The 143,486-nt window shown below is 45.6% G+C and overlaps 3 protein-coding genes across 3 annotated transcripts; all 3 read left to right on the forward strand.

Annotated features, from left to right (window-relative positions):
* Positions 1-1,102: 1,102 nt before the first annotated feature.
* Positions 1,103-72,570, forward strand: UBASH3B (ubiquitin associated and SH3 domain containing B). The gene is made up of 14 exons (XM_077919229.1): positions 1,103-1,704; positions 50,155-50,208; positions 52,907-53,093; positions 54,147-54,345; positions 56,818-56,987; positions 57,512-57,720; positions 58,454-58,589; positions 58,708-58,828; positions 59,444-59,566; positions 65,381-65,473; positions 66,032-66,176; positions 67,705-67,811; positions 69,550-69,659; positions 70,443-72,570. The coding sequence occupies exons 1-14, from the start codon at positions 1,541-1,543 to the stop codon at positions 70,578-70,580; spliced, it is 1,956 nt and encodes a 651-aa protein (XP_077775355.1). The 5' UTR covers positions 1,103-1,540; the 3' UTR covers positions 70,581-72,570.
* Positions 72,571-78,474: 5,904 nt separating this feature from the next.
* CRTAM (cytotoxic and regulatory T cell molecule) lies at positions 78,475-93,972 on the forward strand. The gene is made up of 12 exons (XM_028708880.2): positions 78,475-79,019; positions 83,428-83,577; positions 84,353-84,505; positions 85,411-85,554; positions 86,859-87,014; positions 88,007-88,081; positions 90,209-90,307; positions 90,945-91,043; positions 91,211-91,312; positions 91,740-91,883; positions 92,489-92,572; positions 93,420-93,972. The coding sequence occupies exons 1-12, from the start codon at positions 78,965-78,967 to the stop codon at positions 93,551-93,553; spliced, it is 1,395 nt and encodes a 464-aa protein (XP_028564713.2). The 5' UTR covers positions 78,475-78,964; the 3' UTR covers positions 93,554-93,972.
* A 793-nt stretch (positions 93,973-94,765) lies between these two features.
* On the forward strand, positions 94,766-130,920 carry JHY (junctional cadherin complex regulator). The gene is made up of 8 exons (XM_028708663.2): positions 94,766-94,874; positions 98,248-98,657; positions 104,985-105,489; positions 120,550-121,223; positions 123,216-123,504; positions 125,983-126,063; positions 129,429-129,554; positions 130,461-130,920. Exons 2-8 carry the CDS (start codon positions 98,308-98,310, stop codon positions 130,662-130,664), a joined length of 2,229 nt encoding a protein of 742 aa, XP_028564496.2. The 5' UTR covers positions 94,766-94,874; positions 98,248-98,307; the 3' UTR covers positions 130,665-130,920.
* Positions 130,921-143,486: the final 12,566 nt, after the last annotated feature.

Raw genomic sequence — 143,486 nt, forward strand, 5'->3', positions numbered from 1 at the left:
ATTCAGTACCGGAAAGGCACTTCAGTGAATGTTCATGATCGCAATTACACCCCAAATTTACCTTTTCCCCAACAGTGTGGGAGAAAACCCACTGCAAACTGCTCCTTCCTATTTGTCTGCCCCAAGTTCTTGGCCACGCTGCGGTGAAACCCACCTGCAACCTCCAGGGCCAACAACCTCCCATTTCCTTCGCAGCTTCCACTCCGCTCTCCAGTGAACCTGACAAACTCTGGGGAGAAAAATACCGTACTGTGAAGAGTCAGCATTGCTGGAATTCACACGGCTCTCCTCCGTGTTCATTGATGGTGGGGGTGGGTAGGAGTCGGCATTGCTGAAACTGAGAAGGCTCTCCGTGGGCATTGAGCTTTATTCCAGCCTGGTCATTTTCGTTAGATCGCAGAGAAGGAGCTCAGCATCTGTGAAAGTGTCTCGACTTTCCTACCGCGTAGGAAGGAGACGCTTAAATGCATGTATGCGTGGTGTGTTCAGCCACCACCACAGACGTACAACGAGGCGGGTGGTGGGTGGGGGCCTCAGAATTGGCTTTAGCTGTTCTCACATAGAACACAAAAACCACGGAAAGTTCGAAAAGCAACTCCTCTCTGCATGGACGCTGATCGGTTTTAAAAAACCCTGATCCAAGGGCATTTAAAGGCATTCACTCAGGACAGGGCTATGCGAAAAGGGGGTGCCTTGGTTCTTAATGGGTCCAACTATGGGGCAAAGCACTAGTCACCCCCCCCCCCAGAACCCTGGTCTCTCTGACAGATGGGGAGCTGGGGCTGATAAGAAGGACCAGACTCCCAAATGAATGAATATTGCCAATCGTGTCTCTTTCCTCCACGTATTGTGGATGCGGGCGGGATACTAGTACCAGCAAGAGGTTCCGGATCTCGGGAGGTCCAGTTCCCCTCTTGCAGAAAGCGGAAGCTCAGCCTCAGCAAGACTTCCCATGCTCTTGGACGCGCCTGTTTCTGTGACAGGGGCTGCGGCTGCCTCTTTAAAAGAGGGGGCGGGGCTTTGTTGGCAAGAGGTGCGGGGGAGGGAGAAGACGAGAGAGAGCGGCGGGGAGAGCGCTCGGTCGCTCGCGCCTGCCCATGCCCGGATTATTATTTTGGTGCTCCTCTTTGATCCATTCAGAAATTCCTGATTGCGAAAGGAAAACAAAAGGGGAGGGGGCCAGCCTCTTCCGGAAGGCGGCGGAGGCCGCGCGCCGATTGGATGGCTCTCGTTTGGGGCGCACGTGCGGCCGAGGGGAGGGGCGGGCAGGGCGGGAGGCGTCAGCGGCGCGCAGCACCTTTGCAAAAGCAGCCGGAGCGGCGAGAGGCGGCCGAGTGACTTCGGGAAGAAAGCTCGCCGGCGACCCAGGAAGTCGCCGCCGCCGCCGCCGCCCCGGGAGCCGAGAAGCCTTTTCTTTTACGCGCAGCGCCAGGCGCGCCACTCCTCGCGTGGAGCCTCTTTGAGGAGGAGCTGCTGCCGCTGCTGCTATTGCAGCTGAATCCACCAGTCCGCCTGTCCTGTGTGTGTTCGCGATGGCCGGATGATCGCTCGGCACCAGCCCGCCACGCCGCGCACCATGGCCGCGAAGGAAGACCTGTACAGCAAAGTCACCCCCCGGAGGAACAGGCAGCCGCGCACGGGGACCATCAAGCACGGCTCTTCCCTGGATATCCTCCTCTCCATGGGTTTCCCCAAAGCCAGAGCGTGAGTTAGGCCGGAATAATAGTAATTTAAAAAACCAGCGGCGGGTGGGTTGGAGGGGGTGCCACACGGTACCACACCATTATTTATTGTTTTAAGAAAAAATCCCGATCTGTTGTTTTGTGCGTCTGGGGGAAAGAGTGGTTGAGTCATCCCTTTTCCTCCGAGAGAACCGAGAAGGCGGAGCCACGCTAATTAATTAATTAATGGATTGATTGGTTTCCAAAATCGGATCTGCATTTCCACCCGGAGAGGAATGCAGAGGAAAAGAGGAGGAGGATGAATGGCAGCGATTTGGCAGCCTGTGTGGTTTGTTGCCCCAGCGTGTGCGCCGATGCGATGGCGGGAGAAGCGAGGCCGCTCCGGGACGGCGTGTCCGCGCTGCCGCGCGTGCAGGAGCGCCGCTGACATCTTGCCGGAGCTGTCCTGTGGGACGCGCGTCCAGGGGGGTTTAAAGCGGGTGCTGCGCGCTCTCTCTCGCGCGCGTTTGCATTTGTGCATCGGGCTCCTCGATCCTGCTCTGCAGCGAGTAGGCAGAGAGGCCGATCTGCCTGGCGCGCGCACCCTCGCATACATACACACATACACACGCACTGCAGTGTCATGTGCATTTATTCTTGGGGCGGGTGCAGGGAGATAGACGGCACGTTTCTTCCGAAGGCGCTAGCCAGCAGCTTCAGGGGCGATGCAGACGGTGGCGAGAGTGCTGCTGCCTCCTCCCTCCTCTCCCAGTTTAAAGGAGGAACGGAATCGCCCAGCGGAGGCTTGAGTCCCTGCCTTCCTCTTATTTTTCTGGTGGAGCCCTTGGCTTTTAAATAGCAGCTTGCGAAGGCTGCTAGTTCCATCCTCCTCCTTGCAAGGCCTCCTTGTAGTAAAGCCATTGTTCTCCAGGGTATCTGGCAGAGCTTGGTATCTGGCGAGCAGGTAGGTAGGGCATCTTCCAGACTCTGGCTTCTTAATCTTCTCAGGAATGGAGGAAAGAGTCCCCACAAGAATATAGGGAGCTTTCTTTATGCACACAGTCGGACCCACTGATTCACCACTTTCAGGACTGAGGACCTTGGGCAACTGCCACCAGTCTCAGGCCATCACAAGGGTGTCTCTCAGTTCCGATGCTGAGGACTGGCACTGGGCCCTTCTGTGTTCAATGCAGATGCTCTCCCACTGAGAGCTGCAGGCTGTTCTTGGAGACAGCAGGCCCACGACTCTGGTGGATGCTGCCTGGCTAACAGATGTTGCCCCCCACCCATATTCAGAAAATGATCATTGGTGGGGAGAGATATCTATCCAGTCACAGTCCACAAAGGAAGCTGCCTGGTACCCAAGTCAGAGCACAGATCCTATCATCCTTACCTTTGGCTATGAACCCTGGGACTGTTGGGAGTTGGAGTCCAACAACAAACAGATGGAGGGACCATGTCTGCCACCCCAGTAGACCATGCTGTCATCACTGCGCTGCAGAATGTTGGACTAGATAACCCTTCTCACTCTTGAATTCTGTGATTCTTTCCTAAGCTAGGTGGACCAATGCTCTGACAAGGCATAAGAATGTAATGAGAGCCTGCTGGATCAGGCCAAGAGTCTATCAAGGCCAGCATCTTCTCACAGGGGGCAGTCAGATGCCCAAATGTGAGGGCAACACCCCTCTGAGATTCCCAGCAACTGGTATTCAGTAGCATACTTCCTCTGGCAGTCAAGGTAAAACATAGCCATTGTGGCTACTAGTGGCAGCTTCCTACATGGATATTGGCTACAACTATGTAATAATCCAGCACCTTTAGCCAGCAGACGGACACACAGAAATGCAAGCAGTTAAAGCTTGTTGCAACACTCACCTCCATATCAATCAAAGCTTTGCTTTGCTATTTGCATGCTAGGGCTGCTGTCAAAAGCACAGGAGCACAGCAAAAAGCATTCTTAAAGAAATGACCAACTTACTGGCCTTGAAATTATTATCACATGTGCCGTTGTTCCAGCGACTTTAATAACTAGGGAAGCAATGAGTGTCATGTGTGTCGGAGGTTGTTCAAACTAGATTATTCAGAAACGTAAAGCTTTGTAATCCTAGAGCTTGTGCTTTCCTTAAGCAATCTCTCTCTCTCTCTCTCTCCATATATGTGTTGGACAGTATGTCTGATATGTGGGATTATTAGATTTAGGATGAAATTGAACTAGGAAGGTGTTGGGCCAGGTCGGTCGTGGCAGTTTTGATCTGCTTAGCTTTTCCTTCTATAGTCAATCTATCGTGAACTAACGCACACACAGGCTTCACTTTTTTCTAACTAGCATATTAAATGTGGGTCTATTTTTAAATCATCAATGGAACACCATGGCTCAGTGCAGGCTTGGATTCCCCCCCCCCCCTCAAGTGCTATCATTTTTTCCCCAGACTCAGCCCTATGGAAGGCATAACAAAATGTCAAGCATCTCTCAGTACTTGGCTAGTTTTGTTGCAGCCAAAATTTCTTCTTCCCTGGCCCCTGGCTATGCAGCACTACTGAATGGCCTTTGGATGGGGCGGTGGGAAGGGGAATGGTGTTGCAGTGCTGGATATTTAAAAGATTCTGCACCTCTTACATAAATGAAAATGTGTGATGTTCCCATATACTATATTTTATATGCATAGGCGTGCTTTAGGATTTGAATGTCACAGGCCAGCTGATTTCCCATCCAAATAATCTCAAATCAATGCATTTGCAAATTGCCCCCCACCCCCAGATCACTCCAAACCAGTTCCTCTTCAGGTCACTTTACCCCCAATTAATTTCCCAACAGATTATATAGCTGTTCAATTTCTCTTTAATTACGCCCTCATTCATTACCCCCTCAAATCATCTCTAGATAAGGTCATCTTATAGTAATTGATTTCCATAAAGTAATGTCCCAATTGCACCCATCCACTCTCTAAATTCAATACCTCCTGAATTCATTACCTACCCAGAGATACCAGGGGAAAAGGTTCAGAGTCTGTGCCCCATGGACACCCCTCACCCCAGCAACACCCCTTCCTTTGTACCCCCCATGGTTGTGAGGTGTGTTTCAGCAACCTCACCCCACCCACTGCCCTACTTCCTTATCTTTATGTATGTCAATGATGAAGAGCCAGATATAGATGCTGAGATCTACTGCTGAAATGCAGCACTTGCAAATTGCTTTGGCTGAGAAAGGAAGGACTATGGGCTCAGATGGGAATACAGCGGCCTGCCACTGCTCACTGCAGAGAAGTGGGATTACAATTTGCATGGCTGGTACTTATCCATATTTGAACACCCTGGCTATATCTGGATTCAAATTTCAACTGAGAGTGCGCAGCTATATCTGCTTCTATGCCTTGGTGTTTGAAGATCTGAAACGGAAGCCAATTGGGTTGTCACAACTACAAATAAGTGTCCCGTCTCTCACCTTAAAATACTGCTTTTCACAATAGGAGGTGTTCCAATGAGGTCACATTGGGGAAGAAGTTAATTAATGTGCTGATGAGACTGCAGAAAGCTAATGAAGCAAAGGCATTTATAATTAGAAGCCAAATGTGAGTTGCTTTTTTGCAGGAGGGGACAGCCAAGGAGATTTAGCAGGCCTCCAAACACCCCCAGGTTAAGGGAGGCTCGTTTCCCTACCCAGATGCTATTTAGATATGAACAATTAAAGTAAACTGCAATATGCTTTTCCTAGAGCTGGTCTATACAGAGAGAACAACTGGATGTAATATTTTTTCTCAGCTTGTTGGGTTCAGAGATGATCACCTCTGTGTACCCAAGCAAAGTTTCCCAATCCTCCCCGCACCTTCCAGACATTATCACAGAGGTGTGCAAGTGTCTTCCGCTTCAGTCTGTTGTGCTGCTGCTGTTGTGAAAGAGGTATGGCCCTATGACTTTGTAGAGGACTCTCTTTTTTAATTGTAGCATCTCTTACAGTTGTGAATTCCAGCTCTTCCTTTCCCACCCGTCATCAAAAGTTGACTCCCATCGCACTTCTGTGCCTCTTGGATGGAACCAAGACTGTGTGTACTACGCTGAGCTCCATGGCAACCCAAAGCCTATTGTGGGGGGGGGGGACGGGACACTCGGTTTTTGTGACTTGCATAACTTAAGCACGCTGCTAACATGATTATGGTTTTGCTAGCTGTGAGAGGGAGAGGGGAAGGGCACGAAGGTGCTTACATAACTTCTGCAAATCTTGTTCAGCCTACCCTTTTTGACTCCTGATCTCAGCCGATGTTTCCCATGTGTTTTGAGGCATATCTTCAACCTACTAGCATGAGCAAAATGCTCTCACTAGCACAGGCACAACAGGTAGAATATTCACATTGTCTTCCATCATCCTCAAAGGCAATGCTTTGCAATGGAGCCAGTATCAATAGCTTTGCCACAGTGATTTATGTTCCATCTTCAGTAAATGTTAGTTTCTGGGGCTTTCAGGTGGGGAAACTGCAGTTGTGGGCATTTGGGTAGCCACTATGAAAGCCAGGTATTGGTCTAGATGGGTTTTGGGGCTGATCCAACAGCAGGGCTTCTCTTACATTCTCGGTGCTCACTTGTTGGTTGTGGAAAATGGAGAAATCACGCAATGTGTGAATTGGGCCTCTGTTAAAGAGGTTTGGCTCAGTCTTGAACATGGGGAGGAGTGTTCCAGGCTATTCAGTGACCCCAGAATGCTTTTTCCTATCCTGCTTGTTGTTTGGCTGCCTTGCTTGGGTTGTTTTGAGCTCCTATGCCATGTTCTCTGTCTATATCACACTATGATCTGGACTAGGTAAGCTGATATGTGGTGGGACTTGTGGGGTGAAACGTGGAGTTTCCAGGAATCCTTGCTTTTGTGTACAGATCCATCCATCTGGCGAGTCAGAGTACTGCAGGACAGAGCAGTGATGTAATCGCAAGCACTGGATTGGCCTTGCCCACCTAGACTGGCCACTGGGGCCTCCTATGTTATTTTATTGTTATTTATTTATGTTTTATAACTCCCCCTTACTCCCAAAGGGAGCCTAGAATGACCTGCATGAATCATCTTTTTATATACAGCTGCACTGCAACATACTACAGACAGAAGGTCAAATCCAGAAGTGTAAGAAGTCCTAAAACTCTTGACCAAGCGCCTGGATAAATAAATTTTGCAGTCATTGTGTGCTTACTGGTTGTAGGTGAAAAGATGGACTGCTTGATTTCCCTCAGGAAGGTATGCCATAACCAAGGTGCTGCCACCAAGAAGTCCCTGTTCTTCATACTATTCCTGCAGATGGGACTACCAGCAGGACCTCCTAGATGACAGGTCGAAAGATACAGGTGGAGGTGCTCCTTTTAGCCCTTGACTCCCAAGCCATAACTCAGGAGGCCACCAGCCTTTTGTAGGCCTATGGGCACATTTGGATTTTTGAGCAAGGGTTGTTCTTTCCACATCCCTCTGGCTTCCTCCTCCCACAGATCAGACCCTGTTTACCACAAGACACAGAAGTGTGCACACACACATACCAGTTTTCTCAAGCGATTGGGGATGGGGTGGGAATCGGAGCCAGTACAATTTAATTTGAGCCTTGAAAAGCACACTGAGCTGACAGAGGAAGTGGGAAAGAGTGTCATCCCGCCCAGGGACCCTCGGGTGAAGGGCGGGTTATAAATACTATTAACTAACTAACTAACTAACTAACTAACTAATAACTTCCTCCTTTAGCAATATGAACTTCTCAAGGGAAGAGAAAGGTAGCTACGTTCACTAACTCATGGCCAAAAAGGCAGTGAGTAGGTGGCAGTGGGTGGGGTTCACAGACGCTAGGGAAATACTCAAGGGCAACATTACACCCATGGGTGCCGTGTTGCCAACCCCTCTGCTAATGTCTGAATTGGGCCTGGTAGCTCATGGGCAGGCGGTGCATTGTCCAAAGGTGATTTGATCTCCTTTTGCTGCTCCATATAATAACTGTACAGCAGTGACCTAGACCAGAAAGGCTGTTTTAAAAAAAGCATCCTGTTTGGGCTTTTTGCCTGGACACTATTCTACCTGGATTAAGTATGCCATGATGTATTCTTCACTCCATTCCTTGGCCCTGATCTCCCGCCTCCCCTTAAATGATAATCGGCTGCTCAGTCTTATAGTAGTCCTGTGTCAGAGCTGGGCTTGGATCCAGTGGCTTTTAACTTCCTTCCACCTCCACGGTTTTAAGTTCTGAACTTCTCCAGAGCTGTCTTTAATTCCTCATTCACCTCTAAGCTTTGACTCTCTCACCGCCTCTGTGTAATTCTGAAAAAAGACTTTCTATTGATCTCCCACTTCTATGCCAGCAAGAGTCTGGCTTGTACTCAGCTATGAAGTTTCACTCATTTTATGATTTTCTGGGTGTGTTTTTCTTTCTGTTTGTGGTGGTGGTGGTAAGAAAGTCTCACAGGCTAGTCCTCTGAAAACCACTTGGCTGCCATCTTGGAATTGCCCAGTGGTGGCACCTCTGAAGTCCAGCACCAGTGCCCAAAATCATCTCTGCAGACCTCATGCAAGATGAGGACCTAATCTGATGACTGGTCAGTTCCCTATGGCAGGGATCAGAAACCTGTGACCCTTTGGATGTTACTGGACTATGTGACCGGCCTGTCCATGAGGCAGACTGAGGTAGCTGCCTCAGGCTGCAAAACCCAAGTGGCCCTTCTGTGGGCAAGTCACACCGCTGCCAGAGAGCAGAGGGGTTTCTTCCATTTTCCTCCTAGGTCTTCAGCACATGTTGACCATATTCCACTTCCTCCTGCCAACATGAGGACTAGGACCATACAACTATTTCATTTTTTTAAAACGTAATGTGCATTAACTTTTAAAAAGAATCTTATGTGCCATCCAGAAATATCATGGGCAAGAGAATGGGCTTGTGTTGCCCTAGTGCTGGCAGAGAAAAATGTTGCTGAGAGGGGCTTTTAGCTCTACTACTGGACCTGGATCCTGCGTTTTGAGTTCCTTCAATTTGCCTTTTTGCCTCTGTTTCAGCAGATGAGTAAATGTAGAATGTCTGGGAATCTATGAGAGTACAGTGATGAAGAAACCTTGGACTAGATCCTTGGGGTTCTCTTCCAACTCTGCAATTCTATGATTCCACCCAATTATTTGATGGCTTCAAAATACTGCCCCAGTGACCTTGACACTTATTAACTTTGAGAGTTTGTGATTGTTTTTAAGGGTTGTACCCAGCTAAGTTCTGTTCTACAGGCCTATTTAAATTAATGGACCTAGGTTAGTCATCTCCATTAATGTCAACGGGTCTACTCTTAAGTAGGATTGACTACACCCCTAATTGGTTTAAATACGTTTTTATTTTTAATTGTATTGTTTTATCCCTGAGGTGCCTGCAGCCCTGTACTACTTTTGGGAGGAAGGGAGGGATTCAAGTTTCATGAATCACCGTCACCATCAAGGTATTGGTGTTCCAAACACCGGCAGTTGCTTGTTCTGCAAAATCCACAAACTGACAGAAGCCTTGAAAGCAACAGGGCGCCTTTTCTTCCTCAGTAAGAAAATGTTGAGAATGTCTGGCGTGAAAGGAGAAAGCGGGCAGCTGGGTGGGAGGCCAAACATGCCTTTTGTCAGGTGTTCTCCTAGGAGATTGGGGTGATCTTGGGAGGAATAGACACAAACACAAAGTCCTGTTGTTTTGCAAAAGCCTCCGGAGCCTTCTGCAAACAAGACGGCCGAAATTAAACTTAGCATTAAAGAGGAATTGGGCCTGGGGGTCTAGAATGGCTCTCTGTGCCATTTATTATCCAAAGACAAGTGAGTCATATTTGGTCTCCTAAGTAGCTTGCAATAAATATTTGAGAGACTGCGCTCCTTGTTTCTTTAAAAACAAAACAAAAGAAAAGCAAATCTGTCCCCTCTGCCAGCTCTCTTGGTTTTCTGTTTTAAAGTATTGTATCTCCCCCACATGCGTGCACGCTCTCTCCTCTGTTCTGCAATTAGGAACAATCATGGGTAAAAATGTGTGAACTTGAAATAACAACTTGAACTGCTGTCATTGCAATCCTGTGCACTCTTTGCAGTGCAACTTACTCCAAAATAAAGTCACACAAGGTGTGGGCCCCTCTGATTCAGATCAGAACTGTGGTGGGGTCACAGTTTTAATCCTGTTCGCCCTTTGCCTCAAAGGAAGGACTAATGACATTATTAAAAGTGGCCTTTATTCAAGCTGTTCTTCTTAGCCTTGATACCTTACCTGCAGAATGGGGTTAATACGCAAAAGAGCCAAGTGCTTTGAACATTACAAACACGTATAATTATTGTGATTTTATATTGCTTTATACACCTGAAAGAACTTTCCCAGTTAACTCAGTAGGAAATTCTTTTTAGGACCGGGTTGCAAAAGGAGTTGTAAATGTCACTCTGCCACTTTTCCTGCCCACTCCTTAAGCAAGGCTGTCGGGTCTGTTTTGTTGCAAAAGCAGCCTTTTCCCTTTTGCCCATCACTTCTAGACTGGCATCATTACCTGTCTGGTTGCTGTAGGTACTGGCCTGGAGAGCAGGATCTGAGATCAGCCTTTTTCTCTATCCCCCTTCTGTGGCAGTGGCTGAGGAGTGCTGCGCATCTGGTTTGGAAATGAGCCCAAAGAGGGGGAGAGCTGAAGGGCTGGGAGAATCAAATGTTGCAATCGAACAAAGATTCAGCAATTGCAATAGCAGCTGTATGGGGAAGAAAACACTGGCAAGGGAAGTTACCATTTGGAGTCGTTCATTCGGGGGCTGAGAAGGTGTCGTTCCACATAAGGAACTGTAATTGACCCATCCTCCGGAAATTAGCTGTCTTTCAAATGTGCTTAATAGGAAGGCATGGAACACACACGCTCACTGTGTGTCACATACATTATGTCAACCTAGACATTTTTTTACAACTGCTCTTTTAGTCTAGAGACGACTCTCTGCCTGCATAGGAGTTTCCGGATGCTTCAGGGACCACTTTCTGCATTTGGCTAGGCTGCCTTGTGACCACCATCTGAGCGCCCTCTAGGGACAGAGGAGGCAGCCTTGCAATGGGGGAAGGGGCTTTGTAGGTCACCTGGAAGAAGCTTCTGCTTGAGATGGCAAACCCAGAGATGGAACAACCTCAGCAGACAGCTGCCCGCTTTCCTCTCTGAAGCCATTCAGCAAAAGCAAATTCACCCCAATCCATTGTTCCAATTGGTTCCGTTGTCAAAAAGTTCCTTTTAAAAGTTTGTCCTAATGTGCAACCAAGATCTACCCTCTTGTAGCTGACACCTATGAAATCTAGTCTTGCCCACTATGCAAGGACGTAAAGAGCCTACCAGATTGGTCCAAGGGATCCTGCTCTCACAGTGGTGGACTAGATGCCTGCAGAAAGTCTGAAGGCAAGGTCTATGTGCAGGAGCGGATCCCTTCCCATCTGTGATTCCCAGCAACTTGCATTCAGCAGCATTCTGCCTCTTGACTATGGAGGAAGAACGTGGCCATTGTGGCTGGTAGCCACTGATAGCTTTCTCAGCCATGAATTTGCTTAACAATTTGTTGCTTGGCTGATTAAAGGGGGGGTGATTGCAGTTTATAAAACCATGCACAGTGTGGAGATAGTGGTCCCTCATTCAAAGAGTCTGGGCCACCCAGTGGAGCCAACTAGCAAGAGATTCAGGACAGGCGAAAGGACGTATTCTTCATGCAGCACCTTAATCTGTGGGACTCATTGCCCCAAGCTGTGGTGATGGAAACCAGCTGAGATGGCTTTAAGAGAGATTAGGACAAATTGGTGGTGGAAGACCATGAGAGGTTTAGATAGATGAGACGACAGATAGATGGGACCTTCAGGTTCAGAGCCAATGTGTCACTGACTGTCATTTGCTGTAGCGCAACAATGGGAGAGTTCTGTTGCGCTCATGTTCTGGCTGTGGGTTTCCCCAGAGGGATTCTGATGGCCACTGTGGGAAACAGGACCTTTGCCCAGATGGGCTTTTGGTCTGATGCAGCTGGGAGTTTCTCATGTCCTACAGGAACTGTAGATTCAGCCACACAGATGAGAGATACGGATGCATGAAATGGAAACACGATACTCCAGCAAGACTGAGCATTGCCCGCTGTTTCTGTGTGGCAGTGATGCCTTCTTTGCCCGTTTGATAAGCCTTGTGGTTTTTTTTTCTTGGCAAGGAAGGAGACCCCTGCTGCAATAAAAGGCCCAGCTGAAGAATATTTCAGGAGCGTGTGTTTTTTGCATTGCAAGTTTTGTCCTTTGGCATCACATAGTCCTGATTGGCAAATGCCTGGTGGTTTGAGACCAGGGCTTGCAGCGTGCTCCCATTGCTTCTCACACAGCGCCTGGTGTGCTGACACTGACAGGCTGACTTCCTGTCTGACAGTTTTTTTCCACTGACCTTCTAACGAGTGTCACATCGCATGAATCTCCAAGAAACGTGGCCAGATGTCTCTGAGCTGGAGAGTGTTAAAGGATTCCTAGTCAGCTGCACAAGAGATAGCAATTTGTGTGATTATTTACCAGCAAAAGGGGCCCTTCGCTTTGTGAGTGGGGTATGTTCAGGGGGCAGAGGTGGATGACTTGGTCAGTTTTCATTTCTCATTTTTGCAATCTGAAGCTCAACTCACCACATTTTCAAATCAATTTGCAAATTCATTTTATTTATTTATTAAATTGGTCAGCAGTTTAGTGTTCATCTCTCCTAACAGACACACTCCTATGTGTCATTTTACCTAAAATACGCATTTTCCCAAGCAGACACAGTTGGACTGTCTTCACCCCTTTGGTGAGTTACATTGCGTTTCCCTTTGAAATTACAGTCATTATTTCTAAATTTGCATCTATTACATATAAATTTCACATATACAAATCTGGATCCTCTTTTTCTCTTTCTTAAAATGATGATGATGCATTTTCTCTTTTGGAACGGTACATAAGGGGTGACCCTAAGTGGTATTTAGTGATTGATACAACTGAAGGAATGTGTGGGAAGGTTCTGGTTTTACAAGCCCAATTTGTCTTACAACATTGCAGGCTTGGGCTGACCTCTAATGTGTCCTCCTGACCACAGATTACAGGGTAAGGGAGTGTTTCCAAGAATATCTTGTGTATTAGAGGGTGCTTCAGACCAGAATGATTTACAAATTACAGACTCCGTGCGCAGTACAGCCACCTCTGGGATGCAGAGTGACATAGCAAGGGTAGGAGAAAAGGGTTGGCAGAGGATGTTGCTACACCTCACAGGTCTTAGTCACAGCCTCTTTTCCGGGTTTGGCAGCCCAGGATACATCCAGGGGCACACACCCCTCCCCTCTAGCTCCCTTTGTCAGCGATTCTCCGACTGCATCAGGCCTTCTTAACCCTCAGCATGGAGTGGGAGGTTTGCTTTGGTTGACTTGCCAAACTTCAGGAAGGTACTCGATGCACTCGTTACAATAGTGTGTGGATTTTTGTTTGCACAACAGAACTTCCCCCTGCATGCCTTGCACCCTTCGCAAATCTGTTCTGGAGAAGCTGCCAAAACAGGTTTTAGGGGCATGCAGGGGGAGGTTTCATTGCTCAAGCACAAATCCTTGAGCTAAAGGAATGTGCTCCCCAGCGCTGCATTGGATACACTCCTTATTTTCCAGAGAAGAAGCCCCTTTGGGTACCAGAAGGAGCTCGCAGCACATCCAGGCTTTCTGGATTTCATTCATGTGGGAGGAACTCAGTTTGGCTCACATTTAAAGGCAAACCTACCTAATTCACACTTTCCGAAACAATACGCAACCTGAAACACATCTTTTGAAATTTGCACATCTCCCGAATTTTGCAGTGCAGTTCTCCAGTCAAGTAATGCGCACAAAAATGCATCTGTTAGGGTAAAGCTTGCATAGAAATGCACATGCAAGTGAAAATAATGATATCAAAGGCATTACAATTGGGAAAATATGCTTTGCAAGAAAAGATACGCGTGTTAAGGGAAATTGCCTACCAAAAAGAGTGTGTTAGGGAAAGTTTGCATTAAAGTGCTGGTGAACTTTAATGAGGACTTAAAATAGAAAAGGAAACTAATATGGAATGTGGCTGACTGAACTTAAGACTGGGGAAAATGAGAAATGGAGAGAAACTGAAATTGACAGGTTCACCCAGCCCTTTTCACATGTTAGGAGCATGCCAAGTTTTGAAACTGACTGATGACTTCCTTTTCTGTTGCTACCTCTGGGTTGTTCCTGAAAACTCACCCTCCTGATCTCATCTTCTGCATTCCCACTTACAATGCCATCTAGTGCATCTGACTACAGTGTTTGCTAGGGCTGGGTGATACCTGGTTTTCAACATCATGATATATCGCCAGCTAAACATTGTGATATACTGATATATCACAATGTCTGAAATAAGAATGGAGCTATGTAGAAGCATTGGCTGGCTTCAGGGTTTTTCCCTTCATCATGATTTTTGCTGGTGCCTTCTATTGTGATTTGCTGCCCCTTGCATGAGGCAGGCGAGAACTGAACAGGCAAAGTTATCAGGGGCTGCAGGAATCGAGAGAGGCGTTGTCTGGCTTCACGGTTTTTCCCACATTGTGATTTTTGCATAGCACACTCACAGGTCACATGCACACATTTTTGCCAGGTCAAAAATTAGGAAACCAATATCACGGTATGGACTTCAAACCAGTTTTGGCAGATGTATCGCCCAGCCCTAGCATTTGCTGAAAGTTCCTTTTCTGCACCTGGGCATCCCAATAATCAAGCAGGTAGCCAGGCCCATGATGTAAATATCCACCCACTTTGTCCTGGACAGTACCCTGCCTTTTGTCCTGTGTCCTCTAAAATGAAAACATCAGTAGCATTTCCTTGTTTCATAAACAATGAGATGGAAGTGCTGTCCTTTGTGAAGCTGGAGATCTTTGTTCAAGCAAGAGGCTACCGTTGTGATAACTGAGAATTTGTAAGAACTCGTAACATCGTAAGTTGTGCTGCTGGTCTGTTGCACCAAAGTGGACAAAAGAGTCTCGTGACCTTCAGCATTTCAGGTTCTGCAAGCCTCTGTTGCTTTTGTGACAACTTGGTGGAGAAAACAGGTCCTTGATCAGTGATTTTGTTCCCTGAGCTCCGAACTGCAGATTGCAGGAAGCATCTGCAGCTTGAAGAAATAAAAATGACCCGAAGTTTTACTGAAGTCCAGAAGTAGCAGTGCTTTTTTGTTTGTCTATGGAGAGTGACGCGTTGCATGGGTTATTCACATTGGAATAGATAATGAAAATTGGGAGCTTGTGCTGAGTATTGTGCTTCTCGTGCAATCTATTTCCTTTAAAATGGTTTTCTAAAAAATGTTTGAGTGATTGTTGTTGGGTTTTTCCTCCTGTAAAACTGGTTGATTAGGTTGCACTTAATTGCATTAGTAAAGGAAGAGGCAGCGAGCCATTAAGACAGGTGAAGTAGACTGCTTAAGAGAGAGAAACCTTCCCATCTCCATTACCCTCCCTCCCTGACCTCCATTTGCTGCCTTTCTGCTCAACCACAGGGATCCTTGTCTTTAGTGATCACCCCTATTAAATGAACAGGGATGTAGCTATGTGGTGATGCTCACTCTGCCCAAATTACCATAAGTTATCTCTCTTTGGTTTTTAGCAGCCAGAGGAAGAGGGATTTTAGTGCTGACGGAAGGTTCCTTGATTTGGTTTCATGCTGATGGATTGATTGAAATGTAAATCCCACTTTTAGCCATCTAGGTCTCAAAACAGCTGGCAACAGTCAAAAGTCTATGCTATACAAAATTTAGAACCTAAATGAAACCTCAGAAATGTAAACATAGAGCACTGGAACATTTACAGGGGAAGCATTCATGATGCAAAAGCCTTCTGAAATAAAACGGTTTTAAACCAGGCATCTGAAATTACCAGGCACAGTGCCTGTCTGACTTCTGGTGTCTGGGAGGTCCACAGAGTTGGGCCCAAAGCACTGAAGACACGACTTCTCATTGATTAATCTGAGTCATGGTGGACCACTAACAGTGCTCCCCCAGATGATCTCAGTTATTGACTGCAATATGGTGCAAATGGTGTTTTAAGAAGATAGGAAAAGCCCTGCTGGACCTAGCTGGAAAGGGTCCATCTTCTCATCCAGCATTCCACTCCCCAGCAGCCAAGCCAGATGCTTCTGAGAGGCAAGGTTTGGACGCCATTGCCCTGCCTCAAAGTTGTTTCCTGATGTTTTATATTTAGGGGTCCTACATATCCGCTGTGACTAACAGCTGCTGATGAGCATCTCTGCCTCTTCCATTAATTTGCCCAGCCCTCTTTAAAGCCATTGAGACTAGTTGCCATCACCACATCCTGTGACTGTGGATTCCATCAGTTAGCAGTGCCTTCTCCACCCTACTGCATTTTGAGCTTTACCGTGTGTGTTTTTTTCTAAACGTTAAAAAAGAATATGTTTTTATTTTGTTTGTAGCTTGCACAGACAGCTTCAAGTGGTGTTCTGGCGGCAGAAAGGCAGGACGGCAATGCTAAATAAATAAGTGTGATTTATTCATTTATCTCTGTATCTCGGCAACTGCCCCAAATTATATAACTCATTTGCAGAATCACAGAAGCTTGAAAGAAGCATTTTATTTTTATCCTTGCAGGATTAATGTCGCCCTCTTTGTGCGTTGACAGAGGCCTTTGTGTGCAGGTGTTAACTTTTGATGTTTTATTGTATTATTAGATTTCTGCGTTGCATTGCCTAGAGGACTAGGTTTATTAGGCAACAATTTGTTGTAAATAATACAGTTCCACCATGCCGACTGTTCTGTGTACAGCCATGGGCAGAGGGGTGCTAGATCTTAGATGCTGTACCTCTGAGTGAATGTTGTCTGGCTGTGGGCCAGGTGTGTCCCTTCTGCCCTTTCATGGCTCTCTGGTCCAGAAGCAGCTTGCCAGCTGGGATGGAGCCACTGCACTGGCTTCCTGGCAGTTGGATCACCATTGCGTGCCGGGAGGGCACAGTAGTGTAGCGGCAAATTCAGAAGTGCAGGGCCCCTTCATGACAGTCGCAGCCACACACCCTCTCAGCCATGCCCCCTTCTAAGATTATACCGCATTCTAATAGTGCAGTCATTGTATGATTCTATCATCATCACAACTGGGGATGTATTGCAAAGATCTATGCAGATCTCCATGTGTTGCCTTTCACCTGCTGTTTTCTGTGCATGTAGATGGACAGGTGTTTTGGAGCGTCCTGGTATCGTAGTAGGTTATGTTGTCTGTGCAGTGCTGTTGTACGTAAGAAAGCATATGCACCATTCTCTTGAAACTGGAGTGCCTTGTGTTCTCAATGTCTCCTGAAACTTAGCTTTGGAGAATACAGGACAACCTGGTATGCTTCCCAAGTGTCTTCTCCAGAGTGATCCTCATTGGCTGACTCGCCTCTTTCCACTCTGATTGGCTGCTGTCAGCACAAAAAGGTGAAAATACTTCTTCGCAGTGGTTCCAAAGCTCTTCTTTCCTGCTGATTGAGCGACTCTAGGATGCTGGAGACAGGCACCTTGCTGCCAAAACGAGTCTCCAACCCCAAACTTACGCACCACTGGGGAAGGTCGAGGTGGTGTGGAGGTTGTTGTGGAGCCAGTTTGGCACTCCTGCCAGTGCATTTGAACTTCATCAACCTCCTTGCTGTCTCACCCCTCCTCATCTCCCTCCCACTAAGGAAGAGGGATCTGCCTTCCAGGAAGCTAGTACAGAGTCTGCACCCAGTGAGCCGCTTCTGGTAGGGCCCCGGCACAAACACAACCCAGCTCTATGTATTCCAGTGCATGATTCCATGTTTTCCCCCATCAGCCTGCCTTGTGAGTAGGGGGGGAGGAATGTGACGTCAAAGGAAGTGTGTCTGAAATCCACTAATGGTGGGCAGAATCTCCTCTACAGGGCTTTGAGAAATATCTCAAGGCATTGCACATTTCAAGTAGTACTTTCTGTGATAGCTCCCTGTCTGAGGAATATTCTCCCACTGGGCACCAACTTTCCTACCACTTCAAGCAGTCATGGCTTCCCCCAAAGAATCCTGGGAACTGGAGTTTATTAATGCAGGTAACAGCTGTTACTGCTTTAATGTACAGTGTGGAGGAGGCCTTTGTCATCACTAGGGTGTCAGGCAGCCCCAGACATTTGTTTTCTGGGCATGCTGTTATTCTATGTTTGTGTATTTTTAATTGCACTTTATTCTCATTATAAATTGCTTTTTTGTGAGAAGCAATGCATAAATTCATTGAGCCTAACTTAACCTGCCAGCTTCCAGCTGCATGCTTCCTTGTCCATGTGATGAGAGACCATTTTACTCACTGGCTTCCCCAACTTGGCCTGAGAAACCCGAATGGGGAGACCTCTAGATGCAGCTGACCTGTGTATCTCATCATTCCTGGCTATGGGCCTTGGTGGCCAGGACTGATGGAAGCTGGGAGTCCCACAACATTTGGAGGGTCACTGCTCGCACCCCAGCAGAAGGGAGTTGCCACTGAGCAGATGATTGCTACTGTAAATAGTACAGCAAACAAATAACAGAAATTGGGGAGATTTTTCTAAAGAACAGGATGCAGGGTGCATACCAAAGCAGTCCCTTGTCGAGCAAAAACGAGGGGAGGAAATGAAACGAAAGAGTCTTGAATCCACCAGAGATCCAAATTTAGCCTCTCGTACAATGGATGTGAGTAGGCCAGCGGAAACTGTGATGGACCTTGGCTGGTTTGTCAGTATAGATTTGGAAAGAGCAAATTCTTACTGAAGGTCATTTGCTAAGGTCCATCATTGCTGACTCTTGTGACTTGGAAAATTGATAGTGCAGCATTCATTTTTCATTATCATCACAAGCAGTTCATTAGCTGCCAGCTCTTTTACTAAGGTTTGTTTGTTTTTTATTATTATTACTATTATTATAATATTTTTATTTCAGAACAGTGTGGTATGCAATATACACATTTTGTTTAAAATGAATTAAGTTCATAGGGGAGCAGCTATTGCCATCTCTTTGTCCCAATAGGCCTGGTTAATACCTAGAAACTGCTTGGCACCTAACGCTGTCCAAGATAATTTAGATCTGCATTGATGTTCAAAGAGGAGAAACCAAAATGATCAAAGAAATGGAGTGACTCCCCTATGAGGAAAGGTTGCAGCATTTGGGACTTCTTAGTTCAGAGAAAAGGCAAATAAAAGGTGGCACAATAGAAGTTTATATATATAAAAATAAGCTTGGCATAGAGAAAGTGGATCTAGAGAAGTTTATCTCCCTCTCTCACAACACAGGAAGCCTATGGACATCCAATGAAGCAAAATGTTGAAAGGTTTGGGACAGATACAAGAAAGTAGTTGAAGAAATGTCTCCACCCCCATCGTTCTGCCCGGACACTGAGGTCCAGTGCCGAGGGCCTTCTGGCGGTTCCCTCACTGTGAGAAGCCAGGTTACAGGGAACCAGGCAGAGGGCCTTTTTGGTAGTGGCGCCCGCCCTGTGGAACGCCCTCCCACCAGATGTCAAAGAGAAACACAACTACCACACTTTTAGAAGACATATGAAGGCAGCCCTGTTTAGCTTTTAATGTTTAATAGACGATTGTATTTTAATATTCTGTTGAAAGCCGTCCAGAGTGGCTGGGGAAACCCAGCCAGATGGGTGGGGTATAAATAATAAATTATTATTATTATTAGTAGTAGTAGTAGTAGTAGTAGTACTCATTTACACTGGAAACTTGCTTGCCCCAAAAGGCAGTGGTGGCCACCAACTTGGATGACTTTAAAAGAGGATTGGACAAATTTGTGGAGGAGAAGTCTACAAATGGCTACTAGCTACAAGGGCTATGCTCAGCCTCCATGGGCAGAGGCGGTAATGCTTCTGATTACCACTGTGCCGCTTCAGCTTGCCGATTGAAAGGTTGGCGGTTCGAATCCCCATGACGGGGTGAGCTCCCGTTGTTTGGTCCCTGCTCCTGCCAACCTATCAGTTCAAAAGCACACAGTACAAGTAGATAAATAGGTACCGCTGCGGCGGGAAGGTAAACAATGTTTCCGTGCGCTGCTCTAGTTTTGCCAGAAGCGGCTTGGTCATGCTGGCCACATGACCCAGAAAAACTGTCTGTGGAAGCGAACAAATGCCAGCTCCCTCTGTCTTTAAAGTGAAATGAGCGCCGCAACCCCAGAGTCGTTCGCGACTGGACTTAATTGTCAGGGGTCCCTTTACCTTTACCAGTTTCTAGAAATTGCAGGAGGGGAGAGGGCTCTTGTGCTTGGGTTTTGCTTGCAGGTTTCCCACTGGTGTCTGGCTTTGACAGCTCCTACTCTGGTTCCACAGGTGGAACTTGTTCTCTGAACCCTTCTGTGCCTAACTGGGCAGAGATGGTGCTTAAAAGATCACAAGGAGATGCCTGGGTTGGGCCAGGACCCCATCTACTTCAGTATTCTTCCCTACCCGTGAGTTACCAGATAGATGGCCTTCAGAGGACCACAGATGGGTGATAATGGAGACAAGGGAGGGCCTTCCATGTCAGAGGTAGACCACTCCTGCATGTGGAGGTTTTGACTCACCTGTTTTTTGGTGTGACACTCTCTTTCCTGGTTAGGAGAGCAGTAGTCAGCGCTGACTGTCTGCCCCGCTTCCTCTTCTTTTGCCCTTTTCAGCAAAGTTCTGAAAGCAACTGGCCCATATTTCAATTGACATTTGAAGGAGGAAGAACTCTGGTACAAAGGATTTCTTGCCTTCATCTGAGCGAGTCAAAGATGGCGATCCACCCACAACCCCAGCCTGGCTCAGGAAGACCACAAACATTTAAACTGGTAGAATAATGTACTAAGATGTTGCTGATTAATCCATGGCAGCAATATAAATTAGTTTTGGGTGCATTTGTGTAGGGGAGGTGTTCTGGTGTGCCTTTATAATGGCAGGCAAAATGAACATATTTAAGGTGAGCTTTCCTTCCATTTTAATTGCAAGCTACTTGGGCTTTTTTCAGTGTTCAAAGGGCATCCTTTTTCAGGTTTCACTGATATGCACATCTAAACCTTACCATGTAAAAGGCAGATAATGTAATGTTTGAATTGCTTGGCAGGCCAGATAGCAGCATAGGAAGTTGCGCTATACCAAGACAGGGTAGCTAATTTTATCTGTCCAATCCATCCCAGTTCTGCAAGGAGGCAGGATTAAATCTGCCCCATCCCATTCCTGCAAGGATTTTTAATGGGAAATCCTGAAAACAAATGTGTGTTCAAAGAAAATATATTTCCAAGAAATGGAGGCAGTGCTGCTGCAGTCTTCAGACCCTCTCCCAAAGGAATCCTCAGGGCTGTATGTACTGAACTGGTCCCATGATTCAATCTGGGTAGCAATCTGCCTGGATTAAATCATGTGATTCTGCTTAGGAATGTGATTTTGGCAGGTTCCTCCCCCATCTCTATTCCAATCCCTACTAAGAGACGCAGAGGATTGAACCTGGGACCTTCTGCATCCAAAAGATTTGCCAAATTTGCATGTGCAAATATGGTTGCTGCGCAAAAGAAGCCAACACAGTGCAGGGAGTGATCTCTCTGTCTTTGATAACCCCACTCTCATTTTTTTCAAAGATTAATTACACCAATAAATATTTGTTATGCGCTTTGTGGCTCCTTGAATTCGCAGGAAGTGTACAGAACCTTATCTTCTAGCCAGATAGGTTTACATCTGGGGTTGTTAATTAGAGCTTTCTGGGCTTGCTAATTAGAGCTTTAGGCTCCTTCCCCCACCCATCTGAGTGTTTTCCAGTGGGGTGTGCCCAGATCCCTGCATTTAATGTACAGATTATTCAGAATCAGCATTAATATCCTGGCTGGCTTGCCTTGCAGCCAAACACTTCTGCGTAGAGGCCCAGGGCTGTTTATGTGGTGCAGGGAGTAAAATAAGGAGCTGAAAGCTTGGTGTTGCTACAGAGACAGGGTTGATCCATGCTCTTTCCCAGCAATTTGCAGCAGAGGTGTGAACCCATTTATTATTATTATTATTATTATTATTATTATTATTCTTATTATTATTATTATTTAATTGAATTTATATCCTACCCTTCATCTCTAAGCAGCCCAAAGGGGCAAGCATAGATACAATTTAAAAACAAAGCAAAAACACTCTAAAACAGTTACATGTTCTAAAAACAAGTACATTTTAAATCTTTCCATTCATACAACCATCTTGGAGGTTGACATAAAAACATAAGAAGTCAGTGGCGTGCGGTGAAATTTTTCAGAGGGGAACAGTAAGGGCCAGAGGTGCCAGCTTGCGAGGGCAATGTGGGGGGCATGTGAGCATCCTAAGCCGAGCAGAAGCTTCCCAAGCTTTGGGAAGGAGGCGTCAGCCTTTAATACTTTAATACTCTGATTTACTGGGAACATGTAGGGGAATAGCCTAGTCCCGCTAGTCCACTGACTGCATGCCGCTAGTAAGAAGGACCTTGCTGGATCCAAGCAAAAGCCTATTAGCTCCAGCATCCTGTTCCTACATTGGCCAACCAGATAATAATAATAATAATAATAATAATAATAATAATAATAATAATAATAATAATAATTTATTTATTATTTGTACCCCGCCCATCTGGCTGGGTTTCCCCAGCCACTCTGGGCGGCTTCCAACAAAGATGAAAAATACACAAAAATGTCACATATTAAAAACTTCCCTGAACAGGGCTGCCTTCAGATGTCTTCTGAATGTCAGGTAGTTGTTTATCGCTTTGACATCTGATGGGAGGGCGTTCCACAGGGCGGGCGCCACTACCAAAAAGGCCCTCTGCCTGGTTCCCTGTAACTTGGCCTCTCGCAGTGAGGGAACCGCCAGAAGGCCCTCGGAACTGGACCTCAGTGTCCGGGCAGAACGATGGGGGAGGAGACGCTCCTTCAGATATACTGGACCGAGGCCGTTTAGGGCTTTAAAGGTCAGCACCAACACTTTGAATTGTGCTCGGAAACGTACTGGGAGCCAATGTAGGTCTTTCAAGACCAGATGTTTCTGGGATGCCCACAAGCTGGGCATAATGATCCCTCACCTGCCCTGACTCTCCAGTGAGTAGCAGTCAGTGCCATGCTGCTCCCAAACCCATAGCAGTGCATGCAGACATCATTGCGGGGAGGAGGAGCTATAGGGAATTCCCCCCTCCATGAACTTGCCTAATTATCTTTTAAAGCTCTCAATGTCCATGCCCACATCGCGTGGCAGCAACATGCATAGGTAAATTGTGTGCTGTCCTCATGGCCGTTTGCGCGTCACCAAACAAAGGGGACACAGATTTGTGTAAGATTGGCATCAGTTACATTTGAACATTGAAGGGATGTAGGTGGCACTGTGGGTTAAACTACAGAGCCTAGGGCTTGCCGATCAGAAGGTTGGCGGTTCGAATCCCCGCAACAGGGTGAGCTCCCGTTGCTTGGTCCCTGCTCCTGCCAACCTAGCAGTTCAAAAGCACATCAAAGTGCAAGTAGATAAATAGGTACCGCTCTGGCGGGAAGGTAAACGGTGTTTCCGTGTGCTGCTCTGGTTTGCCAGAAGCGGCTTAGTCATGCTGGCCATGACCCGGAAGCTGTACACTGACTCCCTCGGCCAATAAAGCGAGATGAGCGCCACAACCCCAGAGTCAGTCAAGACGGGACCTAATGGTCAGGGGTCCCTTTACCTTTACATTTGAACATAAGATGTTGCCTTAAAATAAGTCAGACCGTTGCTTCATCTAGCTCAGCTCTGTCTACACTGGCTGGCAGTGGTGCTCCAGGATTTCAGAGAAGTTTCTCTCCCAGCCCTACCTGGAGGTGCCAGGGATTGAATGTGCAGTCACAGCAGATGCTCCAAGCCTTCGCGACGACCCTTCCTCCCAGTGTTAATTTGGACTCATAGATACAACTTTAGAAATAGCTATTCAAATAGAGATATAATACCTGGAGGAAAAGGCTATTGCCATGGAGAAGAAGGCTCTCATTGGCTTCTAGCTGTGAAAGTTCTGCTACGCCTCCACTAATGGAGGCAGGAATGCTTCTGAAAACCAGTTCCTTGAGACCGCTGGAGGGGAGAGTGCTCTTGTGCTCAGATCCTGCTGGAGGGTTTCCTGTTAAGGGCATCTGGTTGGCAACTGTGAGAACAGGATGCTGGACTAGATGGGCCATTGACCTGACCCAACAGGACTGCTGTTCTTGTGTTCATTCTCCCCATAATGGCGAGTACTAGGAACAGTTGACCTGCAGGTCTCCTCATTCCTCTATTCAGGTGATGGCCATCAATGGGCAATTTCTAAACCTCTCCATTTCTTCCATCTTATTATTAGACTTAACATAGACCAGATGACCATTCAAACAGAGGAATGTCCTCTATAAAGAAGGGTGAATAGGCACCGTACCTGCCAACCAGTTTAATAGGAAGATCCTAAGTTCTAGAGGGACGCGGGAGGTGCTGTGGGTAAAACCTCAGCGTCTAGGACTTGCCGATCGCATGGTCGGCGGTTCGAATCCCCACGGCGGGGTGCGCTCCCGTCATTCGGTCCCAGCGCCTGCCAACCTAGCAGTTCGAAAGCATCTCCGGGTGCAAGTAGATAAATAGGGACCACTTACCAGCGGGAAGGTAAACGGCGTTCCGTGTGCTGCGCTGGCTCGCCAGATGCAGCTTGTCACGCTGGCCACGTGACCCGGAAGTGTCTGCGGACAGCGCTGGCTCCCGGCCTATAGAGTGAGATGAGCGCACAACCCTAGAGTCTGGCAAGACTGGCCCGTACGGGCAGGGGTACCTTTACCTTAAGCTCTAGTACTATTTGAGAATTTGTTGGGGATGGTTTCTCCATACCACCCATAACAAGATTGGTTCGCCCCAGAAATGAATTGATTCAGTGTGGCAGTGCCTGTGTATTTTTTTTGGCCAGCCAAACCGTCAAAGGAAGAAAGGAAATGTGGCTTAGAACCCCTTGATAATGAGCAGCAGCAGTTGCCTGTCATTGGGGGTTATTTTGTGTCATTGGTAATTGTCAGCCTCAAGGGAAGGAGGCTATAATTAGCATGTGTGTTTATCAAAGAGGGAAAATGGTCTTTAAAAGATTGGGTGGCTTTTGTTGTTCACTAAATTGCAGGAGCAGATGGCGCGTGCTTTAGCAAACCTCCCCCTGAGGACCTTCTGTGATGGGTCTGGTTTGTGTGAACTGGGAAAGAGGTAAGGCTGGACTGTACCTATGCTTGGAATGGGCAAATCAGTCAGTCTCTGGCCCACATGCATTTTGTACGTGTTCGGTCCTAAGTCCATTCTGTCTCTTTTCCCCAAGTGAGCCAGTGGGGTGTAGCGTTTAAGAGTATCAGACTAGGAACTAGGAGACCAGGGTTCAAATCCTCACTCAGCCATGAAGCTCACTGAGTGAACTCTCTCAGCTTAACCTACCTCACAGGGTTATTGTGAGGATTATATGAGGGGGAGAACCATGTATGGCACCTTGAGCTCCTTGGAGAAAGAGGTGGGATATCAATGCAATAAATAAAAAATAAAAATTCACATGTGGATAATGTATTTTGTCACAGAAAACAAATTTAAATACAGTGGTACCTCGGGTTACATACGCTTCAAGTTACAGACTCTGCTAACCTAGAAATAGTACCTTGGGTTAAGAACTTTGCTTCAGGATGAGAACAGAAATCACATGGCGGCGGCACAGCTGCATTGGGAAGCCCCATTAGCTAAAGTGGTGCTTCAGGTAAAGAACAGTTTCAGGTTAAGAACGGACCTCCGGAACGAATTAAGTACGTAACCAGAGGTACCACTGTAAGCATTTTTATCTCAGTGCACGGATTCTTAAATGCATGTTATCTTTAAAAAATATTTTTTTAACACACTTCGATAATCTTTTTAGCTGTATTGCAAAATTATGAGACGTCCACATTCCAAAGGAAGGCCTACCTGTTGGTTTAGGTGATGCAAACCAGTTCAATATGGATTGATATTCATAGGTGCTGAATTTAAATGAAGGTTCACTGCCTTAAGTGGTCACAGTGAAGAACGATGTCAGCAAAATGGGTGACAAACCACCCTTCCTCACAGCCTTACTCTTTGCCAAAGAGGCTTGCCCAAGTAGCAGGGTCCTCTGGCTGTGTCCCCGTGGCATCATCAGTGGTAGAGATGCTCTACCACTGAGCCATTCTGATGGCATCCATCATTGTCCACACCAAAAGGGACCCTAGAGAACATTTGGCTGTATCCTGCCTTAGAAGTAAGTAGCTAAAATGTGTAAAGGGACGTTAAAAAATGCCTTATATTGTCCATCTAGCTCAAAATTTGTCTACCCTGAACTGGCATCAATTCTCCAGGATCTGGGACAGAATCATTTTGCAATATTTGCTACCTGAGCCTTTAAATAATATAAACCCTGGATATATCAAGGACTGAACTTGTGTCGTCCTGCATGCAAAACATGTGTGATCTACCACTTTCCAATAATTCCCGTTCGTAGAGGTGGAGAACATGTGGCCCTTCAGATGTTGTTCCCATCGTCCCCCAGCAAGGATGGCCAGTGATGATGGGAGTTGTAGCTGCCGGCAGCCTCTCCCACTGCTCAGTCTTTGGGCTGTGTCCGTCTTGCTCTTCTGAACTCAGTCCAGTCTGTGGGATGATTGAGAGGCACCAACAAAGATGAAACCTTCACAGTTGCTATGAACCTGGAGGAATTAAAAGAAAAAGAAAAGAAAGAAAGAAGACAAGTTGCCCCAGGTTTTGGAGCGCTGCCCCTTCTTAGTCTGTTCAGTGCTTAATTGCAATATACATGTATTTGGGTAAATTACTGAAACTAAGTTATTTCCAGCTGTGTGTGGGAGGTGGACGGGAGCCAAAGTTGCTGCATACAGAGAGGCCTTTGCTTTGTCATTTGTTTGGTTTGGTTTTTTGTTACAGCTTTTTTATTGTTTTGGAGGGGGATCTCTCACACATGCACTCAGTCTCTCTCTCACTTTCTCACACACAGAAAGAGAGAGAAACATTTCTTCTATAGATAGTCCATTAAGGGTAAATGGGGCCCTGCCCCACCAATGTCAGTCTTCCATCAACCAGCCCATATTCTTACTTACCTCCAGTCCAGCGTGCAGCACTTGTTATCTGAGTCCTATCTCAGTGTTGTCCTTATAGAACGGAGCAGGGAGGAAGTGGATGAGGACAAAAGTAGAGTTAGTTGGCTCTTCTGCCTGTCATTAGCTCTGGCGCCACCTACTGTTGGCCTCCCTGCCATTCCCCCCAACAGGCACCAGCCACTGCTAAGTAAGCAGGGAGACAAAGGCAGAGGGTTAACAAAAACCTCTTGGTTGTTAAAAACGAATTGGCTTAAAAGGAATTCAAAATATTATTAAACTCAGCACTTGAAAATATGCATTATGAACTGAACTGCATATTAAAGTACACAATATCCGTTGTAGCTCCATTAAGATCCAATGCAGCACCGAGTGAAAGTCACTTAGGGTTATGCTTATTTCACTGGCAAAATGGTTTTGCGCCAAGAGGATGTTGTTGCAGGAGACAATGCATAAGCAGTTCACTGGTAACTCTGTTGTGCAGTAGATTGCACGATCTGTTGTGCAGCGAGTTTCCACAAGCACATCTGTTGCACTGGACTCCTCTGTTGTGCTACGTTCAAACTCACCCGCTCTTGTGCTAGCAGACAGAGAACATCAGATACAGCCCTATTTTCCTATCCAGAGGTATTGTACCCAGGCAAAGCAGCTCTCGTAATGAGTTAACGATACACTAAAATAATTGTCACTGGAGAATGGCACGACAAAGAGCTGCCGTAACCAAAATACATACCAGGCTGCCAAACAATGTAGCTATTGTGTTGCAAAAGCAGAACTTGGCGCCCAAGCAATGACTGAAAGAGAATAATGTTTTGTTTATTACGGAAGTGATGAAATTTAACAGAAGCTTGTTTTTCCTTTGGTTCCCCCCCCCCTTCCTTTCCTTGAGACATGTTTATTTCCATTGCTGAATGTCGAATGTGGACTTACATGAGAGGAAATGGATTGTTTCTTCAGTGGTGCAAATTTTGGAATCTCACACTGCGAGTGCAGGATCCTCAGTCCTAAGAAAGATGCAGCCATGAAGTGACTTGCACCAGTCTAAACCTTGTCTTGTACCGAACCTTTTCTCAACTGTTTAACTGAATTGGCAGGCAGCTTGGGATCATGTGATCAGGTGCCCCACATTGCCGTGTCCCTGACTGCAAAGCTCACGTGTGGGATGAACCTCTGGGAGCAGGGCTGGGAGCAGCATTCAAAATTCACCAGGTGCCAAGCACATTTTGCACCTGTCTATCAGTCACTCTTGAGTGAGATGGGCGCACAACCCTAGAGTCTGTCAAGACTGGCCCGTACGGGCAGGGGTACCTTTACCTTTAAAGGGACGCGGGTGGCGCTGTGGGTAAAAGCCTCAGCGCCTAGGGCTTGCCGATCGAAAGGTCGGTGGTTCGAATCCCCGCGGCGGGGTGCGCTCCCGTTGTTCGGTCCCAGCACCTGCCAACCTAGCAGTTCGAAAGCACTCCCGGGTGCAAGTAGATAAATAGGGACCGCTTACTAGCGGGAAGGTAAACGGCGTTTCCGTGTGCGGCTCTGGCTCGCCAGAGCAGCGATGTCACGCTGGCCACGTGACCCGGAAGTGTCTCCGGACAGCGCTGGCCCCCGGCCTCTTGAGTGAGATGGGCGCACAACCCTAGAGTCTGTCAAGACTGGCCCGTACGGGCAGGGGTACCTTTACCTTTATCAGTCACCTGCGATCAAGTGAAGATGCTCAGGAGACAGGATGGCACCTGACGCTTCCACCATCTGGAGCTGCTTGCCTGGGGATCCTTGGATCTTGACTGCTTTCAACACATCCTGTAGAATTCTGCCTTTGATAGTCTATCTGCACAATTGGAATGAATTTCAGGAACCAAAATGCCGTGCTGAAAAATATAGCTTTCACACCATTTTGGCAACTGTAACCCTGGTTTAAGGAGCCATGGTTTCAGTTGCCAAAACAGAATGCCTTGTTGCCGTTTGGGGGCCAGACAGCTCTAAAGTCCTATTTTTCGGCACAGTTTTTTTGGTCCCTGAAATTCGTTCTGCTTGTGCAGATAGAATATAACAGAAAGAATTCTACAGAATGTGTTGATAGTCTGTGAAAACAGTCAAGATCCAAGGACCCCCAGAGCAAAATGCACCTGGCAAATTTCAAATGCTCATTGTGCCTGCTAAGCATGCCCAGCCTTCGTGGAGATGTTTAGGGTTGTGGGGATTTTGCATTTCTGCAAATGAGGCTGAACACACTCCTTGCATTCCAGGATAATGTTCTAAGGGGCTACATGAGGATCCGTACTTCAAGAATAAATCTTCCTTGGTATAGAATAGCTTTTCCGAACCTGGATCCTTCCAGATGTTTTGGACATCTCCCATCACACTTAACCATTGGCCCTGCTGTTTGGGGGTGGCGGGAGTTGTTCCCCAAAACATCCAGAGAGCCCCAGGTTAGGGAAGGTTAGTATTTAGGATTTCCTGGTACGAATCAAAGGTTCACTTGCATAGGATTTCTTGGTGGAGTCCCCTTCAGGCATTGACTGGACTTGAACCTGCTTGGCTATAGGGAGGTTTCTTCGCCATCTACCTCCCAGACTCCACTTTCAGATCCAGCGCTTCGATGTTAACTCCAAAGTATCCTCGAATAGACTAGATTCCTGCTGCCGCCACCTCTTTAAATATGGAACTGCTGATGGCCCCATTCTTAAAGTTCATCCTCACTGATAATGCCTTGCAAATTCGAAATTCCACTGGCCCAGCAGCCCTGCTGAATGTCGTGCACTTGCATGTGCAAGGCTGGGCTCAAAGTGCCGATGAAATAATGTTGGCAGTAATTAGTTGGGTTAACATCACCAGCGCTTACTGTCTGCCACCTGGGCACTCCAAACAGATTTACCGCCAGGGAAGAAGAGGTGCGTTTGTTGGCAGAACGTTTGGGAAGGACATGAATCTTGTTTAAGGATATGGTGTTGAGTGGCACCCTGAATGGGGCTCTTGTTTTCTCCTCTCCACCGGCGCTGCCTTCCTGCTGCTTCATGCCAAATTTGAGACAGTCCTCCAGATTTATCGCGTCAAGGAAGCATTCTTATCTCCACCACACAAGTTTCTCCAAAGCAACAAGTTTCCGTGCATACAATGCGAATGCTTCCTTCTCCTCCTTCTCCAGCTTTTGACCCTGTTGAGTTGGCTTCTCTAGTTTGCATTTAAAAAAAGAAGAAGCAAACTTTAATAATAACTTTTAAAAGCCTATTTGGTAGGAGGAGAAACTTTTTCATTGATTCAGTTTGCATGTGTTTACTACTGTTCGTGGACTTAAATATTTTAACTCTTGAGATGGTTGCAGAGGATATTGGGCACATGCACACCATACATGTAAAATGCTCTTACATCACAGTTGTGGCTTCCCCTGAAGAGTCACGGGAACTATGGTTTGGTAAGGGTGCTGGGAATTGTAGCTCTGGAAGAGTCTCCTAACAACTCACAGCACTCATAACCTGAGGATTGGCTATGCTAAGATATTCATGATCTCTCTCCTTCTAATTGATTCTTACCCACATGAAACCAAACCATTGTTTAGTGTGCACAAGCAAAAGTTTGTTCTGCTGGAGTTTTCTCAGGGCCACTTTTCTGCTCCCTGGTTGTTCTGCTGCTGTGTCACACTGAACTAAGCCACTAGGCTCATAGTCCATGTTCTCTTCAGACAAACCAGACAAACCAAGGTTTCATCTATGGTTCTCAACTCCTGGTTTGTTTGAGAGAGCTAAATCATGAGCCAAGGTTCAGATGACAGACTAAGCTAGGCATGGTTTATCTCAGCACAGCCCTGCAGCAAAATAACCAGTGAGGAGCAATGCAGCTGTGATCTCTTCTTCAGGAGCCCAGACATTTCCTTGTCTGCACCAAACCATGGTTGGTTTATTTCCTGCTTCACACTGAGCCATGGTTTGACTTAGAACTGTGTGTAAACTGAGCCAAAATACCTGCACTTATCTGATCCAAATACCTATAGATTAGAAACCTTGGTTTGCGTGTACAGGAAATGAGTAGGCATAGCACAGGACTCTTTGTGTGTATTTCCTCAGAGCCTGCATTTCCACACAAGGAAGAAATTACACTTCTTAGAGAGCTGTAGGTGGTGATATCTCAAGGCTACATGCAAACAAGTTCTGATTTGCGCCATAAAGCCGTCTGCATCATGAATAATTTTAGACGGAAAAACCTTTCTGCCATCATCCTGTTCCAGAGCAAAAAGGAAGTGTACTATGGCAACCAAATTACATCTCCCTGTGTCTGTATCCCTAAAGGTACTGCTTTTTATTTTTAAAAAAACATGCTTGTTTCAGAATGCGTTATTGCATACCCTGCCATTTGAGGGCTTATCTCTCTTTCCTTAAAAAAGTAAAAATGAAACTATTTCTGTGGAAATGTCTGCATTAATTGCTTCACTCCTGCAGCATGCACACTGCTTAGTTGATTCACATATTTTATTCCGAAAAAGAGAGGGGATGTGTGGCAATTGCATAGCCCCCCGTAATGCCCAAGGTTTATTTGCCAAATACAAATTTGTAGCTCAATCCTGCAGTGAGCTGCAAAAAGCAATAAATAAGTTACTAAAAATGGATAGGTGCAAAGGACCTTAAGAAATGTCTTATCTGAACATGCCTGAGCATTAAGATCCACATTAGAACCCTTTATGGGGCTGTTGGCAGTCGTGGTCCAAAATACCCTGAGGGCACTCGGTTGGAAAAAGCTGCGTTAGATGGGTACAAACGGACAGGGCCTTTTTTGTGGTGGCCACAGAGCATGTGCAGATGCCTCCCAGGTTCCTTCTTTGATGGTTGGTTGGATGGATGGATGGATGGTTGGATGGTTGGCTAGCTGGCTGGCAGGCAGACAGTTACGACCTGCTTTTTACAGCAAGCATTTGGCCTCTGTAGCTGGATTTTTAAAATAATAATCTATCAATGCTGTGTTTGTTTCTGTGTTTGGATATCATGGGGGTGAGTGGGTGTGTTGCATTTTACTGCTTCTAATTTCAATGAGCTGCTTTGTATAGCAAAGTAGGATACAAATCTATTGAAATTAGGAAATGAATTGAAGGAATCAAATACTTCTTTTCAACGCATTATTAGGACAGCCCCCCAGGCTGTGGAATTTCCACCCCACAGAGCTGTGTCTGGCACCTTCATTTTGTAGTTTGCATGGTATGCTGAGAAACACCTGAGAGAGAGAAATATTTTAAGACCCACTCAGTTCTTTGGACTGTAACTTATTTTAACTGTTTCAGTATTGTAACGGCAGGCGTCCCATTTAGTTATAATAATAATAATAATTTATTATTTATACCCCACCCATCTGGCAGAGTTTCCCCAGCCACTCTGGGCGGCTCCCAATCAAATGTTAAAAACAGTATAGCGTTAAATATTAAAAACTTCCCTGAACAGGGCTGCCTTCAGATGTCTTTTAAAGATAGGATAGCTGCTTATTTCCTTCACATCTGAAGGGAGGGTATTCCACAGGGTGGGTGCCACCACCGAGAAGGTCCTGTGTCTGGTTCCCTGCAACCTCACTTTACGCAATGAGGGAACCGCCAGAAGGCCCTCGGCGCTGGATCTCAGTGTCCGGGCTGAACGATGGGGGTGGAGATGCTCCTTCAGGTATACAGGACCGAGGCTGTATAGTTAACAATAATGAGTTACTTTACACCTGTGGAATGATGCCAGTATCACCCTGCTGGTATAAAGCTCTCCTTTCTGGCTGCTGAATATGTGGGTGGCAGGTGCTCCAAAACTGAGCATTACAGGGCAGCGAGCTGAGGGGCTGGACTGGCCCTGGATCCATTGCATCCAAAATCAGCAACACCACTGTCAATGTGACAGCACTGGGCCTGATCACTCTGCCAGCTCCAAGCTGGCACAGCCATTTGTCTGCTCCACCCCCTTCTGTGGATGCAGTTAAAAAGGTAAAGGTAAAAGACCCCTAACAGTTAAGTCCAGTCACAAACGACTCTGGGGTTGCGGCGCTCATCTCGCTTTACAGGCCAAGGGAGCCAACGTTTGTCCGCAGATAGTTTTTCCGAGTCATGTGGCCAGCCTGACTTAAGCTGCTTCTGGCGAAACCAGAGCAGTGCATGGAAACGCCGTTTACCTTCCCACTGGAGCAGTACCTATTTATCTACTTGCACTTTGATGTGCTTTCAAACTGCTAGGTTGGCAGGAGCTGGGACCGAGCAACGGGAGCTCACCCCATCGCGGGGATTTGAACCGCCGACCTTCCGATTGGCAAGCCCAAGAGGCTCAGTGGTTTAGACCACAGCGCCACCCGCATCCCCTTGCAGTTAGGATGGTGCAAGAAGATGCTCTCTGGATGGGGTGAAGCTGCTAGCTAGCATCCCAGCAGGTGGGTCGCTGTCGCTTATCGGGAAGGGGGGGGTAAGGTGGTGGGGAGATCAGTTCGGCGCAAGCACACCAGGAGGCTAGCAGTGTGGTTCTGACCCAGAGGGTGAGTTGATTCTGGATTTGCCCTCCTTAAAGCCTTCACATTCATATGGATGAGGCTCTGTTGTCCATTATTTCATCCAAGCCCTCTTGGTCAGGGGTCAGCAAACTTTTTCAACAGGGGGCCAGTCCACTGTCCCTCAGAACTTGGGGGGGTGAACTATTTTTGGGGGGGGATGAACAAATTCCTATGCCCCACAAATACCCCAGAGATGCATTTTAAATAAAAGGACACATTCTGCTCATGTAAAAACACTAGGCAGGCCCCACAAATACCCCAGAGATACATTTTAAATAAAAGGACACATTCTACTCATGTAAAAACACACTGGTTCCTGGACCGTCCGTGGGCCTGATTTAGAAGGTGATTGGGCCGGATGCAGGCCCCGGGCCTTAGTTTGCCTACCCATGTTCTTGGTGAATGAAGAACCTGCTTCTGAATCAGAGCTTGACTTTGTCTGCTTTTTGCTGACTCCTGGAACAGTCCTTACTACTGGGTGAGTCATCCCTTCTCATATCAACAAGATGACACGTGAGTAAGCAATTAGCACATCCTTCCCAATTTAAGTCTCGCCTCCTGGTTTTAATGAGACCAGAAAAGCACTTGGCTGAGAAAATGCATCGCTCAATGACCTTTCTTATGGCAATCTTTGCTCCATCTCAGTGTTTTTCAAGGTTCACCTCCTGTTCTCCTTTCTTTCCTTTCCTTTTAGATTCCCCCACAGCTTTCTTTCTTAAAATATATAATTCATTTGCAGCATTATTGGTGGGAAGTGAAATCATATTAAGTGTGTCTTTACAGTGTTTGTGAAAGGACTTGTATAAATAGGGCCCAAGTAGGAGGACTATAGGATGCAGCCGCAGAACTGTGAATTAAGTGGCATGCAGTATGTTTGGGAAATCTCTGGTTTTCTGCAGGAAGCCTGATCTGCACATCAATTTATGATTGGGGGAGAGGGATGAGGCACTGAAATTGACAGTCACCCATCTCTCATTGAAAGATTCTTATTCCTTTTATTTATTTATAAAAAATGTCTATCTGCCACTTTTCGTGGGGGGGGGGGGAACCCCCCAAAGCTGTTTACAATGACAGTACATAAAACCATACAATTAAAACTATATGGAATGTTAATAACAGATGAGTGCAGAAGCTCAGTCCTTATTCTGGGAAGTGTAGTTTGTTACCTGTGCTAGGAACTGGGGCTCTGTGAGGGGGAAACTACAGTTCACAGCAATCTTTGGGGAAATCATGTGCTTTAGATATGCACTGAATGTACTTTACATATATGGTGTGTGTGTGTGTGTGTGTGTGTGTGTGTGTGTGTGTGTGTGTATGTATATATATATATATATATATATATATATATATATATTGTCCAGTATCACCTTAGAGACCAACTAAGTTTGTTCTTGGTATAAGCTTTCGTGTGCATGGTATCTGAAGATGTGTGCATGCACACGAATGCTTATACCAAGAACAAACTTAGTTGGTCTCTAAAGTGCTACTGGCCAATATATATGCATCAGACCAACACGGCTACCTACCTGAATTTAAATATATGGTGCAGGTCTGCCCTCCCTTATTGTCTGCAAGTTTGAGCTGTTTGCAACTATGGCCAGTTGATCTGCCTAGTACAGCTAAGGACTGAATGTCCACACTCAACTTGCAATTTGAGATGGATGGATGTCAATTTCAGTTCCTCATTTTTCCAATGTTTAATTCAGTTCATCCCCATTTCTGCATAGTTTGCATCTTTTTTAAAAAAAAAATACATGACAATTCCTGCATAGTTTTGTGTGCATTTCTCCTTTAATACACCCTCCCCCCCCCAGTTTTCCCTAACATCATTATTTTGCTGTTATTTGTTTCCAATAATGTACAGTGCCTCTATTTTCTGCAGTCTTTCCCCTCATTTTGCCTAGGGAACTGCATTGCAAAATTCAGATGAGTGCAAAGTTTCGAAGGATAGCTGCCTTTCAATTTGTGAAATGATTCGGGAAGTGTGGATTTAGGATGGTTTGCATTAAAATGCAAAACGAGTGACTTCTCCTCACATGCCTTCTTGTGATAAAGACACACTTAGAATTCATTCTGGTCTGAATGGCTTAAGCATGGCTGTTCCACTAACTACCATGTGCCTGGTGGGGTTGAGTCTATGCTGTAGCTCTGTGAGAGTTTCTATGGCACTGGGAACACAATTTAGTTTTATGAGCATCTCTGCTCCCTTTCACTTCTAATTTCAAAAAGCAACTCTAAGTTGACAATCCCATGTGTGTTTAAGCCTAGCAAGCAAGTGCCCTCTTGTCAAAAGACTTCTGTCTTTGCATTGAGGTTGTTTAACCTGTGCACTCTTACCTGTGAGTAAGTCCCAGGTTTAGGATTGTGCCATCACTTTCTCCCCACTGCATTCCTGATTGGAAGGGGGAGTGCGTCCCTGCAATTTCCTTTTGAAAAGTCACCCGCACAAATGCTGATTGTACAAAAGGCATCTGGTCCCATCTGACCTATAGCACTCCATCAGCTGATTACAGGATCAAAGGTGACACCACTTCAGATCGAAGCTGGTTTGGGTGAGGAAAACACACCAAGATACTGTATTTCATGAGAAATGGTAGGTTCAATATGGATTGTGGCTAATGTTTTGTGTTCACTGTTTTCCAAACCAGTGGTGGCAGTGTGCCAGATGAAAACAGGAATTCGTACATAGCTTAAGTCATATAAACACCCAACCCTCAGTGTTGGATCTTCAGTCCTGAGCAACTCATCTGCTGGGCAAGAACCATGCAGACCTTAGTCTGTACCTCCAATGTGGTGTGGAGAGCCAGTGTGGTGTAGAGCGATTGACTCGTAATCTGGTGAACCGGGTTTGCATCTCTGCTCCTCCACATGCAGCTGCTGGGTGACCTTGGGCTAGTCACACTTCTCTGAAGTCTCTCAGCCTCACTCACCTCACAGAGTGTTTGTTGTGGGGGAGGAAGGGAAAGGAGAATGTTAGCCGCTTTGAGACTCCTTCGGGTCTGTAAAGTGGGATATCAAATCCAAACTCCTCCTCCTCCTCTTCTCCTTCTCCTTCTCCTCCTCATCCTTCTCCTTCTCCTTCTCCTTCTCCTTCTCCATCCTTTGGATCTTGGCTGGCTGACTGTTAGGGTGACCATGTGCCTCATTTCACAGCAGTATCTGGAGGACCACACGCTCCCCATCCCTGCTGTGATGCCAAGTCCTTTAAATAAGTTCCAGAAAAGCATGATGTGTAATCATTTTGGCCTTGCTTTTGTGACTCTTCCAGAGAACAGAACTTCCTCCTAGCAAGATAGTTCCTGATTCTGCCCCCCACCTTGAATCTTTATAACAGGGGCAAACTATTCAGCTGTGAGTCAGGGTAAGAATTAGGCTCGACACTGAATCATCCCCAGACCACTTCCTGCACCACCATTGCTTCAAAGTGCTCTGTTCCATATGCCGGCCTGGCTGGCCTGCTGTTAGCTTGCACAGTCTGAGAGAGTCTCTCCTGGGGAGGGTCTGCAGTGCTGGTGTGGTGGTGTGTGTGACCCTGGGACCACTCTTTGTCATCTCCAGCTACAGTGGTCTTGGCTAACAGGACATCTACCAGAGACCCCAGAGGCCTGCTTCCAGGAGCAACTGGATCACAGATGGAGGACTTGTGGCTCTCCTGGTGGCATTGGACTACAAGTTCCTGACTCTTGGTCATGCTAGCCAGGGCTGATGGGAGTTGGAGTCCACCACCAACTGGAGGACCACAGGTTCCCCATTCCTGAACCGTATGAACAGGTGGACTGCCTTGGCATTAAGGTGGCTTCATCCGCAAGGTCACCCAAGAGCGTCCTAAGTCAGGGTTTGTTCCCATTACTGCTTCCTCTGCATCCAGTGTTCTCCCACTTCTACTTTTTGAAGCCACGTTCAATACCACATTAGCCACAGTCCATGTCAATTCAAATGGTGCTGTTCAGTCGTTGCACATGCTTAGATGGGCAGGCATGCGCAGATGACAGCTTCATGAATAGGAGATCTGGGGGAACCAAAAGCACCATGAAGCTGAAAGGTTCCACCAGGACAAACCATGTATTACCCTTGGACATAGCAACATTTGTACAATTACCTTCCTTCCTCATTCCTCAGATCTACTTCCTTCTTGCTGTGTGAACACTTCCCTTTCCCACCCACCCAGTCTCTCAGCTTTGCCTTTTCAGCAGCCGATCTCTAACTTCCCTCTGGGACATTTTTACCAAATGTGGTCACCCTAGACTCAATCTGACTGCACATCAGTGTCAAGGATTTTGACTGGAATTCTTTTGATTAAGACGAGTTCTGTAATCTCTTGGGGGCTGTGTAGATGAGGCCTTCTTATGTCTCTTTAATCTATTGGGTACCACATCTGCATGTTTGCTGAAGGGAGCCTCTGTGGATGGGGCAGGTGCACCATCTCCTAGGGGCTGAGGCAGTTTTGGCCCACATGGGCCCCCTCAATGGCACCTCTGGGATGGGGGCTTCCATACGGTCTGCAATACTGCATATCCAGTGGGGCAGAGGTGTTGGGATCAGGGCCTGTGGGCATGGTCCTTCTCCCTCTACCATCTGTTGGGAGTGGCTCATCAGCAGGGGCTTCTCTCACCCAAATTCCACTCTGGTCTTCTGCTTCCAGGCAGAGTGCACTGATCCTTTGTTTTTAATCCTCCGGTTTTATATCTCCAGCTGAAACTCCATGCTTTGCTATAAACACGGTACAAAACTGTATCTCAGTTTAAGCAGTGAGAGAATCATATGCACCAACTGTGCATGGTGTGCATGAGTTTACATGACCAGCTGATATGACTAGATGCTGCTGCTCTTTGCTTGAACACCCCACTGTATCTAATGAAGACATCAGGTAGATGTTCAGAACTCCATCATCCAGGGAGATCAGGATGATGGTGTGAAGAAACAGGGTCTCTTCCATAGCACCCCCAGGACTGTAGATTCAGATTCCAGAAGAGATGTGGCAGCTTAAACCCCCCCCCCCTTTAAACAATAAATTTAAAGGCTCACTTCTTGGTGGCTGCTCCCAGACTTTGAAATTCTCTCTGTAGAGAAGCTGAACTGGCTTCCTCCTCATTGTCCTTCTTCTGGTAAAAAGGTAAAGGTACCCCTGCCCGTACGGGCCAGTCTTGACAGACTCTGGGGTTGTGCGCCCATCTCACTCTATAGGCCGGGGGCCAGCGCTGTCCGCAGACACTTCCGGGTCACGTGGCCAGCGTGACAAGCTGCATCTGGCGAGCCAGAGCCACACACAGAAACGCCGTTTACCTTCCCGCTAGTAAGCGGTCCCTATTTATCTACTTGCACCCGAGGGTGCTTTCGAACTGCTAGGTTGGCAGGCGCTGGGACCGAACAACGGGAGCGCACCCCGCCGCGGGGATTCGAACCGCGACCTTTCGATCGGCAAGCCCTAGGCGCTGAGGCTTTTACCCACAGCGCCACCCGCGTCCCTACCTTCTTCTGGTAGGTGATGCCTATTTTATTCCAACTGGACCTTGGGGACTGCTTTGTTTGTTTTTGCTTTTAAATGGGCTTTTAAATAGCACTGTGCTGTTTTTACTACCTGTATATTAATAGATCTGTTTCTTATACAGTGGTACCTCGGGTTACAAGACGCTTCAGTTACAGACTCTTCAGGTTACAGATTCCGCTAACCCAGAAATAGTACCTCAGGTTAAAAACTTTGCTTCAGGATGAGAACAGAAATCGTGCAGCAGCAGCGCAGTGGCAGCGGGAGGCCCCATTAGCTAAAGTGGTGCTTCAGGTTAAGAACAGTTTTAGGTCAGGAACCGACCTCCGGAATGAATTAAGTTATTAACCCAAGGTACCACTGTATTGTTTTAATTCTATTATAGTTTGATTACTTTTAAACTATTGTCTTTTTACGTTTTTAGCTATCTTGCGTTTTCATCTGTGTTGTTTTAATTTGTGTAAGCTGCCTTGAGTCCTTGTCTGGGGAAGAGGCAGGATACAACTCAGTATAATATGATGGCGACACAAAAAGGCACGTACTGAACAAACAGCCACTGGAGGCTGTAAAGAGGAATGGCGGAAGCTTGGGATTTTCCCTTTCAAAATCACTCCCCCCTCCTCCCCCCACACACTTGTGTAAGAGGAAAAGATAGAGATCTCTTCCCCACACCCCCTTTCTGCACCCTTGCAGTTTGACTCTTTGTTTAGGCAAGCTGTTGCAATCTGAGCTGTCATTATAACCCGACTCTCAAATATACCTTTTCCCACCCAGCTTCCACTGCGCCTCTTTTACTTTTATGAATGTTAAGAGTGTTTTGTAAATGGCATCAAATGGTTAGGGAGGCAGGATATGCATGTTCTGGAATGAGTGGGCCTCCGCTTAAGCACTCACACCTGCCATTCACAGTCCATAGTGCCAAGACATTTAAAGGCCTTGTTCGCATGGCACTTTAAACAATAACTAAACCAAACAATGGTTTAAAGGTGCGTGGTTGTGCACCCAGCTGAAATTGTGGGCATTGCGCTCCTCCCCTGCTCCTGCTGCTGGGAGTTTAGCTATGGATGAGCTTAGCATTACACCTGAACCTAGGCTCATGCTTTGTTTTTTTCCCATGCCAACCATAAGCAGGAAACCAAGAATGAACCTTGGTTACAGCTTGTGATGTTTCGTTTTTTGTTTTTTAGAGAGAGAAACAAACTACAAGCCCAGGTTTGGACATTGCACTAAACCAGGGGTTGGCAAAGTTTTTGTGGCTTGGGCTGGTTTACGGTTCGGCAGATGCCATGGTGGGCCGGAGTGTGTGTGCATGTGTGCATGCACGCATGCGCAAACATTATTTCCCGTGCGGAGGAGGCGTGCGCAGCTTCCCATTGGCTGCAGGAGCTGCCTGCAGCCAATGGGAAGCTGGCCAGTGTTGCAGAAGGCGGTCCCCGCTTTGCTCCACACTGGTTTAGCGCAGCGCACGGGAGGTGACTGAGTGGATGGTGGGGGTCCATGGGACCCCTGCACTAAACCAAACCATGGCTTAACTCATAAATAAAGAAGAGGCTGCAGGATCAGGCCAGTGGCCATCTCGTCCAGCTTCCTGTTCTCAGATTGGCCAACCAGATCCCTGTGGGGAGACCACAAGCAGGACATGAGCACAACCAACACACTGCCCTGCTGCAATTCCCAGCAACTGGTTTTCTGAGGTTCACCATGGTTTGCCTTACCTAAGGTTTAAAGCAGACATGTTCAACCGGTCGACCACATTTGACAGGTAGATCCCTGGGTGATCCTGGTCAATCATGGGATCCTTATCAAGTGGGTGGTGTTTGGCGTTTCATGTTGGCGATTGGGAAAACGATGGTTGGCTTTAGCACTGTGTATGTTTGTTAGCGGTGAAGTTTTAGGTGAGTGCTTTATGTCCATCCCCCTTAAAAAAAGCTAAACAACTTTGCTCAATTCCCTCCCCCCCCCTCCAAAAAAAGCTCAACAACTCCAGTCAATCCTCAGTGACAATAGGTAGTCTCTTGGGTGTTGGATGTGCCTGTTTAAAGTGATGTGTAGATGAAATGTGAGCTGTCACTTTTTATCACCACCAGCACCTTCCCCTTTAAGCCACGGGAGCCTCTTCCTCCTTGTATGAACTGAAAGTAGAGTCTCAGAAACGTGTTGGGCAGGATGGTTCAGACCTCACTGAAGCCACAGGGCTGCTACTTGGTGCAGCCATACAGCGTGTCAAGATCTCTGCTTATAATTTGGGAGAATGACCCAGGGAGAGCCGTGCAACCAAGTTCCCCAGAACAGCAGGTGTCTGGCTTGTTGGGCAACCAGTACCAGCCCCCAGACATCCATTTTTAAAACCATGAGAGGGGAGAAAATCTTAATACCACCATTTTTAGGACAAAACGTGTCCCTTGTTGGGTTGATGTGATGTGTTTGTATTGAAGAAGTTTTTTAAAAGAGAAAAGAAATAACAATCTTGACTGGAGATATCTGAAACAGAACTGAAACGGTCCTGCTTTGGAGCTTCCTATTGGCCACTGTGAAAACAGGGTGTTGTATTGGGTGTGCCCTTGGTCTTGTCCAGCTGGGCTCTTCTTATGTACACAGTTAAAGGGGGAATGTGGCAGGAGTTGGTCTGGTAGGAGCCTGATCTGTCATGGTCTCCTCCATAGTCACTTCTGAGTATCAGCTGCAGGAAGCCACAGAAGGGCAGAGTGCTCTTCTGCCCAGGTCCAGCTTACAGGTTTCCCACAGGCATATGGTGGGCCACTTTGAGAACAGGAGGTTGGACTAGGTGGGGCATTGGCCTCATCCATCGGGGTTCCTCTTATGGTGGATGATTGATCCATTGTTCATCTTACTCAGGAGTGAGCAAGTGCCCCTTCACTACCCGTGACCCAAAAGAGACCTTAATGAGAATTTTTTGAGAACTTCCCACCATTTGTGGCTTCAGAGAACAGAAAGAGGGGTTTTGATTCCAGCCTCCCTCCCGCTTTTACATAGCAAACAGGAGGGGAGCAGGGCGTGTGCATATCCTATTTGTCTTCCAACATAGGGAGAGAAACTTATTTATTTCAAATCAACACGACAGCCATTTCCTTTCCTGGCTATCACTGCAGCTCCAGATGGTGCGTTTGCAAGCGTATTTGAAACCTCCAACTGCATTCCCACTCTCTCCTTTCTTTATTTTCCTTTCGTTTTATTTTAATTACAAAAACAGCGCCTTCCTAGTGGCCCCTTCTTTGCCTTACATTCCTGCAATGGAAGTGGGGAGCCCCTCAGCATATTCTGTCTTCTGTTTAGAAGTGTGCTCCTAACAATGCAGTCTGTGAATACAAATATATATATATAATATATGCAATATTAATGTTGGTTTAAAAAGAAATGCTGAGATCATTTGAAAGAAGTCAGCATGTGCCTCACACAAGGAGCCCGAATGGCATCTGTCCCCCTTGGAACAGCCCCTGTGCCATGACCCACATGTATTCCATGTGGTCTGTAGCAAATCAGCACTTCTGAGACCTGAGCTGAGGGAAGGGGAGTGAGTTTATCCATCTCTGTGCTAATTGATGGCGCATTTCCCCTGCCCCTGTAATTCCGTGTCCTTGAAGCTCTCAAAGCAGCCTTCTAGTTTTATCCAAACTTCTGATTATCTGTATTCTTAGAATGTCCCCTGCCTTTTCCTCAAGGCCATGTGGGTTAATGATCTCATGTCAGGCAGCAGCAACAGACCCCTTTGAGAGGGGGGCGGGCGGCGGGGCAAACCAAGACAGCACATTTTTCTGGTTATCTTTCCCATTGCATTTTTTCTCCTTTAAATGAAACCGCTGTGCTTCCCATCCACGCTTTTGATTTAAGGAGCCAGCCAAGCAGGAGATTAAAGGCTGGCACACATGTGCGGAGGAGACAGGGAGCCTCTGCAGCAGACACAGCGATCTTCAGCCTGCAAGAGGTTACGTAACTGAAATATTGAGCGCCCAGCAGAGTCAACGTATCCTATAGCCCTCCCCCAACATCTCTCTCTCTCTCTCTCTCTCTCTCTCTCTCTCTCTCTCTCTCTTTCCATTGCTTCTCCAGCTTGTGCATTGCTGCTGGAGCATCTTTGGCAAAGAAGAGAGTTCCATGTTTGTTTATTTTTTTCTCTTTCTTGTATTAGGTGTGGGTTTATGCCTCTTGAAATAGGTCACGTTAGACCCCAAGTTACGACTTCTACCCATTTGTGGTGGGTGCTAATGCTGATCTTATTTGTCAACGATTAATTATATATCTGCTCGTTGCCAGTCGTTTTGTGATTGCTCAAGGATGAAAGGGATGCATTCTGTGGTTTTAAAAGTCATTTTATTGCAATCTCTGAAAAACTGATCCATCATATACGTGCCGCCAGGGGCCATGCGGACCTCTCAGATTTTGCATCTGTCTGGGGACTATTTGTGATTTACAATCTCATGGTTGGTGCATTCCTACTAAATATGGGTTTTTTTCATGGCAGTGTTTATTAATACTTGATATATTTTGTATAAATGTGAACTTTGTATCCCACCATGGGATATGTCTTACGCTATTCATTCTTTCTTATGCTTCTTTTTTACCTTGTATTTTTTACTCTTCTTGCACCTATGGCATTCTTATTATGTGTTTTAGTTTGGGGTTTTGTTTTTGTTGCTATATTTGCAAAACTTGTTTTTTTTTTTAAAAAAAATAATAATTAAGAAAGAGGGCAGTAGCCTATGAAAGCTGCAAGAGGAAACACTTCCCCGTTCCACTTCCATGGTCTGTCCCACCTATCTTCAAAGCAGCACCACATGGTCTCCCACCCAGGCACTCACTAAACCCCAGACCAGCTTAACTGCAGCAAAGTTGTGACGTCATGGATTGCAGGCATTGTAGTGGCACATGACTGTTCTGTCAGCATAAGGAGTTCTGCTTGCACAATGGAACATTCTCCCCCTCTTCCTCCTTCCATGCGCCCTCTAAATCTGTTCCATGAATTCCCCCAGCCCTCTGGAACAGTTGTAGGGGGAGGATACAGGTTGCGCACAGGGGGAGGAGATGGTCCCATTGTGCAAACAGAAATCCTTGTGCAATACCACCCCATGTGTCTTCAGACCATACCCTAGGAACAAAGCCTAATTTATTGCACTTTTCCTCCAAGGCAGTGTATATGGCTGTTCTTCTACCCTTCAGTAGATCCTCAGCTAGGCTGAAAGAGAGGCGGGGAGAGGGAAACTATGCCAGGGCACCCAATTGTTTTCATGGCTGAGTAGGGAACTCAAGTACCTTCCATCATAAGACAAACCACAACACCATTAAATGCAGTTTCTAGAGTGTGTCCTACTGTATAGTTCAACCTTTAGCAGCTTTTTTGTTTATTGATTTCTTTGTTGTATTTATATCCCACCTTCTCCTCCAAGGAGCTCAAGGCGGCATACAGTAGCACCTCAGGTTATGGACACTTCAGGTTATAGATGCTTCAGGTTACAGACTCCACTAACCCAGAAATAGTACCTCGGGTTAAGAACTTTGCTTCAGGATGAGAACAGAAATCGTGCGGCGGCAGCGGGAGGCCCCATTAGCTAAAGTGGTGCCTCAGGTTAAGAACGGACCTCCGAAACGAATTAAGTTCTTAACCCGAGGTATCACTGTATATGGTTCTCCCCCTCCTTGTTTAATCCCCACACCAACCCTGTGGTGTAGGTTAGGCTGATTGGCATTGACTGACTCAAGGTCACCCATTGAGCTTCATGGCCAAGCAGGGATTTGAACCCTGGTCTCCCGGATCCTAGTCCAACATTCTAACCACTACACCACACTGGCTGCCATGTTTGGACATGGTCCAGAGATGCATAGGAATGCCTTTGGGGCAATCCTCCTTACTGCCTCCAGTATATCATGTGATGTTTACAGTGCCACATGTACAAGCCAGTTTCGTGCAGGCTGACAGCATCTACAGAACCATGGACAAGGGTTTTTGATATGCTGTGGTGAGTGCCTGCAAAGCACACCCAGGCCCCAAACTTTTACTGTATGACACAGCTCTTGCTCAAGACCTTTCTCGTAAAGATCTTATTGCTTAGCTAATGACTGTGGCAAGGCTTACCAGTGCAAGACTTTGGAGGACTTTACATCCAGATCTATTTGAAGTCTGTATTTCACAACTCTGGGATTTAATATCAGAGGACAAGTTGACGACACATGTTCCTGAGAACTGGGCGAGAGATCTATTGCTTCTCATTCAGCTTGGCATAACTTTATTTTATATGCAGCATCAATAGAACATGACTATAGGCTACCATGGGACGCGGGTGGTGCTGTGGGTTAAACCACAGAGCCTAGTGCTTGCCGATCAGAAGGTTGGTGGTTCAAATCCCCGCGACGGGGTGAGCTCCCGTTGCTCGGTCCCTGCTCTTGCCAACCTAGCAGTTCGAAAGCACGTCAAAGTGCAAGTAGATAAATAGGTACCGCTCCGGCGGGAAGGTAAACAGCATTTCTGTGCACTGCTCTGGTTCACCAGAAGAGGCTTAGTCATGCTGGCCACATGACCCGGAAGCTGTCTGCCGTCTCCCTCGGGCGATAAAGCGAGATGAGCGCAGCAACCCCAGAGTCGGTCATGACTGGACCTGATGGTCAGGGGTCCCTTTACCTTTACCTATAGGCTACCATAGAATTTGAAAATGTTCAGAAAAGGGCAACCAAAGTGATCAAGGGGCTGGAATGACTCCCTTATGAGGAAAGCTGGTCACATTTGGGGCTTTCTCATTTAGAGAAAAGGCGAGTAAAAGGTGACATGATAGAATACACCCAATGAAGCTTAACGTCGGCAAATTCAGGACAGAAACAAGAAGGTAGTTAAACTATGGAATTCACTCCTGCAGGAACCAGTGAGGAACACCAAACTGGGTGGCTTTAAAAAAGGATTAGACAAACTCATGGAGGAGAAAGCTACCAGTCGCTGCTAGTCATGAGGGCTATACTCTGGCTCCATGGTCAGAGGAAGCAATGTATCTTAATACTAGTTGCTGGAAACCATAGGAGGGGAAAGAGCTCTTGTGCTTGAATCTTGCTTGTGGGTTTTCCAAATGCATCCAGTTGGCCACAGGATGCTGGACTGGATGGGCCATTGGCCTGATCCAGCAGGATCTGCTTATGTTCTTATAGGCCTCTGGCGGCACATGGTGACTTGTGGAACAGTACTTTTCTTTCATAACTGGAATGACTTAAAATGATTGATGTGCTGAAACTCGGTGCTTCTGTCAGGGGCGGGTGGGAGAGTTGGTTGTTGTTGTTTTCTTTATGGATATTTGAAAACAATAAAATGCAAACAAAAATTAAAAAGGCATCCATCACCACACATAGCAGGTTGGATACAGATTCAGTCGTGCTTAGACTAGACCTATTGAAACTTAAGTTGATTAGACAAATCCATGGAATTAAAAACCATGAGTGGGTTCTCCAGTCACAATAGCTATGTTTTTCCACCACAGATAGAGGCAGATGGAGTAATTCTTCTCAATACCAGTTGCTGGAAAACACAGGAGGGAAGAGGGCTCTTTTGCTCACTGCTTCCAAAGGCATCTAGTTAACTACTTAATTTGCTTTATCCAGCAGGGCTCTTCTTATGTTTTTATTGCTTTAGTTATTAACTAAGTTAGTCTCCTCTGGCTTTCCCCAACCTGATGCCTTCCAGATATTTTGGACTCCAACTTCTATCAGACCCAGTCAGCATGGCCACTGGCAAGGAATGATGGGAGTTGTAGTCTATCAACATTTGGAGGACTTCACGTCCTCCCCCCCAACCCAAGCAATATATAGCCCAAAAAGAAGTTATCCTTCAAAATGTGCTACTTCTCCAGATTTGGAAATGCAGTTCTCCAAACAAAATATGTATATAATAATGCATATATAAAAGGGAAAGTGTGCATACATTAGGGGAAATAACATGAGAAATTCTACAACTTTGCATACTTATGCATGTGTGTATGTGTCTATGTGTATACACACACACACACACACATTCATTCATGTTTTGTAATAGACTAATAACCATTCCGGTAAAGAGTCATGCCACTTATTCAGAGAAGCTATTCAATCTGGTTGCTTTTCTTAAGAGCTAATGCCTCATTTCCTATTGCAATAGCTTCCTCTCAAGTAAATGGAAATGTCGCCATTATACCTTCACATTTATTGACATGCACCTCTGTATTGAATGGACATCCTTTGCGGTTACTGCTTACTCTCCGTAATGGACTGTATGGGAAGCTAAAACCTTTATGTGGCCGTGAACATTACATAGTGCGAGGGGGATGTGCTTTTTCCACTGGAGGTTTATGCAGAGAGCTGGAAGCGTCCGGCACCTGCCTTAGGAGCAAGTGGGTTTGCAAGGAATGGGGGGTGCCCGATGCCAGAGGGTTTGTGGGTGTGCCTTGCCCTTTTCTCCAGGGAGATCAGAATATGCAGGTTGCCTCCCACCCAAGTATTGGTTAGAGCCAAGAAGCTTCAAGTGAAGCCATTTCTCTCTCTCTCTCTCTCTCTCTCATATCAATGATGCGAACTGCATTACAGCTTTTGTTGAGCAAGGAGTCAGTGTTTCCTGTATCCCTTAACTCCCAACATACCAAAGAAGTGATGAGGGGAAAGATTGAGGTGAAAATAAAACAAATTATTCCAAACCAGCAAAAGCAAACCTGGTGTTCACACCATGCATTTAAAGAACTATGTTGCTCCTTTAAACAGCCATGGTTTCCTGCAAAGAGTTTGGGAGTTGTAGTTAAGGGCGCTGAGAGCTTTTAGGAGACCCCCCCCCCCCATTCTCCTTCCAGAGCTCCCTGTAAGAGGGATTGAATGTCAAAACCACTCTGGGAGGGGGAGGCAAGAGTCTCCTAGCAACTCTCAGCCCCCCAACAAAACAACAGCTCCCAGAATTATGGGGAGGGGAGGGGAACCATGACTGTATCTTCGTGTATCTGCTGTTTTTTTTTTTTGTGTGTGTGTGTGTGTGTGTGTGTGTGTGTGTGTGTGTCTACTATTTTGAAGGCAAAAAAAGCCTAAACAAGAGTTTGGGTATCTGATAACGACGCAGGTATTGGAAAAGATATCATTACATATCTTTAGGTGCCAGGCAAAAAGGGGAAAAAATCCTCTTCTCCCAGACCTTTGGTTACTTAAACAATTTATGGCCTTTTAAACTTTGTGTAGTTTCGGTGAGGGGTGGGGATTATTGGTTTATTTGCATTGTTATGTATTTTTATGGTTTCGTACAGTGAACCGCCCTGTGATCCTCGGAGGAAGAGTGCAATATAAATTTAATAAACAATAATAATAGGTGCTACCTAGCTCCCATAGTGTTTCCTGGCAAGAAAGCAGGCTTAGTAAACTGCTACCCATCGCATGTTCCCACTGCTCTGGAAAGCAGGGAGTGCAAGGCAGGGTTTCCCTAAGGAATTTTCTCTTTTTCAATGGAGTGAGTCAGCAAAAACTGTGGGTGAGTGGAGGTGGCAGGTCTTTCCTGCTCTGTCTTGTACAACTCAGTGCTGGGAGCCTGGAGGGGGCTGGTTAGCGGCTGGTGGCTGTCAAAAAGAATAACCAGCCAACTCCTACCTGACTCCCCTTAGTGATGCTATTACTGGCATGTGCTAAATCCAGGAAGGTCTTCGGCGGAAATCAATTTTTAATGCAAATAGATGCTCGATGCCACAGATAACCTGAGAGAGAGGGAGCATTGTTTGCTGAAGAGAGTGGGTGGGGTTTGCCTTACATATGTGTAAGCTATAAAAAAGGGTATGTGTGTGGAGATATGGAAAGATCTTACGAATAAATAAATGCAAAGGATGTCTGTGAAGGCTAAGAAGAGGCCTATATCTTGCAAATCTTAGAGGGGGTGTGCTGCATCTCTCTTTGGAGAGAGAGAGAGATTGCCCACCTTCACACCATAAATTTAAAGCAGTATGATAACACTTTGAACAGTCACAGCTTCCCCCAAATAACCCAGGGAGCTGTAATTGTGTTAAGGGTACTGAAAGTTCTTAGGAGACCCCTGCTACCATCACAGAGCTACAACACCCAGAGTTGCCTGGGAAGAGGGATTTGACTCTTAAACCACTTGGAGAATTGCAGCTCTGGAGTGGGGTGGGGTGGGGGAATGGGGAGGGGTCTCCTAACAGCTGTCAGGACCCTGAACAAACTACACTTCTCAGGATTTGTTGGGGGGAAGCCATACCTGTTTAAAGTGGCGTCATAGCACTTTAAATGCGTGATGTGAATGTGCCTTTGTGTTCGCACCACGGTGCTGTCACTGAGGACCCAACTAGATGCAAAATAGAAGTACCATGTGTGGTGGGTTCATTAATTTCAGTGAGCCTACTCTGAGTAGAACCTACTTGAATTCAATCCGTGATCTTCTGCAGTTTTTTCTTCCTTAAATTAAATAGAAGCTGGGGGTTTGATTTAGATTTAGATCAGGACTGTGATAAAGAGAGCAAAGGAAGATTAATCCCTTTCTGTTTTCATTCTTGACTGAAATACACATACACACAGCTGCAAGTGTTTGGGGCTGTTTGCTTCTTTGTTGTTATACTTTTTCTATTCTCCTGTTCCTCCAAGGAGCTCAGTGCTGAGGCAGTATGTGTAGTTATTGCCTTTGTCTCATTTTAACTTCACAACAACCCTGTGATCTAGCTTAGGCTGAGAGAGTGTTGGTCCGAAGGCCACCTATGGCTGAGCAGGAATTTGAGATATTTGTTTCACTCTTGCACGAATACAAATTGCAGGGGCGGTGGTTGGAATATGACAATGCACACCACCTTGAGCTCCTCTAAGGAAAGGTGGGCTTATAAATCAACCGCAGCTAGTTCAGGCTTCAGGCGAGACCCTATAAAAGAGTAAATGGCTGCTATTACCAGCCAGCAAAATAGTTCTGAAACAGCCTGCGGTGTTGACTGCAAAAAAAACAAAAAACAAAAACAAAGGCCGTTTTTGTTTTTAGAGAAAGTCAGCAGCTGGAAAATAATTGGGAAGCTGGAAATTGGTCTCAGAGTTCTCCACATGCCGCCCGCTGCTGCCTCTTTACCCCTCCCCCTCCCGTAAGAGTTGCTGGCGTTGTGATAGTGCAGCTAGCGAAAACTCTGTGCTGCCATTAAACTGCAGCTGCAGACTTCTGCACGAGCTGTTTCTCAGTCTTTCTGGACTCGCCTTCCCCAGTTAATCAGTCAGGAATCTCAGCGCAAGTGAAAGTTTCCAAGGGAGAATGGACATTTCGTTGAAAGCAGCATAAATGTCTTTTTTTTTTTCCCTTCTGCTTTATCGGGGAATGAAAATAGATTGAAGGTGGTAAATTTTAAATAATCCGAGGGAGAATCCCGGTGCAAGAAGTGGATCAGGGTGGCAAACTTTCACCCCTAGCCATTGCTAACTTGTTCAAAGGAACGGCAGCAACTTCACCCTGCGATTGCCATCTAGTGCTAGCTGAGAGTGCTGACAGAGGGTCTTTCTTTCTTTCTTTCCTGCAGGCAGAAAGCTCTGGCATCTACAGGAGGCCGAAGCGTCCAGGCGGCTTGTGACTGGTTGGTATGAATTATGACATTCTACACTCTTGAAAAATCAAATTTTTGATATCCGTATCAGGAGAAAGTACTTGGAATAGGAGTGCACATCAAGGGACGTGGCGCTGTGGGTTAAACCACAGAGCCTAGGGCTTGCCAATCAGAAGGTCGGCGGTTCAAATCCCCGCGACGGGGTGAGCTCCCATATCTCGGTCCCTGCTCCTGCCAACCTAGCAGTTCGAAAGCACGTCAAAGTGCAAGTAGATAAATAGGTACTGCTCCAGCGGGAAGGTAAACGGCATTTCCGTGCACTGCTCTGGTTTGCCAGAAGTGGCTTAGTCATGCTGGCCACATGACCTGGAAGCTATACGCCGGCTCCCTTGGCCAATAAAGTGAGATGAGCGCCTCAACCCCAGAGTGGGTCATGACTGGACCTAATGGTCAGGGGTCCCTTTACCTTTACCTTTAAGATGCCTTGTATCAGACTGTGGGCTTCATCATTGCCCACACTGACCATCAGCAGTTATCCAGTGTCTCCAGAAGGGGCCATTTTTGTTTTCTTTTCACCCACCCCATCCTACCTGGCGATGCTGGGGGTTGATCCTGGGGTGCCCTGCATGCTCTGCTGCTGAACTACAGGAGCTCCCGGTGCAAATTTGGTCACCCTCCTCTGCACACGTTCCAGCTTGTCAATATCCTTCTTAATTTGTGGTGCCCAGAACTGGACACAGCCCTCCAGGTGTGGGCCTGACCAAGGCAGAATAGAGTAGTCCCATTACTTCCCTCGATCTGGACAGTATACTTCTGTTGATGCAGCCTAGATCTCACTGTAACCAGGTTTTCACAAGGCATTTCACAAGGGCAAAAAGGAGGAACAGACTAGGAGATGGCGTGTTCCAGAAATGGGGGGGCAGTCCTGTCCCTTGTAAACAGGGACACTGGAGAGCATATGGTGTAGTGCCATTGCACTGCAGCGCTGTCAGTCGTGGCTATTGGAATGCTGTTTCCATACATGGAGGCGCATGGCCTGCCCCCACATCAAGAGCTGCAGCCAAACAGCCGTGGGCAGAGCTTCCATCTGGGTATGGGAGATTTTCACCCACAACCCAGAGCTCCTGAACCACCACCACCACAACCCAGAGCTCCTGAACCACCATCTGTTCTAGAAAGCTGGCAAGGAGAACTTCTGAAATATCACCAAGAGTTGTCCTCAGGACAAAGAATCTGGAGACCTCTGGTGCTCTATGAAGGGCTGGAGCTCAGTGGTTGAGCATTTCCTTTGCAGACTGAAGGTCCCAGGTTTAATTCCCTGCCTGAAATCCTTTCAAAAAAAAAATTTTATTTTTCATTTTCACATTTTACCACGTTTAACGAGAAAAACAGAACCTTTACAAATTTAATTTGCATTTCCCACAACTTCCCTCCCCTCCTTTCTGTGGTTATTTAATTTATATCTTTTTATTACCGCGTATCCAATTCAAACCTATTTACTAATTTTCCTTCATCTTCCCCTTTAATTATCTCTTACCACACATGTTTATATCAACCCTGCTAACCTTTTAATTTGTTTATAATGTACATTCCAATAATCAATAAATTTTCCACATTCTGCTTTTAAAAAGTCTCTCATCTTGATTTCTTATTCTTTTGGTAAGCTTTGTCTTTTCTATGTACTCCATCAATTTTAGTTGCCAATCCTCTTTTGTTGGAACTGTTTGTTCTTTCCATCTTTGGGCATAAACCATTCAGACAGCTGTGGTAGTGTACATAAACAGTTTTTTTCTTCTGTTCATTGGGTACCTCTCCACCAGTTATACCTAGAAGAAAAGCTTTTGGTTTTATCCCAAAAGTTATCTTCAGCATTTTTTTCTTTTTTTCTTTTTTAATAAATTTTTATTAGTTTTCCAAACACAAAATAAACACAAACAATACACAATACACAAACATACAAACATATAAACATGTATAATTTCATAACCTTTTTTTCATACACCTTAATTCCTGGACTTCCCCATACCTCCCCTTTTCTGCATCCTTGTTTTATATTTCTTCAGCAACTCCTCCAATTAACAAATTATACAATTCATTTTCTCTTAAGTTCTTCTCTAACTTATTAATTACAGCTGCAATTCTCTATTTCCCAATTCCTTGACATTTTAACACTCCTCAATTTTACAACAGTTTTTGAGATATGTTTTAAATTTCTTCCAGTCTTCTTCCACTGTCTCTTTCCCCTGGTCACGGATTTTTTTCAACTCATTATACATCATTTCCCATAAAGCTTTTGCTAACTTACATGACTGAAATCCTGGAGAGTCATTGCCACAAGCCAGTGTGGCCAAAACTAAAGTAAATGGAGCCATATATTATTATTTGTTAAAAAGGTAAGGGACCCCTGGACAGTGAAGTCCAGTCAAAGGCGACTGTGGGGTTGCGGCGTTCATTTCGCTTTTCAGGTCGAGGGAGCCGGTGTTTGTCTGCAGACAACCCTTTAAATTGATCCTTAGTCTGACTTTGTATAAAGCATCCTCCTTTCTTCCCAGGAATGCATGCAAGACTCTTAGATTCTTGACTGTTTCTTTCTCGCTCCAGACTGATATTTTTTGCATCACGGCCTCTGTATTGGTCATCTTTTCTGACTGCATTCATTTGCCAAACTTGTTTCTTCCCTTCTCCTCTCTTGCAACGGCTGTTCATTTCCCCCTGTTTTCCCTTACAGGCTGTTTTCACACGTATGCGACCCCTTTCTCGATGACCCCCTGCCTCGGGAGTACGTCCTCTACCTGCGTCCCACCGGCCCCTTAGCGCAGAAGCTCTCCGACTTCTGGCAGCAGTCGAAGCAGCTGTGCGGGAAGAACAAAGCTCACAATATCTTCCCCCACATCACGCTCTGCCAGTTCTTTATGGTGAGTTGGTCCTTTCCCCTTCTTTACTGTCTCCATCCTCTTCTGCATCCAGTTGAATTCTAAGGGCGAAACTGACCTGTGATGCTGTGAAGGGATGAAGCCACTCAGCCTGCATTGGTTTGTTGGCCAGAGTGCTTCCAGATGTCCTGTTTGTGGAGCACTCGTCCTCACTGACTTACACAAAGCTTCTGAGGAGGTTAGACCATGCCTGGTCTTCACTGAGACTTTGATCTTCCCAAGGAGGTTATACAACAATGGGTATTCCTCCTGATTTCTTTGCAGGGTGTCCCTGCGTCTTCTTGAGGGTTTCTCGCAGGTATCTGCTTGGCCACTGTGAGAACAGGACGGTGGACTAGATGGGCCATTGGCCTGATCAAGTAGACTCTCCTTGTGTTCCTATAGCTACAATAAGTTGTACCAAACTGCTTAAGGCAGGCTTTCTGAGACTATGCTACTGTCCAGTTTACAAAGTAGCTGGCAGATCTTGGCCAAAGTGGAACATTCAGCTTTTGAAGACTCCAGTTGTTTGTGACAGCAATTGGTTAGTCCACACTGAGCTGTCATCTGAATAGGTTTCCCTGACTTTCCACCAAGAAAGGACATTTTTCAACTCTATAAGAAATGGGCAGGGCGAGTAAGACTGGCTTCTCTGTGCATCTCTTAATTACCTTCCACCTACAGGAAATATTGAAAAACACAACCTAGATAAAGTTCTCTGAACTTTATACTTTTTTTTGGTTTTGTGCTCATGCACGTCTGGGTGTTGGTATGAAAGTAACAACTATGGAAACTTCACCTGGTAGACCACTGCATTTTGGTTTGCATGCCATGGCGATGCAGTGAGTGGGTTGCTAACTGAAAGACATGTGGGGAAATAAGGCAAGTGTAACAGGAGCTCTAGTCCAACAACATCTGGAGGAAACTGTGTTGGCTACCCTTGGGCTGCAGAATCTTGGGGCAATCCAACTGATTTGGGGGTTTAAAAGGTAGACGTTTCCAGTGCTCATGGTGCATCGGATCATGGCCTCTAAACTGACCACAGTCTCTTGGCAGTGCGAAGACAGCAAAGTCGAGGCACTCTGTGAAGCTCTCCATGCTACTGTGACCCGATGGCGGTGCAAGTTCCCCGTCCCTTTGCCCCTGGAGCTCTACACCTCGTCCAACTTCATTGGGCTCTTTGTCAAGGAGGACAGCGCAGAGGTCCTCAAGAAATTTGCCGCAGACTTTGCTATGGAAGCCACTTCTAAAGCCGGTGGGTGCTCAGGGCAGGATGCAACTTCTTTAACTTTTATATTTTATTTCTTTAATGCAAGATGTTTCTGTTCCACCTTTTAGACTTCTTTGCATTTATGATTTTAAAAGCCTGCAAGGGTAGTTTACACTTGGGAAAGCCCCTATAAAGTTTGGGGCCAAGGTATCTCAAGGACAGCTTGCTCCCATATGAACCTCTCCATGCTCTTAAGACTGGTGTGGGGCACTTTTAACCCTCTGGAAGTCGCTGAACTACAATTTCCACCACCCCTGGCCATTGAGCATAGTTGCTGGGGCTGATGGGAGTTGTAGTTCAGCAACATCTGGAAGACTAAAGTTTCCCACCACCTACTTCTAAGATCAGTCGGTGAGACATCTCTCCTGGGTCCACCCCTCTGTTAAGAGCAGATGAGTAGTGAACAGAGAGCGGGGCCTTTTCTGTGTTGGCACCCACTCAAAGAACATTCTTAGTTCTGTAAGCTGGTTGCTCACACTTATGATCTTTCTGCACTAGGCTGAAATGTTTTACATATCCAGGTCTTTAAACTCAGTTTGTTGCAAGAGTGGCTGGTAGGGAGGGGCAGAACTGCAGACCCGGCCTCCTGACAGCAATATACTAGTGCTCTCAATGGTGTGTCTACTACACTATCCTGACTTTGCTGCTGTCCTCATGCTGTCCCAGAACACTGTAGCAACGCTGGTGCCGAGAGATCCATGGTGCCAGGTGAGGTATTGGAATAAAGTCTGACCACCAGGATGCCACCACAAAAAAGGCCCTGTCTTTGGAAGTGCTTGCCTAACTTTCTGAAGGTGCAAGGACACCTGGTGGAGGGCAGCTTCTTGTAGTGGGGGGGGGGCAGTCTTTTAGTTACAGAGGCTCCAGACTTCATGCTGTATAATATGCCCTTCATAATACAAGGGCCTTTTATCTTTCTGACATATGACCAGTTTGCCATTATTCCCACCTTCACCATGTTTTCAATATGCAGTTTGGCTCACTTGCTGGAGCCATCTGCTAGATCCACTCTCCCTCTTCTTCCACTTCGGGCAGTTCATTTGCTCTGTAGATTGCCTAGGGTGGTTTACATGCAGTGAAGTTTGTGCATGTGCTGAGATTATGTAGGAGCACAATATATTTTAACTGTTTAATATATATATTTTCTGTTTTATGCACTGTATTTTTTTGGCGGGGTTTTTTTTTCCATTTCCGTAATTGCTTCAGCTACACAAAAATAAATAATATTCACAATCCAAAAAATAAACAGATTGTACAATGGGGCTTCCAGTCTCTGGACGTGTCCTGTGTGGCTCCTTCTATTTTCCAACACTTTGCGATGCAAAATATCAAGAGTCAGTCCCGAGAGAACAGACCCTTTTTCCTTTTCTTTTTTTGAGCTCCTGGAGATCTGAACTTTCGTTCTTGAGCTAAGAGAGAGGTGCCCCACTGTGTTCTGCCTCAGCCCTCCCACTCTCATTGCTTCAAAAGAAAAACAGAATCTATACTTCCTCTGATTCATTATCTCCTGAGAAGGAAGCTGACATTTCGGCAGTTCTTTAACCTTTCTGACAGATGCGTGTTTGTTCTGTGCTTGCAATGCTGGTGCTTCCTGCATCCTCTCGGTGTCTCAAGATGCCTGTAAACAAAGCCCTTTCGTCGATGGGCAAGAGATGGGGGAGAAGGGCCGTTCAGTTTGCATTAAAAGGCAAAGTTCTCTCATTTGCACCTTCGGAAACAACAGGCAGACCGAAACTCAGCCGTGCTTTGGAATTTGCACATCTCTGAAATTTTGCAACGCAGCTCTTCAGTCAAGCCATGGATCCAGAAATGCACAGGCTAAAATATACATTAAAATGCATATAGATATATATTAGAATGCATTTTTGTATTTCATATTCACTATTAGGGAAAATTGCTTTGCAAAATGTGTATGCTATGGGGGGGGGAGTGGGATGTGCAAATGTGTACATTAGGAGAGATTTGTGCTAAAATGCTGGTGAATTGCACCAGAATTATTATTCTCAGAGTCCCCTTTGTAGAGAGATTTTTATTTATCTATCGAATCCCCACAACAACCCTGTGAGGTGGGGGGTAGACTGAGAAGCGGTCACTAGCCCAAAGTCACCCCCTGAGCTTCATGGCCAAGTAGGAATCTGGCCTCTCAGGTCTGTGAGGGGAATGGAAGTTTCCAGAAAACTCCCAGCAGATAACACTTCCCAGGATTCCTTGTGGGGTAGCCATGACTGTTTGAGGGGGCATGATATTGTGCTAAATGCATAGTCCAGATGGGGCCTTAATAATCTCTTACAAGCCTTATTTTTTATATAAAAAAATAAGGAATGTCTTCAATAGGGGTTGAAAAGACAACAAAAACATCCCAGAAGCACCTGACTCACCAGCTCTGAGCTAGGCTAACCTGGCTGATATCCAGTCGTCTCAGTGGCTCCCAACTGACCACAGATTTCCAATTTGCAGATGTCCACGTGGAACCCCACAAGAAGCAGCTCCACGTCACCCTGGCCTATCACTTCCAAGCCAGCCACTTGCCGACGCTTGAGAAGTTAGCTCAGAGCATAGACGTCAAGCTGGGCTGCGACTGGGTGGCTGCAATATTCTCCCGGGATATTAGATTTGCCAATCATGAGGTAAGCGTGGGACTCCTTGTTCCCCTTAGGGGAAATGAAGGCGGTTGCTGCGTTTGATTCAAAACACACAGCGAGGGTGGGCTCTTGGGGTGGGAGTTGTTCTTGCAGGAGAATCCATGTCTGCTTTAATATAAAGCAGGCACAGGAAAGTTGTGGCTCCAAGCGTTTAATCCAGATCACGAGGTCTGTTCTGTCTCAACCCAGTGCCCATCCTCATAAGATGTAGGAGCACTAGGGTAGGGAGGGCAGTTGCTACTGGGGAAAGAGATTTATTTTTGGTTGGTTGGTTGGGGAGGAGCCATTGCTTAGCATGTGCTCTTCATAAACAAGGTCCCCTAGTTCAGACCTGAACATCTCTAGGTTGGGCTGCAGATGTCCCCTTTCTGAAAATCTGGAGGTCCACTTCTAGGCAATTGTGGGCAATCTGAGCTGGATAGACCAATGACTTGCAACAAGGCAGTTTCTGATGTTCTTCTGCTCATTCACCGTTGGCTTAAGGCTTTCTCCTTCTCCACCCCTTGCAGACCCTCCAGGTGATCTACCCATACACCCCACAGAACGATGACGAGCTGGAGCTGGTCCCGGGGGACTTCATCTTCATGTCTCCCGTGGAGCAAGTCACCACCAGCGAAGGCTGGATTTACGGCACTTCGCTGGCAACAGGGTGCTCTGGGCTGCTGCCCGAGAATTATATCACCAAAGCAGATGAGTGCGGCACATGGGTGTTCCATGGGTAAGAGGTCTGATCCTGCTTGCATGGGTGGCAAGGGCTTTTATTGTGGATGAGTCTGCCGCTAGAAGGTCACAGCGTGGTGGTAGGGAAGCTCAAGCTGACTCACGGATGAGGGAGAAACAAGTCATTTTCGGTTCGGGCATCAATTATTGACTATGATTATGATTCCTATATTTATTTATATCTCCCTAGTCAGATTCAGTCCTTTGACATTCATGCACCTATCTAACGATGGTTCATTCATTTAAATGGATCTTCTCTCACTGCCAATGTAAACCAGCGAATGAATAGAAAGAGAACATGCCCAAGTGACACTGCCACAAAAACCTCACACATAAACCAATTTTGAAAAAAGGAAAAATAATATGTAAATTTACCAGCCACTCTCTCCTCCCACCTCTCTTCCCCTTCAATCATGTACTAGATACAGAATTGTCTAACGTTGAACATAACTCAGAGACTCTATGATCTCAAAAAGAGAGAGAGAAAGAGACACTGCACATTCTTTTGTAATTCAAGAAAGTATTTAATAAAAATTATTTCCAAAAGGGGGGGGGGGAGAATTAGTAAACTGCAACCCAGAAATCCTGGCTGATCATCTCACTCAGAGCCTGCCCAGTCCTTTTGTAAGATGCCTTATACATACTTTATTATGGGGGAAAGTGGGTTGTACATCATTAAATAGATGAAATGCATGTCAGCATCCACAAACCACCTGTGCCTGTTTTGGCAGGTCATATTCCATTCTGAACGCCACTTCGTCCCCCTCCCTCCTGATGTTCACTGACGGAGTGATGGATCGAAGGTTGCAGGAAGACCAAGGACCAGGGGATACTGGGCCCCTCACAATCTTCTGCCAGAGCATGCAGGTAAGGTTCGTCTGCACCTTTAGCTGCCTCCAAGGCAGGCTGAAACACCAGAAGGGGGGGGGGAAGAAGGCTGGTTATTTATCATACTAAGGTGTTGCTTTTTTAACCTCATCCTCAGCCCTTAAGGATCGCCAACTCACCTGGGCCACAGAAGAGGTGCCTTTTCGTTTGCCGACATGGCGAAAGGATGGACGTTGTGTTTGGGAAATACTGGCTCTCACAGTGTTTTGATGCCAAAGGTGAGTTTGTTTCTGTCACAGTGTTTTACTTTTTTTACCGGGAGACATCCAGTGCCATGCGAGCAGAGTTTGCTAGGAATAGAGGAGGAATCTGCACTACTGAAATTTCAAAGTGGACTCCACAGATCCAATCAGACCAATCGTCCTCTTCAGAATCTACAGTCTGGTAGATTCCATTACAAGTTCAAGGGATGCACGCTGCCTCCATTCCCCACACTCCATTCCCCAACTTTTAAAGTTGTAAAGTAGGGTGCTTGCTTTTCAGTTGCCCCCCCAACCCAAGTGGCTAATGCATAGGGCTTTTGACCTCTGCACACTTTGAATGCATGGAGAGCAGCTCTGCTTGGGAACGACAAGACGTATTGACATTCTCTCACTCTCAGGAGGAACTGTATTGAGGTGGGGATCTAGCTACCCTCAGGTAAACACCCTGGGACTCCCTGCTGCAGGATCTTCTCCCTCTCTGGAACGTCACACGATCTTCCAAATGTTTTATTGCCTCTCTTGGATGGCTGGGGGAACTCACATTACAATTTGATAACTGCTACCTGAAGGACGTGCACTTGGGGGAATCACCTAAATTTTTGCCTCCTTGCTCTCTGTGTCTCCTGACAGGAAGGTACATGCGGACAAACCTGAATATGCCTCACAGCCTACCTCAACGGAGTGGTGGTTTCAGGGATTATGAAAAGGATGCCCCCATCACCGTGTTTGGCTGCACTCAAGCACGGCTTGTGGGTAAGCTCCCCACTTGGGGAACAGTATTTTTCTTTTTCTATTAGAGGTGGTGCTGTGGTCTAAACCACTGAGCCTCTTGGGCTTGCCGATCAGAAGGTCGGCGGTTCGAATCCCCACGACAGGGTGAGCTCCTGTTGCTCAGTCCCAGCTCCTGCCAACCTAGCAGTTCGAAAGCACACCAGTGCAAGTAAATAAATAGGTACCACTCCGGCAGGAAGGTAAACAGTGTTTCTGTGCACTGCTCTGTTTTTGCCAGAAGCGGCTTAGTCATGCTGCCCACATGACCCGGAAAAACTGTCTGCGGACAAACGTTGGCTCCCTCAGCCTGTAAAGCGAGATGAGCGCTGCAACCCCAGAGTCGTCTGCAACTGGACTTGACTGTCAGGGGTCCTTTACCTTTACTCTCCTTGAGAGTTTTGGGTTCTAGTCTCTCTTGCTCTCTTAATGGATCCTTGTCTGTCAAACATCCAGCCACAACATCAGCAGTTGTAGCACATCGACCACGATAGTAATAATAATAAAATCAGGCCTGCTTGCTCTGTCTTGCAACTCTTCCAAAACTACTCTGGCTCTTGGGCATTAGAGGACGAGAGGTACCAGTCGAGGGGTGGCTTTTCCTGCTTGCCATCACCTTGAATTAAAGTGCATGAGGCCCACTGCAATGAAGCCATTATGAGCTGGAAATCAGAGATGGCTCAGAGTCTAGATTTTCTAGGTTAAGAAATATGAGCCTCAGGGGCTGGTCATGCTCACCTCAAATTACAACCTCCCAGTTCTTCTTCTGGTTCAGATTTCGGTCTCAGTGAAAGAAAACCCCCATTTCTCGCTGTGTCCCTCCTGCTCACCTCTTCCCATGATCCTCTACTCCTGGGGTAGCCAGTGTGGCGCCTTGCAGGTGGTGCTGCACTACAATTCCCACTATCCCTGGCTGTCGGCCATGCTGACTAGGAGTGGAGACCCAACAAGATCTGGAGGGCCACCCTGTTAGCTGTGCTTGACTGCTACTGTGCCTGGGTGCAAAAAGAGGAGGGGGCTCCTGCACTTTTAATAGCTTTGTAAAAAACGAGAATTTCATTTTTTAAAAATAATTTTTTTATTAGATTTTCACATTTTTATACATTTTATCTCTAACCAATTCAAACATTAGATTACAAGGTTCTCTGATCCTTCAGACTTCCTCCCCTGCGTCCCATTGGTTGTTATATTAAAAGGTTAAGTTTTCTGCATCTTATGCTTTGTCCAGCTATTCTGTATCTCTGATTATCATAAGCAATTTCACATTACAAATGTCATTACACTACCAATGATTTTAACTGTTTACAGTGGGGTTTTTAAAATAAACTACAAATTTACTCCAGTCTCTAGCAAATACTTAATCCTCTTGGTTTCTGATCTTCCCCATCAGTTTTGCCATTTCTGCATATTCCATCAATTTTGTCTGCCAGTCTTCCTTTGTTGTTGGTGGTTCTTCTTTCCATTTTTGGGCTAGTTGCATTCTTGCCACCGCTGCCGTTGCATACATAAAAAGTCTTTCGTTTAGGTTTAATAGGTGAAGAAATACCAAGAGAAGATAAAAGACTTTTTTAAAAAGAGAATTTCAGCTTGGATGACAAACTACATTTGGCGAAATGTCCTCTTCTCTTAAACGTGCAGGTGACCTGCCCTTTGTTTTTGCATCTAGACACACTAGCAGCGGAAGCTGGGATTTCAGCTAGTGCAGCTTGCTATACAAGCTGAAGTTCTTTACACAATGTATAGTTAAACTGTGGAACTCACTGCCACAGGAGGCAGTGATGGCCAATAATGTGGATGGATTTAAAAGAGGTTTGGGCAAAGTCATGGAGGAGAAGGGCTATCAATGGCTATGAGCCACAATGGCTATGCTCTGCCTCTGCTGTCAGAGGCAGTAATGGTTCTGAAAAAGCAGTTTGTGGAAACCACAGGAGGGGAGAGGGCTCTTGTGCTTTGGTCTTGTTTGCAGGTTTTCCACAGGCATCTGGTTGGCCGCTGTAAGAACTAGATGAGGCTCTCCACATGCTCTTATGTTCAGAGGAATTATTTCCTTTACACTGACATCGTTTGCACTTGGGCACCCTGTCCATTGTTGTAAGTCATTAACTGGCAGGGAACCAGTTTTGTATTGGCTCTGAACCAAATACTCCAAGTGTGGTGAAGGGGAGAGAAGAGAAAGAGGTGGAAAAACACGGCTATTCCTGCCAAAGGTTAATCTTATGCAGCAGCGGCAGCCATTGGGAGAATGGACCCAGGGGCATAGGAAGGGGGTGTGCGGCCCGCCCTGGGTGTCATCCTTGAGGGGGTGACAAAATGGCACATCACAGAGGGTGGCACTTACCGTGGGGCCTGGCCTGCAGTGCACCCGAGCCACGTGTCTCTCCTGGGAGTGACACGGTGACTCGCGGCCCCGCGCTGTCTGAAACAGCAGCGTGGGGCTTGCATCTGCCAGGCGGACTCCGTGGGCAGCTCGCCGTGGCAGCCCCCTCCCCCCGGATGGATCGCCGTGGTGCCCCCATGCACAGATTACCTTCTCAGCCCCATGGGTGAATCGCCCCATCCCAATGAGCAGATCACCCCGCCCCCGCTGCTCCGGGTGCCGGAGCAGCTAGCTACGCCCCTGAATGGACCTTGAGCCTAGGATTGTTGCAAGTCTCTTTGGTTGGTTGGTTTAAGCCAGGCTTTGCAACCCTGGCACTCTAAAGAGCTTTGGGGCTTCAAATCCCACCAGCACGTAGTCAAGCATATTTAGAGGGCGAAGGCTGATTTAGACAGAGAGCTGTTGCAATTTTCCTACATTCTGCATAAGCACAGCAGTTTCCAATACTTGCCTGGTGGCCCTGCTGCCCTTCTGTGCTGCCATTTGTGCCAGTTCCTGTGCGAGACGAGCAGCAGCCATTGTCGGGGTGACTTTGGAGGTGACGACTTAAGCTGTGATCTCTATTTGCACATAACTGTCAGCTCAGCAGCGAAAACACATTTGGCTGCAAATCCATGAGCTGCTGTAGTGACACATCGATTTGAGTGCCTGTTTGAGAAACAGAAGGAGTCGCTGGGGAAGCTTCCCAATGCTGAGATTCTCCAAGCACTGCGTGAGAAGCCCGGCTCCTTGCTTCTTCCGTGCAAAATATCTCGGGGAAGCAAGACATTTGACACCTAGTCATACAGCAGGGGACAAAGCATTATTTTAGCACGTGTGGAATTGTTGGCTGTGAATATCACTCACAACCCTGAGAGTTGCCTGCTTTATCACCTAGCAAACTATGGGCAGTCAAGTTACCCATCTCTGTGTGTAGAAGCCTCAGGGCCTTATTGTGAGCACAATAGAATTGTTGCTCTGGTATCATTATTATTAAATTCATTGTTCCACCTTTCACCATCAGGTTACAACCATTTAAAATTTAGTCTTAAAAAACAGTTAAAACAGATTACAGTTGGAGGAAGAGGGTGGCACCCTGAAAATGTGCATCTCAGGTGCCAAAGGCCAGGGTAATAATTAGATGCAGAAAGAAATGTTGCTGTCTAGAAATGTTTAATTTAAGTGGCATGATGTTGATGTAAGTTGCAATGTGTTTGCAATAGGAGGAGGGAGGGTATGTTCTGGAGGGGGTCACTTGAGAAGGTAGGAAGGGGGCAGGCTCCAGCCAAGCCCCTCTAAACCGGCCTGCTAGGGAGTCTTCAGGTTGCTAGAGGACCTCTCCTTTATCTGTGGGTTGGCAATCAGAAGTGGGGTTTTTTTTGGGGGGGGGGAATCAAGGTGGTAGATTTGGCACCAGTTAGGAATCCTTATGGCTTGGATCAGGACGGTCCTACTTTTCATACCAAGAGGGCCACACACTGCCTTGTTGCACAGGATGAGGTGCAAGTCCAAGATTTGGCATCTCCTTCCCATGTTCCCAAAGGCAGCTAAGCAGAGGCACCAGGCTTTGGGATGGAGGTGTGAGGCTCTGGCAGGGTCCTAGAGCCCTCCCACCTCCTTCCCAAAGCTGGGAAAGTGCAAACTCGGCTTTGGGGAGGAAGAAGGAAGACTCTAGGACCCTGTCAGAACCCTCACACCTCCTTCCCAAAGCCCAGCACCTTGCTTACCTAGCTTTGGGAAGGCAGGGCAAGGGCTGCAGGGGGCATCAAATGTTTCCAAGGGCCTCCAAAGAAGGCCTCAAGCGTGTGTTGGAGTGCCCTGCCTTAGATTGAGCGAGGATGAATCAATTGATTTAATTGACCAAAAGTACAAAGTTGCCTTATACCAGACCAGACCAGTTTGTCCATTTAGTTCATTATTGTCATCTTTGGCATAGTCCTGACACAGACATGACTCCCTTGGAAGGTGGTGGACTCTCCTTCCTTGGAGGTTTTTAAGCAGGGGTTGGATGGCCATCTGTCATGGATGCTTTAGCTGAGATTCATGCATTGCAGGAGTTTGGACTAGATGAACCTTGGGGTCCCTTCCAGCTCCGTGATTCTAACCCACTACCTTTCTTATAAGAGAAATAACTGATTGCAACAACAGCAATATACGAACAAACTATTTTCCTATTTTATTAAGCATTCTCTGAACATAGGTAAAGGTAAAGGGACCCCTGACCATTAGGTCCAGTCGTGACCAACTCTGGGGTTGCGGTGCTCATCTCGCTCTATGGGCCGAGGGAGCCGCCGTTTGTCCGCAGACAGCTTCCGGGTCATGTGGCCAGCATGACTAAGCCGCTTCTGGCAAACCAGAGCAGCGCACGGAAATGCCGTTTACCTTCCCGCTGGAGCGGTTCCTATTTATCTACTTGCACTTTGACGTGCTTTCGAACTGCTAGGTTGGCAGGAGCTGGGACCGAGCAACGGGAGCTCACCCCGTCACAGGGATTCGAACCACCAACCTTCTGATCGGCAAGTCCTAGGCTCTGTGGTTTAACCCATAGCGCCACCTGTGTCCCTCTCTGAACATAAGCAGTCCTTAAAATGATGAACGGCTAGTCTCCCTGAAGCCCACCCCATTGTTTTGTTAGTTTCAGTGGGCTGCAGGAAGAGGACAATTGCAGCCAAAAGTGTTCCCAGCTTACAGCAGAACAGATCAACTGGGATGCTCAAATAATATCTGCCCTGTATTCATACAGAGTGCAAGATTCTTTACTTAAAGCAGATGGGAAGTCACAGTGAAATCTGTCAGTTTTTTCTACCAGAATCGTAAGAGTTGGAAAGTGCAATGCGGCTGCCCCCTGCAGGTGGAAAATGAGTCGTGCTTCGCCACCAAGCTGTGCTGTGTTTGTTTCAAGACTGGAATGGTTATCTGCCAGATATCGAAGGAACTGCTGTGGCCCCAGTGGCAAAAGTCCTGCTTTAAACAGGAAACAACTATTGATCAGGAGCAAACTGATCCAGAGCAATAATAGTAATAGCTGGCTAAGAATAGATGAACAAAAGACGAGCCTGCTGGATCAAGCCGATGGCCCATCTCATCCAGCCTCCTGTTCTCACAGTGGCCAGCCAGATGGCCATAGGAAACCAGCAAGCAGGAGCCGAGACAGTATGGTGTAGTGGTTAGAGAGCTGTAGTAGGAGCTGGGAGAACAAGGTTCAAATCCCCACTCTTGCCGTGAAGCTGACCGCATGACCTCTCGATCTAACCTACTCCACAGGGTTGTTGTGAGGGTAAAATGGGAAGGAAGAGAACTATGTACACCACCTTGAGTTTGGGAGAAATAAGGTGGGATAATTAGAAAGAAAGAAAGAATCTGTAGCATTATAATCAGGAAAACTGATGCAATATTCCCCAGGTCTGAATGCACTCTTATTTTGAGCATGTGTCTTCAAACAGGTGAGGCCCTCCTTGAAAGTAACACAGTCATCCACCACATCTACTGTTCCCCGTCACTGCGCTGCGTACAGACTGCACACTATATTTTGAAAGGTAAGAAGATGGCAGCAAGGTAGCTGGATTAAATAATAATCATAATCTTATTATTTTTATTATTTATACCGCACCCATCCGGTTGTCCCCAGCCACTCTGGGCATATATATAAGAGCATACTAAAACATCAAACATTAAAAACTTCCTGATACAGGGCTGTCTTCATGCTTTGTTCATATTCTCTTCCTTCCTTCCTTCGAAACTCCAGTGGTTCGTTCTGCAAACGGGTGATGTCTCATTTTGATAGCCATGACTAGGCGGGGGGGGGGAGGAATTTATATGCAAGGTGAGGCACAGATGCCCTGGAGTGAAAATCCCCCCCCCCAAAAAAAAACCCATAGCTGGACAAAACCTACAGCTACTTTGCATACCTGCAGCTTCTGAGGCTCCATCCCCCAAAGGGGATGAAAAATAGTGGATTTTTAGTTAAGGGCTCCCAAAATATTTGCAAAATCAGGAATGAGAAAATGCCTTGGAGTGTCTATTTATGTCCCTGTCCTGGACTTGTAATGCGTTTCTTATTCAGAGCGCCCTATTTTTTACTGTTCAACTCCCAGGCTTGCAGCAGGAAAATAATCTGAAGATTCGTGTAGAGCCGGGCTTATTCGAGTGGACGAAATGGGTCGCTGGGAGCTCCCTGCCTGCCTGGATACCTCCAGTGGACTTAGCGGCAGCCAGTTTGAGTGTGGATACAACTTATAGGTAAGAGAAGCCAATGTGCTGCATTTTTTGTTTGTTTGGGACCTTGTGAAGCTGGAACACAGGGAGCTTGTGTTCCTCTACCCCAGCCTTACCCAGACTAATGCCTTCCAAATCTTTTGGACTACATCTTCCATCATCCCAGACCGTGGCCCATTCTGGCGGGGGTTGATGAGAGGTGATCAGTGGAATTTCTCCCCTTTTTGGTGGGAAAGGACTGTGGCTCAGTGGTAGTAGAGTGCATGCTTTGAATGAAGAAGATCCACAGTTCAATCCTGGGCATCTCCCAAGTAGGGATGGACAAGCTCCCATCTGAAATCCTGACAAGCCACTACCAGTCAGGGTAGACATATTGATGGCATGGTCAGCCAATAATTTGTCGGAGTATAGGGCAGTTTCCTCTGTAGTTCAAAACTTCTGGAGGAGGGCAACAGGTTGAGGGTAATGGTTCTGCACACTGAAAAGCCCAACCAGCTCATCCGTGGTGCATTTAATCAGCAGCCTACTCAGGCCAATGGGATTTACGGCAGGAAAGACGCAACTGCCAGGGAGCTGAACTGAAGCCTGGAAGGTGATGCTCTGTAAGCATCTCTGCATCTGGAGAATGAATATGGAGGGTTAGGGAGCCAGACAGATGTTTTGCAAGAGGAGGGGGGAGGCACGATGCCTAAAGTAAAAGGCAGAGAGCAAGCTCCTCGTCATTAGGAGCCAGACGAGTTATGAGCTGTAGTTTGTGGCCATTTGGAGGAAAGGAGAAGAAGAAGAAGAAGAAGAAGAAGAAGAAGAAGAAGAAGAAGAAGAAGGCGATCAAACATTAAAAACTTCCCTAAACAGGGCTGCCTTCAGATGATAACTGGTATTAATTGATAACTGGCATTGATAACTGATATTCAGAAGCATGACTGATTCCATCTGTGATGGGAGAGCATAGCCACTGTGGCTAGTAACCATGTTGAACTGTAGAATGCTAGATATGTTTATGTAAAATGTTTTAGACCACAGATATATTTTTAAAATAGGAGCATAGAATCATAGAGCTGGAAGGGACCCCCCGGTCATCTAGTCCAACCCCCTGCAATGCAGACATCTCTGCTAAAGCACCCATGACAGATGGCCATCCAACCTCTGCTTAAAAGCCTCCAAGGAAGGAGAGTCTGCCGTCTTCCGAGGGAGACCGTTCCACTGTGTGTGTGTGTGTGTGTTTGTATGTTTGTGTGTGTGTGTGTGTGTGTTTGCGCTCCATGAACACATGGTAGAAGCCTAGCCATTTTTATTCTGGTAAAGAGTTCAGCTTCCTTCTAGCTTTTTCTTCTCATCCCAACCATCTTGCATTTGAAGAAGTGGAGGCTGAGTGGGAGGATCCCTGGGATTGTCGTTGGGTTTTTGGAATTCATGCGGAGGTGGAAGGTTGGATCCTGGCCTCCCCCAACCCCACAAGGCATTATTACAGGTGGACAGGCCACCTTCTCCTCTTCTGCTTCTCCTCTCCCATTCCTGCTTTACTTCTACACTTACATTTTTCTGTCCACAGACCTCATATACCGGTGAGCAAATTAGGCATTTCAGAGTCATACGATACATACATCAGCAGAAGCTACCAAGTAACAAAAGAGATCCTAAGTGAATGCAAAGCCAAAGGCAAGTAAAACCCCACCTTGCAGTCAAGGATTTGCTCGGTTCAGTTGGGCTAACTCCCAAGCCAGGGGTGTACAGAATTGCATCCTCAAGAAGTCGCTTTGTGGCGTCACGTGTACATCTAAGGGAGGTTGAAAGGATCGTGCAGCTAAACCACAGAAAGCAGCAGGGAGTGTCCCCAAGGTGGAGTGAGAGATTCATTCTCTCTAATTCCAATGGTCAGAGTGTCATTGCTCATGTAACCAAATTGCAGCATTCACGCACAACAGGGGAGCTATAAGCTGCTTTTGGTGAACTGCAAGAATTGTAGTAGTACCTAAGAAAAATTCAAAGGGACCCAAAAAAAGCCAGACCAGTGATGACCAAGCATGCTCGCTGAGCATGCAGTGCTCCCTGACTGGCAGACTGGGGAAATTGAAAAGGGGCAGGGAATGGAATGGAATGGAATCGCAGCAGCATTTTGTTGAGGGCCCCAATTGTCTGTATTAAAAGTAATCCCAAGAGCATTTTTGCAGCTACCTGGTGATGAATGTGCATGTGTAAATTGGCCTTTTTGCTAGCCCTGCTCAGGCCTTTTTGCCCTTCACACATTTAAGAACAGAAGAGTCGTGCTGGATCAGGCCAATGACCCATCTCGTCCAGCGTCCAGTTTTCACAGTGGCCAACCAGATGCTTGCCAGAAACACTTAGGACCCAAGCACAAGAGCACCCTCCACTCCTATGACATCCAGCAACTGGTATTCAGAAGCATTGTTGCCTCTGAATGTGGACGAAACAAAATTAAAGAAAACCTTTCCAGTAGCACCTTAGAGACCAACTAAGTTTGTTATTGGTATGAGCTTTTGTGTGCATGCACGAAATGGGACACGGGTGGCGCTGTGGGTTAAACCACAGAGCCTAGGACTTGCCGATCAGAAGGTTGGTGGTTCGAATGGGGTGAGCTCCCGTTGCTCGGTCCCTGCTCCTGCCAACCTAGCAGTTCGAAAGCACATCAAAGTGCAAGTAGATAAATAGGTACCACTCTGGCGGGAAGGTAAACGGCATTTCCGTGCGCTGCTCTGGTTTGCCAGAAGCGGCTTAGTCATGCTGGCCACATGACCCGGAAGCTGTACGCCGGCTCCCTCGGCCAATAAAACGAGATGAGCGCCGCAACCCCAGAGTCGGCCACGACTGGACCTAATGGTCAGGGGTCCCTTTACCTAAGGTGCTACTGGAAGGATTTTTTAAATTTTGTTTTGACTATGGCAGACCAATACGGCTACCTACCTGTAACTAGAACTCTGAATGTGGAGGCAGAGCATAGCCATCGTGTCTAGTAGCCATCAAGAGCTTTCTCCTCCATGAATTTGCCTACTAGACACGATGGCCACCCAAGTTGGAGGCACATCCCTGCAGAATCACATAACTGAGTGGAGGTCATGTGAGGAGGTATGGGGAGGAATCCCTGCCCCCTCAAATACATGACCCCCCTTTACTTACCACTCTCCATGAGTGAGAGGGTCAACCTCTGAAAGCAGGAAGCCCCCTTGGCTCACGGGAGCTCCTTGTCCAATTCGGAACCCCATTTAGAAGGTGATTTCAAGGAGTGAAAATAGTCGGAAGCGGGGAGTGCTAAGCACTCTACCCTTCCCACCACTTCCCCACTTGAAATCACAGGCTCCTGAGGTTGGTTTTGCATTATAAACTTCATCACAAACAGGTGGCTGTGATGTGTCAATTTCTTTATGTTCTCTCCCTGCAGGGAATAACATTTTGATAGTGGCCCATGCATCCTCCCTGGAAGCTTGTACTTGCCAACTGCAAGGACTGTCTCCTCAGAATTCCAAGGACTTTGTACAGATGGTCAGAAAGGTAATGGGAACCCACCAGTAATGGAAAGATCTTTAGATGTATAGCGAGGTGGACCCTCTGTTGCCCCCAAGTGAAAAATCTTCCAAGTACAGTTGTACTCTGGAAGTCGAATGGAATCTGTTCCGGAAGTCCGTTTGACTTCTAAAGCGTTCAGAAACCAAAGCGCAGCTTCCTATTGGCTGCTGGAACCTCCAGCAGCCAATCAGAAGCCGCTGAAGCTCCATCGGGCATCCAGCTTCGAAAAGAACGTTTGAAAACCGGAACACTCACTTCCAGGTTTTGATCATTCATGAGCAGATTTGTTCGGGAGCCAAGGCGTTTGAGATCCAAGGTACGACTGTACAAAGATCATTGTATCCCATTGAGCTCCAGAAGGCTGGAGAATTAATGGCTGTGTTCCATTTTTGTGACTTTTTCCCTAGTTGTATATGTATATTTGAGCTTTTGCATGGCATAAAAGACACTTCTGCAAGTTTAATGCTCATTTCTGAGTTATTTGCTTCCAGAAAAAGAATCTGTTTGCAAATAATATGGAATTGAGTGCTAATTCCATGCTGCATACAGTGGTTCTCAACCTGTGGGTCCCCAGATGTTGTTGGACTACAACTCCCATCATCCCTGAGCTCTGGCCTTGCTAGCTAGGGATCATGGGAGTTGTAGTTCAGTAACATCTGGGGACCCCCAGGTTGAGAAGGCTGCACTATAATAATTATTCTACTGTAGTTCCCCTCTCCTCTCTCCCACTCCTTCTGGTTTTTAATCCATCTCTTTTATGAACCGCAGATTCCATACTTGGGTTTCTGTTGCTGTGAAGAACTTGGAGAGACGGGTCTCTGGCAACTTACTGACCCACCCATCCTCCCTCTCACTCATGGACCAACCGGCGGCTTTAACTGGAGAGAAACTTTGCTACAAGAATAAGAAAGGGCGACCAAAGAGCTGGCCTTTCAAAAGACTGGAGAATGTCTCATGTATTGGAACTCTTCCCCCTCTCCCCCTTCTAATTACTTATGATGGAGGAAATTACTCATAACCTTTTAGATGGATTTTAAAAAATAACACTCTAGCATATCTTCCACAGAGTGGCATTCGTGCGTCTAGAAAAATAGCTCAATATAGACGTATGCTTGGATTGTGGGACAATATATGTGTACTCAAACACTCTCTCGTTCTCTCTTCAGGCTTCTGTCCAGCAGAAATGTCTTTGTGACGTAAGCTACTGAGCTTTAATATATAATATTTTTTTTTAAAAAAAAATAATGAATTAAGCTCCAGGGAGGAGAACCAGTTTTCACTGCCTTCTGTATAACATTAGTGACAATTAGGACTGTGTTCTAAATTGTGGACTTCTCTGTTTTGTTGTTTGTTAGATTTTTAATTTTTCACAGGATTGACCTTTGCCATTTCATTCCGAGCCGTTTCGGATAAAGTACACCCCACACCGTATTTTGCTAAGTTATTATATGTGCCACATCTACATTCCACAAGATTGCCCCCAAAACATGTGACAGAAGGAAGTGGAATGGCTCCCCCAATCAGAACTAGTGTAGAATTATGTGCCTCAGGGGTTTGGTTTTTTTGTGTGTGTTTTAAGAAAAACGTGCAGTTGAATGAAAAATGTGTAGTTGGAAAGCTGATGATGTGTACTTGGAAAATGGGGTGAAAGCGGGACACATTAGGTGTATGTGGTTCTTAAGCATTTGAATGACAGGCGCTGTCAAGGAAAGTGTGCGCGCACAAATTACTTAAGGGTAGAATGTGCTCAGTTTCTGTTCTTAAACTGCCCAAACCACATTACAACATCGTCTTCATTTGGGCCAGAAGCTCCTCTACTTCATCTTCAGACAGGTAACACTTTGTTGTAAATGCCCTTAAGGTATTCCTGGTTTTGCACCTTAGGCCTGTCTCACGCCCTGTGTTCCTCCTACTGTACCTAATGCAAAATTGCTAGTCTGGTGTCCCACTCAGCCAACAGTGGCTTATTATAATGAATGTAGGTATAAGTTTTCTGTTTCCACAGATGGTCAGGCCCTGCTTTTCCTTTTGAGCATAGCACTTACACATACGAGCCCCTCGACACTGACATTATGAGATCTGGCAAGCGAGGATCAGAGCAGCGCTCATGTAATTTGGTGACCCTGCAGAGAATTCGACCTTGACCCTCAAAGCCTTGGAGAGCATGCTGTCCACACACTTAATGCCCAATATCGAATCAGCGAAAATAGTTTTGCTTTTTGCTTCCCTTCCCCCACCCCACCCCCAACACAAGAGACAGAGAGAAAACTTCAGATGGGTGGGAGAAGCTGAGGAGATCCACTTACTGAGCCAGTCCAGAGAACTACTAACTTATTGATTGCTTTTGGCTCAGCTCACTAAACCCCTCCATCTCCTAATCAGGTCTTTCAGATTGGCCAGACCAGTCATGGGACTGGACTGAGTCTGAAACAGACCATCCAGAAACCCTCGGAAAAAGCTTCATTGGCTAGCAACTTGATTCTGCAGACAATACAAAATATTCTGGCAGAGGGGGCCGAGGGGACCACCCTGCTCCCTGAACACAGCTGCCAATTTGACTCTGCTTTTAATCCACCAAGTTGCCTGGCTTGAAGGAGCAACTTCTGCAGGGTTTATGGATTCTCCATTGTGGAATTCATGCTAAAAGCCCAAACACCAGTAAACATGTCTTGTTTGAAGGAGTGTTTTTTTTCCTGACAATCTGTAGATCAGTATACATTTCAGTAGATCTGTTGAGATTTCAGCAGACCTGAAAATATCAGAATAGATTCAGAAACCTGTGTGGAGAAACCACCACTGATACAGGGTGACCGCAAGGAGCCAAGCATCCGTTGTGCTCGCTTTTTTAATGTGGGGTCTGACGGGGAATTTGTGCAATTGGAGGATCTGGTGTGTTTTTTTAAAAAAAAAACATAGCATAGCTAGTGTACTGCCACCATTGGAGCATTGTAAATATTTCAGATATCTTTGAAATGAGCCCAAAGGGATCTTGGTGGGGACAGAATTGTTATGAGGAAGGGCTCATTCACACATCGCTTTGGTCTCCCAGTACTTGATAACTCTTAACAAGGTGGCCTTCTGTTTTGAGCATCGTGCTTAGAGGTCATATGGAAGCTTCATCTCTGGTGTTTGAACCTTGGTGGCTTTCTCACACAGGCAAAGCATCTCTTGTGACAAACATGCATGCTCAGCAGTGCCGGCCAAGGCTGGTGGTGCGATCTCTATTGGCAGGCCCCCTAATGGGTCTGACAACTTCCCATGTTTACAGATTATTTCCATGTTTCCTTATCTTTTGCACGATGACCAGTCCCTTGGACAAGGGCTGTTAAGGGCATGCCTCTCACCCATTTGCATTTTTTACTTGCAATATGACGATTCCTTTCTGTAACAGGCCGAAATCCAAATGCCACACCATTCCAGAGAAGCCACCTTTCGGACTCCTAGAGCTGAACAAAAGTAGAAATGCATGACCCCCCCCCCCTCAAAAAAAGGGAGAGAGGACAAAAGTGGGCACTGATTTGCATAATCTTTGCATCCGTTTATTTATATGTATAGATGCACATTGAGAAATAGAAATTAAGTACATCTCACCATGGTGGGGAAGACTGTGACCAGGGGATCTGGGTGCCTCCTCCATCTCCTGTCCTGGTGCTATCAGTAGATGGGCAACTTCAAGGCCCCTCAACTACTCTCCCTTCTTAGCATTCTTTATCATTAAACTGGATTTGGACCGGACAGCCCTTCAAACAGAAGACTACACTCCATAAAGTAGGAACAAAGGGCCACCCTAGCAGACAACCAGTTTTTAATGTAATGACCAGTATTAGCCGAGAGTTTGTTGTTATTGCTATTGTTCAGGGCACGGACTCACATTACCGTAGCCTATATTTTTGTGAAGTTTGCACTCCCAAACTTGCTGTGTAAGAACACACTCTTGGCAAGTGAGCTCTGTCTTCAAAAGGACCGCTGGGGTGCTTTAGTCAAGTCAGCAAATCACATTTATCTGAGTTAGTCATTGGTTTCGTCAGATGTACCCTGGGAAGTGAGGAAGAGGGAGCTGTTGTGTACATGTCGTCAAGCCCAGTGGCACCACTTGGCACCCCTGGGAAGCTTCTGGGGCCCAGTGCCCCACAAGGCCCACTACTGATACCTGCCATGGGAAACCATTAGACCTTTTTTTGCCCAGTTCCAGGCCACCATTTTTATGTCCCACAATGCTCCCGTTGTAGAAGCATTCCAAGGCATTATGTGAAATTAAAATGGTGGCTTCCAGAAACCCAGTAGGTTGCCGGAAAGCTATTGGACCATTACAGCCACTGCCCTCATTTGCTGCCATTGCCAGGTAACCCCAGCAGGGGGCCTACCAGAGTGCGCCTTAAAGGATCCCTTCAAACCTGAAGCCTTGACAAGCATGTAGCTACACCTCGTAATGTGATTACCACATGCAGTGATCTCTGAGGAGCACCCAAAACATTATGGGAACCAGAAACTCTGTGAAATAGGCCTGCTGTTTACATGAGGTAATATTACCATAAGTTCTCCTGGAAGACAAACCCAAGTGCATAGGAAAAAAACTGAGTAACAAATTCGGATAATGAAAGCTCTGTTTGTCAAATGCTACCTGGAGTATTACCCTGAAGTGACAGATGTGTCATTGAGATTTGTTGACCAAATTATTTCTTTGAGGAACCACTAATGTCATTGAAAACCTTCTTTGATGCAGGTGGCTCAAGGCAATGGTAGAGAACCTGTAGGGCTCTGGTAGTTTTAGACTGCAACTTGCTTCATCCCTGAGCCCCATTCCTATGATAATCTAAAGCAGACTTTCCCAACCTGGTGTCAACTTGGACCACAGTTCTCATTAGCTCTGCCCAACACAGCCAGTGCTCAGGAATAATGGAAGTTATAGTCAGCCATACCTTCCATCCGAAAGGCCACAGGTCCCCTCTACATTTGCTGATCTTTTTTAACCAAGCTGTTTGTTTGTTTGTTTGCTTTCTTTCATTCCCTCAGCTTGCCACCCATGCATACTTGCTTTTTTTAAAAAAATAACACCCTCCATGTATACTGATTGGTCTGCCACTCATTCAGATCACCCAATCAGCCAACAGCTTTGCCACACAGCCAGCTTCAGCTGAGATTAATTCAAGTCGCATTTGATCTTACATACAGGACAGAATCCGCTCCCATAGGGAGCTTTTTCAAAGAGTGAACAGAAGGCGCTAAACTGAAACTAGAGTTGGCAGAATGCTGTTTGAGTGCAATATGTATATTTCCTTAACTCTCAACGTGTACATTTAACATGTAAAATGCCACAGGACATTCTCAAATGCATTATTTTTTACCAGGGATGTATAGTGAAAAGTCGGGGAGATAAAAGTTACACGACAGCAGTGAAGCAAACTGTGTTGTTTGCAGTTGTTATTAGCTGCTGGTATTTTTGGGAATACATATATATATCTATCTATATATGCATATGTAATTTAAACTATTTTTGACTATGTACAGACATTTTGAGGATGAATTGGTTTGTGGCTTCTTCAGATCTGCTTTCTGAGGAAGAGTTTTAATGAACTGAATGACAATCATGACCAAAATGTTGGTTACTGGTGTATATTTCATTCTGGGGGCGGGATAGCTTGCCAGGGTGGGGCAGTTGTTGTTCTTTGCACTGATAGCTTGCGAGTCGTTAACTCTTAATTATGTACTGTACAAAAGTATGTTTGAACAGCATACAATGGTCAAAAATGCATCAAGATGCTGCCGCGATTGGAACATTTTGTTCCCTGGTCTTGTCGGAATGTTATTGATAACATCAAACGAGACCCATTCCCAGTGGAATGATTGGATCAGTGCACATTTTTGCTCTCTTGGCTATTTAGGTTGCAGTCCTATGCACACTTAACTTGGGAGTAGCACCTCTGAAAATCATAGGATTTACTTTTGGGGAAAGCATGCCGAAGAGTGTGCATTTTTAAAAGCCAATTCTATTCCAGAAAATGGACAAAGAGGGAGGAAGACTATTATACAGTACAAAAGTATATTTTTGGATGTTAAAGGTTTTCTTTTCCTTCTCAGATGTTGGGTTTCTAAAAAAATAACACCCATACCACTGGCACTTCCAGTATTTTCAGAGTGGAGAAAGATTTTGCATTAGAGGAATTGGTGCTAATAAGGTAACACACTTCCAATTATAGAAGCGCTTTACAATACCAAGGGAAAACCTTTTGCCTTCTCCAGAAGATTTCATTAGGATGCTTTAAAAAAAAACCAAGAAGAGGGAAAATTGCTGCTTACGTTTTGTGTTACTGCTCATCTTCCATGTTTTTGCCACTAGAAAATTTATTTCAATAATAATAAAAAGTATTCCGTCTGAGTTTCTCACAATCACAAAGCTTGAAAGTGTTGAATCATGCTGTTTCTTCTGCAAAAGTGTTGTGTTCTCCCACCAAATTTCTGTTTTGGAGCAGGTGGCAGGAAGATTGACAAAAGGTGGAGCAGAACCTTCTCTGCAAGGAAAAATAGAAGCACTGGAATAATAATAATAATAATAATAATAATAATAATAATAATAATAATAATAATAATAATATTATTATTATTTATTATTTATACCCCCCCATCTGGCTGAGTTTCCCCAGCCACTCTGGGCAGCTCCCAATCAAATGTTAAAAACAGTACAGCATTAAATATTAAAAACTTCCCTAAACTTCTCTAAATTGGAAAGCAGTGTGCCTCGGAATGACATTTGCCTGGGAATCACAAGTGGGGAGAGTGTTGTTGCATTCAGGCACTTCTTTCAGGCTTCCCATATGGGGTCTAGTTGAGTCCTGTGAGAACACGATGCTGTACTAGATTAACCTTTGTCCTGGTCTAAGAGGGCTGTTCTTTTATGTTCTTAAAACTAAGGGGGGCTTGATAATTTTTTGTGGAAAAGATGGAAGTGCAGGACACAGACACATTCTTCAACCCCTCTCATAATATCTATGGATAACTATGGAGTTGCAATCTTAAGTGCGCATACGGGAGTGTAAAGCCCCCTTTTATCCGCCCCACCTGTGTTTCGCTAGCTGTTGAGGGCACCCTAACATTATACATATCTGAAAGTTCTAGGGCATTTTTAAATGAAGGTTTTAACTTTTTTAAAGGCAATTTTGGTTCCTTTTTCTGTTCCCCACACCTCATTCTCATGTTCAATTGCTGCCCCTCCTTTTTAAACAAAACATGTGAAATTGTGTTGAGGAAGAAAACTGAGGCAGGGAAAGTACGTCTTTTGTCCATTGTGCATCCTTCTCAGTTCTCCATACCTTTATTTGGACACTTCAAAGCTTTCAACATGAAAAATAGAAGGGGGAGGGGAGGGTGGGTTTTTTAACAGTTACATTCAATTTTTGAGAACGGATTTGAAAGGTGAAAGGTGAAAGTAAAGCCCCCTTGAGCTCTGTAGGACTTTACTTCTGTGTAAACATGTTCAGGATTTTGCTGTGAGTCAGCCAATAGTGTTGACTGGTAGCAGGATCAAGACAGGCAGGGCATTAGTCATTTATACATGACGTTTCATATCCTCCCTTTCCTCCAAGGAGCTCAAAGTGGTGTCCATGGTTCTGTTCCTCCCCATTTTTATCCTCACAACAACCCTGACTTGGTGACTGGCCAAAGTCACCAAGAGAGTTTCATGGCTGGGTGGAGATTGGAACTCTGCTCTGCCAGGTCCTAGTCTGACGCTAACCACTACACCACACTGTCTCTCCAGTGTATTCCATTACATAACTTGGGATGGCCAAATGCATCTATTCCTTTCCGTTTCTCTTGCTTTCCCTTTTTCTCCCGTCTTGTTTGTCACATTTCTGCAGCATTATGCATTTTTTTAAAAATGATGAAAATTTGTAATCAGGATAGTATGCATTTCCTCTCGTACACAGTTTTGTCTACTACACATTTTACAAGCCATTTTGTACGATGTTTTGGTTTGTGTGTTGTTTTCATGAACATGTGCATTTTTATGCATGCTTCCTCTTACTAGACGCATTTTTGCTCACCCTTTTTAGCTGAGGAACCGCACCACAAAATTTGGAGAAGCGTGGGTTTCAAAGGACGGTGCTTTTTCTTCGATTCACATGTTATTTCAGGAAGTGCAAACGAGAGGGGTTCCTGTGAAAATCCAAACCAAATTTCTCGCCATCCCTTTTCTGTGGGATACCCTACCATATGGAGCTCTGATAAAGCAGCTTGGGGGGGAAATCCCAACGGGCCAACGCAGCTTGGTAAATACAGTGGTAAAGGTAAAGGTAAAGGTAAAGGTACCCCTGCCCATACGGGCCAGTCTTGACAGACTCTGGGGTTGTGCGCCCATCTCACTTAAGAGGCCAGGGGCCAGCGCTGTCCGGAGACACTTCCGGGTCACGTGGCCAGCGTGACAAAGCTGCATCTGGCAAGCCAGCGCAGCACACGGAAACGCCGTTTACCTTCCCGCCAGTAAGCGGTCCCTATTTATCGACTTGCACCCGGGGGTCCTTTCGAACTGCTAGGTTGGCAGGCGCTGGGACCGAGCAACGGGAGCGCACCCCGCCGCGGGGATTCGAACCGCCGACCTTTCGATCGACAAGCCCTAGGCGCTGAGGCTTTTACCCACAGCGCCACCCGCATCCCGCGTCAAATACAGTGGTACCTTGGGTTAAGTACTTAATTCGTTCCAGAGGTTTGTACTTAACCTGAAACTGTTCTTAAGCTGAAGCACCACTTTAGCTAATGGGGCCTCCTGCTGCTGCTGCTGCACCGCCGGAGCCCAATTTCTGTTCTTGTCCTGAAGCACTATTTCTGGGTTAGCGGAGTCTGTAACCTGAAGCATGTGTAACCTGAAGTACCACTGTAAACACTAGTATGCACAACCACCTTAATGAACAAGCTGAACTGGAAATTGCGTGAGATAGTTTTGCCTTTTCCATATACGAAGCAGCAAGGAAAGATGAAGTGCATGTTGGCCTTCAGAGAGGAATCAGCAGAGGTGTCTGATGTCAGCACTGCCCACATAGAAAGTTAATTTTAGAGCAGGCTAACAAGTGGCTACAAGTTTTCTTGACTTCAGCCACAGAGGAAAGTGTCCCCCGTCTGAAAGATGTGAAGGGAGAGAGGAAAGGGGGCAGATGCTGTCACTGCTGAGGTCATGGCACATGCACTTGGTTGCCTGTTGAAAAGGAGGAGCCAGCCGCAGGCCCCTGACTTCAGAAGCAAAGAGGAAGTTTCTTCGGTAGCAACTTGGGGGCTGCCGTTGAAGCAGACACCGTCCCAACATGTCCCTCGTCTCGGCACTCTTTGAGCTGGCTTTGCTGCTGCAGCTGCTACAAGGTAGGTCACAACAGTTATTTATTATTATCATTTACTGCATTTGTATCCCACTTTTCCTCTGGGCAGCTCCAAGTGATGTATGTAGTTCTCCCCATTTTATCCTCACAAGAGCACTGTGAGGTAGGCTGAGAGCGAGAGGCTGGCCTACGGTCATCCAATGAGCTTCATGGCTGAGGAGGGATTCAGCCCTCATCTCCGAAGTCCAGTGCTCTAACCACTACACCACTGCTGGTTCTCTGAGCTCATTTGGGTGACGTTCAAACTTGCCAAGTTCAGGGAGAGCCATCCCTGCACCGGGACACCCAGAAGATTCTGGGAAATGGTCTAGGGTGACACACTTCAACTTTTTCAGACCTATACACACCTTTAAAAAAGATAAAGGGACCCCTGACCATTAGGTCCACTCGTGGCCGACTCTGGGCTTTATTGGCTGAGGGAGCCGGCGTACAGCTTCCAGGTCATGTGGCCAGCATGACTAAGCCGCTTCTGGCGAACCAGAGCAGCGCACGGAAACGCCATTTACCTTCCCACCAGAGCGGTACCTAAAGCACTTTGACGTGCTTTCGAACTGCTAGGTTGGCAGGAACTGGGACTGAGCAACGGGGCTCACCCCGTTGCGGGGATTCGAACCGCCGACCTTCTGATCGGCAAGTCCTGGGCTCTGTGGTTTAACCCACAGCACCACCCACGTCCCTATACCCACCTTTACCCAAAGACAATTTGAGCAGCAGAGTCTGGTGCATCAGGGCAAATGGTGTACTGCCCCACCAATCTCAAATTATTATTTTTATTAATTTTCCAAATGATTACAAATGAAACCGAATTACTTCAATTCAATACAATTTCTTCAAATCAGGTTTCCCGCTCCTGTTGCAAACAATGATCATTTCCTCCCATAATTGCATAATTTCTTATTTAGTGTCCACTTGTTGTCCTTCACTTACCGTTAAACCGTTCTTCCAGCTGACTGTTTTTTTCACCCTTACAAACAGTGCCTCTGTTACATCTTCTAAATACAAAATCCATTTCACGTGTGTAGTCTCACTGCCCCACCAATCTCAGCCTGGCCTCACCTGCCTGTAGTGGCAAAGGGTGGGTTGCTGGTACCCAGGGTGGGCAAGCCGCTGATGCCACTGGAGCGCGTGCGCCCTCATCGGAGCCAAACAGGATTGCACTGCACCACCTGCCCACCCGCACAGGGAGGAGCCCAGTCAGCCGACATGGCCCTTACCGGGCATATCCCACTGATACCTGCAGAGGAGAGCACCAGGCAAGGCCATGCTGGGATAGCCCCTCGCTTGCCTCCCTCACTGTGGGCCTGGACTGCTCATTAGAAGCCATCTCTACCATCCCCATAATAGCCTTGCTTTATCCTCCTATTAAGGGACACGGGTGGCGCTGTGGGTTAAACCACAGAGCCTAGGACTTGCCGATCAGAAGGTCGGCGGTTCAAATCCCCGTGATGGGGTGAGCTCCCATTGCTCAGTCCCTGCTCCTGCCAACCTAGCAATTCGAAAGCACATCAAAGTGCAAGTAGATAAATAGGTACCACTCTGGCGGGAAGGTAAATGGCATTTCTGTGTGCTGCTCTGGTTCGCCAGAAGCTGCTTTGTCATGCTGGCCACATGACCCTGAAGCTGTACGCCGGCTCCCTCAGCCAATAAAGCGAGATGAGCGCCGCAACCCCAGAGTCAGCCAAGACGGGACCTAACAGTCAGGGGTCCCTTTACCTTTTTATCCTCCTATTAGCTTGTACTGGGAAACACTAGATCCCCAGGCTGGAAAGCTTGGCAAGCCACACTCCTTTCAGGAACTGGGGTGGGAAGGCATTGTCTTTCCAGTAAGTCTGGTATGGCTGGATGTATGAGGACAGGATCCAGGCATCACCAAAAGGCTTCTAATTGGGGAGCCGAACCGACAACAGCCACCTCTTATTCTCCCAAGCCTATGCAGAACCTAGCTCTGTTTGGGGTGGGGAATGGGCTGCGAAGCAGCTCTGGGTGTTTCTGTTGTTGTTGTTGTTTAGTTGTTTAGTCGTGTCCGACTCTTTGTGACCCCATGGACCAGAGCATGCCAGGCACTCCTGTCTTCCACTGCCTCCCGCAGTTTGGTCAAACTCATGTTGGTAGCTTCGAGAACACTGTCCAACCATCTGGTCCTCTGTCGTCCCCTTCTCCTTCTGCCCTCAATCTTTCCCAACACCAGGGTCTTTTCCAGGGAGTCTTCTCTTCTCATGAGGTGGCCAAAGTATTGGAGCCTCAGCTTCACGATCTGTCCTTCCAGTGAGCACTCAGGGCTGATTTCCTTCAGAATGGATGTGTTTGATCTTCTTGCAGTCCATGGGACTCTCAAGAGTCTCCTCCAGCACCATAATTCAAAAGCATCAATTCTTTGGCAATCAGCCTTCTTTATGGTCCAGCTCTCACTTCCATACATCACTACTGGGAAAACCATAGCTTTAACTATACGGACCTTTGTTGGCAAGGTGATGTCTCTGCTTTTTACGATGCTGTCTAGGTTTGTCATTTTTCTACAAAGACAAAAACATGACTACATGGGTGTTAACTGGAACTTATAGATAAGCTTTGTGAGGGGCGGTCAGCTTTAGGTGAGTCCTGTTGAAGATGGTGTGCTGCATTTAGCCTGTGTTTAATGATGTTGCGTACAAGGCTGAGGTGCAGCTTGGTGCCATTCAAGTGGGTTTAGCATGCATTCACTGCACTCTGGACTGAGAATGTGCAACCACCTCTCATCTCTCATCACAGCAACCACCATCTAGACCAGAAGTCCTCAATTTTTCAGTTCCAGGATCTGCCTTGAACCCAAACAAACCTTGGGAGCCCCACTTCTCAAGTTTTTTTACCATGCATTGGTATGGTAGTACTGCTGCGATCCACTGTAGATCAAGCTACGACCAAGCTGCAGGTTTCTTCAAACCCACCAGCTGAAGACTGATGGTGCCCTGATGGTCTTGGCCATATACACAGCACTTAAGGTTGCCTGTCATAACCCTGGATTTTCTAATGCCTCACATGGGAAAGTTTTGGGGTTTTTTGCACAAATGAATCTGGGCTGTGCGCACTCACACATAAACTTCCTTTCTCTTTTAGTTTCAAGCTTTTGAACGGATATGTTTTTGCCTCCACTGATGCTAGTGGCAGGAAGCAGTGAAGTTATAGAAAGGTCCCATAGAAAACCACAAGCACAGCTTTCTCTGCCTTGATACAGTGAAGTTTGCAATGTTTTTCTTTAAAGTCAGAGCTTCAGAAGGTTCTCATGTACCCTAACAATTTCATCATATGAGCGGCAATCCTTATGCATCCAAAACAGTCCCTTCCTCACAAAGCGGGGGAGGTATCAGCAGGCTTGGGGAAAGCACCAAGGTTTGCAGAAGCACAAGCAATCTTTAGAGAAAGAAAAAACATAATAATGGTAAGACACCCCCCACACACACACACACAACAGTCCAGTGAGGAATTGAGCAAGGTTTGTGGTCTGCTCTGCTCATGGGACACTAGCTAATGGTTTGAGCTGCTAAGTTTCATGCTAAGTTTCTGCTGTGTGTTTTGTTTGTTTATTCATTTATTTATTGTCTTAAGGGCTTGCAATTTAATTGTATTTTGCATTTTCTTGTCTATGAAAATTGCCTGGAGGTGCCACATAAATGCAATGAATGACTGGGGTAGGGAGAGGACAGGAGGAGTATCCTGGAAGGAGCATAGAAGGTTAGAACTCTGAACAGGAACATTCAACGCTGCGACATTTTGTTGCAGTCCTACTTGTTTCTCTGTCAGAAATCATATCCCTCAAGGCAGCCTGCTTTAGTAGTCACCACAACCGTGTGAGATAAATCAGGTTGAGAATCAGACTTAACCCAAACAGTGCAGAACTGATGCTCCTTGGTTGCGTTGGTAAGGAGACAGCCTGGCTAATTCAGTGCAAATAAAGCATGCTCCTTTATCTAACCCAACCTGAGTTGTGTACCTTTGTCACAGAGGGCTTGAAATGGTGAATTGCAACATAGGGCTTACCACTCATTTCAGGTTTTTTTGTTTTCCAGCTGCAACTCATTTTTCTGTGGCAAATGAACAGGCTCTCCCCTTACTGCACTGTAATTGTGGTGGTGATTCTTGAGTGGTTTTTCTTGGTTGTTGTTTTCATTGCACTTAACCTCAGAGTCTCCCCTGAGCACGATCATTTGGCCCAGTTTGACTATAATGCTGGTGACACTCACCACCTGAGTTCGCCATTGTGGTGTGTGCACAGATGTGGAAATTAAACACATGTTTAAAGGTGTGTGACTGAACTGAAATATCAGCTCTTTAAAACAGGAGAGGGCTGTTCTATCTCACTCCAAAGTGAGCTGTCGGCTTGGAGCGACCCTTCACGAATCCATTTCCTTTTGCAGGGTCCTTTCAAGAAGCTCCCATTGAAAACGTAACTGTAGTGGAGGGGGAAAATCTGGATCTACGCTGCGCTGTTGCTGGGGACATCGGATCTGCCGTGGAGTGGAAGAACCCACGTGGGTTTGTGATTTTCTTCAGGAACACCCAGCGAGGTAGGTGCTGGGGGAAGGCAGGGACCCCATAACATTTCCACCGGAAAGAGGAAACAAGTGAACTTTCCCACTGAACAGCGATATGAATCACACACACCAACACAACTCAGTTTTGACAGGTTCACTCACAGCCACACTCCTGCAGGAAGTCAATGTAATAAAGGCCCCCTTTGCAGTGGTTAGGATGTGTGAATACAGCAATTCCTTCCAGCGGGTTTATTATGCCACCCCTACATTTGAAAAAGGAACAGGGGAAAAGCCCACCACTCTTTCCAACAATCGGTTCGTTCAGGTGGGCTCTAACATGTGCCACAAGTGTGGGGCAGTGGTTAGAGCGCTGAACTAGGACCTGGGAGACCAGGGTTCAGATTCCCACTTGGCCATGAAGCTCACCTTGGGCCAGTCACTGCCTCCTGGCTGAGCCTACCTTACAGGGTTGTTTTGAGGATTAAATGAGGAGAGGGAGAACCATGTCTACCACCTTGAGCACCTTGGAGAAAAAGGTGGGATGTATGGTAAATGCAATCAATCAATCAATCAATCAATCAATCAATAGGTAGGTAGGTATTTAAAGATGCCACTTTACAGGAGTGTTTTGCCTATACTTTTGATTCTTGGGGCACAGGGTTTCCTGGATTAAAAGTGGAGGCATGCTTCCTTCTGCCCCCTTATCCCTGCAACACAGACCACTACTCCCCTTCATAATGAGGCAGAACCTAACGCACTGCTATGCAATCTTTTACTGACTTGCCCCTATTGCTTATCTCTCTTGCAGGCATAAGAGATCCAAGGTATACACTTGTCCATCATTCAGCAGCTGACTTCTCTGTCCGTCTCTCCAACGTCACGGTGCGTGATGAAGGAGTCTATACATGCCTCCACTACATGGTGCCAACCGGAAGGAAGCAGGTGAACGTCAATGTCTTAGGTGAGCCTCCAGGCTTTCAGTGGATGACGCAGTGATGGGAAGGGTGATGTCAGAGTGGAACCTCCAACAGCTGCTGAGCAGGAGCCACGAACTCCTTGTCTGTCCCGGGATCAAAGACAGGAGCTGAAAACCAGAGGCTGCATTTGCACTTCCAAAGATGCCAGAGTTGCTGGCTGACCCCAGTTCATTTTGCATGAACAGGATTTCATTTATTTGACAAAAAATGTATGCCACTTGATTGTAGTGAAACCAGTTTACAAGGAATATTGATATTATCCGTTAAAAAGCAACTGAAAACATTGAAAGCTACTTGAAATTAACAGTAAGAGATAAAGAAAGGTTAAAACAGCCAAATTAAAAGTAATAGCAAAAAGTTTAAAATGTACTTGTTTCTTTGTTTAAATGTTTATACAGGTCACATTCATAAGAAATGCAACAAGGCAGTGTGGCAGCACACGCAAGTTGCAATGGTATGAAAAGCATCAAGAAAACATCAGTATAAAAACCCATAAATTTGGCTTGGTTGAAAGAACATTCACACTTCAAAGGCCTGTCTAAATAACACAGTTTTCAGAAAACCTCTAAGCAGTGCTATTTTTCTAGAAAAAGAGGTGTCAGAACACCTCCCTAGTTCTCTTACAATGGCAGTTAAGAAACCAACCAGGAAGCTGAAATTAAGCTTGGCTTTCTGTTGCTGGGGATAATGGTTTGTTGCAGCCTCATAATCAGGATTGCCAGCCAGCCAGAAACCATGGCTTGTTGTTGACTTGTGATCCTTGGCTTGTTCACTAGGAGAACATTTCTTATCTGCAGATGTTGAAAAATTTGGAGCGAACCATTCTTTGCCGTAATGAAGTTGCGGTGGGGAGACTGTCACCTCCAAATCTGATTCTGTCTTCTTACAGCTGCTCCTTCCAGACCTCTGCTGGAAGCAACAAGGGTCAGAGTTCACGATCAAGAGGAAAAGATGGTGTTAAGGTGCTCCACCTGGGGTGCTAAACCCTCTCCTCAAATTACGTGGCTGCTGGACAATGGGATGGAACTCTTTGGTATGAACTTGCTCTCCACTTGCTTTCTTTGTACAGTGTATTTTGTCTTTTAAAAACCATTCTAGAACCATTGGTCAGGAATGATGGGTTGGCCCTTGTCTCACTGAAGCAAATTTGCATGCACAATAACCAAATTTTATTCTATAAAATCACCTTTTAATAACTGCGTTCAGATACACTAATCATAGAATTGTAGATCAGGATGGGACCACGAGGGTCATCTAATCCAACCCCCCTGCAATGCAGGAATCTTTTCCCCGTTTCTGCTTTCCCTTTCTCTTCCAAATACATTTTTAAAGACTTTCCTCCCAGGTCTTCATAATTTTTTTAGAAGCAAATGCTGGTAGAGTTTGTGTTGAAATTAACACTCCAGATCAAGGATAAGGATCCTCTGGATTTGGAGCCAAATGTGGTTGTGTAGGCATCTGTGCCTGGCCCTCAGCACTCTCCCTCAGGCCATGCACTGTCCCCTGGGCACAATTCACACCACCCCTCTCTTGAGTGAATCATAGAATTGTGAAATTGCAGAGTTGGAAGGGACCTCAAGGATCACCTAGCCCACCCACCCCCTGCAATGCAGAAATCTCAGCTAAAGCATCCATGACAGATGGCCATCCAACCTCTGCTTAAAAACCTCCAAGGAAGGAGAGTCCACAACCTTCTGAGGGAGAACATTCCACTGTCAAACAGTTCTTCCTGTCAGAAAGTTCTTCCTGGTGCTTCTGCCTGGATAGAATATGTCCTCGAAATCTGGATAATGCCAGCTTTTGCACAGCCAGAATGTAGCCTACTGTGTACCAGGTGGTTCCCCCACTTTTGGCACTGCCCCTACACACTACTGTGATGCTACCCCTGAAGGGATACCCACAAGGGAGTGTGACCCTTGGGCTGAAAAAGGTTCCCCGTCCCTGTTCTAGATACTATGCCTGAGACAGCTTTAGAATTTCAAATGTCCCATTCATTCTGAATAGATCAATATGGTAAGGCACTACAAGGGATTTTGTGGTAGTCAAATCAGGACCAGAGACTCTCAGAGTGACTGGCTTGCCTGCCTGCCTGTTTGCAGGAGGGATCAAATTATAAAGGGGTCCGAATAAAGCAAGCTTGGAGACAGGAAATTTCTGAGAGAAGAAGGAGGGGGAGAAAAGGCAAGAGGAAGGTGTTGGAGGGAGAAAGGAAAACAGAGAATTGGCAGGTCTCTGGCTGTCAACTAAAGTTCCAAAAGTTTTAATTGCTTGCCATTCCTTTTCTTAAAACCATCCATAGGAATTATCTCCTTCCTTGTATTCCCAAATGCATTTTAGGTGATACGAAACACCAGCTGGAAGAGAAGAAATGGAATTCAACTAGCACCCTCACAGTCCACACCTACACCCAGAAGTCTGGCGTTACTTGTGTTATTCGTCACAGAGCTCTCCGAGGAGGAAATTTAACAGCAAATTTACACCTTGGGCACAATGGTAAGTGCCAAATGTGCACAGTGTGGCTGAGGTGGCTCTGTGCCATCAGCGTTCAAGACAGAGCAATACCGAGAGGAGAGAAGGCACAAATTCTGTCTTCTTCACATCAAAATACATTCAATGGCAAATCAATAGCACAGATTGTGGCAGTCTGCTTTAAAAAGGAGGGACTGCCATATTATGGCAGCAAGTTAGCTCAGTTGGTTAGAGCAGGGTGCTGATAATGCCCAACTTGCAGGTTCGATCCCCGTACGGGACAGCTGCATATTCCTGCTATTGGACTAGATGGTGCTCAGGATCCCTTCCAATTCTACAGTTCTATTAATCTAGATTAGTAAAACCAGGGCAGAATTTTGCCAGGCCCCATGCTAACCTCGTTGCTTACTAAGAACAGAAGAACATGAGAGCGCAATAATAGTTCAGCTGAATCTCAAACCAAAGGCCCAACTTTTTTCAGCATTCTTTTTCTTTCTGTGGCCAACCAGAAACCTCCAGGATACCTCCAGGAAGTTGTGAAGAAAATAGCCCTTCTTCCATTTTTGCTCCCTAGCCTAGGTGCATGGAGGTAGACTGCCAGTGAAACTGGAGTCTCCATTTAGTTGTTGTGCAGAATAGCTAGTGAAGGTTCTGCCATTCCTAAACTCTGCTAACCCTCTTTTAAAGCCACTGAAAGTAATTGCCCTTGCCATTTCTTGTGAAAGTGAGTTCTATAAATGACCCTGAGTTCAAATATTATGTGAGAGCAGAAGAGAGGTGGCCTTGTTCTGTGTCCTTCGCCATTGGGGGTACAGTTGATGCTCCAATGCCTTGCATCAGGGATGCAAAAACTGTCTCCCTCCAGACTTTGTTGGGCTGCAGCTCCCATCATGACTTCTAATCCTCAACCATGCTGGTGGAGGCTGGTGGCCGTTGGGAATCCGACAATATATGCACCACAACCATACATGGAGGAAATGAGGAAAATTCTGAACAAATATGTTTCTGTGTTCCAGAGCCTACCACAGACTTCACCCCAACAACACTTGCAGTTAGTACGATAACTCCAGAAAACCTTCCCCATTATAAAGGTAAAATATTCCACCACCATTTTGTGGAGTGTGATGTACTCACTACATTCTCCTCATCCAATGCTATCTGATTTTCCTGCCTTTCTCCCCAAATCCAATACAGTGGTACCTTGGTTTTCGAACATCTTGGAAGCTGAATGTTTCGGTTTTCGAACGCTGAAAACCCAGAAGTAAATGCTTCTATTTTCAAACGAGCCTCGGAAGTTGAACGGCTTCCGCTGCATGTTTTTCAATTTTCTCAATTGAACTTGCAGCCAGCCCTTTGCGCCTCGGTTTTCGAACGTTTCGGAAGTTGAACGGTCTTCCGGAACAGATTACATTCGAGAACTGAAGTACCACTGTACATGGACAATCCGATCTGTTCAGTCTGCAGTGAGCTGTTTTATTTCGAGAGCTTGGTTTTTTAAACTTTGCTTTTTATACTTCTGCAAATATCAGGGTTCACCAGAGCATGCTGATACAGCCAACTCCTTTTCCCATGGCTTCATTTTAGTCCTAATCCTATAGGCACTCACTACGTGTGTTCATTATTAGAGGGAACTGGTAGCTTTCAAAGGGCATTGGGCAACTTGAAGGGGATAGGTCTGTCGATGGCTGCATTAGCCAATGGGAAACAAAAGGAGGAGGGGGAGGCCATTGCTTCTTCAAGCTTTGCCTGTGGTCATTGTGGAGGGTCCAGTGTGTCACTGTGCAAAATAGGGTGCTAGCTTAGGTGGAACTTCTGATCTGATCTGTCAGGGCTTTTCTGACATTCATCCTATACAGTGGAGGCTGGTCTATTAGGGTGCCCCACCAACTTCAGTCTGCCCCCAACTACCTGACTTCTTACTTGCAACCAGCAAATCAATCAATCAATCAATCAATCAATCATCCCCTGGGTAAGCTTTCCCAGAAGATGTTTAGCACATAGCTTCCCCACTATGGAGAGGAGGATTATTGGTCCATAGTTGGATGGTAATGTGCGCTCTCCCTTTTTGTATATTGGAACGATTATTGCGCCTGTCCATGCTTCTGGCATAAAAAGTCCAGTCCTATCTACCCTTGTGAATAGGTTGGCCAGCAAGGGAGCCCACCAGTCAGGGTCTAGTTTAAGAACATTGGGACCCATACCATCTGGGCCAGTGGCTTTCCCTTACTGGCCTATTAACATTTTTATTTCATCTGATGAAACTGGGGGCCACTTGGGGGGTATCAATTTGCATAGAATGATAACAAGCTGTCCCACTGGAATGATCCTCATTGCAAGACACTTGAAAAGTAATGGTACCAACCAGTAGGCGAAAGAGGTGGAGAGGATAAGTCATTAGTGTTAAATGCCCCAGAAACTAAGGGCCAGAATCTCCTTTCATCATTTGATGTTATGGCATACATAGTGGAGTTGTTCCCATTGTTTGTTGGTATGTTCAGATCTCCGTCTTTTTAAAAAAATAAGGTGCTGCAGTAAGTTTTGGGACCTGAAATATTCTGGGGGTAGGGGGGTGGCTTCGTCCTTACGGTGTGGGTGGAAGATATTCCGGATGTGTGCTTTGAGATCTCTGCATCCCTTATGAAACCAGGTTGCAGCAAAGGGCTCCCTGGGTCGTTTTCGCACTGTGAATTGTTGTTTTGAAAACTCATTCAGAGATGTTATTAGGACTTCAACTGATTCAACCAGTCTAGAGGGTGGCACTGGACGTCCACTTCCTCCTCCTTAGGATTCACCCACTCTTCTGCTTGTCCCAAGTCTAGAACGCACAGGTCTGAGTGGTTTTTCCCTTGCCTCCCTCCTTTCATAGGAAAAGCCCACACCTTAGTGCTAAATCAGAGAAAACCTGAATTGCTGTTTGCTCCGACTGAGCACTAAAGAGCGCTGTTCCCTGGGGGGAAGCAGTGGGACGAGAGGCAGTGTGGAGAAGCCCTTAGTCTCACTACTGACCATATAAAACTCAGTAAGGAGGAGGTTTGGGACAAAGCTAGAATGGGTTTGCTGTGACTGTCATTAGCTCTGGCTCCCCCTACTGTCAGCCTCCCAGCCTGCTGCCCAACCAGTCCCAATGGGCACCAGCCCCCCCCCCCCCCCCCCGTGGTCCTGGGGTAAGAAAAGGAGGAAGAAGACTTTTTAAAAATTCTTTTTTATTATTTCAACAGGGCCAGGCAAAGCATTAAACATTACAGTAGGAAGCCCTGGAACACAAACACCACACACAAGTGCTGCAGCAGCAACTCTGAATTCTAATGCTACCAACGGTATGATGAAGCAGTTTAACCATTATTTCCCGACGTTAAAAAATGAAGTTGATTTCCGATGTTAACCCAACCCCATGCAGCTTACTTCATCTCCTGGAATATCAGTCTTGCAGCATTTTACATTCGGGTCACCAAAAGAAATGACTCTTTTGCTTGATGCAGAACATTGGGTAGTTCGTTGCTTTTAGATGTGGTGATAGTTACCAGTCTAGACGTCTTGAAAAGTGGATTAGGCAAATTCATGGAGGCTGAAGCTATTGGTGCCTATTTGTTCAGATGGTTAAACAGAACCTCCCAGTTCAGAGGCAGTATACCAGCACAAAGCAACAGCAGGAGAGGGCCTTTGCCTTTATGACCTGCTTGTGGGCATGAGGCTCTTAATCTCTGGGTTGTGGGTTCGAGCCCCATGTTAGGCAAAAGTTTCCTGCATTGCAGGGGGGTGGAGTAGGTGACTCTCGTGGTCCCTTCCAACTCTACAATTCTATTATTTCCAGAGGCACCCAGTGGCCATCATGGTAACGGGATGCTGACCTAGATGGAGCATTGGTCTGAGGCTGAGCTAGTAGGATTCTTTATGAGTTCTTAAATTTTTGCTTGGGAATTAAAGGAACAACACTTCTCTTTTCATTTTCTCCAGGCTCAGAAAAAATATTAAATGCGACAGAAGAAAACCTTAGTATACCAACTCTGTCTCCAACTGGAGGAGCAACAATCCTGAATTCTTATGCCACTAAAGGTATGCTGAAATAATATTAAAAAAATCGTTTCCAAATGGAAAAATGGAATTAACTTCTGCTGCTAATCCTTAAATATACAGGTTATTTCAACCTATTCACTGTAATGTCAGCATTGCTATATTCACTCCTCTCAGGAAGGGATAAACCTTCTTTTTTTTCAATTCAGCAGGATCAGATAAAATATCCAATGTGACAGAAGGAAATTCTAGTACACAAACACCGTATCCAGGTTCTGACACAGCAACTCTGAATTCTCAGAGCACAATTGGTAAGTTAGTGAAATGTTAACATCCTGATGTACAGGTAGCCAGTGTGGTGCCCTACATATGTTTTGGACTCGGGTTCCCATCACCCAATCCAGCTTGGCCAATGGTCAGGAATTATGGGAGTTGTAGTCCAACATCTGGAATGAATGCTCAATAAAAACATCTAAACTTTTTGGAAACACTCAATAGACGGGTCATCTGGAAGTGACCAAAAACTCGTTCTACCAGCTGAAGAGAAACTTTGCAACCAACCCAATGCACTGTTGTTAACTCGTTTACTGGTGGGGATCCATCAAACATTGCCCCTAAAGGAACCATGGCTGTTACAGAAATATGATGCATCCGCAACACTCAGAGGACAATGTACCAAAAGCATGAAAACTCACATTTTTGTTTTTCTTGTTTTTGTTTGTTTTGTTTTGTTAACAGGAACAAATCTTACACACGAAGGAATCGTGAAACGAGCGAGCCTTTTGCTTCCCATCCTTGTGACGGTGTTACTTTCTGCTCTCTTCATCATTGTCCTGCTTTTTGTGGTGAAACTGTGGAAGGCACACAGAGAATGGAAGAAAGGTTAGAGAGGACCGACAAATGAAGAGTGTGCATTCTGGATGCTTTGACAACCCCTCCCCTCCCAAAAGCAGTGCAGGGGGTAGGACTGTCATTATGCACACTTAAGGTAAAAGTAAAGGGACCCCTAACTATTAGGTCCAGTCGCAGACGACTCTAGGATTGCGGCGCTCATCTCGCTTTATTAGCCGAGGGAGCCGGCGTACAGCAAGACTAAGCTGCTTCTGGCGAAACCAGAGCAGCACACGGAAACACCGTTTTCCTTCCCGCCGCAGTGGTACCTATTTATCAACTTGCACTTCATGCTTTCAAACTGCTAGGTTGGCAGGAACAGGGACTGAGCAACGGGAGCTCACCCCGTCATGGGGATTTGAACCGCTGACCTTCTGATCGGCAAGCCCTAGGCCCTGTGGTTTAACCCACAGCACCACCCGTGTCCCTTTATGCACACTTACCTGGGAGTAAATCCCAATGAATTCAGTGGGGCTTCAGATTGCAATTGACCCCTGCCTCTTTGTGAAGAAATGTCATACACACACACACACACACACACACACCCCTGCTGGTGCTGCTGCTCATTATTTTCCTTTCCAATGTCACCTATGTAGAAACTGAAGTTTCGGATCAGACGCTTGAAAGTAACAAATCTCGGCCAAATGAAGACAACCATGGGCAGGAGAAGAATAGAAATGGTATGCATGGAAATTTTGGAAATTTTTGTGTTTGTGTGGATGGGGGCAGAGGGAATGATTTGAATTAAGAAATGCAACCAAGGTAATAGCTGATGGATCAACTACGGATTAAAGTCTAATCGTATTTTTGTTCTCGGTTTATACAACTGTTCCAAAGCAATGGATCTGGATTTCATCCATGAAAACAAAGTTGTACCACAAACCCCACAATTCAAGGCCTATGTCCAGAAAGGACACAAAGAGGGGTTACAATTTAAAAGGGAGATGGAATAAATGATACAATGAAATAAATTCCAATACAGTCATACCTTGCAACAGTACAGCCATCAGTAAAATCAACAAAAGTTTAAAAGAATAAAAAAGAGGGGAGGGTTCATCTGAAGGCAGCAAGAGAGAGGGGACGAAATGGAATTCTCAAGAGAGGGAATCTTCCTGATGTTAAAAGGTCCTTGGCACCTGACAACCCATGTGGCAAGGTCAGTGTAGTGGTCACAGTGTTGGACTGGGACTTGGGAGACCAGGGTTTGAATCCCCAACACAGCCATGAAACTGACTAGGTGACCTTGGGCCAGTCTAACCTACCTTACAGGGCTGTTGTTGCAAGGATTAAATGAGGATGGAGAGAACCTTGTCCAGCACCTTGAGCTGCTCAGAGAAAAAGGTGGGATGTAACTGCAAGAAATAATAATAAATACAATTTTAGGTCCCAGATTGCTTCGAAATACATGAATAGGTTCTGATTTCAGTAATGGCTGACAGAGATAACTTCATGTCATATTACACAGCAAAATAAGCACTCTGTATGATGGGCAAGAGCAATATATATTTGTTTTAATTTTTTATCCAGTTATCCCTTGGAAGATCAGTAAGAAATATGTAATTGGAGGATCGTGCACGAGGACAACGAAGAATTCAGAGGGGAGTCAAGATTCATCAGTCTTTGAAAAACATTTGCCTTCCGTTAAGGAAACTGACCTGTGAGCATCACTCCCTACTGATAATATTGGACTATGTACAATGGCACAGGACGGCATTCACTTTATTTAGCCTGTGGCTAAATATTCACCTTTCTGTGAAAAACACTTCAGAACCAACATTTTCAACAGGATTTCAAACCAGCGGAAACAACTGGTTCATAAACGTGGGGTTCAAGCTTGGCTAATTGTGTTGTAAATAAAAAGACAACCATACCGCAAAAGCTGTTGAGAATCTGCAACTTGTATATGTTATGATTGAGCTAGCATCTTAATAAATACAATACTTAGCACTTTGGAGCATACAAAGCAGTTCACACATTTTCCCAGTAAACCCTCCCAACAATGCGGTACAGGTCAGAATAATTATCCCCATATTGCAGATGGGAAGACTGAAACTACCCAGAGGGCTGACCTGAAGTGACTTATCTGACTGTGGTTTGAACTTGTTGGAAGCCCTGGGTGACCTTGGGCCAGTCATTCACCCTCTGAGCCCAATGGGTTGTGGTGGGAACACAGCCCACTACAAAAGCTGTTCATTGCCTTTGGGGCCAGCACTATTGTTAGGCAGAATGAGGTGGGTGACAAAGGTAGCTGACATTGGGTGTCATGAAAGGGCAAAAACTGCTAAGCTATTTAATGTAATGCTATTTTCTTTTTAACCCCACCAAGAGGCACTTGCATGGTTTTCTGTTCTCATGTGCTAACTTGACTTGGAAAAGGGGCACCGTTTCCTGTTCTGCCTCAGGCAGCAAAATATCTTGGACTAGCCCAGTCTGCCCTGCACCACGCGGGCTTTAAACGAGGCTTTTCCCTATTGTGAGAGAGGAAAGGGAACTGCTCCTGCCATTTCCATTTCTGCCAAGAGAAATATCTGTATCCGCTGCCAACTATAAGGGTTTGTGCACAAAACGCATACATATATAAACACAAGCAGACGAAAATTAAAAACTATCCAACTTAAAACATAGAATGCATCATCGTGGCTGCTTATTTCAATTTTCAGTTGCCAGATGTTTAAAATTCTCCGCTGCCACCAGCTTATCTTGATCCGCAGAGACAAAAGTCGCCCAATAGTCAGCTGAGCATCCTCAGCGTCCTCCGCAATCTTGGGCCGGAAGGTACCATTCCGCCCTGACCACGTTGGTCTCTCCCCCTCTCCCCCCCCCCGTTACGGAGGATTGGTAGCTGCCCAGAAAGAGCAGAAAGGGCGGGGCGGCGAAGGTCTGTGTATCTGTGTACCGTTGCTATGGAGACGTGGCGCTAGTGGCGCAGCGGGAGCTGCGGAGAGTAGCTCTGTGAATAGCCTGCGGCGTCGCTGCTGAAAGGTAGTTGGGGAGCAGAAAGGGAAAGGGGTTCGGGTGGGGTGGGGGGAAGCAGGCAGGTATCACTCGAGAGGAGACAGGAAGGAAAGGGGGTGGGCATTTTCCAGCATGATGTCAATGAGGAACAAGAACTGCACCTCTTCCGAAGTCCTGCTCCCTTTGGCCAGCTGCTGGAGGTGCAGAGAGTCCAACAGGTGCAGCAGCTTCTCCTGGATGCAGTGGCGGAAAACGCCTCCCCGGTTGAATTTCTGCCAGTCATGCAGCTATTAAATGAATCTAGAGGTGGGAGTAGGGCGATGAGCAGCTCAGAGGACACCCACCCCTCCAAGTTTGGAGGGGCCAGTTTGACTCAAAGGGTTTATCACAGATCCGCAGGGAGAAAGATGTGTGTTTAAAAGTTTGTCTGTGCTTATGGTTTTGCAGTGGTGGCTTGTATTGGGCTGTTGCTGTTTTGCCTTGTTGAGTTAGCTGCCCTGGAAGACAGGTGTGCTTAAGGCACGCAGTTAATAGTAATAAATAGATATCAATATATTTAAATTTGTTGTTATAACTTATGATACCAGCTGCTTAAATGATTGCAAGAAGCAAAGGCTTGGCTATAGACTACCCCCTCTCATCCTGACCCCACATATGTGGTGTCTTCTTTATTCCATTTGTGTTGTGTCCCGAGACCAAATAGATCTTTAGTACCCTTTTTCCAGGCAAGGAGACCTTATGATAGGGGTCAGCAACCTTTTTCAGCCGTGGGCCGGTTCACTGTCCCTCAGAGCATGTGGTGGGTTGGACTATATATTGGGGGGGGGGGGGAGAATGAATGAATTCCTATGCTCCATAAATAACCCAGAGATACATTTTAAACAAAAGGGCACATTCTACTCATGTAAAAACATGCTGATATGCTGATTCCCGGACCATCCTTGGGCCGGATTGAGAAGGCGATTGGGCCACATCCGGCTCATGGGCCTTAGGTTGTCTACTCCTGCCTTAGGATCATCAATTTACACTTCTGCTTCTGATCTAATGGCATTGTTCCCCCACCCCCCATCGAAAAAGAGAGGAATGTGGTCAGAACCACATACTGCTTTCCTTTTAGTAGCACCTTAAAGACCAACTAAGTTAGTTCTTGGTATGAGCTTTCGTGTGCATGCACACTTCTTCAGATACACTGAAACAGAAGTTGCCAGATCCTTCTATATAGTGAGAAGGTGGGGAGGGGTATTACTCAGAGGGGGGTGGGAATGGGTGATTGGCAGATAGCTGTGATGAGCCTGTTGACGACTATTAACGACTGCAATAGGTCTTACAGGAAAAAGCAAGGGGTGAGAAGGTGAAAAATGGCTTTGTCATGTATAGTGAGATAAGAATCCAATGTCTTTATTCAGTCCAGGTGTCTCCATGGTTTTAAGTTTGGTAATGATTTGCAATTCAGCAGCTTCTCTTTCCAGTCTATTTCTGAAATTCCTTTGTAGTAAAACAGCTACTTTGAGATCTTGTATAGAATGTCCTGGGAGATTGAAGTGTTCTCCTACTGGTTTCTCTGTCTTGTGATTCTTGATGTCAGATTTATGTCCGTTTATTCTTTGGCGTAAGGTTTGGCCTGTTTGTCCAATATAGAGAGCTGAAGGACACTGTTGGCATTTGATGGCATACACAATGTTAGACGATGAGCAATTAAATAGTCCAGAGATGGTGTGTGTGATGTTGTTGGGGCCAGTAATGGTGTTGTCCGGGTGTATGTGGCAGCAAAGTTGGCATCTGGGTTTATTGCAGGCTCTGGTGCCAGTGTCCGTGTTAAGTCTGGTTGTAGTATTATTGTGGGTTAGGAGTTGTTTAAGATTGGGTGGCTGTCTGTAGGCAATGAAAGGTCTTCCTCCCAGAGCTTGAGAAAGAGAACTGTCATTGTCCAGGAGAGGTTGTAGATCTCTGATGATGCGTTGTACTGTTTTAACTTGGGAGCTGTATGTGATGACTAGAGGAGTTCTGTTATTTTCTTTTTTGGGTCTGTCTTGCAGCAAGTTCTCTCTGGGTATCAGTCTGGCTCTGTTGATCTGTTGTCTAACTTCATCTGCTGGGTATTTTAGTTCTAAAAAGGTTTGCTGTAGATCTCTTAGGTGATCTCTTTTTTTGTTTTGACTATGGCAGACCAACACGGCTACCCATCTGTAACTGCTTTCCTTTTGTTTACACTCCAGAAAGTACAGAGTGGTCCTTATGCAGGATTACTAACTCCTATGTTGCAGAATGGGGAATACGTACACAGGTGTGCCAGCCTTAGGCTGTTTGCACATTACTAGCTTAAAGTGCAGCTAGGTCATTCTTTTCTCAATTCAAATTGAGGCTGGTTTGGGGGGAGATGCATCAGAAGGCAGAATTTCACAAGGAACAACAGGATAGATGTGGGATAGATATGGATTGCGGCTAAGACGTGTACCGTAGGAGCTAATTCCAGGGGGCCATGGGTGCTTGGGCATCCACAATCATATAATTGTGGGGGCAGGGAACCCACAAAGTCAATGGAAAAAGCTGGCAGGCAGCATTGGCGCTGCCTCCGAGACAGAAGCGGTCCAGCTCCGCCCTCTGCAGCCAGCAAGCAAGGCACCCTTTTCTGAGCCTGAGCCCCTCCCTGCAGAAAAGGGTGCCTTGGTGGCTGCAGAGAGGAGGAGGAGGAGGGAGAGGAGCCACCGTCGCTACAACACCGTGGACATGAGACATCACCTGCACACACCTGCATGTACAGTGGTGAGCACCCACAATCCTGAGGGTGAGATGGGACCCCTGCCATGTATGATGCTTCCAAAACCAGTGATGGAACGTGTAATGGATGCAGAGGGGGTTATACACAGCCTTAGATAAAGCAGTAGTAACATTTGATCACTTGTGCTTAAGGCCACTGGGATTGCTGAGGAGTCTTTGCCTACAAAAACAGTTCAGGCCCATTGCTGGAAACACAAAACACAGATCAAGACTGTAATGCCCCTTTTTACATGCAGTGTTTACATGACTGGAATATACACAATTATTTAATTGTTATTGCAAGTTGCATTAGAAGGCTTGATCATTTTTCAAGCAACTTTCAGATTTTCAGACCTTCCAAATTTCAGCTTGAAAACATTTTTAAAAATTAAAGAATGGCTATTCTTGAGTGTGTATTTTTAACCTTGAGGATTCCAGGGGGTTCTGAGCTTTCAAAGTAAAATCTTGAAAACGCTAAATTTACTTTAAATGCTGGCTTTTCTTTCATTGGAAATTTGAAGAGTTGAAATGGTCTTTGGGGATCATATGGTCCACACACACACCTCTTTTGCATATAATTGTAAGCCATCTCAGAAACAGAGCAGGCAGCAATAATTAGGATATTGCTTACTTTGTTTTACAGAAGGGTCACACACGTGAAGTGGATTTTTCTGCTCATTCTGAACTCCCCCCCCCCTGCACCATGAACGCAAAGAGCCCATTATCCCAAAATGGTTTAGTTCGGCCGCACGTCCATTACTCCTTTTTGGAAACGGCATCTGAAGGATTGTCTCAGAGTGACTCTGATTCTGAAAGTCTTGCTCAGGAGATTCAGTATCAGCTTGAACTTCAGAAGCGGATCCACAAAAGTGAAGAGTTGGTGGGCCAGTCTGGTGATGAGCTGGAAGAAGACAGCTTAGACGAAAACAGCTTAGATGAAGACAGCCTGGAGGAAAAATGTCTAAGTGGAGGAGGAAAAGAAGTCTCTGATGGAGAAGAAACACAAGTTTCAAGCAGAAGTGGTGCTGGAAAGGAAAACTGCAGCCATGCAAGGTAAAGCATTTGCATTTTAATATACAGGCATTCCTGCACTTCTGTTTTCGGTCAGGACGTGTTAAAAATATAAGGACAAACCTAAAATGAGCCCTACCGGATCAGGCAAAAATCTGTTTAGTCCAAAGACCTGTATCTGGTATTGACCTGTATCCAGCAGACCATGAAGGTAGCAACCCTCCTGGCTTCTGAGGTATACTCTGTTTTTATATGGACGTTCCATTTAGCTTTCATGGCTAGTGGCTGCTGAGACCTATTCTCCTTCTCCTTTATTTGTCTGAGCCTGATTTTAATCACATATACTGAGAAGAGTGAATGACAAGACGGTCATTTACCAAGTAATAAGTTATTGCGGTACACATGTGATTTCTTGGTAAGCTGGTTGCTGTTGATTTGCTAAGTGGTGGAGATCATTCTACTGCTTCCATGCAATTCTGTTTACGTGCAGAAGTGAAAAATCAAAGTTTATCTATCTATCTTACTGTTCGTTGAACATTTAGCCTGGTTTGTTTGCTCAAAGAGATGATATCATCTATTTATTGTGCATTGATCCTGATTTCTTTGCAGGATCAAAGTTCGGCAATGCAGTCAAGCAAATGTTATGCTATATTTTCCAATACATTTTTCTGTCACTTCTCTTCTTTATAAAAGGTCCAATTTGGGGAGGGGAAAGAGAATTTGTTGCGCAAGAGCTCCAAATCAGCTTTAATTGCACAGCCTGAAATTTGCTGTCATGTGACTAAATCCCACACAAAAATAGTGATGGTCTAAAAGCACCCATAGAGATGAACCTCAAAGTTTTGATTACCTTTAATCTGCCAGTTTTCATTTACCTGGTCCTTTGTTTTACATATGAACTTGATTTTTTGTTTATTTTATTCCCATTTTATTTTAAGGGGGATCAGCCTAGGAACCTGAACAGTGGTATACAAATACTTCCAGTAAATTAAAAGTGCTGAAGAAAATTGCTGTATTTCTTTGCAGAAGCATTCCACTTTCTTCTAGTGACCAATATGTTCTAAGCAGAACATTCTCTTGTGTTATCAAATATAGTCATACCTTGCAAGTTGAACGGAATCCATTCCGGAAGTCCGTTCAACTTCCAAAACGTGCGGAAACCAAAGCGCGTCTTCCAATTGGCTGCACAAAGCTCCTGCAACCAATCGGAAGCTGCAGAAGCCCTGTTATATGTTTGGGTTCCAAATAACGTTTGCAAACGGGAACAGTTTGCAGTGTTCGGGAGCCAAAACGTCCAAGTACCAAGGCATTCAGGATCCAAGGTACAACTGTAATAGAAACAGAGTTGATACACTTATTTTTTATCATAATCCAGTAACTGTAAATACTACAGTGGTACCTCGGGTTACATACGCTTCAGGTTACAGACTCCGCTAACCCAGAAATAGTGCTTCAGGTTAAGAACTTTGCTTCAGGATGAGAACAGAAATCATGCTCCGGCGGCGCGGCGGCAGCAGGAGGCCCCATTAGCTAAAGTGGTGCTTCAGGTTAAGAACAGTTTCAGGTTAAGTACGGACCTCCAGAACAAATTAAGTACTTAACCTGAGGTACCACTGTAATAGAACAATGAGATTTAAATATTTTTTAAGAATATTGTTCTACATATTTGTTAACATTAAGATCACAGTGGTATCTTCAAAACAATGCTTTTAACAGTGCAGTCCTATGACATAAGAATTAAGCTTACTGAAGTCAATGATAAGTCTTCCTCCCAGGTAAGCATGTAGAGGATTGTAGCCTAAACAACACAGTGTGCCACAATCTTTATCACAGGGGTCCCTAACCTGTGGCCCTCCAGATGTTGTTGGACTACAACTCTCAACATCCCTGACTATTAGCCATTCTATCTAGGGCTGATGGGAGTTGAGTTGAATTTCAACAACACAAGGAGGATCCTGAGTTTCTTTCCCATAATACATTTGTTTGCATGATATATTGAATTGATTTTTAGCTGTCCTTGACAAAGACCCTGCTGTATTGGAAACTTGTTCTGCAAATACATACAACATTCTTATTTCATTTCTCTGGCCTGAAGACTGGTGCTGCCCTCCTTTATATTTTTAAATAACATTCTGGTCATCTCTTGGCTGGGCAATGCAAACAGACTGCTTACAAGACTACCTGCACTCCCTGGCAAGTTACCAGCTGTAAAATGGGCATAAATTCTATTGGTTTCAAGTGTGTATACAGTCCTTCAATCACATTTTTAAATGTATCTGCTTATGCTAGAAGGCTCTATAAATTTTAAAGGACTTTTGAGGATGTGCCAATGAAATAGTTGCCTTTTTTATTCAATAACTGCATAAATGCCAAATTAAAAAATTCCAGAGTGGTTATTTGTTTTCCCTGCTTACTTTGAGAGGTGCATTAACTTCCCCGTTCTGTGCAAATAGAAATTGGATTTGTTGCGTGCACTGAAGGCTTAATGCTGCGTAAATGCAAAATAATTGTTGTTTAAAAGGATTAAATTAAGCCTGAATCAAAAAACGATAAACACAATCCATTTTCATGCTCCACTTAGAAACAAACATGGCAAAAAGGAAAGAGGGTTAAATTATTAACGGTGCGCTTTCATGCACCTCCTCAATGGGCAAAGTGGCTAGTTATTGAACATTTTATTGCAAGTGGGAAAGGATGTTAATTGTGTAGGAAACATGCTCCAGCCTTTGTGGGGAGGGGGATTCTGACAGAGCACAAAGCTCTTCATTCAATGGAAATTTGATGTGATGTTCTTCCAAATTATCGCAGTACGTGCTCAGATGGAGTCCATTAATGGAGACAAATATCATTCCCTGTGCCTGTGATGCTTCCTGTCTGCCTCTATTCTGAGCTCGGAATTTGAAGTGGAACCCCTACATCTGTTGTTCCAGAGAGAGTCCGTATAACCCTTGTTCAGCAGAGAAAGCGGGGCACAGGATTACTGAGAGAGAGCGGCAGAGACAGAGACCCTCTTTTTGTCTTGTTTTGAAGATGAATCTATTCACTCCCGTTTGGATTCACCAGGTTGACCCTAGACAGCACAGCACAGCAGAGCTCATGCTCTTGGATTTCAGTACAATGAGCCTTGGCAAGGATCACACACTGTTGTTAGAAGCATTTCCATTGTTTTAAGCCCAGTGTGACATATTTCTGGGCTTGTGCCACTTCAGAAAAGCTCTCCTGCCTGCATATCATTTGCATTCATGAATAATCATGGCTGGTTTTGGACCACCCTCCAGATAAACCTGCAGGGACATTAATAATGTGTTCCGGTCCCTAGCCTAGCCAGCTGCAGGCATTAGCTGAAGTCAGGGGTGCCAACTTGAATATGGGGGGGGGCAGGTAAGCCCTGCCCTGCATAATTGATCACATGACACAGTGCACATACAATTTGAATGGCAATCCCCATCAACTTTGGAGGGGCCCATCCCTCTCAAATATTGTATGGAGTTGGCTCCTATGGCTGAAGTTCACTGGATAATTTACAGTGGTACCTCGGGTTACATACGCTTCAGGTTACACACTCCGCTAACCTAGAAATAGTGCTTCAGGTTAAGAACTTTGCTTCAGGATAAGAACAGTAATCGGGCTCCTGCGGCGCGGCACCAGCAAGAGGCCCCATTAGCTAAAGTGGTGCTTCAGGTTAAGAACAGTTTCAGGTTAAGTACGGACCTCCGGAACGAATTAAGCACTTAACCCGAGGTACCACTGTACATGGTTGGTGTCTCCAGGCTTTCGAGGGCTCCTGGCCAAGCAAGACACACTCCATGGGCCACCCACCCTTAGTGAGTTTACTTCCTCACTCCCATTGCCACCTGCTTGCTTCCCAGGTAGGGGGAGCCACTGAGCAAGCAGGAAGTGGCAGCTCCTCCTCCTAGTGGTCGCCAGAGCAAGAGGTCGAATGACCTGAATGGCGTTCAGGTTGTAATGGTGAAAAAGAGGAGCAGGCCCAGGGGAGGCTTCTGTCATGGGCCACCTGTTGAGATGTGGACCCTCGACAGAGGCCCATCCATGCCAATCCTTGGCACCAGCCCTGATTGCAATTGATCCTAGGGTTAAGCTTTTGGCCTGTATAGACAGTGGCCAAAGTAGCTTTGATTTGACTCCCTCCTGAAAGACATCCAGCTCCCGTTTCAGTTTGGAAAATTGCCTCACATCTACCACCCCAGGTTGTTATTTTTCATAGTCCTGATTGGAAAGCCAGTGCCACATACGTTCCTTGAAAAGAATTACCTTCGAGAGAAAGTGAGTGAGGAAACAAAAGGCTTCAGTAGTGGCTGAGAAACAAAGGGTTGTACCCAACTCCTCAGAGTAGGCCCTTAGAAATGAATGGACCTAAATTAGTCATGTTGATAAGTGTCAGAGAGTCTGCTCTGAGTATGACCAACTCTGGCTAGATCCCTGAGTAACAGACATTGAAAGCTCCTGGTTCAAATTTTACCTCTGGCATGAACTTGTGCGACCTCACACAAGCCTTTTCTCACCCTCGCTCAGTAATATGGATTTTTTTATTTGTGTTTAAGTTTCAGAACAGTCAAAAGAAAGTACAGTGGTACCTTGGGTTGAGAACTTAATTACAGTGGTGCCTCGCAAGATGAAAAGAATCCAATCCGCGAGTCTCTTCGTCTTGCGGTTTTTTCGTCTTGCGAAGCAAGCCCATTAGCGGATTAGCGGATTAGCGGTATTAGCGGCTTAGCGGATCAGCTGTTAAGCGGCTTAGCGATCAGCTGTTAAGTGGCTTAGCGGCTTAGCGGATCAGCTGTTAAGCGGCTTAGCGGATCAGCTGATAAGCGGCTTAGCGGCTTGGGGAAAAGGGGGGGGGAGGAAAAAACCCCTGCAGGAACTCACAAGACATTTTCGTCTTGCAAAGCAAGCCCATAGGAAATTCATTTTGCGAAGCACCTCCAAAACGGAAAACCCTTTTGTCTAGCGGGTTTTCCGTCTTGCGAGGCATTCGTCTTGGGGGGCACCACTGTAGTTCTGGAAGTCCGTTCTTAATGTGAAACTGTTCTTAACTTGAGGTACCACTTTAGCTAATGGGGCCTCCCGCTGCTGCTGCACCGCCACTGCACGATTTCTGTTCTCATCCTGAAGCAAAGTTCTTAACCCGAGATACTATTTCTGGGTTAGTGGAGTCTGTAACCTGAAGCGTCTGTAACCTGAGGTACCACTGTATGCACATGATTAAACATGATTAAACTTTGGAATTCTCTCCACAAGAGGTAGTGATGGTCACCAACTTGGAAGGAAATCAAAGGCTGCTAGCCAGGGTGGTTGTATTCTACATCAACGGTTGGCTTGATCCAGAAGAGCTTTCCTTATGCTATATTCTTAGGTTTCTGTCTCCTTTCCTAAAAACTTCAAAGCAGTACTAGCTGTACAGGACATAAGGTGCTGGAGACTAGCTGCCGGAGACCTTGATTTGAGATGCGCGCAGACCACCAGTGCCTTCTAACAAGTGAATTTTTAGCGTCTGGTGGTCACCGTCTGCTGTTTAACAAAAATGGAACAATTGTTTCAAGTGACTGTAGATAAGTTGCTTTCTGGTTGTCACAAAAACCATAACCTGCCATTGTAAGCACTAAAACACCCAGGTATATTCCTTGTGTGGTGTAGTGGTTAAGAGCGGTAGACCCGTAATCTGGTGAACCGGGTTCGATTCCCCGCTCCTCCACCTGCAGCTGCTGGGTGACCTTGGGCCAGTCACACTTCTTTGAAGTCTCTCAGCCCCACTCACCTCACAGACATAGGCGCCGACTCCATGGGGCTTGAGGGGGCCCGAGCCCCCTCAAAAATTCGTTTGGGGGGCTCCGCCCCCCCAATAATCTCCGGCGCCCCTCCAGCAGAGCGCCATCGCCGCCCCTCCCCCAGCCCAAAATGCACAGGAAGGGGCGGGCTGCATGCCTCCTGCCCTCCCTCCCGAGCAAAAGCTCCACCCAATTTCCTTTGGAGCTGATTAATAGGCGCAGCACGCTCTCCCCTATTCGCTCACGAGGAGGCGGCGCCACTTTATTTGCATATTCATGAGCTTATTTATTATTCATGAGCTTTCCCGGGCCCCCCCAATATTTTTTATAAGTCCGCGTCCCTGCTCACAGAGTGTTTGTTGTGGGGGAGGAAGGGAAAGGAGAATGTTAGCCGCTTTGAGACTCCTGAAGGGGAGTGAAAGGCGGGATATCAAATCCAAACTCTTCTTCTTCTTCTTCTTCTTGCATCCGAACCTTAAAATTCTTATAATAGTTAGGGCCCATGACTGGGGTTGTAAAATAAGAAGCCTTTGAAAATAATGCTTTTCTTGATCAAAACTTCCTTTTCGTTTGTTCCTTTTAGTAACGAAAAGGAAACAGTGGACAGGTATTCAGAGCTGAGATATAATCCCAACTGGAAGAATAATAAAAAGGCAGTAGGCTTTGTCGAATTAGATGGCTGTCCCCCAGAGGAAGACGAAGACTTGCCTGTTCTCTCCATCGATTCAAATGGCAGCCCTTCCCAGTTCAGATTCATATACAGGCACCGCCAGCACCAGGAAAGACCAAAAAACAGACCACCTGTGTTTGACAGGGAGCTCTTGAACTCTTGCGATCAGCCTGCAAAGGTCAGCAATGGATCTTGTGGTTTGTATAACAAGGAACAGGAAGTAGTAGTTCTTTGCCATTATAACAGCTGTTCTAGTATACACAGCGACAGTTCTTCTACTCAGATGAAAGCGTTTAAACCAAGGCCTGAGAAGGACTTTGTCGAAAAGAACAAGCTCACTTTGGGACTAGCGATCCAAGAGAACAATTCTTATCTTCAGCGCCATGGTAAAAAGCAAAGGGAAGACCATGAAGAAGAGGTAGGTGAATGACCTCTGCTCAGAGCATTCTGACAGCACTTAGCAATTATTTACATGTCAATGTGTTCAAAACCCTTCATGTCTCAGATTTTATTTTCTTTAATTTGTACTGTGTGCAATGCAATATTTGCAAACCATCCAATAAAACGAGGGTTTGCGTTCCATGAAGTTGCCCCATTAAGCAGCTTATTTTTATCACTTTGTATTTAATAATAATAATAATAATAATAATAATAATAATAATAATAATAATTTATTTGTACCCTGCCCATCTGGCTGGGTTTGAAACAATGTTTTTAGAATGTTGTAAGCCTCCTGGAGTCCCAGCTTGGGAGAAATGTGAGACAGAAATACAATAAATAAATTAGCACCAGGACTTCCACCAGATGGGGTGCAGGGTTATGAACATATTTTTGAGAAGGGGGTTACCTGGGAGTAAATCCGGTTGAACTCATTGCGACTTGCTCTTGAGTAGACGTGTATAGGATGGCACAGTATTGATTTATGTGGCAGATGGCATAGATATAAAAAATATCCATTGACTGTGAAAAGGATTTGATAAATCAAGCTACAATCTAGACAAAATGAAATCCTTTTTACAGACGATGCTTCCACCCTACCCACTCCCAAATCAGACATTTCCTTGAAGGATGCTCTACATTACATCAGTCCTAATCTCTAGAACTTGACATAAACTTTTTCACACGCTAGGGGGCACTGAATGAATGCTTTAATGTTAGTTGGAGTCCTGGCAGTTTCTTTCCCTGACAGCAATATTTGGAAATGCAGATTTTGCATATGGAATTCATCTGGGGCAAATACTGCTCACTTCGAATGAAGGAAGATAAAGGATGTGTTGATGTGTTGCTTTTTCTATATTTGCCACTGCTGCAGAATTGGGAATATGTGTGCTGTAGCCTAGAGTCATGCCACCCTGCAGATTTTACCCTTAAGCACCATCTTTCCTTTAGGAATGTGCCACTATTTCCAGTATAGCAGGTCTTTATTTCTGAAATGTGAAAAGTGATTATAATGATATATGGTTCAGTCTGTTTAGGGCTGCAGCTTTAGCAATTACGCAGCAAATTTCAAATGTACAAAACACTTTTTCTGAATAATCTCCCATAGCAAGAAGGACCCACATTTGGAACACCACAATTTTTGCTCTCATTGGTGCACCTCCTAGTAGGCCATTAGTAATATTGCCATTTTGCAGATGGGAGAAGCTGAGGCTGAGAGAATGACTTGCCTAAGGGCACCTAGTGAATTCACGACAGAGGCAGGATTCAAACCCGGCGACCACCTCATTTGTAATTTGGATTTTCATGGCTCATCCTATGCATGCTTACTTGAAAATATCGTATTTTTCGCTCTATAGGACGCACCTGACCATAAGACGCACCTAGTTTTAGAGGGGGAGAACAAGAAAAAAAAAATCTCTCCCTCTCTGCGCAGTGCCTCTCCAGCAAAGTGAAGCCAGGAGAGCTTCAGCGAAAGCAACGCGAAGCCTCCGGAGATCAGCAGGACTACTCCCACTGCACTCTGGAGGCTTCGCGTTGCTTTCGCTGAAGCCACGGAGCCTGCATTCGCTCCATAAGACGCACACACATTTCCCCTTAATTTTTGGAGGGGAAAAGGTGCGTCTTATAGAGCGTAAAATACGGTAAGTCTCACAGAATTCAGTAAGCCATACTGCCAAGTAAGTGTGCAAATGTTTCTTTATGCTTATGAAGCATTAGGACAGGGTGGGTGATTCTGGACTACAACTCCCATGATCCCAGGCCACTGGCCTTGTTGGCTGAGGCTGAAGGGAGGAGTTGTCCCTCTATCTGGAGGGCCACAGGTTCTCCATCATTGAATTAGGGTGTGAAATTGCTATGGTTTCTTTCTTCCTTTCCCACTTCCTTTTGCGTTATAACTATTTGTAATTAATAATACAGTGGTGCCCCGCAAGACGAATGCCTCGCAAGACGGAAAACCCGCTAGACGAAAGGGTTTTCCGTTTTGGAGGTGCTTCGCAAAACGAATTTCCTATGGGCTTGCTTCGCAAGACGAAAATGTCTTGCGAGTTCCTGCAGGGTTTTTTTCCTCCCCCCCCCCTTTTCCCCAAGCCGCTAAGCCGCTTAACAGCTGAGCCGCTAAGCCACTTATCAGCTGATCCGCTAAGCTGCTTAACAGCTGATCCGCTAAGCTGCTAAGCCGCTTATCAGCTGATCCGCTAAACCTGCTAAGCCGCTAATAGCGCTAATCCGCTAAGGCGCTAATGGGCTTGCTTCGCAAGACGAAAAAACCGCAAGACGAAGAGAATCGCGGAACGGATTCTTTTCGTCTTGCAAGGCACCACTGTACTAATAATAATAATAATAATCCTACATCCATTCTCAATAGTTCTTGGTTAGAATACTTCCAGAGGTTTAAACGCAGGAGTAGATTGAATTCTTCTGGGTTAATATTGATCTAATGCAGAGGGAAAAGCACCCAGAAGTAAATAACTGGCAATGTGGAATGATGATAAGCATTGGTGTGAGGAGAGAGAAATTACCCACCAACAGATTTCACTTGAATTCTTTGTGGTTTGTACGTATTTAGCAATCAGCTCAATGGAGCTATGTTTTTTGGCATGTCAAAGCGATTAATGCTGTTAGCCTCTGGAAGTTAAACCTTGGCATACCGTAATACCACCTTAATTGGCGCACAGTTTCAGCAAAACCTACTCTAAGGAAATACATTTGTTGTTTGCTTGTTAAAGGTAGCAGTTAAAAGAACGAGCTTTCCTTTGGCATGTTTCTGTGCAGTACTCAAACCACAGACAAAGTCAGCGGAGCCCATAAACAGCCGAATCTAAGAAGAATTTACTGCAGAGCAGTTGACGAGATCTCCCGATTGTATCTTGATTCACCGGTTTGTCAAAGCCAACTAAAAATAAGGGACTTCTCATGTTTGGCAGATGATGTATCCCTTAAGAAAAGTATTAGCTTATGAAACAATATAAATACAAATTAAAATAAAATCTTAGATTAGCTTCACAAGGGGATTTTGTATTTTCAAGCTCTTTCATGGTAATCTGGCTACAATATGGGTCTATTTCACATATGTTTCTTCCCAACTCAGTTTTAGGTGCATTTTTATGTACTACAGTGGTACCTCACAAGACGAATGCCTCACAAGACGGAAAACTCGCAAGACGAAAGGGTTTTTTGTTTTTTGAGCTGCTTCGCAAGACGATTTTCCCTATGGGCTTGCTTCGCAAGACGAAAACGTCTTGCAAGTTTGTTTCCTTTTTCTTAACACCGTTAATACAGTTGCGACTTGACTTCGAGGAGCAACTCATAGAACGCGGTGTGGTAGCCTTTTTTGAGGTTTTTAAAGACTGGTGATTTTTGAAGCTTTTCCAAATCTTTCCCGACACCGTGCTTCGCAAGACGAAAAAAATCGCAAGACGACAAAACTCACGGAACGAATTAATTTCGTCTTGCAAGGCACCACTGTATTTTGCTGAAATATTTTGCACTGATCTTTCTATTAACAGCACTGACTCCCTCTTTCAGTATTTATGGGTCCCATGGATGTTGTCTGTGGTCTTGCCTTTGTGAACACTATACAGTCATACCTCTGGTTGAAGTAGCTTCGGGATAAGAATTTTCGGGTTGCGCGCTGCGGCGACCCGGAAGTAACGGAGCGTGTTACTTCCTGGTTTCACCGCTCGTGCATGCGCAGATGGTAAAAATGACATCATGCGCAGAAGCGTTGAATCGCGACCTGCGCGGACGCGGGTTGCATTTGCTTCTGGATGTGAACGGGGCTCCAGAATGGATCCCGTTCACACCCAGAGGTACCACTGTAAATAGTAGACAACTCCACCCGCCTTTGGCTCCTACCATTTGCATTGGGAGGGAGACTTCCAATAGCACTAACACATCTTTGCCTCTAACCACTCTCCTGGAATTCCGTATGGAAAAGTGAGCATAGCTAGCAGAGAACATATAAATTGCTTGGTCCCTCCTCCGCCAAGTTGGTAAAAGGCTATCATTAATTTATTTTACTAGCCTTCTAAGAAGTTAATAGCCTGCACACCCTCTCCTCTGCATCCAGGCTGAAAACACAGGCTATTTAGCCTCTTAGCAGACTAGAACCAATTTTTTTTTTTTTGGGTGGGGGGGTTGGGCAGTATTTCTCCTATGCAAGGACTTCCGCTTGTGCAATCGGGCTTTCCTCTGCCTGTGCACCCCCCAAAATTGGCTCTAGGGGGAGTCGGGAGAGTGTCCAGAGCAGTGGGCAGGGGGAAGAGGGTAGAATTGTCCTGACTGGCAAGCCAAAATGCTTGCACAGGTGGAATGTTTGTCATGGTGCAACATTAAATCCTACCCTTAGTAACGTTTGGGGGCTTATTTCCAAGGCGACACTCATGGGAACTTATTTAATTTGTTAATTGCGGCTGCAGAGCGGTGGCCAGGTTTTTTGTTTGCTTGCTTGCTTTTGGACCTGCTGGAAGGAAAGGGTTAATCCATCTTCTGCTCCAAATCTGGGCTTTCATCAGCTGCTATTTACATCGGAGAGGGGGCAGATATACACAACATTAAACCACATGTAATTTGACCTTGAGTGTCCACCTGAAAGATGCACATCTAAAAGAATGTAATGTGCAAAGCAGCCTTAAGATTAGGTTATCTTGGAACAGTTAGTGAGGAAAGCTATATAAATGCTAATTATAATTATTGTTGCTACTCCCGTTGTTGTTAAATGGGTATACATCTGCGCCAGGCTGTACAAATCTGGGCTGAAGTGAATGTTTCCCTCGTTCAGATTGTATTTTCTAAAGCATCAACTTCTTTTGCAGTGCTGCCTGATTCCCTAAGAACCAGATGATGAGTTTCTTTGAGCACGAGAGCGAAGTAGCGGGGCCTATCTAGCTGAGCTGTGCTCATACGGAGTTTCTTTTCCTCCCTGTAAACCCCTTACTTCAAAGCGAGGAACATAATGTACGATTTTTTAATGGCTCTAGACCAAGGCACTCAGACTCTCTGTGCACTGTGCCTTACCTCCGTGTAAACACCTAATCAAGATTGCCTGCGCTCCAACAATAGCAGCCAAATGCAATTCGAGAACCACAAGCCTTTGAAGTCCTCCCTGCAAAGGCCGGTTTTCTAGTCCGGGATAATGACATCTCATGATTGCTGCCTTTGTTGTATCTTTTCAGCAGAGAAGCAATTACGGGCCTCAATTTAACAGAATAGACATTACACAGCTTATGATGCTCAAAATGCAATTTCATTTGATCATTTTCTCAATTTGATTGGCATTAATAGAACAGTTCGCTTCCAAAAAAAAAAAGAAGAAGAAGAAGGAAGGAAGGAGAGTGGGTCGAAGTTCTGTCCTGTTCTTCTTTCAAAGAGATAATGCAGAAGCATGCTCTTACCTGCCTGGCGCACTGTGCGGCTTGTGGCGCTACCAAAACATTTTTTCTCCCAGCAGCAAAAATCTGTCTGTCTCCGTTTGTTCTGGAAGAACTGAGCTCTCGGGTGGCTTCTCAATATTTCTAAACTGCCCTGTGGTGCTGTGAGGGCTGATAGGCTCAGCCATTAATTAGTACTTGGATCAATGTGACTCAGCGAGAGGATTAATTACATGAGCTGAAGACCCCTGAAAGTTATGGTTCTGAATTTCCCTTGGTTTGATATGGCTACCCAGCTGCAAAGTGCTATCTGCCTTCCTGGAGCAGCAAAGGCAAATGGGGTCAGGCCACCAATGTCTGCACCATTGCTCCTTTTGGGTCATTCTCAGCTGCATGCTATGATGCTCAGCACATTATTTCTACCCATAGCAGGACCTCACTGAGCATGCTTTATATCAGGGATAGCCAACAGGGCACCCTCCAGATATTGCCGAACTGCAACTCCCATCAGCCCCCAGCCAGCCTGGCCAGGGGTCAGGGGTTAACAGCAGTTGTAGTCCAACAACATCTGGAGGATGGAACGTCTCCCAGGACAGCACCATGGAAGGGCATTTTGCTTCCTTATTTATCCAGACACAAACACGTTAATTACTGTACAGCTACAGTTCAGGCAGGACCTAAATGAGAGGTGGGGGGGGGCAGGGGACTGTAATTAATTTAGCCTCCTCCTTAGAGTGTAATGCAAAAAGGGATTGGAACAATACGAGGCTTAAAGGGCTCATTTGGTCTCGTGCTCTTAAAATAAAAGAGAAATGCGGTGGTAATGCTTGCAATTGAAAGAGGAGTAAGGATTTGCAAGATTAATAATTAGGGGCATGTTTAAAGGAGCAGCCAACTCATGCTGTAGATAAACAGATTGTGGCCCAAACCACCTCACAAGGGGGGGGGAGAAGGGGCAAATGTCTGTTCCCCATTCGTTGTTTGTTTGTTTAAAGCATCTTCATCCTGTTCTTCAGCCAAAAAAAAGGCTTACAGATGTCACTGACGAAATGGTCTCAACCCTCAGGCTTACAACCTAAAAGTCATGACATAAAAGGAAAAGCGACTCGGGAGGGAGAAGGGGGCAAACAAATGCTGCTTCTTAGGTTGAAATCCACCCCACCCCCTTATTCTGGGCTGTGAGGCAGCACAGGAAAATAGGAAGCTCCTTTATACTGCGCCAAGCCCATTGGCTCTTCAGCTCAGTATTGTCTACACTGGCTGGCAGCTGCTTTCTAGGGTTTCAGATAGGAGTCTCTCCCAGACCTACCCGGGGAGGCCAGGGATTGAACCTGTTTATTTTATTTTTAACATAATGTATATATTGCCTGATTGTAAAAAGCAAACAAACCTCTAAGCAGTTTACAACAATATAAAAGAAAACATTAAAAATTATTGGTAAAAGTTCTTTTTTTAAAAAAAAGGTTTGGGAAATTTTCAAAATATGATTGAAATCAGCGGTAGCGAAAAATAAATGAAGCACGTATAACTTCTGCCTATGAGTTTCTACATGCAAAGCAGATGCTGTACCACTCAGCTAAGGCCTTTCCCCTTATAGTATCCTTTCCCTTGCTTCTGCCAGCTCAGCTGGCTTTTGAACGGGCAGGAGGCATGTTCGCAGTACCTCTGCCAGCGGAGTCTGGCAGAAGGCCCTGAAATGGAGGGTTCTTAGCATGGGACTGCACCAGCTCAGAATCTGATGGGTCCTGAGCTGGTCTTGCAACTGGCACTGGCCAGCATCAGACACAGTCCAGGCCTGATCACTATGCAGCGGTGGACCTTGGGGGTCTCAAATTTCAGTGGCACCCTGTACGAAGCTAAAATTCAGTGGCAGCGGGGCACTGAATTTTAGCTTCGTACAGGGTGCCACCCCATTTGTGCTCCCCTGAATCCATCTCTGCACTGTGCCAGCATGGAGATGGCACAGGGATCAGGATCCATCTGCCTGCCCCAGACTCAATCCATACCACTGTTAAGCGGCCATTTTGCAGATGCAGCACAGAGCCTTGGAAGCAGGGAGTTAAGATCAGAGGTGGGGGATAAATTCGGTTCAGTTCTCTTTCAGAGGTAAACCCACATCATTCTCGCTTTCTGAAGCCGCACCCAGACTGAAACTCTGCTATCCTCCACAATTCGCCCTTCACCGAATTTTGTAACACTGTTCTCCAACCAAATAACGTGTATAAAAATGCATATATTTGGGCAAATGTTGAATGTGTGAAGGAGAGCTATCGCAGGATTGGTCATCTGTCATGGATGCTTTAGTTGAGATGTTCAGGGAAGTTTTTAATGTGTGACATTTTAGTGTATTTTTGGTCTTTGTTGGAAGCTGCCCAGAGGGGCTGGGGAAACCCAGCCAGATGGGCGGGGTACAAATAATGTTGTTGTTGTTGTTGTTGTTGTTGTTGTTGTTGTTGTTGTTATGCCTGAATTGGAAGGAATTGGACTAGATGGTTCTCAGGATTCCTTCCAACTCTATGATTCTATGGATATTATTCTTATTAATTCAACTCACAGTATATCCCGCCCTATACCCGGAGGTCTCAGGGCAGTTCACAACAAGACCACAACATATCAAATCAAAAGCAATAACCCAATAATGCCCCCCCCCCAAAAGCCACGTTTTAAACAGGTATTGGATGTCAATAAGATCAACCAAAGGCCTGGTTAAAAAGGAACTTTTTTGCCCACTGCCTAAAGGTGTGTAATGTAGGCGCCAGTCGAACTTCCCTGGGGAGAGCATTCCACAGACGGGGAGCCACTGCAGAGAAGGCCCATTCTCGTTTTGCCACCCTCCGGACCTCTCGAGGAGGGGACACACAAAGGAGGGCCTCAGAAAATGATCTCAGGGACCGGGTAGGTTCATATGGGAAGAGGCGGTCATGCTATTGTTGACTCTTGGATCAACACTCAAATTCAGTACTTTTCAACTGGTTCAGTTTCACCCATGAAAGTCTCTTCAGAGTGCATACCCTCCAACATTTCTCCAATGAAAATAGGGACATGTTGTTGTTTTGTTGTTGCTGTTGTTTTGCCCCTGGAAAATAGGGACACTTGGAGGGTCTGTGAGTGTTCTGATGTATACAATAGGGGCAAGTGGTATTGTATAGGGGAGCTCTGTCCCTAATCTGTCCACATTTTTTAAAACGGTATTTCAAGAGCCCTTGTACGTATAGCTGTATCTGGCAAAGACTCTCCCCATATGATGGCTTTGAGAAAGGCCATTTCTCTCTCTTTCTTTTTTTTTAGTTGGATTGTGTGCTTGAGATTATGCTCTAACCTCTTGAACATACTGTTTTGAGTTTCCAGCTGCCCACTCTTTAGGAGACAAGCCAAAGAGGAATGTTATGCTGCGACAGTAAAGCGATGCAAGTTTTTCTTTGCTGAAAAGTAAATTTTTAATTTCCCCCCCCCTTTTTTTTCTTTTTACAACACCGCTCAAGGCACCCAAGCAGGAAAGCGATGGCCAGCTCACCGCTTGCCTCCGTCTCACGCCGAGACTGTAGGGCTATAAGCAAGATTTGGCTCTGCATATAAACACTAATCACTAGAGAAAAGGTCTGGCTAACAGGTTATCGTCTTGTCACCGGGAGCTGGGATTCCCTAGTGCTAAAGCTTTCACTAAAACATTCTGCTCTATATGTGACTTAATACCTACCATTAAGCAGTTATTCTGAGTGCATACACTCTGTCTCCAATGCAAGTGTTGGACACAAAGGAACCCTGGGGAGGCTGGAGGATGAAATGGAGGAGTTCAGTGCGGACAAAGATTAAATGGATTGAGAAGGGCTTTGTGCGTTACCTCTGGGGAGTCCAGCGTCTCACCTCATGAGGAGTGGCACCTGAGGCCTTAACTGGAACTTGATGAAGCTTTAACTTTTCCCCCCGCAATCCATTTTGAGTTTGATGGTTCTTTAAAATGGTGAGGGAGACCTCTTAGCTCCTATTCAGACATTGACTCAGCCAGGGTCAGCGCTGCCATTAGGCAAAGTGAGTCAGGCGCCTCAGGTGGCAGTTGCAGAGGGGGCTGCGAGTGAAGAGAGCTGTTTGTGTGCTACATAGCCTGCCTGCGGTCTACCTTCGCTTGCCTGTTGCCCTTGAATGAGGCCCTCTTTTATTGCCACTGTCAAAGTCAGATTCACCTGCCAGCCTGGTTGGGGGGAGATATATATATATATATATATATATATATATATATATATATATATATATAATTTTCTTAGATTTTCCACAATGATAGCAAAAACCACAAAGCAGAGTGGTATACGAAAAAATAAAATAAATAAACAGATAAACAATAACAACAAACTTAATTCTTCACAAATCCAACCTTTTAAGCATCTTAGTTGACTTCCTCAAGTCCCTCCCTTCTGAGTTTCCTTGTAGTTAAAAGTAACAGCTTTCCAATATCATTATTAAACTAAAACAAATCCTAGGCCTATTTGTTTTCTTTCAAGTAATTTCTAATTTTTTATGTTACAATATTTATTCAAACAGTCCTTAAATTTCCTCCAGTCCTCTTGGAACTCCTCTTCTTTCTGGTCGTGGATTCTTCCAGTCAGGTCAGCTAGCTCCGAAAAGTCCATCATCTTCATCTGCCAATCAGCCTGGTTGGCTTTTGTACATGGAAACGGGGGAAGGTGCCATCCTGTCCTTTGCATGGAGGAGCAAAACACCTTGGACAAGCCCCAGAAGCAGCCGATTGATCTTTTGCCCTCATCACCGTGAACCTAAAGCAATGTAGGCACAGAACAGAAGCCCATTCCCCAAAAGGCCAAATCAGGCAGTTCTACCCCTGGGGGGGGGGAGGTGAGCTTAAGATAGGAACACAAGGTGAGCTTGCAGGATCAGGCCAATGGCCCATCTAGGTCAGCATCCTGTCCTCTTGGTGGCCAACCAGATGCCTGTGGGGAACCTGAAAACGGGGCATGAGTGCAGCAGCTGATATTGAGAGACATCCTGCCTTTGGCAGAGGAGGTACAATGCTGGTATGATTCAAACTCTTCCAATATGGACGTTTGCATGAAGAACACACAGAGCGCACGTTAATTCTCATGGCACAGTGGCAGAAGCAGCAGGCCCTCTTCCCGATGCCTCAGGTCAGTCCTCGATTTGCTTCAACTTGTTGCCTTTTCTAAACACAAGTGTTACATCTCTTTGGTAGGGCTGTTGGAGAATTAAAGGAACTTTGGCTCATCAGTTATACCAGGGCAGGTTGTAGCTAAGTGGTAAGGCATTCGCTTTGTGTGCAGAAAGCCCCAGATTCAACCAGTGGGATCTCAGGGTAGGGCAGGGAAAGGCTGCCAGTCAGTGTGGACAATATTGAGCTGCGTGGACCACTGGTCTCACTTACTATAAGGCAGATTCCTATGTTCCTCTGATTAAATTTGCATATGAGCAAAATGAAGAGTTCTGAAGCAGCTTCCTTCTTTATTTTTAGATGATCACATTTGTGTCATTTAGTATGTGTGGATGTGGATGGTAAGGGCTAAGAATTACTAAGAGGAGTCTGTACTTTACTTTTTCTATTTGCATTTTTTGTAGCTCCTATTTTATTGTATGATGAAAAACTTTAATAAAAAAAACTCCCAGAAAAAAAAATTTGCCTTTTAACATGGCACTGACCATCTGTCAGTTTTACAACTGCTTGGTCGCCCTGACTTCGCCACTGTGATCCACGCGACGGTCACCTCCAGGCTTGATTATTGTAACTCACTCTGCATGGGGCTGCCCTTGAGACTGACCCAGAAACTCCAGTGGGTGCAGAATGCCGCGGTGAGACTCTTCATGGGGTCCTTGCCGCGGGAGCACATTCACCTGGTGCTATACCAGCTGCACTGGTTCATGGTGGAGTACACGATCAGGTTTAAGATGTTGGCTTTAACCTTTAAAGCCCTATACAGCCTAGGACCCTCATACCTACGGGGCCGCCTCTCCTGGTATGTCCCATGGAGGACCTTATGGTCTTCAAATAAAAACATCTTGGAGATCCCGGGCCACAGGGAGGTTAGGCTGGCCTCAACCAGAGCCAGGGCTTTTTCGGCCGTGGCCCCGATCTGGTGGAATGCTCTGTCACAAGAGACTAGGGCCCTGCGGGACTTGATATCTTTCTGCAGGGCCTGCAAGACAGAGCTGTTCCACCAGGCCTTTGGCCAAGGCACAGTCTGACTCCCTCCTTCTGAAATCCTCATAGAACTCTAGCCCAATGGTTGCCATTAATTTGACTCTGAATTGATTTTAGAATGAATTGATTTTAGAATGTATTTCAATTAATTGACTCTGATTTTATGTAAACTCTGCTATTTTTATTGTTAGCCGCTCTGAGCCCAGATTTGGCTGGAGAGGGCGGGATATAAATAAATTATTATTATTATTATGAACTAAAAAGGGGGGATTAAGAATCTGCTGACTGATTAATTAATTAAGTTTGAAAGAAATAAAATAGTTTATTAGTCTAACATTGTTTGGTCTAATGTTGCTGTTTGGTGATTTTGGCATTATTGTGCCATAATAGATTTGTTACTTTTTAGGGTGCCCCAAGACGCGGGTGGCACTGTGGGTAAAAGCCTCAACGCCTAGGGCTTGCAGATCGAAAGGTCAGCGGTTCGAATCCCCGCGGCGGGGTGCGCTCCCATTGCTCGGTCCCAGCGCCTGCCAACCTAGCAGTTCGAAAGCACCCCCGGGTGCAAGTAGATAAATAGGGACCGCCTACTGGCGGGAAGGTAAACAGCGTTTCCGTGTGCTGTGCTGGCTTGCCAGACGCAGCTTGTCACGCTGGCCACGTGACCCGGAAGTGTCTGCGGACAGCACTGGCTCCCGGCCTATAGAGTGAGATGGGCACATCCAAGTGGAAAAATCGAAATTGGAGACAGAACTACTAGAACCAAAAACTAAGATATTATCGAGAATGTATAACTTGCTGCTTAAGTGGAACACACAGGATGAGACAGTTAAATCTGCCATGATAAAATGGGCACAGGATGTGGGACATAACATTATGTTTGAAGACTGGGAAAGGTTATGGAACACCGGAATAAAATTCACGGCATGTAGTGCCCTGAAAGAAAACATTATGAAAATGATATACCGGTGGTACATGACCCCAGTCAAGCTAGCTAAGATATATCACCTGTCTGACAATAAATGTTGGAAATGTAAGGAGGCAGAAGGGACATTTTTTCATCTCTGGTGGACCTGCCCAAAAGTGAAGGCCTTCTGGGAAATGATTTATAATGAATTGAAAAAGGTATTTAGGTATACCTTCCCTAAGAAACCAGAGGCCTTCCTGCTGGGCATGGTAGACCAGAAAGTGTCAAAGAAAGATAGAACTTTGTTTATGTATGCTAGCACAGCAGCAAGAATACTCATCGCAAAGAACTGGAAGACACAAGATTTACCCACGTTGGAGGAATGGCAGACGCAGTTGATGGACTACATGGAACTAGCTGAAATGACCGGCAGAATCCGAGATTTGGATGAAGAATCAGTTGAGGGGGATTGGAAAAAATTCAAAGACTATTTGCAAAAATATTATAAGTTGTATGAATCTTAAGATAGTGCATGTTATTGGAAATGTTATGCTTTAGCAAATATGATTAAGCAAATGGTAAAATAAGTCACAAATGAGAAAAGAAGTTAAGTGAACCAAACATATTATGTTTATTTTAAAGGTATCAAAATTAAGATACAACATATTGAATACGGAGACATAATAATTGAAAGTTGTAACAAGGTTTGAAATAAGGTAACAAATTGCTGATATTGTTATTACAAAGAACGCAGATTTGGAAGGTGTGGGGAAGTCAAATGGGGATTTACGGAAAGTGGAATGTTTATATATCTATAACTTTATTAAGGTTTTTTCCCTTTCTTTTGTTAAAAAAAAAAAATCAAAAAAAAAGTGTTTCTTGTATTTGGTTTCTTCTGTACTATTTGGAATGTACAAAACTATGAAAAGAAACGCAATAAAAAATATTAAAAAAAAAAAATAGAGTGAGATGGGCGCACAACCCCAGAGTCTGTCAAGACTGGCCCGTACGGGCAGGGGTACCTTTACCTTTACGTTTTAAGACTTCATTTTTTTAACACTGGTGTTTTTGCACTTATAAGTATCCCCAAGTCTTCTTCATCTTAGTGTCAGGCCTCCTTAGGGAGGAGGGTGTTTGTTTCTAAGGAAGATTGCTGCCTTGTTTATTTTAGAATGCAGTGGAGCACAATTAACTGATGCAGAAAAAAATGTAAAACTCTTCTGAAATGGAATTATTATTCTTTTTCAATTTCACATTTTTTCCTGAGCCTGCAAGCACTGCACTGGAAGCCAGGCAGGAAGGGAGCAGTCCTTGAACTTTAAGAAGTTGACCGCTTACCACACATGCACTTAATTTGTCCTGGTCAAACAAAATCCAATTTGCTTCTTTTTCATGAAGTAATCGTTTTCTGCTTGTAACATATGTAGTTCGCATGAGCTGATAATCTTGCAAATGTTCCTGTGCAGAACCATTAGATGCAAAAATGCCATGCACTGATTGCTTACTACTTGTGTAATACTTGAGGTATACACAGTGGTTAAAGCTTGTTTACATGGTACTTGGAGGGAAGGCAGATGCCTTCATTGTGACTCTGGACCGAATGCTGCCAAGGTCATGAGCAAAGCATGCATTCTTGACAAGCTATGATGCTAACTCTTTTGAAGATTGAGGCACCGAGCAATATTAGGGCGAGAGGGTTCATCAGTATTATCACAATTCCAAATTTACTACTTCCTGTTAAAATTTGTTGGCCAAACTTCCTGTTAAAAAAAGTTGGCCAAGCTTGCTCATGACCTGATGTTTCAAAGCAATGAGTCCTTGGGCACCTCAACCTTGTTTAAGGTCATAGTGTTCCACTCTCCCTATCTACCTCAGTCACAAGGTCCATGAGCCTTCCCCTCATTCCTGTTTGGATTCAATTACAGCCTCTTTGCCCATATCCCAGCAGGTAGGCATGGTTTTTTATGAGTCTTCGTCTACAGTGGTACCTCGGGTTACAGACACTTCAGGTTACAGCCGCTTCAGGTTACAAACTCCGCTAACCCAGAAACGAATTAAGTACTTAACCTGAGGTACCACTGTATTTGTATTCTATTTCTTTTTATTCACTTATCCTCATCAAGAGCTTCTCCCATTTCATCACTACAACCTGAGAGATGGTAGATTGCCCTAAAGCCATCCAAATAGCCTCTCAGCTGACCAGAGATTTGGACCCGGGTTTCCCCGACTCAATTCCAAAACTCTCTCCACTACGACACATTGGTATCAAATTTTATTTGATAGGTACATGCACAAAAAGGACCCATCGCCATCCAGGTTTAGGGCAGGTGTTCCATATAGTGTGGTAGCCTGCATGGTATAGCAGTTAGTGTGTTGGACTAGCACTGGGTTCCAAATCCCCACTACGCTGTGGCATTTTCACTGGGTCAGTCATGCTCTCTAAGCCTAACCCACATCGCAATCCTTCCCTTGGAGAGGCTGGGATAAAGATGTCATAATAAAGAAGCGTTGCTTGTGTTGCTTGCCAGCATTTTCAAAACATGATTCTTCATGAATGCAAGATATATTGAGTTTCACGATAACTTTGTTTGCTTGTTTTAGGCTCACCCATACCAATGGCCCGAGACGGGCAGAACAGACCCGAGCCAAGCTGCACCCCCAAAAGAAAGCTCTCTCCAGCATCCATTGGGAGCCCAAGTAGAACTAAGAAGCCAGTATGGTAGATGTCACAATCTGTTAGAATTTGAGAATGCTTGTGCAGATTCCAGCTCTTATAGAGAAGTGCCTGATTTGGAGCAGGACGCCAGACGTCCGTTGCATCACAGGTTGCATCCAAATCCAAGTGCCGCTCATTCAGCTGCCAAGAGGTCTGGTCAGGACAGCCCGTCGTCTCCAGACTCGGCCTATGTTGTTCATCGGGATGGCAAGCAAAATTCCATGAACTTGACCTTTGCTAGGAATCCTCTTCAGCCAAGCTCCTACCAGAACTTCACAGGGTTTCCTTCACCATGTACTGGTGAAAAGAAGAAGAAATACCAATGTGATCCTGAAAACGCTTCTGGGTCCCTCCATCAGTATCCCTATAGGCATACAGTTTCAGAGCCTCGGTCTACCGCCAGACATGGCAAGTGTTGGAACCTCGTAGGGCACAAGAGCTTTTCGGATGCCTACAGTGCTGGTCTTCAACAGCCTGTAAACGGAGAAGTTTTGTCTTGGAACCCCAGACAGATTTCTACAAAGAAGACCCTCGGCAGCTATGTTTCTGGTAACTCAGAGTAAGGATGCAGGATAATCAATATTATTAAAAGAGTCAGAGGATCAGGGGAGCATTGTAGATATATACAGGGCCGTCTTAAGCATATCCGGCGCCATGGTGCAAAGATTCTTCCTGCCCCCCCCCCCGACAACTCCAAAACAAAGGAGGGGCGGTAGAAAATGTCCTCTTCCTCCCCCACCGCCCTGATCCCCAGTGTGGTGGCGGCGATCAAGCAGGAAACCGTGCTGGCGGACATGCTCTCTGGCGTCTGGGCACCCGGACGGCAGCCTGGGAAGGCTGTCCACCACCTTTTGCCAGGAAGCAGAAGGAGGACAATGACAGGGAGCAGGGCAGTCTTTAGCAGATGCAGAGGCTTGGGAGGGAAGCTTCCATCCTAAGCCTCTGCAGGGGTCGCTCTCCTCCTGCGGAGGCTTGGGAAGGAAGCTGCACACCCGCCAGCCATATAGTTGGTGGTGCTGGTAAAGCCACGCAGCTCCCCCACTCGCTAGGGTGCCCCTGAGTGCCTGGCACCCTGGCGCAACAAACCACTAACACCAATGGGAAATATGGCTCTGGATACATAGCTAGTACTTGCTCATTTTCTCTTGATTTGTGCCTGAAATTGCCATGAATATGGACTGTGGTCCCCAATTAGCACATAACAGATACTAACTTTTCCGCAGTATTGGCCATGTTTTTACCTATACAATTGTCTTGCAATACCTCTCATCCACTGTAAGAGCTTTTTTTCTAAAAAAATATTTTGTTGTGCTGCTTCTAGCATTCAGCATGCATCTTCATCTCTCTTTCACACACACACACACACACACACACACAGGCTTTGTTATCCCACTTAGCAGCCAGGTGAGTGGGGTAGCTAGGAAGGCTCACTCATTTGTTTTAGGGTACAGAGAAACTTATTTGGTTATGCTATCTCATGGTACTTAACTAGCCAGCCAAAGCCGTCACCTTGACAAAGGAACTGGTTTGGCAAGCTTGCTCTTATACCTTCTACCTCACCAAATACAGGATTGCAGGTTCTGAAAGGGATTCCATCCAGACTGACCTCCCAACTCATAGCAGTTTGTTTGTTTTTCCAACCAGCAGTCGTCTTAACAGACTGCTTATTTCCACACTCCACTGCAGTATATATCATAGAATCCTAGAGTTGGAAGGGACCTCAGAGGTCACCTTGTCCAACCTCCTTCAGTGCAGGAATCGTAACTCAAGCATCCATGACAGGTGGCCATCCAACCTCTGTTTTAAAATCTCCATTGAAGGAGAGTCCAGCACCTTCTAAAGAAGTCTGTTTCACTGTCAAACAGCTCTTACTGTCAGGAAGTTCTGTCGGAATCTCCTTTCTTGCAGTTGAAGCCATTGGTTCAGGTCCTACCCTCTGGAGCAGCAGAAAACAAGCTTACTCCATCTTCCATGTGACAGGCCTTTAAACAGTTGAAGATGGCTATCATATCTTCTCTTAGTCTCCTCTTTTCCAGGCGAAACATACCCAAGTCCCTCAACTGTTCCTCATAAGGTAAAGGTACCCCTGTCCATTAGGTCCAGTCACGGATGACTCTGGGGTTGCGGTGCTCATCTCGCTATATAGGCTGAGGAAGCAGGCGTTTGTCCGCAGACAGCTTCCGGGTCATGTGGCCAGCATGACTAAGCCGCTTCTGGCGAACCAGAGCAGCGCACAGAAACGCCATTTACCTTCCCGCCGGAGCGGTACCTATTTATCTACTTGCACTTTGACATGCTTTCGAACTGCTAGGTTGGCAGGAGCAGGGACTGAGCATTGGGAGCTCACCCTGTCGGGGGGATTCGAACCGCCGACCTTCTGATCAGCAAGCCCTAGGCTCTGTGGTTTAGACCACAGCGCCACCGGCGTCCCTATATGACTACCTAGATAGGTCTAAAAATGATTCTCACCCCGCTGCTGCTGCTGCTTTCCATGGTCTTCCTTTTTACTTTGTTTCCTTTTGCTTCCCTTTTCCTGCTCTTCTTCCTTGAGGCCGTCCCATCCACCTACTCACACCCCTGTAAGAGCCCTTTCCCCAGCCACCCGGCTCATCCAGGCGGCAGAGCGGCATCACCGAGAAATCTCTCAGCTGGCAGATGATCACCTCGCTGTGAGCCAGTTCACGGCCATGTTTCCTCCCATTATACAGAGGGGAGAGAGCGACTCGCAACTCAACATGGAGAGCTGTGAACAGACCCGCCAGCCCATTCTGAGCCGCAGCAATTCCGAAGGCTACTTGATTCAGATGGAAAAGCAGAAGGAAAGGAAGGAGAACAGGAAGGTAAGCTGGGGAGAGCACCAAGCAGAGCAGGGGTGGGTGGGTGGAAGCGGGCCTGTGGTCCAGGGACGCGGACTTATAAAAAATATTGGGGGGGCCCGGGAAAGCTCATGAATAATAAATAAGCTCATGAATATGCAAATAAAGTGGCTCCGGCCCTAAATAGGGCAAGCCACGCCCCCCAGCCAGCCAATCGGCTGGCTGGGAGGTGTGGCCAGTCGGGATTCCCCTGTTCTCGCGGGGGCCAGGAGGAAGGAAATTCCCCCCGGCAGTGCCTTGGCAGTGGCGGTGGTGCTGCGAAGCAGCGAGGCAGGAGCCCCCGCCCCCGGGGATTCCCTAATCTCGCGGGGGACGGCCGGGGCTCTCCGACTAGGGCGCGCGGCTGGCTGGCTGGCTGGCGAGGGAGCAGGTGGGGAGGAGGCGGGGGACGGCGGCGGCGCTCTGCTGGAAGGGCGCCCGAGATTATTGGGGGGGCTGAGCCCCCCCAAAAAAATTTTTGAGGGGGCTCGAGCCCCCTCAGGCCCCATGGTGTCGGCGCCTATGCTGTGGTCTCCTAGTGTTTTGTGATAGATCTGCAAGGAATTCTGGATCTCAGTTCCTTGAGCAACAAGGGAAAAAATCCCGATCACCTCCTTCTGAATCAGTGGTTCCCACCTTTAAGAGAGGACTCTGTGTTTCCTTTTCTCTTTGTTTCTCCGTTTTTGTTTTAATTTAGATTACTTTCTTTTGTCTTATTGCGTTACCAAAAGAAAAAAAAGCTTCAATAAAATCTTACCAAAAATAAATTAATCAGTGGTTCCCTAAGTAGGTGGTAGCACCCCTGGGGGGCAGGTACCTAGCAGGGCACAGGATGTATAAATGACTATCAGGCTTTGAGAAGCTGGTTTTACCAGAGCAAGTACACCAGTTGTTTGTTTGTTTGTTTGTTTGTTTGTTTGTTTGTTTGTTTAATAAAGCTAAATACCGTAATTCCGGCGTATTAGGCGACTGGGCGTATTAGACGACCCCCCAAATTGGCATTTATATACATTAGCAGGAAGCCAGGCTGCAAGTCCGAGAGGGAACCATTACCCTTGCCATTTTGCTCCTCAGTATACCCACCCCGCTTCCCAAGGAAAATAAACCAAAACCCATCGGATGCTACAGGATTCCCGAAGCTCAAATATTCTCACAACAAACTTAACCGGGGTCCCAGTTCACTACAGCTTTGATTTTGTAGTTCCTTTTTTCAACAGCATGTCCAGACCCCAGGCAGTAACAATTACATCCTGAAACTGGGACAGGACGATTTTGGAAAATATCCTCATGCACCCATGACAAATTGTAATGTTTAAGAAGCTGGCTTCTGGCCCCAGAGCAGACAGGCTAAGCTGAAATAATTGTCCATGAGTGATGACTCAGATGGCTCTTTGTGGATTGCTGCTTCACTGCCCCTAAGAAGGGGGTTAGCTGGATTAGAACCATAACTGCGGGGCAGATTTCCTTCCCTTTCTCTTCCTCCATATCCAGACTATCATCTTTTGTTCCCTTTTTTGGATAACGGTCTTAACACACAGACTTCTGAAGAATTTCACAGAGGGTTGCCATTCATAATACAACCTGCCCCCCAACTTTAGAGAAGTTCTCTTTGTTTGCTTGCTGGAAATGTTTACATTTTTCTCAAAGATAGCCACAACAACACCAAGTTGTGAAAATGATCCTTGACAGAAAGGGATATCAGTTTCTAATTCTAGTTTTCCTTATCAAGCTGCTGGCCCAAGTCTTCCTTTCCCCCCAGCCTGTGGGTGGGACTCTCACAGCCAAATTCTCTGGGGCTATTATGCTGGATGCTTCAGAGCAAACAGAAATTTGTATCTTGGCAGTTAAAGCTGTGTGGGGCAAGTGAGAGCCCAGGCATGCTCACCAAAAAACTTAAAAGTAAGATCCCCATTCCTATTGTAGTACCAGAGTTTGCAACTGGGCCTGTGCAGCAAATTCAGAGCCTTCCTGTCAACGCTTGGGTTGTCTTTGGCTCAGCTGAGTTGTCACAGGAAGCCACTGTTTCCTATACAGGAGCAAGTTATGGCAAGGAGCTCATGTGTTATACCTTGTTCTCCTCTTGTGCATGCCAGAGGAAATCAAAAGCATTATTCCAGTTCTGAACAAACCACAGTTTCTCTTGATGTTCCCAAACTCAAGGAACTGCGGCTTGTTTATGCTCTAGTTAGTGAAAGCAAACCAGGATCAAAGCATAGTTTCAGGTGCTCACTTGTTCACTAACTTGAGTTTGAACCAACCACAGTTTCACGAGTTTGAATGTCATGGGGAATATCTTCAAGGCCCTTCTCCAGTTGTTGTTGTTGTTTTTCCTGCTCTTCCTGTGGGTCATTATTGATCCTTGCAGTCCTGGTTAAATTAAGTCTTCTAACAATGAATGGTGGAGGTCTTTGCCTTTTGCTCAGAAAGCAAAACTTCATCCCAACATCCCAACTCTCTGCTTAGGGTTCCAGGACAAAAGGCTACATGAAGATGGACCTCAAGTTTGGAGGCCTTGGACCTGACTATGAAACCATCAAAGAGAAAGTAAGCAGCATGCATGGCATTAAAAATAATAATAATAAAATTGCACATCTTGCAACTGCCCTGCAGTGGGGACAGCAACAGGTGTAATATTATTGTTGTTAATATTAATATCTTTAATATTGGGCAGTATCCAGTGCTCCCCTTCCACTAGCACAAGTGATGTACACTATCAGAATGGACCTCTCCTCTCCCCTGAAGCCTCTGGTGTACTTCCAAAATCGGCTCTGGAGGGAGGAGAGCAAACACAAGTGGCACTGGGCCAGTGCTACTTTGGATACAGACGGTTGTTGTTGTTGTTGTTACTGATACTACTACTACTACTATATTTTTAATTGATTTGTTAATTTATTAGATTTGTTACCTGCGCTTCACCACTAGCTCCTCCATCGTTCTGCCCAGACACTGAGGTCCAGCGCCGAGGGCCTTCTGGCGGTTCCCTCGCTGGGAGAAGCCAAGTTACAGGGAACCAGGCAGAGGGCCTTCTCAGTAGTGGCACCTGCCCTGTGGAACGCCCTCCCACCAGATGTCAAAGAGAAAAATAACTACCAAACTTTTAGAAGACATCTAAAGGCAGCCCTGTTTAGGAAAGCTTTTAATGTTTAATAGGTTATTGTATTTTAGTGTTTTGTTGGAAGCCATCCAGAGTGGCTGGGGGGACCCAGCCAGATGGGCGGGGTATAATAAATAAATAAATAAATAAATAAATAAATAAATAAATAAATATAATTACTGCTCCTAGGGCAAGTCACAACAATGTAAAAATGCAGTATTAAAATCAGTTAAATCAATTTACAATCAGAAAAATTGGTATGGGGGGTGGCCTAAGGGGCCTGAGCCTGCTGTCCCTTCCCCCCTTTTTTTTCTTCCAAGGAAGCACCGTCCTGGTGAGACCCCAGCCACCCCCACTGTCTTCATTTTCCTGGAGGCATCTATACCTTTGAATTAGCACCTGCAAATGGTACACAAATTTGTGGTGTGGGGCTGTACCCCAAATGAATCCTTTGTGTTATGTAGCAGCATCCCTGAGAGACAATGAATTTGAAATTGGGGGCAGTGGAGGTTTTTAAAGTCGGGAATGGTGTGGAGACTTGGACTCCCATCATCCCCCATCAATGGCAATTATGCCTGGGGCTGATGCGGACTGGAATCCCCAAAACATCTTGGTGGGGGCAGCCTGAGGGAATCTAGACTAGATGATCTGCTCCCATCCATCCCTGTGGTTCTCTTTGTTCTTCCTGACCCAAAGAAACAGAGGTGGGGGCAGGGGCAGACACTGTGTGCTCCGAACCCAGGCGCATTCAAAATAGATCATATTTTCAATCTGCCGTTTTCTTTGCCCTTTGGCAAAGGTATCCATTAGTCGATACTCACCTGCGGAGAATTCCAATTGCAGATAAGTACACCCAAGTTTATTCTCTTCCGGCTGGTTCAAGTGTGCATTACTTTAATGCAATTGAGCTGCCCTTGCGAATTCAGATGGCCTGGCTTTATTGCAGAAGGGAGGAAAATGAAAGTAAACACAGCAGAGCAAATGTAGCCGTAGAGTAGCTGAATGCACATTAGGCCCTGTTAAGAAACATCAGGTGCTGCTGGACCAGAGAAGAAGATGGAGCCAATCATCCAAGAAAGGGCCTGAAAGAAGCCTCTTTTCTCCCCCTTTACCGGGGATGATTTTGCAAGATGCTCTGAGCAGATAGATGGGAGAACATAATCCTGGCTGCCCTTCCACCCTACTGATAAGACAACAGTGATATAGCATTTGCAGTCTAGGAGAGCACCGCGGGGTGTTGCAGTGGGGGAAATAATTCAGCAGACAGCACCGGTCCAGAGTACTTTAAAAGCTGCTTTGATTCCTTTGGCCTTGTGTGTGAAATGAAGCAGATTGGACAGCTGAAATGGGAATAAATGCAGAGATCCATAGCTACACATACAGCCTTCGTGAAACCATGAGGTTTTGTCTCTCCATAAAATTACGTGTCAAGCATAAAATGCCATTCTGGTATGACTAGGGCCACAATGATGTTTTATCGTGTTTTTAATATTTTTTGTTGTGGTGGTGGTTGTTGTTATAGTTGTTGTTGTTATTATTATTATTATTAGCCATGAGCACTGAAAAGGTTATACGCCCTCCTCAATATGATTTTTTAAATAAAAAAATATTAAACCATAGAATAAAGATTTAAAGATTTAAGCACGTGCTTCTTCAGACCAGTGGTTAATCCATCACCGGGTATGGCTGGAATGGCACAAGTGGCGTCTAAGATGTAAAATCATTTCTAAGGAAAGTCCCACCCACTTACTATAAATTTCAGTAGTTAAATATTGAAATTTTTAATATTGTATTGCTTGTAAGCCACCCAGGGGCTATTTATTGATGGGTAGCTATATAAATTTAATGCATAAATAAATTTGAGTTTGAACATGTCTCCATTGTTGAAATAAGGCAGATGGATATACAGTGGAACCTTGTGCTATGTACCATCCCCCTTGTGAACGCTGCGGGTTATAAGCGCCGCTAACCTGGAAGTAGATGCTCCCAGTTGCGACCTTTTCCCCGGGATGCGAGCGGAAGTCGCGTGCCAGCAGCATGGCAGCAGTGGGAGGCGCCATTAGCGAAAGCGCGCCTCATGTTACGAGCGGTTTTGGGTTACAAATGGATCTCCAGAATGGATTAAGTTTGTAACCGGAGGTACCACTGTATAACTGTTTCTGTTGTTTTAAAAACATAAAAGATGAACAACCTGCCTGGAACGTGAGAGGAGGAGCAAGAATGGTCGCTGATAGTCCTGTTCAACTTGATAGAATATTCATATGTCATGTCATTTATGAAGCCAAAACTGAGCTAAACTCTCAGTGACTTCTCTTTAAGTGTCCTATCCACACCCTCAAAGTAAGTTGGGTGAGCTGACCACACAATCAGAAACACAAAAGAGAACAGAAGATAATTTAAGTCAGTCATTTAAGTCAGTCCTGTGTGTTCCTCAAGATGTTTATGGTGGCATAAACCCCATTTCATCTTCACAACATTCCTGTGATGTAGGCTAGGGCGAGAGACCATGCTCTGACAAATACCACCCACTGATCTTTGTACTCCCCAGCAGGGATTTCTAAACCCAGTCCAGCACTCTATCCTCTTCCAGAAGCAGCTGACACAGTGCCCTCCAGATATTTCTGAACCACAGCTCCCATCATCCATTGGCCATGCTTGGCGGGGCTTGGCGGGGCTGATAGGGAGAGTTGCGAGTCTAACAACAGTCCCTGCTCTTGTCTCTAAATTTATCACCGACCATCACACTGCATCCTTACAGTATTTGCCCCAGACTTGTTAAACAGTCCTTCGACTACTGCCATTTGTCTCCCAACAGTCCGAAAAGATGAAGCAACAGAAGGAATATGCCAAGCAGGTTAAGGAACACAACATGAAGAACATCTCGAGCGCTCGGAAACCGCAGCCGAGGCACGACAACAAATCGGCCCTGTCCAGGCAGAAGGTGAGTCAGCTCCCAGAAAGAGAAACTCAGCAAGTAGAGGGATAAGAGGCACTGGATGGCTCAGCCCTTTTCCTTGAGTCAACAGCACATAGGATGCTTCCATGCGGCAGTTTATTGCTCATGCATCACATGCAAGTGTTGTTGTTTTTTGGGGTTGTTGTTTTTTTTTGCATCATCCATGCAACACCATTCTCATCAAAAGGCCATCCTACTTCTCATCCTCACACCTCAGCTCAATCCACTTTTTCCATTTCTCTAGGATTTTATTTACATAATGGATTTTCCACTGGAAACTTTGAATCCAGATTAAGCGGGGAGATGGTTTGAGGTGGCCTTTTGATGAAAAGACGGTGTGGTGCAGGCACTAAGCAAAGCTTTTACGCATGAGGAACACCGAGTCGATAAACTGCCACTTGGACGTGCCCACAGAGGCTCTCTGTGCTGTAAAACATGCAGTTCACGCGGTAAATTACCACTTAATGAATGGTTATCTCTGTTCACCTGCTGCTTCTCCCTTAAAGCAGCATGAAGGTGATTTCAGCAGACCAGTGGCTGGGAAGATGGCAGGCATGGTTTAGCATCCTTAACCTGTCCACCACCCACTTCTCAATTTTTTAGATTTCCCCAACCCTAGTTACTTTTCTCCCATATTCCAAACTTGCATGTGGAATCCCAGCTGGGGAGGAGGGACAGTGTGTAAGGGATGTGAGTGGGGGGTCGTTGTGTGGAAACAGAAGCCAGGGGGAAGGTTAAGCACCCCTCCTCCAGCTTCCCACTTGAAAACTGAACCCAGCCACCAGCACTTCCAGACGTGAAGTAGATGCTGGATGTGTAACTTTGTCCTTTCCTGAGAAGCGCAGTGTTCCCCCTGCTGTGTTCATTGATTTTTTCATTTGCTTCCTTCAGGCCCTAGAGTACGCCAAGACCATCCCCAAGCCCAAGCTATATGTGTCAAGGCCGTCGGAACAAGAGCCCAAGGACGAAAAGAATCTGGCACGCACCTTAAACGGAGAGAATCTTCCTCCCATTTCATCTCTCGAATCCCTGCAGAACAGGCACGAAAAGGAGAAGCAAGTTGTTGCAGCTTTCAAAACCCTTCATATTGTATGAGACTGAGCCCAAAGTCACAGGGACTGCAGGCCTTCCGAGGCAGCAGAGAACTGGACCGTTTTGTTTTGCTCTGCTCTTGTCTTTTGATGGTCGCCCCGAATGCCCAAGGACTGGCATTGAATTATGAGTTTCTGCTATCACAAAATGAACTTTGAAGATGTGAAGTATTTTTCTCTCCTTATTCACCCTCCCTCCCTTGTTTTTATTTTTTTTATGTCAGATTTTATTGTTGCTAATTAAAGAGTTGGATAGGTAATGTTCTAGAACGGTCTTAATTTATTTACACCACCTTTCTCCCTTTTATTATTTCCTTGCCAAATCCTTCACTGGGCCAATGTCATATTACACCTAGGGCCACTCCAGGTTGGTGAGGGGTTGTGTTTTTGGGGGTGGTGGTATGAAGTCTGTTATTTTCCAGTCAGGCAGAAGTCAGCTAAAGTAAATATATGATTTTATGCTAATGATGAGTGTTGAAATGCTGTCAAATGCTCAAGCTGACTTGAAATACCATTGGAAATGCTTTGGGGTGGTTTGTTTTGAAGAAAAACTGCAAAGCAACAGTTATGCCAAGGTGTAATTTTGGGGCCTTCCCCAAGGCTCGCAGATGACACTTGTTGGGAACTTGAACTACTAAAAGCTTAGTGAACTACTGGCAGCCCACCCAGCCCAGCCCTGTTTACGTGGGGGTTACATCCCAAGGCACCTCACGTGCAGTACCGGATTTACATGTAAGCTAAACAAGCTATAGCTTAGGGCCCCACTCTCTAGGGGGCCCCCAAAAAATCTAAAGGGAAAAAACTGGATGTACATTTCCAAAATATAAGATAAAAACCAAATAAAACCTACATACAGCAACAGTGTTTTGTGTTGTATAGGCTCCTATTTGTTATGTGCAAGTGGCTTTAAATACCTATGAGGTCCATGAATTACCATATAGCATATATTCAGCACAAAAAACAGTGACAATTTGTTGTTGACAAAGGACAGCTGGACATATAAAGGGCCCCATTACCTTCAGAAGCTTAGGGCCTCATCAAACCTAAATCCAGCCCTGCTCATGTGTTGGTGAAATCACGTATAATTGAAACCCATGAAAAAGCCTGCAAACACCCCATTCCACTCTTTTAGTGAGGTTTCAGTGACATCTTTATGACATTTCCAGGTCACTTCCGGGTTCAGCACGACACATATGTGCACATATTGAATGCACGTAAACGGGTGGCTGTCTGTACTGAACTAAATGATGGTTTCAGTTACTTGGGCATTCATTCTGCAGAAACAGTGGCATGGAAAAGTCACCCTTCTGTGCCTTCTAGGACTCCACAAATTGTATTCAGGAATCAAAGTGAGCAATATGGCTTCCTTAGCCCTTACTCTACACAGTGTGAAATGATTCCCAAATCAACGTTTTTCCAGTTTCATTCATATATATATATATATATATATATATATATGCTTTCGTAGATTTTCACGGGTACAGGAATGCAGGTTTTGGTGTCCTCGGGTATCTTCCCGTGTAAAAGTTGGGGTGTCTAGGCGACGTTTCGACGAGGTCTCACTCGTCATCTTCAGGCTGGTGCTTTCGGCTTCTTGTTACTGGAACAGAGCAGGATCTCAGTGTTTGAGTTCCTATAAATACTGTAGAGGAGGTATGGTGTATGGTCTATGAAATACCCTGCAAAGTCTGCCCAGCCACGTACATTGGACAAACAAACAGACGAATAAATGCACGTATCGCAGAACACAAGAATGCCGTCAAAAAAGAAGAAAAAACTTCCTCTCTCTTCCAACACATGAAAGAAACAGGACACGAAATTAATTTTGCAGATTCCAAATTGCTCTCTAACATGGAACATCACCACAAGAGAATAATCATGGAAGCCATCGAGATAGAGAAACACCCTCACAACATGAACAAGCGTGACGACACATCCCGCTTGCCAGACATCTGGAAATTAGCCCTCCCCACAAAAACTGACACCAGATCCAGAGGCACACAGAACGCCATCACCAATCAACCACACCAGACCCAAACCCAGACCCTCTCCACAGATAAATTACAGACACCATCCAGTAGCCAAACCATGGTGGCACCTCCGGATGCTGCACCCCCCTGCAATCCCTACACAGATCTGGCTGGCACAGGCCACAAAACCACAGCTCGCCCCTATACACGAAGCCAAGCCAGAGCACAACTAAATGTAGTACACCCATCTTCTCAGAAAAACTCTTCACAAAGTTCAAGAGGTCAAGACACAAAGGCTTTAGCAACTAATCCACACCTAATGACCCACCTAAGTGGTACTCAGGATATCACTCAAGAAATCACTCAAGATATCCCTCAAGCAATTAAGGAACAAAAGAAGAAAAGGCACACTAGCCTGGGAACTTCCTCTCTGCCCAGAACACTGGAGGCCATACACCATACCTCCTCTACAGTATTTATAGGAACTCAAACACTGAGATCCTGCTCTGTTCCAGTAACAAGAAGCCGAAAGCACCAGCCTGAAGATGACGAGTGAGACCTCGTCGAAACGTCGCCTAGACACCCCAACTTTTACACGGGAAGATACCCGAGGACACCAAAACCTGCATATATATATATATATATATATATGCTTTCGTAGATTTTCACGGGTATAGGTATGCAGGTTTTGGTGTCCTCGGGTGTCTTCCCGTGTAAAAGTTGGGGTGTCTAGGCGACGTTTCGACGAGGTCTCACTCGTCATCTTCAGGCTGGTGCTTTCGGCTTCTTGTTACTGGAACAGAGCAGGATCTCAGTGTTTGAGTTCCTATAAATACTGTTGAGGAGGTGTGGTGTATAGCCTCCAATGTTCTGGGCCGAGAGGAAGTTCCCAGGCTAGTGTGCCTTTTCTTCTTTTGTTCCTTAATTGCTTGAGGGATATCTTGAGTGATTTCTTGAGTGATATCCTGAGTACCACTTAGGTGGGTCATTAGGTGTGGATTAGTTGCTAAAGCCTTTGTGTCTTGACCTCTTGAACTTTGTGCTCTGGCTTGGCTTCGTGTATAGGGGCGAGCTGTGGTTTTGTGGCCTGTGCAGGGATTGTAGGGGGGTGCAGCATCCGGAGGTGCCACCATGGTTTGGCTACTGGATGGTGTCTGTAATTTATCTGTGGAGAGGGTCTGGGTTTGGGTCTGGTGTGGTTGATTGGTGATGGCGTTCTGTGTGCCTCTGGATCTGGTGGGGATTTTTGTGGGGAGGGCTAATTTCCAGATGTCTGGCAAGCGGGATGTGTCGTCACGCTTGTTCATGTTGTGAGGGTGTTTCTCTATCTCGATGGCTTCCATGATTATTCTCTTGTGGTGATGTTCCATGTTAGAGAGCAATTTGGAATCTGCAAAATTAATTTCGTGTCCTGTTTCTTTCATGTGTTGGAAAAGAGAGGAAGTTTTTTCTTCTTTTTTGACGGCATTCTTGTGTTCTGCGATACGTGCATTTATTCGTCTGTTTGTTTGTCCAATGTACGTGGCTGGGCAGACTTTGCAGGGTATTTCATAGACCCCTTGGTTTTCCAATTGGATTTTATCCTTGGGGTTTCTGAGGATATTGGCTATCTTTTGGTTGGCGCAAAAGGCTGTTTTGATATTGTGTTTATGGAGGATTTTGCTAATTTTATCTGTAGTGCCCTTGATATAAGGAAGGAGGGCCATGCCATTGTTTTCTTCTGTGTCTTGGTTTTTGGGGGGTGTTTCTTTTTGGATTAGCTTCGTAACCCTGTTTTGCTGGTATCCATTGGCAATTAACACATTTGAGAGATTCTGTAACTCAGTTGTCAAGTGGTCTTTGTCAGCCAGGCGTTTGGTTCTGGAGATGAGAGTCTTGGCTACGGAGTTTATTTGTGCAGGGTGGTGGTGTGATTGTGCATGTAAGTAGCGGTTGGTGTGTGTCGAGATGACGAGTGAGACCTCGTCGAAACGTCGCCTAGACACCCCAACTTTTACACGGGAAGACACCCGAGGACACCAAAACCTGCATATATATATATATATATATATATATATATATATATCCATACTGTGCTTTTTATTTTGAAAATGACTTACAGAATGCCTTAGAGTTAAGCAGTACTATATACCAAGATATGGAAGGAAGGAAGAAATACTCTGCAGCATAAACTTCCCCAAGCTTATCCACAATATTGCTGTCTGGAGGAGTTACTCTTGCATGATAGCACAACAAAAGAAAAATCAGGGAGGAAATCCCAGTAGGAAAATTTACAGGATTTCAGTGGGAAGCTACAGGACATGCACTGTTTGGAAATGAAGCAGCATATCCACCCCAAAATGCTTGCAGGCACAAATAGAATTGAAAGTGGAAATGAATATAACCACCCCGATACCATCCTGAGCACAAATCATCATGAATGCACAATGCAAAGGCTGTCTGACACAACCTCAAGTGAATACTCAGAAGCCATGGCAAATTCCAGGGGTCTGGTGCATAGTGAACAGTGTCATTGGACCAGTCCTGTGGAATGCTCTTCCTAAGGAGATCCAGCAGGCATCTTCTACATTAACCTTTAAATGTTTGCTGAAAACCTTTCTGTGCTGCCAGACTTACCCAGACCACATATTTCCTGTAACAGTCAGCGGGTGATCTGTAAATTTGCATGTGGTCTTCATTGCGCAATTGTAAACGGCTTTGATTTTCTTTTTGCAAATATGAGATGCAGAAGTGGCCTTTTTTTAACAAATAAGATAATAAATAATCTTACATACCTTGTGCAAAGTGTAGAACCTTGCATGACCCAAGAATGTGGCTCCACTGCTCCTTTGGAAAGCCAAACTAAAAAGCATTTAGCAGGCCCATTTTTTGAAAGCGGCTCAGTTTCTGGACCCCTTCACACCTAGGAAGCTGCCTTATACAGTGGTACCTCTGGTTAAGAACTTAATTCGTTCTGGAGGTCCGTTCTTAACCTGAAACTGTTCTTAACCTGAGGTACCACTTTACCTAGTGGGGCCTCCTGCTGCCGCCGCGCAATTTCTGTTCTCATCCTGAAGCAAAGTTCTTAAACTGAGGTACGATTTCTGGGTTAGCGGAGTCTGTAACTTGAAGTGTCTGTAACCTGAAGCTTCTGTAACCCAAGGTGCCACTGTACAGAGTTAGATCATTGGTCAATCTAGCTCAGTATACACTGACTAGCAAAAGCTCTCCAGGATTTCAGAGACGGTTCTCTCCCAGTCCCGCCTTGGAGATTCCATCAAGGATTAAAACTGGGACCTTCTTTGTGAAGAACAAATGCTCTGCTCCTGAGCTACCATATTTTTCACACCATAAGACGCACCTGACCATAAGACGCACCTAGTTTTTAGAGAAGGAAAGGAGGAAAGCCCCGTTTTTGGGAGGGGATCAGCTCACAGTTGTGCACCTTCTTTGCAAAGGGGAAAAGCCCCTTTTTTTGAGGATCAGCTCAAAGTTGTTGAGCTTACTTTGCAGAGGGAACGAATCCTGTTTTTATGGGGTTCAACTCACAGTTCTGCAGCTTCTTTAGGAAAGCAAAGGGAGCCATTTCTACAGTTTCCAAACAGATAATCTAATCAGCCAGTCACATGTCGCTGGGGAAACAGCCTCTGTCTGCAGAACATTCAACAATGGAGGCCTGGGCAAGGGGGCGGGGCCAGAAAGGGAGCCAGCGGTCGGCCACACATTCACTCCATAAGACACACAGACATTTCCCCTTTCTTTTTAGGAGGAAAAAAGTGCATCTTATGGAGCGAAAAATACAGTACATCTTCTTCGCCTAGATTACCTGCAGAGCAAGGGCTGCTTCTGCAGGGCACAAAGCCACATTGCAATGGTGTGAATGTGAGGTGGGCCTTTCTCAAAGAATTGCCTTCACCAGGAAAAAAACCCCACACCAAACCACGTGATCAGCCCTGCCCACATGTGCAGTCACACACTTGCTGTGACAATGTGGCATTGCACCATGCTGAAGTGGCCCACACTCAGTGGTGGAGTTCTCTTTCTTTCTGGGTCTACTCTGTCTCCCAGCTCCCCTCCTTTATATTCACTTAGGTGACAGGGAGATGCATGAGCACCCATGTCCAAATTTGCTATAATAATAATAATTTATTATTTATACCCCGCCCATCGGGCTGGGTTTCCCCAGCCACTCCCAACAGAACATTAAATACACGATAAAAGATCAGACATAAAAAACTTCCCTGAACAGGGCTGCTTTCAGATGTATTCTAAAGTCAGATAGTTGTTTATTTCCTTGACATCTGGTGGGAGGGCGTTCCACAGGGCAGGCGCCACTACTGAGAAGGCCCTCTGCCTGGTTCAGCTCTCCCCCAGAGTGCCACTGAGGCAGCTGCCTCAGCAAGCCTCATTATAGCGCTGGCCCTGCCTTAGGTCTCCCAGATATTGCCTGCAATCCTGCAACAGAGTAACATTTCCATACTGCATAAGAACTGCTTATCTACAGATAATAATCATCCCACCCCAAAATGGTAACACTTTGAAGCATCTCTTAGTAGGGCCCAAAACTTGTTTCTCTGATTAGATGTGATAATCCCCCTAAATACAAAGCTTGAGAACCTATTTTTTAATGAAAGCTTCAGAGGGATATCAAAGAACTATTTACTCGCATCTAATATTTTAATTAGATTATATTCTCAATTTAACCCATTACACACACACACTGCTTTGATGAGCTGCACGCCTAGTGTTTGGCCCCAGATGCTGGAGGTAATGAATGCTGGACCTCTTTGATTTAATAAGCATTTCTGCCTTTCCAGTCTGACTCTCTTTGTATCTATTTTTTATTAGTATTATTATTTTTTTCCTGAGCCCATAGAATTTGGTTAATTGAAGGAGTCTCTTACCACCACACATTAAGGGCTCTAAATTAGCATTCCCTTTTCCGATTAGAAAATGCAAGCGGGCATTTTTGCTTTGATCCAAGGATTTAGCTGAAGTAGCCCGTGCTCCCTTGAAAATGAGCTGATGGCCTTGTTATTAGGGTAAAATGCAAATGAGGCCATGTGTTAGGAAATGCTTAATGTCTTAATTGATCACCTTCTGTACTGTCTGTGCCTTCCTTACATCTTCCACATCACCTGGAAATAAGGATGCCATTGAAAAAGGCAGGTACAACCTCAGCTTTTAGGGACATTCAAATTGTACCCATTAAACCCCTAAATTGTACCCATTAATCCCCTAAACACACACACAGCACTTTAACTTTTAACAATGCCCTGTCGCTTCTTTTAACGGTGAACTTGGGCAATCAGTGAAGATATTTATACTTTCATTTTCAATTCCTTGAAGAACTCCATCTCAGTCTTAGGACATTTAGCTTATTCTCTTTGCAGAGTGGTATTTCAATTGTTGTTGGCCGAGATAGTTGGAAAAGGGGAGAGAGCCATTGCTGGGTGGTGGAGCATAGAGTAGTCTATGCAAATAGTGTCTGTGTCTCTAGGTAGAGCTGTCTGAAACCCTGGAGAGCTGCTGCCAGTCAGTGTTGACCTACTGAGCTGTATGGACCTAGGTGGTCTGACTTGGTGGTAGTTTCCTATGTTGTGAATGTCCTCTAAAGGGTGAGCGGCTAAAACTTACCAAAGGGTCATTGAAAAGTGCTGACTTCTCTTTTTTTAATCCTTTGAGGCCAGACATTTAGCGGCTGTTGCTTTTTTATTATTTACAGCAGTGATTAAAAGACAGGGAGGCCTTGCAATACCTTTGCCAGTCAATGCATGTCTGTAATGTCTTCCTTGTATGGGGTTGCTTTGAAATTCCAGGAGTTCCTGGGAAGTAACCATGTCCCCAGCTTGAGAAAGATGCACAGTGCATGTAAGTCCCATGGTGATCAATGGGGCTTACTCTCTAGTAAGCATGCTTGGGCTCTAAGCCTCCATGGTTTCTCAAACTTGGGTCTCCAGCTGTTTTTGGACTACAGTTCCTAGCATCCCGGATCACTGGTCCTGCTAAGCTAGGGATGCTAGGAGTTGTGTTCCAGCGATAGCTGGAGACCCAAGTTTGGGAAACAGTGCATTAGAGCAAGGGTAGGGAGTCTGTGGTCTTCCAGATGTTTCTGGATGCCAGCTCACATCATCACTGACCATTGGCTGTGCTGTCTGGGGCTGATGGGAGTTGGAGTATGGCAACATCTGGAGGATCAAAGGTTCCCCACTGATCCCTGTCTTACAGGAATATTAGTCAGGCTGGTATGAGAAAAACAAAATTAATAAGTAGAAGGTCACAGCACTGATCCCTGTCTTACAGGAATACTAGCCAGGCTGGCATGAGAAAAATAAAATTAATAAGTAAAAGGTTGCAACACTGATTCCTGTCTTACAGGAATATTAGCCAGGCTGGCATGAAAAAAATAAAATTAATAAGTAGATGATCACAAGAAGAGGACAAGCAGAAGTGATTTAATGGAAATGCTAGCAAGTAAGGGGATATGTTTGTTTTTACTTAGGTTGTCAACCACTTTGAGGATTTTGATTTTTAAAAGAGGGTTGTAAAATTAGAAATAAAGTGTTGTCTTTGTGTCAAGAGGTAGACTACTCTAGAATACAAATATTTTACCTTCCTAACCATGTTTAATGAGTGTGTTTATATTATATCCTAGACAACATGATCCCCCGTTTCGGAATGATAGCTTTTTGCTATCCTATCATTAGAATGAAATGTGGAGGGCGTGCAATTTAGCTTGTTATCCAAAAGAACAGGTCAGATTGCCCTTTTAAACTTCCAGCTCAACAATATTTTCTTTCTGTGCAGTCAGGAAAAGGAGTTTCCCTTGGTTAAAAGGCACAGTCTTTATGGTTTAACCTTCAAGCTTGCATTAATCAGCAGACGTTGTTTTTCAAACTGTGCTCCAGAGAACCTTGAGGGGTTCTTCAGAAACAGATCTTGAGTAACTCAGTGAAATTATCCAGCACAGCACACAAGCGACCATGTCAGACCAATGGAATAGCTGCAGAGAAATGCACATCATGTTCTACATTATGTACAGCACTTGACGGATGGAGTCAATGTGGAAATGCACCCACTGCTGTGTGTTCAAATGTACAATCACCAGTCCTCTTGTGGATCAAGCTCAAGGAGAGACAGTTATGCATGTTTTCAGCAGAACCTGTCTGTACACAGCATCAGTTGGCTAGAACCAGTGATGCAATGAACTCACCGCAAGCCCTTTTTGAACGTTCATATCAGTGTGACTTTTTTTGTATCAACAAGCAGTTTTTCAGCATTTAGACAACATTGTTGTACTCTTATTAAGGATTAAGAGACCCGTGCATGTTTGATTGGATACAGATGCATTCAGTCCTTGGAAATATTTCTTTAAAGGCAGGCACTTTGTCTGAAGCACAGGGGCAAGTGCAGATCAGATGAACAAGATCTACATTCAAATGGCTGGCCAGTACATCTGTCAGATATAGGGCAAAGATGTGAAGTAGAGGGTGGGGGAGATCCAGACTCAGAAGTGGGGGAAACCATAGAGTTGAATCAAGACATTGGTTGTGTGCACATCATACATTCAAAGCACCTGACTTCCCCCAAAGAATCATGGGAGTTGTAGTTTAAGGGTGCTGGGAATTGTACCCCTGTGAAGGGCAAACTAGAGTTCCCAGGATTCTTTAGGCAAACCCAAGTGCCCTAAATGCATTATATATATGAAGCTTTAGGCTGCAATCCTAACTCTGCTTACCTGGGAGTAAGCCTCATTGATAGGGCTTGTTTTCTCAGCAGACATGGTTATGGGTACAGCCCAAGTCATACTGTACTTGTTAGGGTTCCATTGATCTCAATGAGCCAAAGGATGACTAAGACTGGAACGAACCCACAATTCTAATTTGTGGGTCGTTTGTGTGTAGCCTCAGTTCAAACATAGTTTTGGCCAGAACTGTTTATGAACTGAGTGTGTGCACTAGGCTATCAGCAGTGTTCCTGCAGCATGTGACCGGGGCGTGTGTGTGTCCCTGTGCAAACTGAGTGTGTTCCATGACGACAGAAAGCCTGAAATCCACCATCATTTATCTTTATAGCAAGTTTATCAGCCCATTTACAAGGGGGTTGAGATGAGGCTCAAATGAAAACTGGGTTTCTGTCAAGGGGGTGGGTTGTTTCTCCTCAGAGAGAATGGGGTAGCCAATGTGTGATCACTTCACCACACACCCGGAGCCCCCGGTCTTTCAGCATTTGGTTGCATCTAACAGTATCAGCCTTGAGCCCATTTCAATAGGTACAAATCAAGAACTGTGCTCAGGGGTGAAGTGATTTGGAGAAGTGGGGCCTACCCTCAACCCATCTTAGTGGTGTGGGATGTGATCCATGAGAGGCACTCAAGTACAACATTCCTTGTAATGCTAGAGAAGACATGAGAGGGAATGTTTGGTCCAGCCAGTTGAAACTTCCTGTTCCTCCTGGCTGGAGCATCCTTCCTTTTTCGTGTGACAGAAGATGGGTGTGACAAAACCTGTCCAGGTAACAAAAAGATGAGTCACGCAGCACACCTCCCTTTTTGACCGTCTTCTTCGTCTGACCAGCGTCTAGCTAGGACTGCTCTGCTAGCTCTCAGCTAGCAGAAACACTGGGATTATTCACCCATATGGGGTAGATCCACATATACATATTTGTAACTAAGTCTGCCTTCAGGAATCTAACTGTGAACTGATGTAAGTAAACTTCTTTTATTAACTTTGAATAAGATTGTTGCGTCTTTATTCTTTTAAGAGGGATTCAAGGGAACTTACCAGGAATGTATAATTCAATCTGAGACAAACTGAATTGTATAATAGTGAGAAGCTCACACGAGCCTGCAACCAGCTATCTGCTGTGCATGTAAAGGGGGAATGTAAACTCTGCTAAGTAAAGAAACTTGCTAGCGCAAGTTAGGAAGGATATTAATAAACACTATATCCTCTCCTGTGACACTGAACATTCCCACAAGTGGACCCACTAAAAGGAGCTGTCAATGGCACAGCACTATTAAGAAGAAGTCTCTGAAGTAATGCTCAGCCCTGCTGTTTACGCAATACTTGCAAAATAAGTGCACACAAACGTACACCACCTGTAATATGGGGGCAAACGTACTGGCCTACCTTACAGGGTCATTTTAGAAATTCCTAAGATGTTGTATGTTTAACATCTTCTTGGGCGATCACTTGTAGCTGAGTAAGGTTGTCTTCCATAAGCACAGTCTTAACAGTGAGTCCGTAAGTGACTGTGGAGGCCAATTCTGGATCCACACATCCTTCCACAGTGGGGACATAGGTTTCTGGGCAGGAGTTGATCATGGTGAGGGTTTGCCAAGCGTGCTTTCCTCTTAGCACGTTTCTCCCTAGGGTCCTGAGTTCAATGTCTTCAAAGCCTGTGACACCTTTGATAAAGGCTGTTCTCCACTTGGAGCACTTGCAGGCCAGTGTTTCTCAATTGTTGGTGTTTATACTACATTTTTTAAGATTTGTCTTAAGCAGGTGCCTTCAGTGTATTGGTTTTGGTCTCTGCAAAACAAAAGCCATAGAATTTTGGCACGTAATTTTGTCAACTTGGTTTTAGGAATTGTAAATGTTTTAAAATTGCTGTACTGATTTCATTTCATGCTTTCAAATGTTTATGTAACTTGTTTCTAATGTTTTGCCTTTTTCTTGGAATTTTAATGACTATTTTAGACTGTTGTTCTAGAGTCAGTGGCATATAAATTTTGGAAAATAAATGAATACATAGTACTTTGGGGAAATTTCACTCTGATTCATTTGGAGTGTGTGATTTTAATCCCTCTACCCCCATAAACATCCATCTATCTATGCATCCCTATGTTCCTTTGACTGAAGTAGGGCAGCCCTCCCCTCGCTGCCACTTCAAGTTATGTCCGTCAGTTATCGGTAATCCTATGGGTTTAATTTGATTAGTTGATCAAGCTGCTGATTACATTTGCTTACACTTTCATATGAGTAAACACAGTAGTTCTGAATCAAGAAACATGCTTTGCTCGTTTTCAGATGGTACACATCTGTCTTGCTGCAGGCACATAGGACTCTAGTTCCTATCAGCCTCAGCCAGCATGGCCAATGGGCAGAGCTGATGGTGGTTGTAGTCTAAGAACATACAGCAAGCCACAGGTCCCCCATAAAGGAAATATTCCCATCCTGGGTGTGAGAAGTGGGTGGTGCCTCTGCCAAGACGGTGCTGACTATCCTCTCTTTCCCCATGTATTGGTATTAAAAAAATTTTTTTAAATAAATAAATCTGGCCAATATATCAGGGCCCCATTTTAGTCAAGTAAGGTTGTACTCCTGTGCCCCTTTACCTGAGAGTGGGTCCCTTTGAACTCTGTGAGATTTAGTTCTGAATAGACATATATAGGATTACACAGTGAATGTTTGTAATCAATTGATTGGGTTGCAGTCCTTAACTGGGGAAAGGGGAATGCCCGTTTGAATTACTGACTTTGTCATAAGATTAGCATAGCTGTTAAAATGACTGAGATCTTTCTTTCTTTCTTTCTTTCTTTCTTTCTTTCTTTCTTTCTTTCTTTCTTTCTTTTCTTTCTTTCTTTCTTTCTTTCTTTCTTTCTTTCTTTCTTTCTTTCTTTCTTTCTTTCAACTTTTCTCTTGTCCTTCCTTCCAAAAGAGCAGGGTTATTTCTCTGGAACTATCTAACCATAGATTTTTTAAAAGGCCGATTTGAATCAGTAGCACGAATCAGCAAAGGCAGGCTGCCTATTAGGTCTTGCAAATGGTTACACTACTCCTTTTGACGTGATACAAATATTTTATAATTTGAGAAACACTACCCCACTTTTCTTTTAATTAAAAAACAAAACCCTTTCTTTTCTGAATGCCACA

This window comes from Podarcis muralis, chromosome 15 (genome assembly GCF_964188315.1).
Source record: "Podarcis muralis chromosome 15, rPodMur119.hap1.1, whole genome shotgun sequence".
NCBI classification, from domain to species: domain Eukaryota; kingdom Metazoa; phylum Chordata; class Lepidosauria; order Squamata; family Lacertidae; genus Podarcis; species Podarcis muralis.

Bases quoted from the DNA above. Each gene is read 5' to 3' on its own strand.
- UBASH3B (XM_077919229.1), top strand. From the start codon at position 1,541: ATGATCGCTCGGCACCAGCCCGCCACGCCGCGCACCATGGCCGCGAAG. The intron at 53,094-54,146 runs GTGAGTTGGTCC...GTCTCTTGGCAG, and splicing joins CGCTCTGCCAGTTCTTTATG to TGCGAAGACAGCAAAGTCGA. The intron at 54,346-56,817 runs GTGGGTGCTCAG...TCCAATTTGCAG, and splicing joins GGAAGCCACTTCTAAAGCCG to ATGTCCACGTGGAACCCCAC.
- JHY (XM_028708663.2), top strand. From the start codon at position 98,308: ATGAACGCAAAGAGCCCATTATCCCAAAATGGTTTAGTTCGGCCGCAC. The intron at 98,658-104,984 runs GTAAAGCATTTG...TGTTCCTTTTAG, and splicing joins GAAAACTGCAGCCATGCAAG to TAACGAAAAGGAAACAGTGG. The intron at 126,064-129,428 runs GTAAGCAGCATG...GTCTCCCAACAG, and splicing joins ATGAAACCATCAAAGAGAAA to TCCGAAAAGATGAAGCAACA.
- CRTAM (XM_028708880.2), top strand. From the start codon at position 78,965: ATGTCCCTCGTCTCGGCACTCTTTGAGCTGGCTTTGCTGCTGCAGCTG. The intron at 85,555-86,858 runs GTATGAACTTGC...AATGCATTTTAG, and splicing joins CAATGGGATGGAACTCTTTG to GTGATACGAAACACCAGCTG. The intron at 88,082-90,208 runs GTAAAATATTCC...TTATTTCAACAG, and splicing joins AAACCTTCCCCATTATAAAG to GGCCAGGCAAAGCATTAAAC.